Below are 139,793 nucleotides of genomic sequence, written 5' to 3'. Positions count from 1 at the left end.
TACAGTCACTAGAGCTCCTCAGCAGGAAATTGCAGCCGAGCTGGGCCCCCCCGTGCTGCTCCAGAGTGGGGCCATCGGGGACAGCTGTGCCATCTCCACTCAGCTGCATGCAGTGCTTTCTGTCTGTAGGAACGTGCCACACAGCCTGCAGGGCTGCCTGTGTGCCTGGGGACGGCTCCTTGGGATAGCTGCTGTGCCATCCTGCCCTGAGAACTCCCTCCCAGGGACTGGCTTTGCACAGTTCCCTTTTTCCCTGCCGAGGTTTGCAGCTATGGAATGATGTGTAAGATTGCATCTGGGCTGGGCGGTGGGGTGGAGGTTCCCTCCAAATCCCTATGTCAGGACAGAGAGGGCATAAGGAGGTATTTCCAGTGAAATGCAGTAAAAGTGAATGGATGGAGCTCAGCTGAGGTGTGCAGTAAGTGCAGGTGAAGGTAGGGCCCTTCATCCTCCAGTAAGCACTGGGGGGAAAGGAAAAGTTTCTGTTATTTTAATTGAGTTTCTCATCGGTTGGAAGCTTGTGTTTTGGAAATATAAATACAGAAACCCTCCAGAAATGAATCGAAGTTGAGTTTAGGCTCTGCAGATGGAGACAGAGGGGTATTATTAGCTCTCCTCTGATTTACATGTGTGCTGAAACTTCTTTCTTCCTCTATCTAAACCACTGTGAGAATGTCAGGGTGTTGCAACAGGAAACGTGTGTGTGTCAGTGTGCACAAACACAACCCTGCACACCTGTGTGTGCTTCCCTATGGGATACCCATCTGCTCCAGTGTCTCCCCCTGCTCCTTAAAGGTCCCAAATGCAAAACCAGAGCTGGAAGCTTTGTCCCACGTTGTGGCCCATGCTGTAGAGGGAAAGGAACCGGTGATCCGTGGTCAGATTTGGCAGTCCCAGCTTCAGCACTCTCTCCCATCCCCAGGTTGCCACGACCGAGCAGTGCTGCTCTATGAATATGTGGGGAAGCGCATTGTGGACCTGCAGCACACCGAGGTGCCGGATGCCTATCGGGGAAGAGGGATAGCCAAGCATCTTGCAAAGGTACAGCTGCTGCCCCTGGGGGAGCTGCTTCTATCCAATAGCAGGGAGAGGTGTGGGGAGGTTAAGTGAGGCCCTGGAGTAAAAGGAGAGCATTTTGGGGTGGCTCAGCACTCGAAAGGGAGGTGTTAAGCCTTCCCTGCCAGGGCTGGAGGGCTGGATGGAAACCTGTGGTCAGATGTTCCTATTTCTGGCTGCAAGAGGGGCTGGGTGAGTTCCAGCACATCCTCTGCTCATTCCTCCTCCCCTGCCAGCAGCCCTTACTCCCACCCTGCTTCCCCTTAGGGCTGTTCCAACATCTCCCCCAAGCTGGATTCCCTCGTCCCAAAGCTTCAAGGCCCACACGTGCCCTTTCTCTGCCTTGGGCCCCACTTTGGGGACTCGCAGCTGTGGGGCTGCCAGCACAGTGTGGGGGGCAATGAGGGGCAACACTCTGGGGTTATGGCTGCTCCTTGACCCCATGGCAAACTGGTGTCAAAGGTGACATTTGCATGATGTGGATGGGTCCCTTTTGTGATGTTGCACACACCAGGCTGTATGTCAAGGTCTCAGCTTTCCTCTGCTTGAACTGGGAACCCCATGGCACTGTGGAGGCCGAAGCCATGCTCCCCCAGCCCTCTGGCACAGGATTCTGTTTGAGGGGCAGCATGGGCTGTTTGTAACTCATCTGTGCTCTCTCATAGGCAGCCCTGGACTTTGTGGTGGAGGAGGACCTGAAAGCTCACCTGACTTGCTGGTACATTCAGAAATACGTCAAGGAGAACCCGCTGCCGCAGTACCTGGAACACTTGCAGCCTTAAGACAGCACTGCTCTGACACCAGCGCTCCTGTTCAACGCGGCCTTCGCTTCTCTGCGGTCTCAGGAAACCCCTTCCCACACTCACAATTCCCTTTTTTTTTTTTTTAAAGTGTGTCTGTGTGGTGCACGATCGTGGGCATGACCTTCTCTTCCCTGCCCATGTCTGAGCATGACAGTGGCCACAGGCTGGGCTGGCTCTGGGCACATGTGCCCCCTCAGCGTCCTTTGCCCCAAGCCAGGAGCTGGAAGAGGATGATTTTTCCCACTGAACTCCACGACAAAACCAGGGGATGCATCTGTACCTCGTCCTCTCTCCTCTGCTTGGCAACAGTTGTGAGCTTGCCAGGTGATGTTGGTTAGGGGAGGTTGTAGGGTATCAACCCCCTTCTTTCCTGCAGCTGGGAGAGGTGCTGTGGATTAAACCTCATGGACCAGAAGGAGGTGCTGGAGGAGTCCCAGCTCTGTGGGGTGCCAATGAGACCATGGAGGCTGTGGTGGTGCCACCAGGACTGGCTGCAGAGATCTGACTGGGATGCTGAGATCTCTGTATCTGGAGAAAGGAGCTGTGTGAGGAGTGGGTTTTTCCACTGCAGCAGAGCATGCAGAGCATGTGCACAAAGAGGATGCAATGCAGCTGGGTTGTGGATGCTGCTCTCCGCAGGTGCCAGCTCCTGCTCAGCCTTCTGGACGTTGCCCCTCATGGTTGTCAGCTGCCTTTCTGCTCCCTGCTGCAGCAGTCACAGCTTGCCCAGGAGAAAAGCACCCACAAGGGTGGCTTCCTACAGCTGAAGAGGAAGGCTCCTCCCATCTCCCTCGGCTCCAGCCCTGCACTCAGCCTGTGCCCCATACCCTGAGCTCCAAGCCATCATCGTATCCTGAGAGCAACAGGGGTAAGACTGCTGGGATCTGGTCCCCTCTCCAGGGCTCAACGCTTGATCTGCCAACTTGGCATGGCTGCTATTCACTGTTTCCTATGGCCTTTGGGAAGCAGCTGTGCCATGGGGCACTGCCTGCTTGCTCGCTACCCCCTTGCAGCTCTGAGCCTGAGTGCTGGCAGTGGGATGGAACACCCTCACCATGTACCATTACCTCTGCAGATGACAACACAGCATGGTGCAGCATTGCTACTGTCAGACGTAGAGGTAATAGTGTGATGGCAGGATGCTGCCTGGCTTCTGTTTACCCCTTCTCCTGCCTCACACAGGCTTTACTGGGCTAGACCTTCAGAGGTTTTCCCCCAGAGCTGTTGGGATTTTGCAGTGCCCTGGGCTGGGCTGCATGGGGACAGCTGTAACAGGCTCAGCAAGCAGCCAGGCAGAAGTAGATAAGGAGCCTTTCACCTGGAGGTCAGATCCAAACCTAGTTTATCTCTCAGCAGGGACTAAAGTTTACAATCTGTGCCACAGACTGAATGAATCCTGGGCCGAGCAATGGCTCAGCCCTTTCCCAGAGCCAGCGCAGAGTCCATAGAGGCAATGGCAAAAGATCTCAGTAAAACCTCTTGAGCTGTGTCCCTGCCCCAGTGCTGTGGGACCCCTGCTTGTCTGTACTGCACACTGTGGCAGAGACCTGTGCCCGGCTGCTGCCCCACTGCCAGCTCGTGCTGCTCAGGAAAGGCACTGGGCTCAGCCTACCCCACATCTCTGCTCTCTTGCTGCCTATTTCAGCCCAGCTGCAGCCTTTGGGATGGCTTTGAGGGACTGGGATAGGGTACAGATAATGAGGTAAAGAAGACATCTGGGCTGCTAAATGCTCACTCTTTAACTTGCAAATACCCACTTACACCTGGTTCCAGGAGCAAGGCTGGCTCTGCTATAGCTAAGTGATGACAGAACCATCCTAAAGTGAAGCTGAGCCATCTCCTGCAAGCCACGATAAGATACCATTGTATCTGCTGCAGCAGGGCTGTGTGCTTGAGATCTGTGCCTAGTTGCCTCCTAGGAGCAACAGTGCAAGTGCAGTGCTGCACTCAATGCTGATTTGGTTCTGGTTCCCACTGTGGCAGTTCCCAGAAGTTTCAGCTTCCCAGCATGGCCTGGAGCCGTTCATGCTGCTCCAGGATCCCTGTGCTTCCTGGTGCTGGATCACAAGCAGCAATCGCTGCCTTAAATCAGGCACAGCACTTGGTTTTGCTGCTGCTTCCCTCTGAGGTGCTACAATTCCTCCAGTGTCTGACCTGACAGAGATGTGCCAGGTTCCGTGCCAACTGTTTTTCTGCTGTACCCGTTCTCCTGCCCCAGCCCCACAGCGTTTGATGTCAGCAAATAGCAATACCCACAGGTCACCAGCAATGCTGCCATCCCCTGTTCTCCCATGAAGCACTCCTGGCTCACCCCTGCAGGAAGGATCTTTCTGAGCCCTGGGCTGCCACTTGGTGCTGACTGAGCCTGGAGGAGCAGGATCCTGGACTCTCTCCAGCAATGGTAGCGTGGAAGTGGTTTGGTTGAACAGTGAGGTCCCCAAACACATTTGAACTGCAGACTTCGGTGGGTGGGGAAATACGTATTGCTGTCAAACCTGCTTCCATATTGCCCAACTTGAAACACCCCCCTCCCTTCTCCACTTTCCAGAATTGTCTTCCTCTGTCCAAGGTTTCCATTCTGTTGAATTCAGTGGTTACGATGTGCCTTTCCTTCTCAGGACCTGTTACAAATGACCTTTTTGCTTTTGTTTATGTCTAACATTTATCTTTATCCTTTCCTCTGTCATACTATAAAACACAAACATATTGCATGGATTACAATAAAAAGTGTGGCTTAGCTGAGCTGCAGTGGTTGCTGCTCAGCACTTGCTGGGCTGGAGGTGATCAGGGGAACCTTGGGCATCCCTGGTTCTGTCATCTGGGTTGGGTCACTCAGCCGGAGCCTGCTTCACAGGTCTTGTCTGACAGCTCTTCTTTCCAGTCCACATCCAGGGTCATTTTTGCTGCCTTGCTGCTGCTGGTTATTTGTATTCTAGAAAAGTAAAACAATCTTTCTTATCCCTCCACCCCAAAGAAAACAAATCTTCTTACAATTCTAACTCCAAAATCTTCTAGCCATTAACTACCATGTGCATTGATGCCTTGGAAAGGGTGTGGGGAAAAAAAGGCTGGAGGCAGCAGATTTTGAGGGGAAGACGGGGGGACTCACTGCTGTGTACACTGGTCTATACAACAGTCACCTTTCTACTGCTTGAGCTTCCTTTCTAAAATCCCTTCCTTGCAAGGAGGATCTTGTGCAGAAGTGACTGCATCTAGGTAGTGAGAATGATGAAGGGCTCTGTTCAGGATGAAGGCATCCTGGTGTTGGCTCCCTGCAACCTGGGGGCAGCCACTTGTCCTTTCATCCACCATCCAGGTGCCTGCAGCTTCCTCACAGCCTAGCTCAGAGCTGGTATTGAGCAGGGAGGCTGAGGCTGGTGGATTTCATTTTGGGTCTGAGGGCTGGCTGGCTGTCTCTGCAATGACTGCGCAGAGCTTGAGACGAGTGGGGTCACAACCGGCTCCTCACTTTTGCTGCTTGATCCTCCCCTGCTCACAGAAACCAGTCCTTGAGATTTCAGGTCAAACAGCCCTCGGCAGCAATCCTGCAAATGCAGCCTCTCCTGAGCTGGCACAGAACGCTTGCATTCATCTGTTTAAGATGTTTGAAAACATAGGCATGAAAACATTTCAATAGCCAGTTAGTGGAGTCACTCTGCTCGTGCAGAGCAGGGCAGGTGAATCAGAGGTCCTTCCCTGCTGGGCCCTCCTTTAGCTGGGAAGCACAGCTCCAGCACTGCCCCTCGGGCTCCCTGCCAGTGTATTTACATATCTTCCTACAGATGGGTGCAAGCCACAGAGGCCAAGACTGGAATTGCAAAAGCTGAAAATCCCAAGGCTACTGGAATGGTGGGCAGAAGGGGCACTGCTTTTTTCAGTCATGATTTGACCCAATATAACAAGTGACACGTGGCCTTGGGTTGCAATTTGAGCAGGAGGGACCTTGGCATTAAGTCCTCAACAGGGACAGTGCAGTGGTTGGGGTTATAGCACAAAGCTGGGCTGTTGCTAGTAACACACTCTGTTTACATTCCACATTCCAGAAGGTCTGATGCTCCGACCTGCCCCAGCAACACTGCACGCTCCACTGCACTGGGAACGTTTCCCAACCTCCTCCTGCTCATGCAAATGCGCTATTTACCTCCACTGCAAAAGCCAAATCCCAAATGATGGCTAAGAGTGCAGAGTGCAAGATGGCCCTGCAGTCTGGAAGCATGGCTTCATAGTGCCTGGGAAGATGTAGGCAGTGATGGGTTTGCTCTATTTAGTTACATTACCTCACTTGGAAATAATGTTGTCAAAATGAGGCATTTTCTAGGAAAGGGAGATGCAGAGACAATGTCACTCTTCTGAAGCAGGCTGTCAGTCACTGAACGCACACAGCCCCTTTGATAATGTTCCTTCCTCCTCCTTCTCAGAGGTTTGGTGGCTCCTGGGGAAAAAGCAGTGAGAGTAGGATGTTGGAAGTGAATGGGGAATGGCACAGGGTGGGCGCTGGGGCTGGAGGAGGGCTGCTCATGCTTCTCGATTCTCACTGATGGCAGCACAACGTCCCTGACAGAACGGCTGGTTTTTTCAATTTCTGGAAGAAAGGCTCCTGAAGGGCAACACCAGGACCACAAAGAGGCTCCAGATAAGCGGGTGAAGGCCATGAAGGCCACCACGCAGCTCCTGGGGCCCAGGCATAGCAGCTCCCCTCGGGCAAAGCCGGCAGTGCTGCGCCGCATCACCCGCTCTCCTCTCCTTATCCCCGCAGCACGAGGACAGCGAGGCTCTCACTGCGAAGCCCCGGCCCAGGCCGCCCCCCTGCGGCTGCCCTCATGGCGGGGCCGCGGTGCAGGCCGGGACTCAGCGGCGACGCTCCTCCCACGGCCTCATGGCTCCCGTCAGCACAGGGGGTTGCGATCAGGAGTCGGCCGACGGCCGTGGTGCTGCTCTGCGCTCCGCGGATCCGCGCGAATGCCGGGCGGCTCCCGGCCCGACCCCTCCGCACGCACAAGGGACTACGCATCCCAGAGACCTCCGCGGCCGTGCGGCGGCGCGGGGCACTGTGGGAGTTGTAGTCCGCGCGAAGGCGCGCCCTCTCTCGCTGAGCGGTTCCGGCGGCCGCGCGCACTCCATTTCCCGTGGGGCAGCGCGGCGGGCCCTGCGGCGGAGACATTTGCGAGCCCAGTGTCTCCAAGATGGCGGCGTGGGGAAGGAGGCGCGCTGGCCCCGGCAGCACCAACAGCGGCGGCGGTGGCCGGGAGAGGTGAGTCCGCGGTCGGCGTGGGGGACGAGGCGCGGCCGGGAGTTCTGCGGGCGGGCGGGGAGCGGGAGGGAGCGGGCCGCGGCCCTTGGGGCTCCGCACGACCCTGAGGCAAGGGCGGGGGCGGCGCCGAGGAGAGCGCGGGGCGGCCGGGGAGCGGGGCGGGGGCCGCGGCCCTGCTGAGGGGAGGGCGGGCCGGGGCGCCTCGCGCTGCGGGCGGGCCGGAGCTGCTGGCGGAGAAGGTCGGCGCGGCCCTCCCTGTGCGGGAACCGCGGGGTATGGCGGTGCGGGCCGGGAGGGGAGGAGGGCCGGGGCGAGGGGCCCCTTCTGGGCTGTTGGTGAAGGCATGGAGAGGCCGCCAGGGTGACCTCCTGCTGCGGGGAACGCGCTCGGGCTTTGCTCGCCCGAGCGCGGTCCTTGTTCCGATGCCGGGAACAGCTGTAGGGCTCCGGGAATCTCGGCCGTAAAGAGGAAGGAAGGAGCCGAGGGAGATCTCGCTGAGCCGCTTTAAAATCGGCCCTCGCGGTCGGTTACCTGCTTGCAACGCCTCGCTGAGTCCCGTGCTTCCTCACGTTGGTGTTCTCCCTGTTCTGCCCCGGGGTGACTGATGTCACCGGCTGGGAGTCGAGAGCAGTTGCGTGCTCGTTTTGAGGATCAGAGAATCGCAGCATTCCCCAAGATTTGCTTTTGTCCCTCTGCTTTACCCAGAGACTGATATCCCTTTGGTTTTTTATCATGAAGTGGGTTTTGCTTTGTTTTGTTCCCTTGCTGCAATTCAAGAGGGTTGTATTTGATGGTGCTGAACCTCCCAGCTGAGGAGAGCAACGAGCAGCCCTCAAAATCATAGCGCCAACATAAAACGCAGAAATGCTGCCTCTGTTGAGGGAGTTTGCAAGTGATTGAATTGAAAGAGCTGGTGGAATTACTACCTCAGCATGGCTTATATGAACAACTCAGAATGCTGCCGAGCGCGGTGGTGTGGTGATAGAGCTGTCTGCACCCATGCTGGCGCCTGCCCCAGTGCTGAACACATGAGGTGAGGAGATCTCAGATTATAGGCCTGCTCTGCCATGGAAGGTGAAGAAAAAATATGGGAAAGAGCACTTAACCTCAGTGAAAATTATTCTACCAGGAAGAAAATTGGTGCAGGCTTAAAAGTGAGTTGTCACCCCATGACTTTGTCTGTGAACTGTATAGTGTTCCCACAGTATAATGTCACTGGGGTTTGTGGTGATTTTTAAGCTATGATTACACTTGATCTTGTGATCAAAAATACTTATTCATAAACATGAGGTACTTACTTCATGAACCTTCAGGATACCTTATACAATGCCTTTTACAATGAGAAGTATGTGGTTAAGTGCACGAGAGCACAGAAGTGACACATGGGGCAACAGGTGATCTGTGTGAACGTTACACAATCCTTATCAGAAGTCAGTGGTTCTGTTAAGTGTCATCCCATACAAACCTTCCAGAAGATACTTTTAATAGGTGCTGGGTGACGTCAGCCAGGTAGCATGCCTTCCTTGTGATTGCAGAGCTGCAGATGTGTGTGACTGAGCCACTGCCTCTCTGGATCAGGGTTTAATTCTCCTTCACCCCTCCTGGTCGTTTGGCTGCTGGCAGGTTGTGGAGATGGTGGCACTGACAGACCTGATGACATCAAATGATGACACAAGCTTTTTATAAGACAAATATGGTTTTCTTAACAGGATTCTTGTCCCAGGATGCATTCCTTTCAACTGAGTATGCTAATCCAGCTTTCCTCATAAATGAGCTGCTTCAAGGTGTTTTTGGAGTTGTCAGCCAGCTAGTCTAAAAAGACATCAGTGTGTTGGGAGGTGGTGTCAGAAGAGTAAAATACTGTCTGCTACAAGGAGGCTTGACCAGCTTTCACTTAAAAGTAAATAAATTCGTTTTTAAAAGTCCAGCGACTGCCTGTGGAAATTTGTTTCCCTTCCTCAATGACTTCATTGATACAAAGAAGTCTGTAATTGGTCAAAAAGTGCTTTTCTCAATAGGACTACATGTAGGTACCTTCATTTCAAAGGATGTTGGCTGTGAAGTCCAGCTGGCTCTGTGGGGGTGGTGGGGAAAAACCTGAAGAGAACCAACTAAATATTTGTTTTTCTTCCTTCTGGATAGACTCTTTAATAGAGACTATCTAAAGGGGATTGTTAATTTGTGCAGCAAAACAACTTTTTATACAGAACAGACACTGAATTGTACTTGGGGTTTTTGTGTGAAATGCAGTGTGATGACCGCCAGCACACCAGACAAAATGCCATTTGTTCTGCTTGGAGATGTGCTAACAAACTCCAGAAAGAAAGGCTCTCATGTCATCACTGCTGCTTGTGCTGGCCTCCCTGCACCCTTCAGGAGCTCTCTCCTTTCTCTACCTGTGCTGCTCAGATTTCTGGTACTCTGTTTGCTTACAGCAATGATTGACCTGTTTCCATTAGCCTAGCTAATCATTAGTTGGCTTCAAAATGACGTCTCTTCTTGCTCTGGTGGCTAGAGTTTGTTTTGTTCTGGTTTGGTGATGTTTCCCTTCATGTTGTCTTCCCTCGACAAGGCTGCTGGAAGATCACACTTACGTTCTCCTGTTCTCTCCTATTGGTATTTAAGGCACAGCCTTTGATTGGAGGTCTTGCATTTACTGCTGTGCTTTTCCTGCTCTTCCTCCACTTCAGTGCAGCCATCACCAGCCTGTTCAATTGGCCTTGAAACCTGACAGCAATGGTTAATGGCCTGAGACTGGCAGATCGTGGGGAAACGACTGTTGGGGTGTTTCAGCTTGGATTTGTTAGTGCTTTGTGTGTCCCATGCTCTGGAGCTGTCTTGGGCAGAAAAACAGTGTTGTCAAATACAACTGTAGGTCTCAGCAGGAATGCTTCAGCTCAAAGCCAAACACAGTTCATTTTTTACCTGAAATTCTGAGAAGGATTTAAGTGACCGAGGGAAGCTCAGTGTATTTGAGTATGAATTTGTTGCCTTTGTCAACAAATTTGTCAACTTTTTTGACATAGACTTAGATGAGATCTAATGATGGCCCCCAGGTGGGTGTGCTCTGGCCATCTGTAATGTGCTTGTTCCTGCAGTTAGCACACAGCCAGCATCAGGCCCCTGCATTGCTCTGCTGCTCCAGGTCTTCTGCGTGTGCTGCTTGTGACAAGTGTTATCACGCTGCTGCAAGCCTCTCCCTGCTTATTTATTTATTTAAGTACTAATCAGACTGGTTTGTCTTCATTTATAGTTCTTCTGAATGCATGTTTGGTGCTGTGAGCAATACTGTTGTCAGGATCATCCTTCTTTTAAAAACAAAAACCTCTGCACGGAGGGACACCCAGCCTTTGTGCAGATGGAGATTGTTTTTAACCGTGACCCTGAGCATTGTGTGGAGTTGAAATGGTTGGAGGCCCTGAAACCCAGGCCAAGGAGAGCAGCAGAACATGAGTGTGATCTTCAAGCAGCCTTGGTAGGGGGTGATAACAGTAAGGGAACATCACCAGACCATAACAAAAGAAAGTGGAGCCACCAGAGCAAAAAGTGAGGTGCAGTTTGCAGCTGGCGTCAGGCATGCTGAGTTTCTCAGGAGTAGAATGTATGAGGTAGTACTTGGATGTAAGATCCAGAACTGCTCTTGTGGGATTCATGTGCAACCTTTTAGAAAGAATTCGAGTGAATAAAATCATCGGCTGCTTTTAGGTTGTGGTCTGCTGGGCTTCTGAACCGTTGGGACTTTGGAGACTCGATCCTCTCTCACACTGGTTATTGATGAAGCTTTTTAGTAAAAAGGAGCTATGTAAAGTGAGCAGTACTTCCCAGCTGGTGGATGCCAGTCTGGATGGATTGCATAGTTCTGCATTTTTGTCATGGCTTTGGGGGTGGGGAGGGGGGCAGCATGGCAGGCACTGGAAGGCAGACTGTGCAGCCTGCAGCATTTCAGCAAATCCAAGTGCTTTGATTGGGTTTGTTCATGTGCAACTGCCGTGTTCAGCTGAAAGGCTGTGTCAGGAGAGATCTGGCTTGGGGTCCCTGGTTCTGCTCTGCATGCCAGCAAGCTCTGAAAACGTTTCAAGCCTGCATTCAGCCCATGCGTCTCAGCTGCATTGGGATTTCAGCTTTCCTTCCTCCGGGGCAACCAGTTCTTATTAGAAATAATATGCACTGTCCCACCAGTTCTGTTACAGAAGTGGAGACCCTGCTCTTGCATTGCTGACTAATTTTTCCTTCTTTGCTCTTTATTTCTTGATGGTCCACCTTGTCTGTTGTGACTCCAGCACCACGGTAGAAATTTGCTCCAGTGTTGGGGCTGTTCTGGAGAAGAAGCACAGTGAGGCGGGCAGACTTTGCCAGAAGTGATGAAATCTTTATGCAATTCAGTTTCCTATGATTTTTTTCAGCAGAAAATATTTTAAGCTCTGCTTTTTCTCTTTGCTTAGAAGGACAGTTTTTATTTTTTGGCTTTATTTTTGAAAAGCCACAGAGCTCCAGGAGAGATGGTCGGTGCTGCCTCTGGCTCATGTCTGAGCGCCTGCTTTCTTTGGCAGGAGGCTGTGGCTTGTGATATGGCTCTGCTTGTGTGCAGTGCGGTGAAGGTAAGGTGGGATGTTGGGAAGGAAGAACAAGCAAGATCTGAGTGAGCAGAAGTATGACTGGTGGGACAGTGCCACCCTGACGGTGCTGAGATGCTCTAGAAATCCTCCATGGTGTCATTGCTGGGAGCTCAGCTCAGCCTTTCTTCCTTCCCAAGCGGTTGCACGTAGTGGTGCTGTTCCACAGAGCCGCCTTAACCCTCAGTGTGTCTTCTGAAATGAAAGTGGGATTTTTCATTTGGCTGCAGCTGCACTTGGAATAGTTCTGGTCAAGAAAAAAGTCCCTGGCAGAGACCATTTTCAGCTGTGCCCTTAACATGTTAGTGCAACCCCTGCTTAACTAATTCTGCCTTACACAGAGAACGTTCTTCATGTTAGCTGGTACTTAGCCATGCTAGAGATGTAGTATTCCATTAAAATTTTCAACAGACTCTGCCCTTTAATTACTCTCTTTAAATTCTTGCCAATTCACAAGAGTTCACTGCATCCTGTGCTGAAAGAGTTATCACCTACAGAATGTAGCTCCTCCTGGAAAGGTTACCTTAAAAACCCAAGCGAGCTCTGACAAGATGATGGCCTTACAGCAGTCCCTGCCATATTCAGCATTCAGGTGGACTTTTATTTCCCTCTCTACCTGTGAACGGGCCTAGGGGGAAAAGCACTGCAGAGAGCTCAATAACTAGCTTGTAAGCAGAGTTTTCCTTGTGGTTTTTGTTAATACCAGCCAGACTCTGAAAACTGCTTATTATTCTGCTCTGAGAGAAGCTGGTTCATCTGATCTCCTGCTGTTTGACGTGTTTGCCACTGTTCACAATAGCAGCCACTTCTGGCAGTGGCTTGTAATTTAACAATATACTTGATTACAGACGGTCACTGCATGATACCCTCTGCAGTGTGAGCAGAGCTGCACATTAAGGGCAATGTCTGGTACCACAGCAGCTTGCAAATGTGTGTTTTCTCTCCATTATTTTCCAGTGCATGCACACAAGTACCACTGTGCCAATGGAGCCCAAAGTGCCAGCTTAATTCTCCGCTTCAGCCCTCTTGCCTCCCAGCACGAGGAGGATCTGAATGCGTTGGGATGAGGCTGTTTTGTCTGCTGTGATGAGGTCAAGCCTGTGTGCAGTTCGCTCTCCTCCCGAAGGAGGAATCTGCTGGTTCTCTTTATCCTTGAGAGGCCACGTGCTCAGTTTTGTTCTGGTTAACACACGTGTGTCAAATAGTTACCAGTTCTCAGAGGGGAGGATTTTCCCATGTTCCAGTGGGGTGGGTTTTTACCCTTTCTCAGTGCAGGTAAACAGTTGTAATCTCATTTCTCAGCTGTCTGTTACATTAACATAGCTAAGGTGATGTGTATGAAGAAGGTGGAAGTGGAAATTCATGCAGTTTTTTGCTAGCTAAGAGCTGGCACTCAAATGGTGGATGTGGAGGTTTTGTGGATCTGCTGTTGGCAGGGAGCCTGTTCCAGGGTAAAGCAAGCAGCTTTTTCTTTGCTGTTAAATCCTACCTTGGTTTGAAAATTAAAGAAACGTTTGCTTGCTGCTCCCTGTTTGATCAGAGGGAATGTTCTGTAACATGGACTGCTGTGCCCTGCTGCCTCTTGCACCTCTACTTCCAGCAGCGTTTCTCAGCCCTCATCGCCTCTGTAGGCTGAACTTACTGTGAAGGACTGAAGAGCAAACTGTCTTTGTGGCCAGGAGGTGATTATTCTGGAGAGGCCACTTTCACATGAAAATGCTTCTTCTCAAAATCTCACAGTACAATTTGCCTTCCTGGTGAATGAGCTGTTTGTTGTGATTTCATTCATTCATGCTGCGTGGTCAAGGTGTAGCATGTCCAGCACCTCTAGAGAAACTGCACGAGGAACTGATTCAGGACTGCTGTCAAATTCCTGCTTTCTCAAAATGTTCTGTTTCTCCAAGTTAGGAAGATGTTAGGAAAAGTTAATTGCCTCAGTTTGGGATGACTTCCTATGCAAAAAGCATAATTAGCCAGTGTAAAACTAATCTTGATTTGAAAAAGCTGCAGTGCCTGAATGGCCTTGAGGGGCTGCCCTGACTTCAGGTGCTCTTCTCTCGAGCTCTTGCAGCCACGTGGGTGAAAAATTGGCCTTTAAGTGCTGCAGTCTTAACTCTTGTTTTCCTGTTGACAGGGTCACCTTGTCCTCCACAGACTGTTACATCGTGCACGAGATCTACAACGGAGAGAATGCTCAGGACCAGTTTGAGTACGAGCTGGAGCAGGCCCTGGAAGCGCAGTACAAATACATCGTGATAGAGCCCACCCGCATCGGGGACGAGACGGCCCGCTGGATCACCGTGGGGAACTGCCTGCACAAGACGGCCGTGCTGGCGGGCACCACCTGCCTCTTCACCCCTTTGGCACTTCCAGTAGATTATTCTCACTACATCTCGCTGCCCGCTGGCGTGCTGAGCATGGCTTGCTGCACCCTTTATGGCATCTCGTGGCAGTTCGATCCTTGTTGCAAGTACCAAGTAGAGTACGACGCCTATAAACTCTCCCGCCTGCCCTTGCATACACTCACCTCCTCCACTCCGGTGGTGCTGGTGAGGAAGGACGACCTGCACAGAAAGAGACTGCACAACACGATAGCACTGGCTGCCCTGGTGTACTGTGTAAAGAAGATCTATGAACTCTACGCTGTATGACTGCGGCGGGGAAGAGAGAAGCCTACAGAGACAAGTGTATTAAGACTCCCACAGTAACATTTTGTTTTTCCTCTTTGAGAAGCAGTGGAGACTGGCAAGGAGTTGGTTTAATAGAGCTGTTATTTTTAAAATAACACATCACTGGTGCACCGAGGTTTTTCAGTTCTTCGTTACACTTAAGATTTGGATGTGTGGTGACTTGAGAGCTGTATGTTAGCCATGGGGAGTCCAGTCCAGCAGTGGAGTGTCAATGAAAGAAAGATAAAGAGGGAGGGGAGGGTGAGAGCTTTTTTTTTTTTTTTTTCTTTTTTTGAAACATTTAAGTATATTGTTTAATTGTATTACACAGAACCAGCCAGACGTTATCATTGACCATTAAAGGATGAGAATTTCAAATGATTTTGCACTCTCATTACTGTTAAGATAGCTCCCTTTTGGGTGATGCTGTGGTGATGATTATATCCTCGTGCCCACACCCAGACCTGGCAGCAGCATCCAAGTTGTCTGTTGAAGGAATTGTTGGAGTGTGGTGGTGCTTTTTTTCTTGCTTGACTGGTTGTGTTTCTTGAAAGAAGGTGCACGAATTAGGCTGGTGTTGCTGTCTTTTTGGTAGTCACGTAACTGTGGATGCTGGGTGCTAGAAATAGCCAAACCCTCTGCTGCCCTGCCCCCCTCCAGCTGTTATCCCTTCGCACAATGATGATCTCAACACAGTTTCCACCTAGAAGCACATTACACTAAACTGCTGTACAAGTTCTTCCTAACGTGGATGCATCTCCATTGAAGTTTGCTGTACCAAATGCAGCTCAGGATGCCAAGGTGGGAGCCCAGCTGTCATACCTGTGCTTTTTCACTGCCACTTGGACAGCTGTGCCCTGACCACACAATTCCACTGGTTCGGCTTGGAACCTGAACTAATGGAGCTGTTTCAAGGCATCTGGATGACTGTATCTTGCCACTGTGTTATCTGAAATTCTAGAATTCAGTCTACTGCATGAATTTAACTTCTAGCTCTAAGAAGGGAAAGCGTTACTGTTTTGCAACATCTGCCACTTGCTTGTTAAAGGCAGGAGCTTACTTTCTATCTGTTCTCCTCCTACCAGATGGAAAAGAGGTGTGGCCTAGTTTTATAATGCCAGCTTAGCACAGCTTCAAGGGTTACGATCTGAATACAGCAGCAGAGGCCTGTAATAAAACCTGCCTGCATACAGGTGTGCTGCTTAATGAAATAGTATTTGCAGTCTGATCGCCGCATCTGAAGCACTGACCTTGGAAGAGAGACTCGTGAGATCAGAAACCAAATTCATTTCTCTTTTCAAATCACAGCAGCAGGCAGTGATTGTCCCCCTCACTTCCAGGCTGCAGCCGTACCTGAGCAGGCACGTAGGTTAGAGGGAATTGCTGTGGCATCAGGAGTTTTCTGTGTTTCAAACCTTGGCCTCTTTTGCTGGTACAGTGGATGCCTCCCCTCCAAGGTTAAAAGAAGCTGAGATCCAGACCGTCTCTATTTATAGCAACAACATACAGTTGCCTTGGCAGAGAGGAGAGGAAGAAATGCAATTACTTCATCTTTCTACAGTTAGCCTGAGACTGCTGGCAGGCTGCTTTTCAGGCTCTGATGTTGCTTGTTCCTAAAATCCTGTCTATCTTTTGGATAATTTTAAACTAGCGATGGATCTGCTGCAGCCAGTATGTATTGTATTGCTGCAGAAGGTCCCCAGGTATCCTTGTCCAAGCCACACAAGATATTCCTGTGCTTGCAGAAGAACTGTTAGGGCTGTTAGCTTCCTTTCTTCACCCAAACCCAACGGTCCTGGCCTGTGGTGTCCAGCTTTCCCTTGCCTGGAATGATCACTGACAGAAGAACTAACCTTTGGGAGGCTCTTTAAGAGCACAACTTGCATCAAATGCTCTGCAGTTAAAAATGAGCACGTTTACTGTGGTCTCTTACTGCAGGAGGAAAAGTGAAAAACCAGCTATTGCAACAGGTAGGCCTGTTTTAAAAACACACCTTTCATCCTGTTCTGGAGATGTGGGTTCTTGTTTTCAAGTGCCCTGCGTGCTTTGCTGCCCATCTTGACCATCAGGCACTCTGAAATGGAGAGCACTGCACTCCTCTCACTGCAGAGGGGGATTCTGCTCTCAGAGGGGAATGTGCACATCCTTGGTATTCTGACTGCTGCAGTTCTGTGTACAGTAACTACAATAACTCCCCTGCATGTATTTTTTCTTTCCTTAGGCCTGATGCATTATATCCATCAGCACTCTGGGAGATAACACAGAAATGCAAAGCAGCCCCTTCCTCCTTCCTGAGCTACTGTGATTAGAAACATCAGCAGACAGCAGTTGGACAAGACTGGCAGGAGTGCTGTATTTCACTGTGAGGTGAAAGACCCAAATGTGCAGAATGTGAAAGGGAAAGCATGAGTAACAATTAGAGAAGCTCTCCTTGTGGAGAGAGAAAGGAGGTAATGCCTTGGTTTTATAATTTAACAGTGAAAAAAAAAAGATTCCAGTCTTCAGTGCCTACACCTGAAAGCTCCTGCTTGTAATTTCAACTCGAAGCCTTCATACAGCAAACTGACAGCCTCCACCATAACGGCAGTGGAGAACATCCAAACCGAGCAGCGGCCTCGTGGCCATTAAACACATTCTGGTGATCATCTGAGATGAGGCTCTCAGAGATCCATTATAAACCTACTGGGCAAAAATAGACTTTATGAAGAAGGTCCTGCAGACCCCGTGCTCCTGTATCAGACTTCTAACTTCACTAATCCTCTGTGGATTTACACTGCTGTAAACTAGCAGGTGACAGAAAAGAGGGCTGGGATGAAGTACGTTGTTTTGCAACTACTGCTGGCACAGTAACACCTCACAGAAACTGTTCTTTAATGCTTTCCCTTCCTCCAAAGTTACCCCTGAAGTGAGGAGCTGAAACAGAATACAGGATGCAGTTTATGGCAACGTAATTTATTTGTCATCAGATACACACTCACAGGCAGGACATACAAGGCAGTACACTGGGAGAGTGCTGCTAAGTGCATGGAGGTGGCAGCAGGGGTCTGGACCTCATAAGCTTTCTTTCAATTTATATATTTCTGTCTTCTGAACCATCCCAGTGCAGCCATTTATTTTTCCTAGTGTTGCTGGGATCACACAGGACAGGATACACCTTCTCTGGAAGGAGGAACAAGTTGTATGCAGTGTGGAAATGTAAAAGGGGGTGAAGAATGGAGTATGGCATTCCTTCAGGCTGAAGAACTCCTTGTAACCTGTGCTATCTGTGCAAGCAGCTCTCCTCCTCTCCCTGGATGTGATCCTAACTGACACCTGGGACTGGTTTAAGTCAGGTGAGAACTAAGGGTCTGTCACCTGTGTCATCCACCCTACACACAGATCCTTTCTGCTTGCCAGGAATATGGTGTGCCTGGCAGCTAAAGAATCACACCTGCTCTGTGCTCTAGGCCAGCAGGAGGACCAGGTGTCTATCAGCTAATAGCTGCCCTGCTATTTTTTATCTGTCTGGTGCTACTCCTGCATTAACCTGTGTTGCATTAACACCGTGGTGCCAGGTGGCACAGTGTCACAGCCCCACACCTTGGTAAGGTACCAATCAGACAGATAACATCATTTCCAAATAAAACCTGCATTCTACATGAGTTACTTTTTAAAAATGGCACTGGACTTAGCTTTAGCTTAACATATCAGATGGTTTGGCACATGAACAAGCAGAGGCTCAGAAGTTTCCACTGCAAGCAATGCGTTTTGGATGAGATTGGAAGGAGTGGGAAGGAGACACTGATCATGCAAGCTCTCAGCTGGGGACTGTATTTCACAGAGGCCACAGGGGGCAGGAAGGCAAACCAAGTGGGTTTTAGTTGTAGCAGGCCAATAAAGCTGAGCGTGCCTGAGGTGAGGTAAAGTGTCTTTCAGCACATGGGTTTCTCCTGCTGTGAAGTGTGTACATACCTACAGTTACCCTCTCTTGCAGCTTCAGCTCCCACACTTTGTTCCAAGCACCCTTCTTCAGGGAGGTTCAGGTGCTGTAATCTGGCACGTGGGCCTGCCCTGTCGTGGGGGACACTGCTTCTCACTCTCCATGCAATGGTAAGTTGCAGCATTTAGAGAAAGGTTTTTCCCACAGGAGCACTTCCACTGATGTCCCAGCCAAACTGCAGGACGTTACTCTCTCCCTACAGTTACTGCTCGAATGAGCTGAGCCCTAAGAGTCCTTTGTTTTTCTCTCCTTTTTTGCTCTAGTTGCCATTAAGTTGAAGAAAAGCCTGGGAAAGAGGTTTCGTAGGTATACAGCCAGGGAGGGCTTTAGGCCAGCCACGAGGACTTCCTTCTTCTTCTGCCCCACTGCATAGAGAACCACCTGAGCGACCTCTGCAGCTGTCTGGCCTTCAGCAGTGTTCTTGTCCATAACTGCCAAAGTAAAGCCAAGTAAGCATCAACACTGGAAGGTAAGCCCACACTTAAACACCCTTCCAAGGAACGCTGTAGCTGTATGTGGTTGCTGTCCTACTTCTTGGTTTTTACACAGGCAGGTATAAAGCATGGCTGAGCTAGAAATGAATGCGTGCTCCTTCCAACACCCAGGCTGCAGAACACAAGCCTTGTGGCCCATCTCACAATTAAAGCCTGGAGCCAAAAGCTCCAATACGTCCTTCCCTTTCTGACTGCTGATTCCAGGTGCACTGAAATCTCAAGCTTCAGGAACAGTGGCAGAGTCCTTCAAAGACAATGCTTAGATTGATCTGCCCTATAAAATTACCTTAAACTCAGTGACCCCATGGTGGTTGCTGATTAGGAAGGCTAGATCCAAAGGTTTCTTTTGATGCTTCAGGGCTAACTTATCTCTCCACCAGAGGCCATATGTTGCAAGCATCTTTTGGAGTAACTCAGTGAGGTAGAAATGTGTTGGGTATAGGACACAAAACCGCATCTCACCTCCATAGCGAGATCCATCTGCTGTGACAGCATTGAGAGAAAGGTTTGTTTGAATGTATCCAGGGCTTATAACCGTCACATCAATGTCATACTGCTCAACCTCTGCTCGCAGGCAATCAAAGAAGGCCTGGGTAGCATGCTTAGAGGCAGCATCTGAAAAACAGGACAAAGGCTATGCAGTAAGAGCAGAGCTGGAGAACAGTTTATCCCCAAGTGGGCTTTTCACCAGAACGCAGCCACCTCTCAGCAAGAACTCAGCAGCTGTCTGCTAGCTTTTGACTGTTCTTAGTGAATGGCAGCAAGAGGCAGTGGAATTAAGGGGCAATTCAGGTAGGCAAAATGTAAATACTCAAGTTGGAAACTGGCTAGAATTCTGAACTTAATATCTCACAGCCATGCCAAAGCCACTACAGAGTGAACCCAAGTGGGGGCCTCCCACTCACGATAGAAGAAACATGAAGGCTGTCTTGGGAGGCACTGGATAAGACTGACTGAGGCTGAGGGAACATGATGCCCTGTGTGCACTAAGCATTAAGGACTTCAGAACTTGGCTGCACACCTGATCACACAGCACATAGCGTGCCCTAGGGTAGGATTTTCCTGTTCAATGCATGATCTACTCCTTTTGCCTGCTTGCTTTCCACATGCATTTGGTTGACACTGCTGTGACAGCCATCACCTCAGCATGGTTCAGGGATGACAGCAGCAGCACACAGCTCAGTACACGCTCTGAGGACCTGTAAGCAAAGCTGAGCTTCATGCAGCTTGAGCCACACGGCTCTGGTCAGTGTGCAGCATTCTGGAAGCTCTTCAGAACACACATCTTGCTGCAAGCATACCCACATCATCTGCAAGCCATGATGGCCAGACATTCCAAGCTCTCCTTCACTCAACACCATGCTCTACCACATGCATACCACCTCCACTGCATGTTTTCTTCTTCCTGTTTATTTTCAGTGATTTACAGATGCTTTTATGCCAAATACTGTTCTCTTAGATCCTCTGTCTTTTCCAACACTTCTTCCAGTAATCACACCAATGTTGTTCATTGGTATATCTGATTTAGTGTGCAGATCTTTCTGGGTCCAAGGTAACTGTTTAGGTTTTCCTTTTGCTATCAATTGTACCACGGCACTTCATAACGTAAGCCAAAAAGTTCTTACTTTTTTTATAGGAAATTAATCAGACAAATAACAAGGAAAAAATGCAATAAAATTAGCAAACTAATTACTCCCAAGGGATAGAAAAATAGAAAACATACAGGACTCCCAAATATTATGGTAGGAATATGAAACAGTTTGCAAGACTAAATTTCTAAGCAAAAAAGTCACATGCCTTATTCTCCTCTCCCATCTTCAAGACAGGGCTTTGTATCTGTGTGTGCCTTCGACAGCTGCCACAGGTTTGTTAGTGTGGTCACCACACAGATTCACAGCCCTGCCTTCCCTGCACACAGCCAGCTGCATGGAGAACTAAATGTGCAATCTTTCATTCAGCCTGGCGCCCCAAACATGCCTTTCCCATCTTCTGTGGAGGTACTTACATGCTGATCTGAAAGGAATGCTTATTTTGCCTTGAACACTGCTGATGGCCACAATATGGCCCTGTCTCCTCTTGATCATGGAAGGGAGAAGTGCTGGCAAGGGACAAAAAAGAGTAACAGTCTGACCATTACTGCCTTTGAGAATGTATGCTTTCAGAGCAGTGCTTCAGAGAAGCCTCAGTGAGTGCATGACAAGATCCTCGTTCAGGGTAGGGGTTGGGCAAGGCCTGGTGCTTAGGATACTTGTAACTGAAACTGGGCCATTCCCATTATTAGGTGACTCATTGCCAGTGAGGTTGCACAAAGGCCTTACAGTTGCTATGGTGAAGAGAACTTGCTCTCTCCTGCCACCAGTGCATCTTTAGAGTTCTTACAGCTGGCACCCTCCAGGTTGAACCTTCTATACAACCAGAGAAGCCTTCTAGGAAAGCTTACAGCCTCACCTTGAACCCAAACTCCATTCCTTCAGGATTTCATCAGAGCAGACAGACCAGCCAAAGCTCCTTCCAGACTCAAGTCAGGAGGTGTTTTAAGCAAGGTATCATCTCTAATCCTGTACCTCCCATACAGTCATACCCACATATCAACATCATATGTGCCCATAGAACAAAACTCTCCTCCCCTCATACTGTATTCCACCAAATACAATTAGCAGTTAAGCTGTTCTTAATTGTGTTTGCTTTCATAAGGTACAAGCCACTGTGCCCCTATAATGTGAACGACAGGTACCTTTGGTGAGGGCTATGGGACCAAAATAATTGGTTTCCATCACTTTCTTGTCCACATCCAGACCTGTCTCTACAATTGTGCCTCGGTAACTGATGCCTGCATTGTTGATCAGTATGTCCACGTGACCCAGGTACTTCAGAATCTCTACAGCAGCACTTAGAATGGTTTTAGTGTCCGAGAGGTCAAACACCACAGTGTGAGGTTTGTGCATCTGAAAAACAAAAGTCAGCCAGGAGACCATTGAGGGCGTGCTAAATGTGCTCACGTTTGTGACTCAGAGAGAAGGCTGTCCAAGCCCCCTTCAATCAGTGTGCTGGGTACTGCACAGGAATACATGACAGAAGCAGCTTGTACTCTGGTCTCTTCCTGCTCTCCTGGCCTGTTCCTCACACCAGACAGAGGAAAAGGGCAAGTGAGATCTTCCTCAGGTGCACAGTTTGTTGTTGCGTTCCCTAAGAAACTGTATCTAATGCAGTAAAAAAATGCAATTCCTGCTTACTTCAGAAGCCAGCAGTATCTTTCTTATCCACAGCCAGCAGAGCTAGACTTCAGAAACAAGAGCAAAGACACAGCAAACCTTGAGAAGTGACAGCATAGCGTACAGATGCAGTGGGGCTGGGGGACTCTGCTCACTTCATGCATTCACTTCCCTTACAAGACAAGGGTCCTTCAGCTGGCTTATCTGTGTAGGCTTTCTGCAAACTCGACATGTCAGCTCAAAGCACTCCTATAGCAATATCTCTCCCCAACCACAACCTATTGCTCAAAGAACAGCACACGAGCAGTTCTAACTTCTGTGCTAGCACAGATACCCATCCCAGCTGTGTGGGACAGCGAGCCTTTCCTCCTCACGCGCTTACGTTCTTTCGGTGATCGGTCATGGCAGAAAGTTCCTGTGCCAGGTCTTTGAGTTTCTCACTGTCTCTGCCGCAGAGCACCAGCCTGGAGCCAGCTGCATGGAAGGCCTTTGCACATTCTTGGGAAGAAGCAAGAAAAAGAGAAAAAGTGGGCATCTGAATGCCAGAGACAAACAGCAGATCCACGCAACATCTCATAGGCTGAAACCCTTTAGCTAGCAAGGGTCAAGGGCAGTGGTTTGTTATCCCTGAGGAGAAGAGTGGAAAGGAACAGCCAGCAACACTTCGTCTGCACAGCGTATCACAGCTGGAAGGTCTCCCTTGAGGTACTGCCTTGGGATACCAGCTATTTGGATGAGAAATAAAAATCATCTTTCTGCTCTCGTCCTTTTGGTTCTGACAGGCAGAGAAATCAGATCCATCTCCTCGCCATTCAGTTACACCTTTGTTCTTAAGGACAAACTCACAAGCAAATGCAGCTTCAATTTAAGCTCTGCTTGTTCTCTAGGTGTACTCATCCTAATGAAAGGCCTTGATAGCAGAGCGCTTTCTTCCCTTCAAGAAGCTTTTTAAAGCAATTATTCTATTTAAATTAAAGCAGAGTTAGAAATGTATCCACTCACACACACACACACACAAAAAAGTGTTTGATTTGGAGGAGAAAAAAAAGGGGGGAGGGGAGGTTATTTGGAAAAAGGTTGAATTAATATTGCCAAGAGTTTTTAAATTAAGTAGATGGATTTATACCAGAAGAGAAAAGGTGCATTAACTTGGGGGTGAGGGAAAAAGATGACAGGGAATCCCAAAATGCAACAGCAAGTGCAGAATGCTAATTCCTGGGAAGATTTAGAGAAACAGTCTGACTTCTTGGCTTCTTCAACATTTACAGAAAAGGCCCCTGGATGCACAAAGAGGCACAGCTCACTTCTTACTTTGATGGTTCTGCTTTATGCAGCGTGGTCAGAATTTCTCCTCTACAAATGCTGGGACTTTTTTTGCACCAGAATTGTGACTGCCACAGCTGTACCAGCTCAAAACTAAAGGAACTCAGTGCTGCTCTATTCCAGCAGGACCCTCCCACAGCTCCCTGTCCCTCTGGCACCCTGCTGTCCATACCTACCTTTCCCCAGGCCAGAGGTGGCCCCTGTGATCACCACCACTGCTCCTCGGAGGTAAGCGCGCATCCGCATCCACTGCAGCAGCCGGAAAAGGGAGAAGATCCCCAGGCTGCCAAAAAGCAGCGGGATGATGACAGTGGATGTGAGGTCCATGAGTCTTCCTTTCTGAACAGCCTTCCTAGGTGAAGGAAACGGACTGTTTTACCAATAAGAGAATTAGCAGAGGCTCGAAAACTCGGGAAATGCTTTCACCTAGCCCTGCCTCACACCACCAATAAACCAAATCCCATTCGTTTTCAACTGATTTCCCTCAGCCCTGCATCTAGAGCATGGCTGTCCAATGGTTTGCCTGGGCTGCACTGAGGGAAGAGAAATTGCATGAAGTAGGTAATGTAGTTAATGTATGTAAGTAACAAAACCTTTTTAAAATATTCCTTTTATTAAAACATAAAACAAGCAGGTTGGATGCATGGCCTAGAGGCTAGACTTTCAGAAGATCACATCAGTACCCAATTACAGCAATACAAATATGAACATGTGTTCACTTCCATTACAAGGTCTTTCAGCTGGCTTATGGTCTTTCAGCAGGACGTTTGCTGTTGGATCCTGTAAGTTGGACCTTGTCATGCAACAAACCTGGATCCACAGATGCTGTTTCCACAGGCTTTTCTGTTTTGCCTTGAATTCCCTCCTTGTACAACTGTGTATTGAGATTTAAAGCTCTCCAGGGCTGGGATATATCTCTGCGTGCTTCTGACTGTTATAAAGACCATTATAAAGCTCCCTTGCTGAACCAGTAAGGAACCATCAGGTATTTCCAGAGGTATAGCTAGAGCAGTGTAAAATAAGAAAGATATCTAAGCTAGCTCTAAACAGGCATGATGAGGCCTAAAACAAAAACCAGCAAACTAGTACACAGCTTTTCTCGTGCTACTATGGAGCTTCCCACTCCCGAGCTAACTCATGCATCTGTACAAAGCACTTCACTGTGTAACAGTGCAGATATCCAGGCCGTGGGCTCCCTTGGGCACAGGGATGTGCCCAAAGTGGAAATCAGAAACCCAGAAGGGGGATGAAATTCATCCCACTGAAAGGCAGTGCACAAGCACATCACCCAGCTGTTCAGCATCTTATTTCTTCACCTCTTGGTGTTCAGTGTGCAAGCACTGTGGCTATTTTGTATTGATTTACAGGAGAAGGCAGATTTAAAATGAGAAGAGTGCACAAAATAATCCTCGGAAAAGAGCTGTTAAGACATAAGGTCACTGCCCTTCTTTAGGCTGGATGAGCAGGAGGTGCTGCTTAAAGCATTTAAAGCAGCTGCCTCTTCAAATTGTCCTTTTTTGCTCTGAAGGGTCTCTTGAGATTCAGAAGACAAGAGGTGGGCATGGACAGCAGGTGCTGACATTGACCAGTGTGCCCTACAGGGCCATCCTGGAGTCAAAAATATTCAGCTCCCTTTTAAGACCTTTAATTATTTCCAAAGCAGGAGCTGACAGGAAGGGTGGCAGCTCCTTTACGAAGCCCAACTGAAACTGGGCACATTTAAAACCTGGCCCTGACCAACACTGCTTCAGATTTTGGCAAAATGCAGACAGCAGCACAGAGCAGACGAGAAGCTGACCAGGAGCTTTTGTGACTCTTGTCCTCACTGAACCACAGCAGGAGGTGAGAGAGGCTCCCGTGTTTGATTTCAGTGTGGTTCCTTCCTGTTCTTTGGCAAAGTGCAGACTGAATTCACACCAACTCTGTCACAGGGGCTGGTGGAAAAGGACCCCCGTGCCCATCAGCTAAAAGCCAACTGCATTTTGGTGATGTGGCATCCATCACTCATCAGTGTGAATCAGTTCTGCCTATGTTATTCCTTACTCATATTGTTCATTGTTCATCTCCTTTCTGAATAGAAAAGGTCTGCATTTAATCTTCTCTGTTTGAAAATCTTTGTAAGTCTTTTACTGCTTTTCTTCCTCTTCTTTTTGTTCATATCACACACAGGAATGGGGCAGATTTGCCAATCTCTGCCTGAAGGTCGCAGCAAATCAGCAGCTACAACCCAGTTCTGTGGTTTGAAACAACAGATCACTCCCTGTGTGTAAAGGGAGGGGAAGCAGAGGATGAGGAAGACTGAATGAAGAGCAGGAGTGAGAAAGAACAGCTAATCAAAGGTAGATCTTAATTAGGTCATACAGCTGTAGGTATCTGTCATGGAAGGTGCTCAAACAGCTCCATAAAAGAGCCCCAGAACAAATAAAGCTCAGTCAAGCTAAAAGGAGAAAAGAAGGAGGAGAACCTACAGCTGAACTGTTTAGCAAAGAATAAAGAATTCCTTCAACACTTCAAACCAAAAGCAACAGGTTTTCCTTTGCTCTCAGGTTCAAAAGTTTGGCTATTTGCATTGAAAAAAAGCAAGGATCTGTTATTTACAAGCACTGCCATTAAGAATGATATCAAGTTATCTGCAGGAGAGAAGCTGCTGCTCATTGTTGGTTCAAGTGAACTGAAATTCTCAGTTCTTCACCCCAAGACACAGGATTGGAACTTACAGATTTAGAGAGCAGAAAAAATATCACTGATAATAGAAAACCAAATACAGATGACTGGAAACTGTTGGAAAGGCTTCATGTAAAATAAATCACATACATCTGTTAAGAAAAACATTCCCCTTAAAACAAAAGCTGAGTGTTATCCTGTAAAAGCTAGGAGGATTTCAGAGGAAAAAAAAGGAGGTCAGTAACGTCAGAAGTGCACTAAAGGCAGCAAAGGTGAAAACAAGTGCTAATAAAAATATATATATATCAAAACCCTGATAGTTTCCTTAAACAAGATCTATTCTCCTTCAGTTTTGGCCACCTAGAATCACATTATGACAAATGACAGCAACTGGGAGGCTATTTTCAGAAATCAAAAGGTGTCATTTAAAGGGAGCTCAGGAAAGGAAAGGAAAAAAAGAAATCATTTTTCCTAAGAACTCATCCAGAATCACAGCAGCTTTAAGCCACGACTGACCCACTTTAGCCTGAAGAAAGCACAATATCGTACCTTTGAAGGGGCCTCACTTGCCAGAGCCTCTATGAGGTGGTGTCTCCTTCTGGTCTTTTCACAGGACAGATCTGACTTCAATTACAAAATGGCAGCAGTCCAAGCAAATGTGCTCTGCCCAATGCAGGCACAGCCTCTAAAAACAAGCCTCAGGAGTATGCTCTGTGACCTTTGAAACCTGGGGGTAACTTAACCCATACATGAAAGAAACAGAGCTGTGTTGAAAAGGTAAAACTTTTGATGACCATCTGATTATTTCTAGTGTTAAATAATCTCATAATCTCCAGTGCTGACTTCAGAGCCTTCACTAAATATTCTTTATGTACCCTCCAAGAAAGGGGGGGAAAAATAAAATAATAATAATAATAAAAAAAAAGTAACTCCTACTTGAATCAGTTTGAAGACACTCTGATTTTATAGCTGTGGCAGTGCTGAGTCAGGGCCTGAAGCAGTGATTGAGCACCTGGTGGAAAGGCAGGGCCAACCCAGGGGAGCTCAGGTGTGTGCAATGCATCTGAGTGACTGGAAGGGTAGAGCCAGGATCCACCCCTTCCCAGACCTCATTTAAGGGGTGGCAATGAAGGTGAGAGTATCTCTTGCTGGAGATTCCTGCTACCTGAGATCTCCTAAAGGTAAGCAGCTCTTTTTCTTTGTTTCTGTATCTGTGGTTGTTGTATTTAGGCCTGCTCTTGTTTGCTGTAGGTAAAGGCTTTGCCACCTTGTTATTATCATCCCTTTATGGCACTGCAATAGCGTATGCTCTAAAATGGCTGTTTTGTCCCACTGACCAAACTTGTTAAATCTTTTTAAAGCCAAAAGAACTGAAAACTACTTGCGTTGCTTAAACATCTTCAGCGACCTGACTACTTCAGAAAGAAACTAAAATCAAACTTAGATGTTTAGGATAGGAGGGAAAAGAGAGAAAGAAAATCAGTGATTAAATATAAACAAACAGCGCTGACAATTTTTCTGATGCGAAAGATCCCCATAAATGGTAGAACAAGTTTCAGAAACCTCAGCTCAAGTCTAATGAGGAAAAAACAGTGACTCCGTTCAAATGGTTGAATTAATGGAATGCCAATCTGTGCTTGCAGTGCTCGCTTCTACTCTTATGAACAGAAAATCACAACAAAAATACAAATATTAAGAAGGAATCCAGGTGCAGGATAGAACTGCTCAGCCTGAACTCCTTCATGTGGGGGGCGGAAGAGGTTTAGGAGGAAGAAGAATGCTTGAACCCAGCTGGAGTTATCAGAAGCAGCAATGGTAGCTGTAGAAGTGCCACGGAGCAGGCAGGGCTCTGCAGCTGTGAGCTCTGCTCTGAGCTGATGGCACCAAGGGGCAAACAATGGCCTGAGGTGTGCCCAGGTGGGTGAACTCGTGTTCCAATAGTCAGGGTTAACTTCTAACAGCATAGCCTCAATGTGCTGAGGGCTGTTACCTGAAACAATGTAGAAGATCTGCTGTGTTTCAACGATAACTGAACGTGGTCATGAATATGATGTGAAGTTGTTATCTATAGAGCATCCTTGCTCAGTGTTACAGAAAGAGAGGTAAAAGATGCTTCTAGGAGCTGCGCTGTGTATTTGACAAGTCGTTCTGGCACAAATCTTCCCGCCTCTCTGATTCGGTTCGAGGCTTCTCTCCCACTCCCAAATCCCGGCACACACACTGCTCACGCAGCCCCGCTTCCACGCAGCCCCGCTTCCACGCAGCCCCGCTTCCACGCAGCCCCGCTTCCACGCAGCCCCGCTTCCACGCAGCCCCGCTTCCACGCAGCCCCGCTTCCACGCAGCCCCGCTTCCACGCAGCCCCGCTTCCACGCAGCCCCGCTTCCACGCAGCCCCGCTTCCACGCAGCCCCGCTTCCACGCAGCCCCGCTTCCACGCAGCCCCGCTTCCACGCAGCCCCGCTTCCACGCAGCCCCGCTTCCACGCAGCCCCGCTTCCACGCAGCCCCGCTTCCACGCAGCCCCGCTTCCACGCAGCCCCGCTTCCACGCAGCCCCGCTTCCACGCAGCCCCGCTTCCACGCAGCCCCGCTTCCACGCAGCCCCGCTTCCACGCAGCCCCGCTTCCACGCAGCCCCGCTTCCACGCAGCCCCGCTTCCACGCAGCCCCGCTTCCACGCAGCCCCGCTTCCACGCAGCCCCGCTTCCACCTCTCCGAGTCGCCCCGCGGCTCGCCCTGTGGAGCTGAGTTGACCGGCCGCTGGAGGGACAGGAGGAGCCCCGGGGAAATAGTGAGGGCACGGCGCGTACCTGGCAGCCCCCGTCACCATGGCCACAGCCGGAAGTGCCGCGGTACTGCACGCATGGTACGGCCCTCAGGAGGGGCGGGATTTCTGGTAGGCTGCCCAATGGCCGATTGCTCCTCTGAGAGGCGACCCGGAAGTGGTAACGCGGAATGGGCGGTGCTCGACCAATGGTCCCCCCCTGTGTGCGGTCCGGTCGAGCAGCGCCGCTCCCAGCGCAGCGTTCCGCCTCCGGCCCCGCTGGGCTGCTCGCGGGGCTCCGTCCGTTCCGTCCTTGCCCCCGTCACTGGGATGTGCCGAAACTGCTCGCACGTGGGCCAGGGAAGGCCAGAGATGGGGAAACGGGTGAAAATGGGAAGGTGAGCGCTACCTGGCTCCACGAACGGTTCTATTGAGCCTGTTTGCTCTTGGGTTCAAGGCAGAGAGATGGGGCTGTTCTGAACGCTGAGCTGGGCGTCAGGGGAATGTCCTGAACGGGGCAGGTGGTCCCTCGTGAGCTCACACTGCTGCTACGTGCTTGGCTGATAACACAGATCTAAATTCGGTTCTTTAACCCCTCTGTGTGAAGACTGAAAATGGAGAAATGATGCAGTGTGTGAGCGAGGAATGGTGGGTGCTGAATTCCTGCAGCATCCCATGACAGCAGAGAGAACTGCAGCTCCTGCACGGGCTCTTTGTAGGGATGCTCACAGGCAGTTTTGGTGACAAAGTGGGGCCTGAATGACAGCTTCACGCATCCTCGTTCAGTGATGGCGCTGTCAGCAGGCCATGGAGTGCTGCCAGGGGACAGCACAACGCTGCTCGTGCCTTTGGGATCCAAAGGCCTGAGGGACCGAACACTGTGAGGACCTCCTGCACCACGGGAACGGTGCCTGCATTCAAACCGGTGCTTTTTTCTGTTCCCTGTGGTGATGCGTGAGCAGAAGCTACATTGACAGAGGCAATCCAGAGACAAAGGCAGGTAATCCTGGGCGTCTTTCCCTGAGATAAACAGTAGGGTTTCACGACAGCAATTTGAAGCATGGTTTACATCGGATAACACTGTTTTGTTCCTCTGCATTAAGGGAAATACGCTGGAGCCTGAGTTCACATCAGTGTGTTTACCATTAATAATGGATCAATAGTAGTGGAAAAAGAAGAATTTGGGATCTTCCTAAAAAGTCACATTTCAAGGGGTCTGATGGTGGTAACAGTTTTCTATCTCTAGGGCCGCTGTGGAATGAAAGGAAGGAGTCAATAATTTTATTTATGTAAATTAAACTGAAGAACAAAGCCAAGAAGCAGTTGCTTTGTGTCACGGCAGCCTGACTGGAAGCTGTGGTCTGTTCAGTCTCCTGAAAATCAGAGCTGGAGGAAAAAAAAACAAAACAAAACAAAAAAATTTCAAACCATCCTTCTCCCCAAAGTGGATGAACTGTAGAGTGATGCACTGTCTTTCTTACAGGACAGCAATTGCCTGACGTCCAGGCTCCTGGGCTAACTTACCCGGTATCTGCCAGCTCATTTCTTTTAGCAGGTAATAGTCAGTGTCACCAGACTGGCAGGTGCTGGGGAAGTTGATTGAAAGCAACTGCCCTGCAGTGGTTGCGTGGAGAGTCATGCAGCAGGGGGTTAGTCAGACTAGATTTGCAATTAGAGAAGAAAATTCATTAGAATAAGTCTTGATTTTGTTGCTTTGATTGGGATCTGTTTTAGTAGATGAACCTGATCTATGTAATTAGCAACGAGCTCACCTTTGATTTAAACCTGCTGATTCACAAATTGCATATTGGTGAGATGAGTAACTCGTGTCAACGTGCCTTTGTTCTCAGGAACATTAGAGAGGAGTCTGTCCTGAACCTGGGGCTTTTGTTCCGGAGACCGTGCCGCCTGAATGCTAAATGTTGGTGTAGTCTTTTAAAACGACGCCTGTTGTTTTTATTAGCACTCATTGTCTCCTCTTTTCTTCTCTTTCTCGCTGTGTCAGCCTAGAACTGCAGAGGGCTGGAATCCTTTTAGCATTTTAACGCTTCCTTAGCAAACATCCTGCTGTTCTATTGTTGCCCTCCTGAAGTGTGGGAGCTCTTTTTTTTTTTTTGAGGGAAAATATCTCCAAACTCTAGGAGCTGTTTGCACTTGTTCGGTCACATCTGCTTTGCTGCAGGCATCGCTGAGTGCAAATCTTCAGCCTTTTAACCCCATTCTCTAGGGCAACAATTTTGTGCTCTAGTTCTTCCAGGCTCTTATTTGTCACCTATTTTTCAAGGGGCACGGGGTGTAGCTTCTCTTTTGAGAAGAGCTCTGGATGCTTTCCCTAGCAGCAAAGAGCCGTGCAGAAGTCCCCACAGGGGAACAAAACCTCCAGGGGAAAACATCCATGAACTAGTTTGAACTGAGAGCTCCCAATTTCACAGTGCCTTTGGTTGGAAAATGTAAATGTTCAAAGAGCTGTGGCATAATGAAAGATTTTCTTGTCACAGCCTCTGAAGCAAGGGAGCAGTCTCCTCTTTCCCTCCCTGTTTGCATGGATTGAGTTTTGGTCGCACCTAAAAACCAGCCTAGGATGTCTGTGTCCCTTCTGGGCAGTGGACCCAAGAAGGTGGTTGTGTTTTTTGCCCCTTTGCTTTTTGCTCAGGTTACAGTTCTGATTTGGAACCTTTGGGACCTGGGCTCTGGGCTCCTTTCAGAGAGCTCTCGGGGAGGCTTTGGGCTGTAGCCCCTCACTCCTCTCTGGCAGAATTCTGCTCCAGTTCAGCTCACTGCCCTACAGGTTTTTGCACCACCTGAATTTTTTTTTTTTTTTTTTTTTTTTAAGTTCATTTCTGTGTGATTTGGTTCCAGTTATTCGTAATTATTGCCTTTTCCAGGCACTGCACTGCAGCATTTCCAAGCTTGCTATGAAAAAAGTGTACTTACTGAGCCTGCAGATACATTATGTGGTTGTGCTGCAAACTCCTGACTTCTGCGGCCAACCCAAACGCTGGGGAAGAGGGAGCACTGAGATCTGCCCCTCCTGCACTGACAATCATAAAACGTAGCACAACTGTTTGAAATGAACTGAATGCCTCTGAGGGAGACCGTGATGTTTTGTCACGTGCGGAAGTGAAGACATGGCAATGCTGAGGTACCGATCCCGTGAAGAGGTTCTAATTGTGGTTGCTGTATAGAAGTATCAGCCTTGTTGACCTCAGGATACCCAACCCTGCCAATCCCTGCCGCCTTCCCTCTTTGTCTTGGTGTGGTGCAAGCAGTGAGGTCTGAGGGCTGGTCCTGCAAGGCAGCAAACACACATGCAGAGGAGTGCCTGCTCAGCCCTTGCTGTGCTTTTTGGTGAGGTAGGAAAGAGTTAAAGACAGCAGAGGGCGAGTGCTGTGCTATTGTTCAGGCATTGCTCTGCATCCAGGGCTGCTGCTCTCTATTCCCGGATCTGCCTCTGGCTTCCTGCACGACCTTGGGCTGCTCACCCACCTTCACTTTGCTTTAGTTCTCGAATTGCAACATGGAAATCTTTCTCTTCCTGTAGTGCCACACGCCTTGCTGGCTTTAGGGAGGCTGAGTTCTCAGGTGGGAGGAGAGGGGAAGAAGAGGACACATTTCCACTGGAGAAATAATTACGCAGAGCACAGTAATTTCTGAACGCTCTCTTGTTCACTCGGGCACAGCAGAGTGCATGGTGCTACTTGTGTTCAAGCAGGCCAAAGTCACATTCCATTTGTCGTCGAGCAGAGCAGTGTCAGTTGCAGTGTTCCCTTTTCTCACTAGATGGTGCTTTTGATCAAAGGTACGAATAACTGCAGCGCTCCGCACAGAATTGCTCTATTTCTGCTCCCTGTCTCCATTCCTCCCTCTGCTCTTTCTGTGCTGTAACACTACGGAGGACACTTAACGATGCTGGATGTTGGGTGAGGCTCATCTGGCAGTGCTGCTCCCAGCTCCCACCAGCCAGCTGTGGCTGGGCTTGGGCTCTTGACGCACGGATCGGTGCTGCCGGGCTGTGGCAGAGAATTGAATTCTTTCCGTGTTTTCTATTCCCATAAGGAAAAGGCTTCAAAGAGCAGGTCCCCTCCCCCTCTCTGCTGGTGAAGGGCATTTAGGGAAGCTGGGGAGAAAAAAAAAATCCAGCTCTGACAGATGCATTTATTTAACAAACCACAGCCTTTCCTCACCTTAGCAGCACATTGGTTGGTCTTGGTTTTTTGTTTGTTTGGTTTTTTTTAAAGAAGGAATTGCTGTTTTTATATCTATTTTGTATTCAGTAGATAGTTACCTAGCCAAGGTCATTGCTGCTGCATGCCAGCGCCACGCAGCCAGCCAGCTCCTCTTCCCTGAATGAGCACCGCGAGGCTTCCGCAGGTAAAGAACAGGAGTGAATCTGCCCACGCCAGGTCCCACGCTGCTGCAGGGAGCCACACGCGCAGCCCTCCATGGTCTAAAAGGCAGCGAAGGAGGTGAATGGAATTGTAATCAAACGCTTCCTGCGCAGACATGCACGGGGCTCTGTTAGGAGCAGCGAGAGGCACAGCGGGGCGCGCGGTGCTGCGTGTCATCACGCTGTGCTGCTGGAGCTCCCCCCGGCCCGCCCTCCTGCAGCTGCCTTGGGTTGCTGTGCTCAGTGCTCCCTGCAGTGCCGGTGCCCGGCTGAGCCGCACGCTGCAGACCTGCGCCCCGCTCCCATCAGGTTGCATCACGGCCGGCTCCCTCCCCGTGGAATTTTACAACTGTTAATGAATGGGGTTGGAGCACCGCTGTGCCGCCAGGCAGCCGTTTGTGGATTTATGGTCGGAGATTGAGCTCCTGCCTCTGGCACTGCACCGGTGACAGCAGTGCTGTGTGTGTGCCAGCAAGCCTGCAAGGCCAGAGCCTGCAGCAGCCCTGTGCTCACGTGCTGCGTGTTGTTCTTATGGTGGTGACGTCCCTGCAGCAGAGACACAAGCTATGCGTGAGAGGAGTGTGACACAAAACTGCTCTGGGGACCAGGAGCTGACAGTGATTTCTCTGTCGTTCCCCTGTTGTCATCTTCCCCACTGCACGTACATTTGTTCATCGTTAGTAAGGTACTGTTGAAGACTAAAGCCTGGGTCTGTATCGCAGTCTGCTTGAAGGAGCAATCGAGGACTGCAGGGCTCAGCTCATGAGGAGTGGGGACAGTGCATTTCCTCACGTCTATGGGATTTGAAGAGTCCCTCCTGACTGACAGCAAATTGCATCACTGCTTGTACAGATATTTTTCTCTGCAATGTGCTTGTTGTGTTGTTTTCCTCCAGTGAAATTTGCCAGCACGTCCCAAATTGTGTGGTTCTGGAATGGAGAAGCAACATACCTGTGCGGGGGAGAGAATGAGTGCTTTTTGCTTCTTTCAATCTGGCTCTTCCCTCCCTTCTCCCCACATCCCCATGTGTTACAAAGCCAGCTGCTCCCAGAATAGGTTGGGAATGAAATGTCACCGTTTGAAACTGGTGAGTCACACTTTTTGAAGCTTGGGGGGGGAGGGAATCTGAAATCCTGCGGTGTGGCAGAGCGTCTCCTGGTGAGCACAGAGGGATTTTGAAAACCACGGGCTCCCTGATGGTGGAGGCGAGGGGTTTTGCATGCAGGCTGGGTGTGTCTGGGCTGCTTTCTGCAGGAGGATGGCAAAACCCGCTGCAAACTTCAGCTGTCTGCTGGAACATACCTGCTGCAGCCACATCCCAGCGCCTTCCCGACAGGACTGGGTCGTATCTGACAGCGAACCTACAGTGACTCTCTTAATTAAGTCTCCCTGCACTGCTGTGAGGTATGTAATTACAGTGAGACCTGACTTAAGCAACCACACGAGGGACTAACAACAGGAAAAAAAAACCTCTTTACCAGAGCAAGGAGGAGCAGAATTATACTGTTGCTTTTTTTATAAATATATATATATATTTCAGGGGAAGTTTATGAAACAAAGTAAGTCAGTTAGTCTGGTTTCTTCTCAGTGTATCCCAGTAGGGATGATACCTAGGATGATACCTTTAATGTACTGTATGTTAATATAAGCAGGCTATTTCCTTCCAAAAAGATCCTTGAGATTGTTTATTTGTTTTAATAGAGATTTCTGTGAAAAGCATCAATTAATACAAATGGTAACAGTGGTCTTGTGAGATGAGCTGTTGTTACCAGAAGCTGAGCAGTGGTTCTCACTTCCCAACCCTGTCCAGGGGTAGGAATGTTTATTCAAAGGGTGACATGCAGGATTCCTGCTGCAGCCCTTGGCAGCCGTGCATCTCCACACTGTGCATGGCAGCCCTGCCTTGTAGGTGCTGAGTTGTGCACGTTGAGCCGAGCACCACTGGTCTGTGCCCAGTGCTGGCAGTGGCAGGTTGGGCTTTGTGCTGCCATTCCCATCTTGCCTGCCAGCTAGCTGGCTGTTAATATCCTGAGCAGCCGACTGCGGTGGCCACAGAGAAGTCGTGCAACTCATCTTACAGCCTCTGCTTCGGCCTTACTGACCTCCAGCCGAAGGGCAGGTGGAAGCTGGAGACAGCAATACCACGAATGGTCGCGTGGTGAGCCAGCTGCAGTCCTCTTGAGTCCCCATTCAGTGGGGTGCTGAATACATGCAGTGAGTAAAGCTCCCCACTTACAGGCTGAGCGACGCAGGCAGCTTGCTGGGGAGTTTGCAGGAGTAAGCCTTAGGGAATTTGGTGCCATCTCTGTCTGTTTCACTTTAGAAAACTGAGCTAGTAACAGGAATTTATGAAGTGTGCATTTATATCTCAAATTTTAGGTAGTGTTAACTAGAAGCCCACATACTGTCGTCACCGGATTTGGCAAAGAAAAACCCCAACAAACCAACACAACACTGGCTGCAGAAGATTTGCTGCAGAGCTTAAGATTTCATTTAAGACAAAATAAAGCAAACCCTGTGCATCATGGCCTTAGAGACAACCTTGGGAAGTCAGATCTGGGTGCCGTTCCACATGCCTATTTCTCAGCAGCATAGCCTGTTTATCTGCCCCACTCTTTATCTTTGTTGCCCTTTTTTCTCATCTCGGAGAACTTCAGTGAGTTTCCTTCTGCTGTGGTCGGTGAGTTGAACCAGCAGTGCTGCAGGGTACTTTGCCTCTCCAGATGCTGAATGAGGATTCCTGTTAGCTTACAGGCTCTAGCAGATAACTACCCAAGATAATGTTGGGTGCAATTGGTTCAAGTACGCCCTATTGAAAAGCAGCTTATTTCCAAGAATGAAGTTAGCATAATTTCAAACCGAGCAACGAAAGATGAATTGAGCACACAGCTCCAATGCTGAATTCAATAAGCATTTGAAATTTCAAAGGTACGTGATTTTTTTCCTTTAAAACTTCATGGGTTTTTGCCCAAATCAAAGGATTTTGGTGGACTGCTTACTGTGGGATTTTCCAGGCTGCCTGAGGCCATGCATTCTCAGCTCCTGAGCCTCAGCACAACTCACACCTAAGGATGGAACTCTCCCTAACGTGAACAAGCATTTCAGCTCATTGGGACAAGCCAGTATTACTACTGAGTTGGTTTGGGCAAAATAAATAAATAAGGAGGGGAGGTGGTGACCAAAATGACGTGGTTGGACACTCATTAGCAAAGCATTGTCAGGGAACAATAGAAGAACAGACAAAAGTCAGCCCAGATTCTGTGGTATTTCCTCAAGGGCTCCCTCTGGCACACGGCTGCTCCCTGCCAATCCTTCCGTATTGTTTTTGATAATGAATAGAAGCTGAACAGATGATTGTTGTATTGTCCACTAAGTGATTCATTTACATTAAATACTGCTCAAAAGGAGGCTTTGGGTAGACTTTTTTTAGTCACTCCAGTTATTTATTTGTACAATTTAATTACCATCTTTTAATTCTCCACTGTACATAATTATTTCCTGATTGCTTTGGCTAAATTACAGGGGTTGTAACTCCTCAGAAGTCAGTGGTCCAACAAGCCCTGACATCAGCAGCAGCATCTCTGCATTTTCAGAGAGGATTAAGTTCTCTACAGTCACCTGTAGAGAGCCACTCTTTCTTGGGGAAGGTGCTGAGGTTCTGCAGCATCTGTCTGCAGGTGCCTTATGCCCCTGCTGCCTGGCTCTGAACAGCAGTTTGGCGCAAACTTTGCTGCATAAACCATCATGGTTTCATTGATTTCCTCACTAATCTCCCATCTGTGTGTCTTCACCAGATTTTCTTCTTTAACCCAGGCTTTCCATTGCAATTTCAGGCTTTTCTTATGGATGGTCAAAAGCGTTGAGTAGTTTCATTTTGTTTGGAAAGGTGTGACAGATGTGAGAAGTTTAAGGCTTATTGAAGCTACAGTTGGAAGAACTTCGCTGTCAGAAGGTGTTTAGTCCTAAATCCACATCCAGAACTACAGGTACTTTGATCCACTGATTTGTGTGTACTGATGAGTGGGGGAGAATGACTGACATGTCCTGAAGGGATTTTTGATGCTGAAGAATGTAAAGAAATCAATGAAATCAACAGTTTCAAGCTTTTCCAGCTCCTGGTGTGTGAGAAGTTGCATGACTTTGCATTTGTCAAATAGCTGCAGTTAAAGCTCAAAAGCCCTGATTTCCTATGCAATCTCTGTTCTGTTCTCCCTTCCCTGTACCACACCAGAGATTCGGTGTAGGCTATTGGTTAAGCCTGTGTGAAACAGATCTTAAAGTCTGGAGCGGGGCAGCAAAAGAGTTAAGCAGAAGGGAGAAGGAACAGCCCTAATAGCGTTGAATTGTTCATCTAATAGGGCCTACGTTTAAGTCTCCCAGAACAAAGCAAAGCAGCTCTTTCTGATGTTTTTTTCAGCCCCTTTTCCATCTGGTTATGAAAAAGTCACCACTCGTGTGCCGAGGTATAAATTAAGATTTTGTTCTGAAGAGTTTATATGTCCATACCTGCCAGGTGAGACGTGGAAAAAGACTGACTCTTTGCAGTCAGTTTCCCATGAACTCCTAAGTCAAAAGAGCATGGAGGGCAAGAGTGTGCCAGTATCCCTGTAGCCTTACAGATGTGAAAGGCTGCACTGAAGCTCTGCCATTCTCTGCTGCTGGAGTTGCTGAACCTGAGCAGAAGTTCCAGATGGCTTCCAAAGGATTCAGCTTCTGAGCATGTTCCATCTCTTTTACCCTGCTTTGGGAAACTGCCTTTAATGGGTCTGCGTTTAAAGCAAATATCATCTCCTTGTGCTTTGTCTTCTTTTGGGCTCTATGTAATCGTTTGAAACCCAGATAAAACTCGGCAGGCACACAAGCGAAGCCAGCCATCCTCCTGCCATAAACCACAACTGCCTCTATTGCCAGTGCTTCCCCTGCTGCCTTCCACTTTAACCCTGCAGCACTGCTCTCCTTGTGTTCTTGCTCTCCCCGGAGCCACACTGCTCTGTGTTTAGTGGCAGGCGATGAAACCATGCATTAGCAGCTCCATAATAGCTTTGCTCAGTGGAACCCAGCTTCCTTCACTAATCCAGAAAATGAGAGTTGTTTTTGTACATCTGAGAAGCTAATTATTTAAGTGCTGAGAATTAAGGCTCATCAGATAGTGGAGACTGATTTTGCTTTTGTTTCCCAGGGGAAGAAGAAGATGGAAGGAAGCTGCTCTCACACAGGTGTGCAGCATGGTAGCTCCCCAGTACTTGGGGTGGGGAGCAGCAGTGTACAGGTCCCTTTCTAGAGCCTCTCTTCATATGTTTCCTCTCTCTCAGACATCATCTGATGGTTTTCCCCATTTGAATAGACTTTGAAAGTATCTTCTGGTCAAATAACGTGATAGCTTTATTTTTATGGCCATGACAAAGATGGACCCCGTTTGTGGCTGACCCGGCCTGGATATTTTGCAATAAAACCCTTGTCTCAGGGTTTTTAGAGAGGGAAAGTAGCTCACATCAGTTGTCCTCCTGTGATCAGTTATCTTTCAGCCTTACCTTTGATCACAAAAGCTGAGTGGGATTTAGATGCTGCTATCTAACCTAGAAATGGACCTTGCAGTGGCTTGGAAAACAGGAGATGAATGGGGTGAAAACCCCCCTGTGTCTGTGGGAAACCACAGATGAGGGCTGATATGATAAACAAAGGTTTTACAGCACAGTGACTTTTACAAGTGAATGGCCAATAGCTGTATGGTACAGAACGGAGAGGTGGTTCTGGTGGTTGCACTGGATGGACCCCTCCTTGTTAAAAGCAGCTTGCCAGGAATAAATGTCTTGTTTTTTAATGAGATCGACAATGCTGTGCTGTCTTCAGAGACTGAGGAAGTGAACTTTTCTGTGTGGTTGAAGTCAGATGTTACAGGATTGTCTGGACGTAGCTGACTTGACAAATAGCAGGGGTGACATTTTAGCTCCATGTAAGTCAGTGGCAAAATTCCTGTTGAACTCAACTGGGGCCAAGATTTCATCCCATGATGGTGCCAAAGGGAAATCTAAGAAATGATCCTCAGAAAAATAAGTGCAGGCATTCTGCTTTTCTAGGACTGTTTTTTTTACCTAAGGGGCACGAATCCTTGGAATTCCATGCACTGCTTTGGAGAGACCTGCAAAAGATCACGAAGACAAGCAAGTGTATTGTCAATAGGTTTAAATTAGAAATACAGGGGCCTGTGATTCCAAGGGAAAACTTTCAGAAGTCGATTATGAAACGTTAAGTCAGCTCAGCCCACTGAAATCCACCTATCTTTGTGCTCCATGGACTGACAAGCATCCTTCTGGCCAGACCTGTGCAGCTGGACTGGTTGCCACTGAGCGTTGTGGATTGAAGCAGCTGCTCCACCCCCCCTGCTCAGATGTAGGCAGGGGGAAGCCTCTAATCTGGCGGATGCTTTTAGCAATGGACTGGACTGAAAACAAAATCTTTGTTTTAGAGAGGGTGGTGGAGCTGGGACCATATAAATCTGTTTTGCTGCGAGGTCAGTGATTGATTAATGCTGGAAGTGCCACCTTGGGATGGCAAGGATTGAGGATACAGCCGCTTTTCTTCCCCATGTGGAGGCACACTGCATCTTCCCAGCTGAGCTATCATGTAACACAGATGACTCTCTGGAGGAAGACTTAGCTGCACGTTTGCAGTATGTTTTAGCTACTATCAACATTTATATTCCATTGTCATTTGGGGGTAAGCACTAGTTAGCATAATCATCAGTGCTTTAAAATTAAAAATTCCTCCAAGAGATGCAGGAGGGATTGAAATGGTTTTCTGCCCCCAGAGGCAAATCCTTTCCCAAGCTATCTGCTGCACCAAAAGGTTTTATTCTAGAAACATTCCCAAGCCGTGCCCAAGAGTAAATTAAACTACAGCAAACTTATAAACTCTCGTGTGTGTATGTAGCAAGCAGGCCCTGATCTAGCAAATTACTACATGACTAAATGTAACTATTTTCTGTTCCTATTTTGGAACTGATGTGCTTTGCTGCCGTGCCACCTTCACTGTATGGCAGCCACAATCAGGAGGTATTTGTAGAGTATGAAATTTTAATTCTTCACAGGAAAGATTCTGGTGTCTTCACCAGATGGAAAGCAAAGGGCTTGATGACACTGATACCTTCTGGAGCTTGGTTCAGGCTCCCTGGTAAGGAATTGGCTTCAGAAAATATTAAGAGCCATTCTTTTTCTGTGTAATTTTAGAATGGATTTCTGCTTTGGTACCAAAGCGATTCGTTGTCAGAGTGAACCTGAAATGAGATTTCTGGCTCAAAAAGCTCCCTCTCTTTCTGGAGAACAAGATGCCAGAAAAACTATGGGGGGACCTTTAAGTTTGAAAGGCATCGTCTGTTATCTGTGGAAATGTGCCTAGGAGTCAATCTTAAAATTTCAACATTCATCCTTTGGGATGTGATGGAGAACCTCAGGTGACAGTATTTGTGGTTAAGGATGGATTTTGTGCTTGTGGGTTATCTTTGAGAATGCTTCACCAATCCCAGCAGCTCCTCGGGGTGGGCCATGGAACTTCAGGAAGCAGGGATGGTTGACTGTTGTAATTGTTTCTGATCTGTCCAGAGAGAAAAAATGGTATGTTCCAAAGGAAGTATTTATTTGTGAGTAGAACAAATTGCAGGTGTTCTCCCTTCTTAAAATGAAAGAATTATGATTTATAAAGACATGATTATTTTTATTTCTGAATAACACAAACGCTGCTGCACCTTACATAGAGTAAACATGATGACTTTGCAAGAAAGAGCTGCAAAGAAATCTCAGCAAAAACTTCGGTATCTGCAAAGCTTTGAACACATCTATTGTCTTTTTGATATCCTGTTTCTTCGGAGAGATGGACTTAAATTTCACAGACAGAATTTCTCTCTTTTATCTTTATCTCCTGTTTTGATATAGCTATGGAGAAAAGCCCAAGATCAGTAATAGCAAGTTCTTGCAGAATAAGAATAACCCTCTACTTGGGTTTAGACTGTAGTAATATTGGGGGTTTCGTTTAATTGGAAGATACTCAGATTCATTAGAATAAATACTGTGTGCTGTTAAGACGTTAATTACCCATCCCATTCATTTAGATACAGCTTGCTGTAAGATTATCTTCCCTCTGCGCTGAGGGATGTTTGGGTGGCTCTCACAAGGCAGGGGGTGGGTTTCTGTGCCTATTTCTTTTGACACAATGGCTTCTCCTCACGAGTTCTGCACATTGAAGCAATAGAGCAGGATAGCGAGGAGGACCCGATACAAATCTGCCTGGCACACCTCGAGGTTAAAGCTCCTGAAAGAGGGTGTCGATAGGAGCGCACAAAAAAGCGCTGCCTTCCCCACAGCACTGCCTCGCAGGGTTGTGTAAGAGCCCGGTGTGACAGAGCTGCTCTCACAGTGCTCCATTCCCATCTCCTCCTCTTGCCTCACTCCGCTCTTACACAACTCCACAGCATGTGTATCACACGAGAGCTGTGTAAGGATCCCAGTGTTTTTCACGGTTTTCTCATTTCCTCCTAGGGCTTTTTAATAGGAAACGTTGCACTAACACCGGTTCTAGTGACCGGGTGCTTTGTGGAGCGCTTTCGTTGCTTCTCGGTGGACGCATCAGGAGAGAGCGGCAGCTCCCGATAGGAGCGGAGCGCAGCGCGGCGCGGCCTGCTGCACCCAGCGCTGCCCCCCGAACCGCCTCAGCTGAGCGCTGGCCGCTGCGGCCGGACAACCCTCAGCTGGTGCCGAGGCTCCCGGGCGCAGGGCTTCTATCAGGCGGGGAGGCGGCTCTGCCCCGGCAGCGACCCGGCTGCCGCCGCCCCTCAGGAAATCACTGAGGTAAAAGATCGAAGCGGCCGGGATCAGCGGATGTGACAGCACCGCTGCACCCAGAGCCCAGGCTGTCGCTGGGTGGGACCGCCCCACAGCCCGCCGCCGCCAATCCGCTCGCATCTTGGAGCGAGAGTGACGGCGGAGACGGCCAGTCGCTGCGAGGCACTCTTCGCAAACGTGCCGCCCTTTCTTCCCGTTGGTCAGATGACCTGTCAATTTACAGAGCCGTTCCCGCCCCTTTCCGGTAGGGGGAAATGCTAGGGAGGAAGGGTGGAGGGAGAAGGGGGGGAGGGGAAGAAAAGAAAATAAACCAATGAGACACCAAAGACGGGCACTTCAGCGGCGGAGCGACAGGCGAGCGAGCCAATCGCAGCATTCCTTCCCTCCCTCTCCGGCTCCCTCCTCGCGGGCGGCGGGGCAGAGCGGGGGTGCGCCTACCGCCCCTTCCCCGTTGGTCTGTCCCACTCCGGGCCCGGCGGGCTGGGTTGAGTTAGCGGCTCGGACCATCGCACACGGCGGGCGGAGGGGGGGAGTGCGGGAAGAGAAGAGGAGGAGGAAGGAGACGGCGAAGGAGGCGGGGGGGAGAGGTTTAAAGAGACAGGAGCCGAGCGGGCGGCCGGCTGGGGAGAGGGAGCGGCGGCGGGCGGAGACTCGCCCCTTCCCCACACACGCGCTCCGTTCGCACCGGGGCCGCCGCCGCCGCTTCCAGGCCCACCCCCCTTCCTTCCCTTCCGCTTCTATGAGGTAGAAGGGAGCGGCGGCCACTCCGGGGGCGGCAGCGGCCGCTCTCAGCCGCCGCCTCCTCCTCCTCCTCCGCCTCAGAGAGAGCCCCATCTTTGTGTGCGAGGCAGGGAGAGAGGGAGGGGAGCGCTGCCCGCCCGCCGCCTCCACCGCCGCGCTTTGTTCGGAGCCGGGGGCTCTATGTGCCTGCCGCCCGCCCGGCAGCCCGCGGGAACGGAGGCGGCGGCGGGAGGCGGCGTGAGGAGGGGCCGCAGCCCCTGAGGGCGGTGGCGGCGGCAGGGAGGGAGGGTGGGGTGCCTGGGGGGGGCGCGCGGCCGCCCCGTGCCGTGCCCGCGCCCGCGCGGCCGCCGCCGCCGAGGGGGGGAAGGGGCCGGCAAGCTGCCCGCCGGCCCGGCCCGTCGGCGAGAGGATTGATGTGGGGGGGTCTGACATGAGTCCGCCGGCGGCCGGGTGCTGCCATGTGACCGGCTTCAAGGTGGAGAACTGGAAGCAGAACCTGAGGGCCATTTACCAGTGCTTCGTGTGGAGCGGTTCGGCCGAGACCAGGAAGCGCAAGGTACCGGGGGCGGCCCCATCCAACCCCCCTGCACTCCCTTCCTCTCCTCTCCTTTCCTCTCCTCGGGCCCGCGGTTCCAGGCACGCGGTCGCGGGGGTGGGAGGAGGAGGCGGCCGTGGGTGCCCCGCGGTGCGGGCACGGCGCGGTGCGGGCACGGCTCGGTGCGGGCACGGCGCTGGGGCCGCGCGCCGCCACCTGCCCTGCGCCGCCTTCCCCCTCCCGGGGCCGTTCCGCAGCGCCGCCGCCCCCCGGAGGTGCGGAGCCCTTTTCCCGGAACACGGCGGAGGCTGCGGGGAGGGGAGGGGAAAGAGAGGGGGGGGGGAGGGGAGAGCCCCGGGGCGATGGGCACGGCCCGGCCCGCGGCGGGGCTTTGTGCCGCAGGGAGGAGTGGGGGAAGGAGGCACAATGGCTGAGAGAGGCGGGGGGGAGTTGAGGGAGGCATTTCTGGTGTTTATTTACATACATCTATATAATATAGGTTGCTTTTTCTTTTTTTTTGAAGATCGGTGGTCATCCGGTTGCAAAATGGGATTGTTGGAGGGTTGGGGGGGGAGGGGGGTAGAGGAGGAACTGAGAGGGCGTAGGGCGCGGAGGGGGGATAAGGAGCGAGCCGGGGGTGCGAGCGCTCGGGGCACGCGCTGCGCAGCGCCGCAATCCGCCGCGGTGAGGGCAGACGTGCCCGTCCCACCTGTGTGCGGCAAACCCGGCCCGGCCGTGTGAACGCACTGCCCAGGAGCCCAACCGAAGCCTCCCGCTGCCCTCCGTTGCCGTCCAACTAGTTCGTACTAACAAGTGACTTTGCAGATTTCTGTGGCTGGTGATGTTAATGGCCGAGGAGGGGACTGCAAGAGACGGCGCGGCTGAACTGCGGTCTGGGACGGCCTGCCGGGCTGTGGGCAGCTCTCAAAGAGCTGGAGGTGTGCGTTGGGCTGCGGGGCTGAGCCGCCTGCTGTGTGTGCCCGGGGAATCCCATCTTGCGGTGTTTTACTTAAAGGGGGGTGGGAAATGGAATCGCTGAAGAGAAGTTTCAAAGTTAGTCCCTTGTTTGAGAGCCCTGCAACGTACAGCTGAAGTTGTGTTCTGCAGAGCTAACCGGCTGCAAGCCAGTGTCGTGAGGTATGTTAGTCAGAATTTGGTTTTATTTAACCTTTGGTGTGTCAGCATACAGATGGCTTTGTGGGACAAGATACTTAGGGCTTAAATAGAGGAGAATGCGTACAAGTGCTGCAGAAGAAAAGAAAGAGCGAGGTAAAAAAGTGTCACAGAGAAATAGGGTTGTGTTATATTGGAGCAGGAAACCCAAAATTCATCAGCAAGGTGAACACTTTAGCTTTCATTATTTTGAATGAGGAGCATCCTTTACAGCCCTGGTCTGCTGTTAGTTTGGTTTCTGCTGAAATCTATCACTAGTGATGCGCTTCTTATTGCTCAAAAAACAGCTGGCAATAAATGCTCATTGTAATCAATCTGTGTTCCCAGCTTCACCCCTTTGGACAGGCAGGGTCATAAGGCAGAACAGGATGGTTGCAAAATCATCTCATCAAAAGCATCCCTTTCCCAGATACGTGCTAAAAATGCCTTTTGTTTTTAAGCAGATTTCCAGTCTGAAAGTAGTTGGATTCTGAGTTCGGCCAACCGGAGATGTGTGGGAGTAATCATCACATACAGGGAAGTGTTTTGTGTGCTTGGATTTGGGATAAGTTCCTATGTTCATAAAGGTAGAAGGAAGTATATGAACGACTATGGTGCTTATCTCCTATACACGGATGTGAAACCTTCCCCTGTGGAATTTTTCTTTGCTCTCCATGTTTATCCCATACGTATTTTATGCATCAAACTTCATAGCAGCATTTTCTGGTTTTGGGCACGTAATGTGGTAACTAGAAAATAACCCACTGTCCTTTACATAAGATCATATTTGTCTCTCTGTATACATTCACACAGTGCGCGTGTATTAGGGAGCACAGCCCTGGTGTGGTGAGGGTACCAAATATTTCTTGGTGAGAATTCTCATTCTTAGCTCTAATCAAAGCAATGAGGTCAAATAAAGGTTTGGTAGAAGGTAATTCTCATTTTCTGTTGCAAAACCCAGGGACAGTTGCATCCTTCATTTGGCACAGCAAACGTTCACAATATGCAGTTGATCATTAATGGAAGCATTGATTAATTTCACTGTTATTCAGATGAACCTAGCTGTAAAACAACAAGCAAACCCAACCGTTTTGGCTGTTGGTGCTTGGGAGCCAGATGTTAAATTGTTGGGTCTCTGGGTTGCTAATGTTCCATCCCTCCTAGGGCTGTCTTAAAAATCCAGATAGCAGTAGGAACTGCAGGGGGCAGAAAGTGTCCGCTGCTCCTGTTTCGCTTACACCGCTTACTGCATTATGCTTTGGAAGACCATTTTGACACTTCTTGCTGCTTGCTATTTGTTTTTAATACGTACCTTTCCTGAGAATAACCTTTTAGGAGCTGCAGCCCTCAGTTCAGCGTTCTTCACATCCAGAGTTTTTAATAAAATAGCTGCAAAGCGCTGTTTGTAGTTGGAAAGCCATTTCCTGTACCTATATCTGAATTCCCAATCAGAAGGAAGAGGTAATTATGAGTATACCTTTGTTAATGCTGGAATTCTGGTGAAGGATTTGCGGGTATGTTTGTTTCCAAAGCGTTGTCAGCAGTGGGATTTCAGCTTCCAAAGTGTTGTTCTGCCTCCTTCCAGGGGTTGAGCTGTAGCTTTCTGTGCTGTGGCCGGGGCGAATGAGCGCAGCAGTTGTGCTGCTGTAGGCAGAGATTTGCTGTAGTGCAAACGTGCTGCTGCTGGTAAAGCCTGAGGGAAGCATTGTGTTGTTTGAGGCGTGGAATAGGAGAAGGGCTAGAGGAAGAAGTCTGAAGAACAGGTGTTGAAATTGTGGTAATGGTGATTAGGAGCTAGAGCCAGCTCTCGGCACTCATGTAAAGTGGCAGAAAATTGAGGTTGGTCATCTTGGCTTTGGGGCTTTGACCAGTGACTCAATTTGTTTTATTTGTGAGATAATGCACTGAATGGATACATGAATACAAGCTTTGCCATCACCTTCTGGAGGTCACAAGCTTTACCTTGAGTATTTTGGTGCAGAAAATACCTCGTGCTTAAGGACCTCTCATAGCGTTACTTAGGTAAATGCGACACCACTACTTCCCATGCAGGAGTTATGGACCAGACAGAAGATGCTAAGAAGACTTACTGCCAGCCCTTTTGGATCAGCATTTCCCTTTTTGTCTGTAGCATCACACTTCAAAAGTTTTGCTTATTCCTTTACAATTGCAGATGAGAAAAATCGGTTTTGCAGTGCTGAACAGTTTCAGCTCTCCATCAGAGCACGTTTGGATGTGTAGATGCATCGTTGTCTTGGAGTTAGTAAGTAATGGCTTCAGCACTTGAAGGGCTGCTGCATTTACAGTTCAGTTCTGTCCTGCTGTACCACATACCTCGGAGGAAAGCTCTCTGCCTGGTTCTGAATGGTTCTTGCTGTCACTGCTCTGAGAAGGTGCTCGATGACATGAGAGGTCTGGTGGTCATGGGCAGTTGTGATAGGCACAGGGTCCTGTCTGAAGTGTCAGAATGTTTGTTCTGTTCTTCTGACAGCAGATCCAAGAATAATGGGCTGTCTGGGTTGTCTTCTCTGCTCTCCTTGATGGTGGGTGTGTTCCAGGTTCTTTCCTTACATTTTAGAGCTTCTCTTGTTCTTCCATTATTCTCTGTTTGCATGGGCTCTCCAGGCTATTGATGCTGCCAGATTTGAAGAAACACTTTTGAATGTAGGTGATGAACTGTCTATAGATCTCTTCCTCATTCACGTGTGTGCACTTCTGACTTTGTGTGCGTCCTTCTAATAATTCATTGAGAGTTAACTCATAGTTGCTGGAATCTGAAATTTGGTTCTTTTTTTTTTTTTTTAAAAATGTTTGAGGGGGAAAAAAAATCTCTCTTATCAAATAAATGCTGTGTCATATTTTCAATAGCAAGTATGGTGCTGCATTACGTTCTTGCTAAGATGACCTCATGTTCAGAGGGTGAGCTGGTGCTGGGACTTCCCACTGAGTGCCAGGTGAGGTGTGCTTGCTTTCCCCTTGCAGCCTTGCCCCACGTACCTGTCCAGGAACAGGGAAGTGTTGTTTAGGCAAATGCTGAGAGGTGGGTAAGAAACCTTACTAAGCTGTGCAGCCTTCTCAAACTCAGTATTTTGATTTCTTAAGCTAAAATGTCCTTATTAATTTTTCTTTAATACTTCTAGCATACGCACTAAACTTCTGGATTACAAATCCTATGGAGAATTTAACAGAGGAATCCAGGATTCAAGAAGCTCTTTTTCAGCTGCCTACTCACTTTGGCTGCCCATGTGACCTATGGTTCACTCAGGAAGGATGTTCTTGCCATGTGTTGCTGGGACTGCCTTCTCCCTGAGGGCCCATAAGGAGTGTCAGAATCAACTGCAGTCTTCATTGTTCAGCAGGTCTCATAATTGTACAATCTTCTGTAGTTCTTAACTGTCTGAGGAGTGAAAAGGTCCTTAAACCTGCTGAAGGTAATGCTCTCTTTCCTCTTGCTGTGAAGATGCAGTCTGTGGTATGGGAGATACCCAGGCATTAGGTTTGCGCACATGGATTCTGTTAGCAAAGCCAGACTGGCAGTGTTGTGCTGCATTTATGTCTCTGGCCTTGGAGAAGACTGTAACACAGGTCCTTGCTCTTACTGGTGCTCATGCCTGTTGTGTGTCCTGCACCATGTTTGTGTAAAGAAATAGTTGATTTCTTGGCCAAAGGTTAGGGATCAGTCTTGTGCCATGAACTCTGAGGTAATGAATAATATTTTTGGGCTGTGGTTTCAGAACCATCAGGACTTACAGAATCCTTACTTGTCTCTCTTGCTCTTGGATCAACGCATGCAGTCTGGTACAAAGGTTATGGAGATCCCTATCATTGAGGCTGACTAATGAACAGTAGTTCTCTATTTCTTTTTAATACGGATGGAGAGACAAAAGAGCAAAGAAAATGAAGGCTACTTCCTTGTGGAGAAATTTGTATTTCCTTCTGCAGCCATATTAGGAGTAAAAGTTTGCTGATAGCCAGGTTGCTTTTCTGGGGGTAATTGTGGCACCTCTTTAAATTTGTCTGAAGTCAGTGATCTTATTTGCTACAAGCCTCCTGAAATGTTCAGAGCTCTAAAACCAGAATGGCTGCTAATTGTGTGAAGGCAGGCAGAGCAGAATTGGTTTGCTTGAGTTGCTGGACAATCTGTTGAGCTTTATTTTAAGCCGTCAAAGCTTTAAACTCCAAACAAAGGCTAGCTGATATCCTCATTTTTGTTTCAGGCTTTAATCTGTAGCACTGACGTGAAACTGGAACTGCAAATCATTTCTGAACCTTCTACCCTCTTTCTTTCTTCTGAGGATTTTCTGTCTTGGTGAGCAGAGGAACAAGGCAGTGGCTGAATGCTGCAGGTGCACAGTGCAAGTTGCTGCTGGTGGCTTCTTCTGACTTACTGCTCCTTGAATCTTTAAGCAAACAAAGTTTCCTTTGGGATATGCTCTGGGGATCCTGAACCAAAAACAATGCTGTGATAAATGTTAGTGTAAACTTTGTGATGGCTCATCTGTTTTAAACCAGAGGAAGGTGAACTCAGTCGTAATGCTTGTGTTTCTCATATTACACTTAGCACCCATAGGTTTTTCTTGGTTTTTGCATGATTAACTTGGGGCTGAGATTTCTTGCTCCTGTTTCCTGGTAGGTGGGTAGGCGTAGAGCTCTTGCCAGCTATTCATTGCATTTCTTGTGATTGATGGCTGCTTGATTTTTATTTTTTTTTTTTTCTTCTTGTGTGTTCATGGTTCACTCTTAGTTCTCCAGGTATTTCTGATGCATGACAGCATTGAAAGTGTGACAGCATTGAAAATATAGATTTTGCTTATTTATCAGTTGTAGCAACACAGGAAAGGCACTCTGAAGGTGACCCATGTGTGTCTTGCTGGACTAGCTAGAAATATATTGTTACATTAGTCATCGTTGTTAGAGCCTCTCTGAATGTGGAGACAGCAAGAAGTGCCTTGAGCAGCCATCTCCAGCCTCTTATTAACTGATGGACAGTGGAGCTGAGCGAGGGAAAGGCTGTGATGACACGAGGGTTTGCTGTGTGAGCCTGGCCTGTGTTGTCAGCAAGCAGCCCTGGAGTGTAGGGAGAGCCATATGTTACCCAAGAGGGCTGGGTTGGGAACCTTCCTGTAGCAGAAGCAGTTCTAGGAGCTGATAGATGTGTTCTGACTGGTTGAAAGCTGCATCTTGGTAGTTGTATTCTTTTGCATATTGATTTGGCAGTCCTTTATGTACAGCCTGCTTAATTTCAGAGAACTTTGCTGCATTTGCTGCTAGTGCAATCAATGCTGTAGGAGTGAGTCACTGCAAAGTTAACCTCCGTTCTGTCTGGTTCAGAACACGTTTCCAAGCAGTGGTACCACATTAGTGCAACTTGTATAGCAGCTTCAGAGGGGTGCCTGGTTTGCCTCAGTGCTAAGGCATCCTGGTGCTGTGATGGTATCTCCTGTTTTAGAAAAATACTCACTTTTATCTATTTCAAGGCCTATTTGATAATCAGCAAAGTGAGCTGTTAGCAGACACCAGTTGACTCAAAGTAACCTGAGATTCACTTTATCAGTAGGTAACAGATTAGCAAACAGTCTGTCTCCTCACAATCTTTTGTGTCTGAAAGAAAGCAAATACTCAGTCTTTTTGCAGCCATGTAGTTGTGCAGAGCATTAGTCGAGGTTTTCTCAAAGCTCATCAGTTATTTGTAACGCTGCTTCAAAATTCCCTTTTTTTTGTGTGTCTGCTGCTTTTCCAAGTTGGTAAAGTTTTGGGGTTTTTTTGCCTTCTTCCTTTCCTGTGCTTAATGGAGCTTGAAATTAACGTGACTCTGCTTGTCTGTCTTGTGCACAGTTGGCGATGCCAGCCCATCCCTGGGAAGCACTCCTGTGAAGGTCCACAGTGTGCTAAATCTGGCATCAAATGAACAAATTGGGTCCTGGGCAAGGTGACACTGCAGGAAGGGTGACATGGAACCAAAAGTTGTTTGCAACGTGTTTAGTGGATGCAGTATCTTTTTTAGCTTAAATACTGGGACCAGGGCAAATTGTGATGTCCCGTAACAAATGCTGACAGCAATGAACATGTCAAACCTATTAAACATCCTCGCAGTATCAGCAGTGGTGAGGAGCAGCTGGTTCAGCGTGGTGCTGCCTTCATGGTGAGTGCGACAAGAGCTCGTGTGCCACCCCACGCCCAGCCCTGCTCCTCTGCCATGCTGCTGTGCACTGGTGGTTGGCTGCCACTTGCATTTATTCAGCGAGATGTGTTTATGTAGAATTAAATTGTAGAGATGATTAATCTGGGTTTCATTTAAGAGATTGTTAGAAAAATCTCATATTTTTTGTTATGCTTTTAGCCTGGAGTGCTGCGGTGCAGCTCTTGGCCCTGTATGCTAAGGCAATTGTTCTTGTTCATGCACATGTCAATTCACTATTTAGAAAGAAATATGTGTAACTCTAAAAATTACAAAATGAGAAATAACAACGATTCTTTTGTCTAACCCCACAGAAGGCCCAGTAATGATTGGGCACAGTTGGGTGGTGTGGTTGATGGGGTATCAAACACCAATGTGACGTCGTGTTCCATCCATTGCGATTGCACTGCAGTTTCACTCAGCAGCATGTGCATCTGAGGCCAAATCCCTACAGAAAAAGACACTTAGATTTATCTTTCTGAATGTAATGTCAAGGCATATGTGTACGTTTTGCTTTGGTTTTCTATGAAGTGCAGGCATGAGTTGACAGTGCAGTGTTTGTTGCTGCAGATAGAGAAAGCAGCATCCATAACCTTTGTCTTTGCGTTTTCTTGCTGGCATCGCAGTCATTTCTATGGGGAAAAAAATCCTGAAACCAAAAAGCCATTCTTCCCCTTCCCCTCCTAGGCATTCAGATGTCTTCCTACACACAAGTTAGCTTTTAAAGGACATTCTTTAGGATAAACTTGCCAAATAAAAGATTTACCTTGCGCCAGATGTATGACAACTCTGTAAGTGAAGACAGCTGAGATAGCTGACTCATTCCAGTACCTCATTGGTGTTAGGTGAGCTTTTCTGACCCTGTGCCCTCTGGTGACAAACACAGCATTTGTCTTAAGGCTGTATGTTTTTCTTTGCCTTGCTGTGCTGGGTTATCCTCATAGTAGTGCCCAATTTTGTTCTTGAGCTTTATTGCTATTCTGCTTGGCTGCTGTTGAGCAGGGTGAAATCCTCACATAGCCGTTGCTTTTGTGCGTTGCAGATTTGTCATGCTTGCTTAGTAGATACTCCCCCCACCCCGTTAATTATTAGGTATGTTTAAGAGTTGTGTTAATTCTTTGCTAATTCCTGATAGCAGTTTGTGCTCATGGTGGTGGGGTGATCTTAACAGTGATGTGGAAAGCAGAACAGGCAAAGGAATAAAAGTAGTTCCACAAGTTCTGTGTGTAAAGAGGAACAAGGCTTTTTTCTGTCACTGTAAGGCTGTTCCATGGGGAAATTGATCTTAAACTTCATCCAGGAGAATTCTGTATTAATACCTGTAATGATTTTTGTTGTCACGTGGTAATTCTGTGACTTTTGACTTTGTGATGTTTAATGTTTGTGATGCCCCCAGTAAATCCACTTTTCCGTCTGTCTGTATCTCTTTCCAGCTTCTGCATTGATTCAGTTATCAGAATTGATTCAGATTTGCACATGCAGAGGAGTTGCTATCCATCACTTGTTTGCTAATTGAAGGGGCCTGAATCACAAAGTGCAGTGGAGTGTTTCCAGAGTTCATAAATACATGGAGTAGCAGTGTGTATTTGTGAAATAGTGCCAAGTTTAAAAATGAATAATGCACGTGGAGCATTAATGAGCTCACTTTATGGTGCTAAATAATGTTTTTGTCCATCCACGTGGTTAAGTATTTAGCTAAAAGGAAACGTAAGGGAAGAGATCATGATGGGTCTGAATTCCCAGGAACGTGTCATAACTGGAGTGCTGCTTTTTCAGGCCCTTCCTGAAAGATTTTGGGCAGCAGGAGGTGGAGTTTTGTCTTCCTTGAAGGGCTGTGTTCTGCAGAAGTCTGACTGTGGAAGAAGCATTCAGCTGGAAACTCCAGTTCAGCAGTAGCCTGAAGAATGACTGTATTACAGCAATTTGTTGTAAAGCAAGCCGTTCAGTTCTGTAAGCACATTGTACCTCTGAGTTGGAGCTGTTTTGCAAACAAGGTTTTGAGCAGTGGTAAAAAACAAACAAACAAAAAAAACCCAAACAAAAGTGTTGGCAAGGAGGAAAAAAAGTAAATTAGCAAATCTGACTGACTTTAAATGCTTGAGTTAATGGGTAAAAACTAGTGATACCCGCTGGTATTAGCGAGCCACAACTGTGTGCTGGAATTGGCAAATGGTTTGAGTGGAAAAAGTGGCGTTCAGAGACGGTAGGGATGTGCAGTAGCCAGGCAGTATTTGACTCGAGGAGTGTCTGGACAGTGCTCTCAGACACAGGGTTTGGATTATGGTTGGCGTTGTGCGGAGCCAAGAGTTGGACTGGATGATCCTTATGGGTTCCTTCCAACTCGGGATGTTCTGTGGTTCAGTGACTCAGTGGAGGAGCAAGAGATGGGAAGTTCGGAGCTTTCTGTGCTTACTGCTGAAGATTGGCAGCTGAGAAACTCCAGTGCCTTGACTGTGGGTCTGCCTTTCCCTAGTAGTGTAAGGAATCACCAGCACCTCTCTGCGTGTTATTGCTGTCACACCGTGCTGGTGCAAGAGTGCCATGAACCATAAAGGACAAGAGATAAAGATGGGGGGAGAAAGCCGTTTCTCTTAGTATTTCATCTGGCTTAGGAATGTGCTGTGTGTCAGCGTGGGGTTGAATGGGAGGCTGCACAGCTGGCAGCTGGAGGGGAGGAATGATGGGAGAGAACCCAAGGTTCTGGGATTGCTGATGCGCGCCATCCCTGGAGGTGCCTGAGACTGTGAATGGGCCCTGGGCAGCCTGAGCTGGTGGGGACGGCCTGCTGGTGGTGGGCTGGGGCTGGAGGGGCTGTGAGGTCCCTTCCCACCCCACCTTCTGTGCTTCTCTGACTTCCAGCTTTTGTGCTTGGTTGCTTTTGTGGGTGTGCTAACGTGCTGAGTCGGAGAGGTGAAACTACTGTGATGTTGTGCAGTCGTGAGAACTTTTTCCTGTATGCAAATAATTTGCTCCTGCTCCAGTTTCCTTGTGAAAAATAAATGAACCAGACAGAGAGTGTAGGATGCCTGTAATTTGTGATCAGCTATTACAGAAAATCTGCTTTTTGCATTACATTTAATTTAATGAAATGAATAGTGTTTTTCTGTGTAATCAAGTTATGAGCACTTGTTTCCCTCTTTAACAGGCCTGCCTCTAAGTTCAGATTTTATCCTTTATAATCAAACCCTGTTAAGATGTTTTAACTTCCTTGAATAATGATGGTGATTATTATTTTTGTTTAAACTATCTGGTCACAGAGCACGTTGCTCGCTCGTGCCGCGCACAGTTGAGGAGGATGGGATAATGGGATTGTAAATTAGCTATTTATGGTACTGGCTTTCCTCTGGCCCACTCCCTTGTGCAGTCTAGAGCAGCCCCAAGGCCGTTCCAAACGGTGCCAGCTGGCTGCAGCCCTGGGGGATCACTGTGGCAGATGGAGGCAGCAGGAGCAGCACAGAGCCCAGTGCGTCCTGGGGTCAGGGAGAGGTGTGGGCACCCACAGCCCCACCAGGGCAGGGTCAGGGCTGGTGCTGCCTTTGTCCCTTTGGGGCTGGGAAAGCCTGGGTGGGCTGGGGGAGTCCTGGGTTCTGCTTTTGAGATGCCTGCTATGGGATTTGGCTTTTGATGTGTTTTGAGTACGTTAGCACCTCTTTTTTCTTCCTAGTTTTATGCTGCCTTCCTGTGTTTGAGTGCTGCATTCTGCAGCTTGTACAGCCAGACAGATCAGTAACTTAATGTTGAGCTGCTACCATGCTGCCTGTTTTTTCATCCACTACTGAAAAATATTGCTGTCTACCTAGAAAACAAAGTTTGTTAACACCGATACATTTCCTTTTTTATTTTAAAAATACCTTCATGTTGCTACCTGAGGAGCTGCTTTAAGCGTGCTCAAAATGGAAGATTTCAGAAGTTTTTATCGCTTCATTTTTTGAGGCGAATTTCTGGTTCTCACAGAAAGTTGTTCTGCAGAAAAATGGAGTGATCTGTAGCTGGTGCTGCAGTAGGTAGGCCTGCTCCAACTCAGCCCTGCGGCTCTGTTCATACTTGGGAACGAGCTCCAGGACAGCACAGTCTTCCAGCAGCAGCAGAACAGCCTCACCTGCAGGTGTTCTTTGTGAAAGAACATGCGTTTGATTTCAGTCTAGTGCAGGTGAGGGTAGCAACTGTGTGAAACACCTTGCAGAATCCTATTAACTGATGGCTGCTTGACCAGGAGATGTTTTCTGGCGGAGCTCAGAGATGCAAACTACCTGATGCTTCATCATTCTCTTGCCCCAGCAGGCATTAGTCTCATTGCCTCATTAATGCAGATGACACTTCTAATCCAAGCCCAAGATAGCTGTCAAGCCTGGATTTTACTCTGATGGCATTTACTGCACAGTTGATAGAACACAAGATTCTGACCTGCAGCTTGGGAGGGAAAAAAGAAATAACGGCTCATGGGCTTATTTTTGTCAGATTTCTTCAAGTATCTGATCTAAATAAGCCAATAAACTCAGTACAATAGTATGTAAAAAGGCTTTCATCTCCTCTGAACAGCGTGCAGTCCTTGAGAATTAAAAACAAACCGAAGCAACACAACCTGTGGTGGTACCATGGGCCCAGCATGGACAGCCCTGCCCTCCAGTGACACTGTGCTGGAGGAGAGAGCTGTAAGCAGATGGGCCACAAAAAGCATTGCCTCATGTCTTCTCCTTATACAGCATCTCCTGCTGTTGGAGACGGAGTGCAGTAAGTTTTTGTTGGAATTGATGAGGTTTGACTGGTTTTGTTCCTTTGAGTGGTTGATTGTAGATGGCAGCAGAGAGTGCAGTTCACATGAAAGCTGTGAATTAGGTGGTGCTTCATCAAGTTGTGTTTTGGAGCAGGTGAAGATGAAGGGGTGCAGCTCTGCCCCAGAGGACTGAAACTCATGGGCACTGTGTGCAGAGCTGTGCCTTTAGATGAGCTTTGGTCTTCCCATCTAATAGTGTTGATTTTATCATTGAAAGCCAGCATTCAGAGCTCTAGGTGTGCTTCCCTGATTCCTTTCCAAAGCAGATTATCCCAAGCTGACTTCAATTAGCAGTCTGCTTCAGTGATTACTCCTCTTTGCTGGACGTTTCTGCCACATTGTTACATGGTGATGCTTTAAATCGCATGGAATCTAAACATCCTAGCAAGATAGGGGATGAATTATGATCATTTGCTTAAAAATTTTCAATACATTTTATAATGTAGTTCACTGGAATGTCCTCTCATTTGAGTGTTCAGAGGTCTGTGGTATCTACTTGAGGTACATATGGTGCCATCAGGCTGTTCCTGTCACAGTAAGCGTACTTCTGTATCCAGTTTGTACTAATTGTATATTCAAGTATCTTTATTTTTTAACAGGTTGAATCCTTTTGTCCTGATTTTCCTCAGCATCGAATCCCACAGCCTCACCTGTTCGTATGCTGCGAGTCATACAGCTTCGCTTCTGGGGCTTCAGTGTTTTCTTCAAGTTAAGATCTTGGGATTAGAACACTTAATCTGTGAAATCAATTCTATCAGTGTTAATATTTTATATTTCTTCTTGTTCTTGAAGCAAACTAAATCTGCGCTGTAGGTGTAGCTGATGCTTGGTGGAATCTCTTCATAGGAGAAAGTCTTTCAAATGAGATCACAGAGCAGAAGGTGTGCTTTACAGCTCTGCCAATTTTGCAGAGCAAAAGGAGGTCTCAGTATGAGGAGGCTACAAGCAGGAAGGAGGTGGCACCACGATTTCCTCAGCTTCATGGCTTTTCTCGTCCTTGCATTTTTTTCTGTATTAAACTTCCAGTAAGAAGCTTTGTTGTCAGGTTTCTTCTTTTTGTGGTCCGTTAGCTGGAAAAAAGGGGTGGAGGGCTGTGAGTCTGCCGGGCAGCAGCCTGTAGAGCTGTTGGTTTTGGTGTAATGTGCTCTGTGACCTCCTGTGAGGCCGGAGCTGGCTTTGTTCTGCGTGTAGCTTGCAGGTGATGGCAGTGGTGCTGCGGGACACAGGTCCGACAGACGCAGCCGGTAGGTGTGAGCAATGCTCCTCATCGCGGTGGTTGCTTCCCTGCACAGATTGCCTGCAGTTTTTGGAGCAGTGAACGTCATGTCAGGTTGGTTTGTCTGGATGCTCAGATGTTTCTGCGTTAGCCAGAAGCCTGTTGGGCTGCTCTCCTCTGTAACTCTTCTTTAGAGCGCATCCTCCGTTATAGGCAGTGTCTTTCTCCTGTCATACCTGGAGTTTCACTTGATGGCCTTCTTCGTCTGTACACTGCTTTCTCCCTCAAAATTATCAGTTTGTTTACAGTTTAGGCAAATGTCTGCATTGTGTGCTATTAACCCCTTACTGTGTGCTCTCCCTTTCAGGTCCAATCCCGCAGTGCTGCTCCTGGCGCTATCTGAGCACGCTGCTCTTCGTGCCAAGGTTGTAAGCGTTAATCTTGCTGCAGACTGGGGTGATAATTCAGTGCTGTCACAGCAACACATGCTTAAAGTTGCTTCTTGCCAGATATGTTGGCTATATGCTCACCAGAGAAAATTATTTCAGGAGTCTTATTGCGTAGCCATGTGCCGTAGAACATGCAGTCAGCCTCCCTTCCCCTTGTTTATGGCTGTTCTGACTTTGGGGGAGAAAGACTGTTGTCCAGTGAGATGCATTGCTGTGGAGCACGAGTGAAGAGGTGGGTGAACTTCTGGTCATGGGCGTCATGCTTCTGTTGTGCCTCGAGGGCAGCTGTATTTGGTGTTGGGGCTGAGAAGGGCAGAATGCTTTTAAGGTAGGTTGGGTGGAATTGAAAAGGGAATTGAACAGTGCCCCAGTGTAACTTTTCCTGCCCCCATATCTTTACAGTTTTCTGAAAGACATTTTGAGAGCTACTTCTTACTTGCTAGCGACTGACACTGCTGCCTCTAAGAGACTCCTTCAGCTAGGTTAAGCTCTTCTAATGTGACCTCACTTTGAATGTTTCTTTTGTAAATGCCCAAGGATACATATCTTACCCCTACTATTTATGGCTATAATTTAGAGGCTACATTGTTATTTGGGCTAATTGGAAGATGCTGCTGTACACGGATCACAGAGTAGAGGTCACCACTTTTACTTGCTCACATCTGTCCCTTGTAAGTATTCTGGGGGCATCCACACCAGGGGCTGTTCTGTCCCTGGGATGCTGTAGGGCTATGAAAAGGGAAATGGATAGCTTTTTGGTCCACTATCTAAGGTCACCCAGAGCAATTTAGGATTTTGCCCTCATGCTGCTGATAAATGTAGGTTACTTAGTGTGGAACTTCTGAGGGGGGGGAACCCACAACATCCTGCAGACAGTGTTGATGGATTAGCAGGGAAGTGAGGCTTGCCTTTGCTCAGTACAAGGTAAACTGACTGCTTTTCCCAGCGTATTTCCAGCATCAGTGTGATTACGTGCAGTGGCAAAGTGTTGCATCACTGGTACCTCCATTGTCTCTTTCTTCTTAGAGAAGTTGCTGTGGAAGTTAAATTATTCTGAATGAGCTCCTGTAGGTCGAGATCCAGCAGAAATGAGGTCAGGAGGGTTTGCTCCAGTGTCACACACATTATACCCGTCACGCTATCTTCCCTATTTTATGTTCTTGGTCTTAATTATTTGCAGTGCTAGATTGTAAGAAGCACTCTTGAAAACCAGAACTGGGTGAACCACCTCTTTACTTGGCAGGGAAAGCTCTTAAGCAACTTGAGATACTCTTGAGAAGGTCTGAGGCAGTGCTCTCGCATTCTTTTTCTAATCCTGCTGTAAAGCATAGACAATGTATTTGTCCACAGAATGCTGCGTGTTGATAACCATAGAAACAGAGCAGGAGATCAGAACCAGAAATCTATACGGGATCTCATTTAATGCTTTTGCTCTCATCTTTGTGAGATTACTGATTTGCAATTGAAATAGTTTCCTTGAAAATCCCCTGTTCGTACATCAAGCTTTTAACTGTTCTTTCAAGTGAAGTATGCCAATACAGTTCAGGTTTTTGCCCAGCTACAAGGTGTAGGAATTCACCTTTTCTCCTTCTCTCCCATGTTTTCCCTTATTATTCCCATCCTGATGCAGTAGTTTGTGTGTGTTTATTAGATGACATTTTTCAGTATGCAGGGGCTTTAAGAACCCAGCCAGCTTATCCTGCATTTCCCTTTGGAGCTGGCTAATGAGAGAGGAGTTGAATTCTTTGTATTATTTCTGGCCCCCACTGCCGTGTCTGAGTGAATGATATATTGAGGTGGAACCTGCACTGCCACGTGCATTACGTATGATAAATTAATTACCATTACCATTTCTGTGAGTGCAGGAACAGGGTTTGTTTAGAACAAACTGCAAGATCAGTTCTCTGTTGTTAGCATGAGACAGATTGCACTGTGGTTATTTTTAATACCAGATGCATCTTCATTTTCTTTTTACCAATGTTGGGCATGCATACATTTTTGCTACTCCGTTAATTTCAGGAAGAGGTCTGGAGTTTTTAATGAGCCATTAGTAATGCAGCTAGTGCCCTAACCAGCAGATAGTGTTGGTGAGTACATCTTCCTTTAGGAAACAAGGAAACAAACCATAAAGGACACTGCAAGACATACACCTCATCTGCCATTGAACATTTGTTGGCATGATGGGAGCAGTAATGAAGAGTTCTCAAAAACTGTTGATGTTCTAGTAGTGTGGGAAAGAACAGGGAGAGAAAATGATATATATGTTCAGGTGAGACTGTGCCTTTATATCTCAAAGGTGAAATATGGTTTTGGCTCGATTCTGCCTGTAGTGCTCCTGGTGGTACAGCTGGCTCTGTCTGCCCCATGCATGTGGCAGAAGTTCTTCCTGGGCAGGATTCTCAGCAGGAGTCCTTGGTGCAGGCACTCTTGGCCAAGTTTCCTTTCCCCAAAGGATGTAATTATGTCAGGAGTAATTATTGTGCAGATTTAGCCTCCTGCTTGTGTGAACACAGATCATTCTCATGGATGGACCTTCATTTTTCCTTGGTGGTGGTGTTATTTCAAATACTTATGTTCTGTGCAAAGCCACGTGCATTTGCATCTTAAAATTAACTGGTGCTTCCTCTGTTGGCATGTGCCTGTGCTGCAATTCAAATACATCTCTTCAAAAGCAAATTGTATCCATCTGAAAAGCTGGTAGGTGTCATTGTGGCTGCAGGTCAGATCTGCTGCTGCCACCAACCTGTTTTGGTTTTTTGTTTCCTCCCAGCCGTGTATTTACTGATGGGAAGCCAGCTGAAAGTAACTTTTTTTTAATTGGAAAACCAAATGAGTATATTTTTACTCCCCTCAAAAGCAGTGCTCATGGTATCTAATGTCTGTTTATATCTTCTTAAGAGAAATTATGGAAATACTGCTCAGTGTACTAATTTTCTATGGCTTTTCTTTTTCTAATTACTCCATTGATTTCAAAGTGTAGATTTGTGGCAAAGTGCACCAGGGTATATTTGAACAAAATACGGAGCAATAAAATTGTAACTGTAATTCGTGTCTGATGATGAAGGAACAAAGCATTAATGTCATTAATTTTGCTGGCAGCCTTTTGCTGAGTGTGGCTGCTTCGCTCTGAGGCCGCGCTTCGTTAACCTTCTTGCCCAGCTCCCATCTGCAGGGCAGTGCCCAGCACTGTGGGCTTTTTGCTGGTGTTTCTGACTCTGTGCTGTGTTGGTGTTGCCCACGCAGCGACTTCATCTGTGCTGTGTTACTGAAAATGCAGATAATTCCTGTAAATGGCTTTAGAAACTTATTTCTCATTTCAATACCAGTCTCATGGAGGAGTGCTAGAGAACTTTATCTCTTATCACCAGAGAGCAGAACTGTGTGATGAGAAAATGTTTTGGTGTTTAGAAGCCTTAAGAACACGCGTTTATTCCTTTTGGTGCTGCTGCTGCTGGTTGTAAATCAGGCGTTTCAGCTGATAGAAACATTCCCAAGTTTTCTTTTTTTTCTTTCTTTTTTAAGTCTAAATTAAAATTAAAATATCACTGTGACGGATTTTTGCCTTCGGTTAATTTCCTTTGTGTGACTGTACTTTTTTGTTTGACTCTATGTGTGTATGGTCAAACAGTGGTGTATGTGTACATAAAAAATGAGTCCAACAGCAGTAACGTGATAATAGAGTTAATGGCAGTTTGCTTAACCTTGGGAAGGAGAAGCTGGGAATGGTAATACAGGATACTTATGATGGTATCCAGCGTAATAAAGAATCTTCCTTCTCTGCCTCTTAAGGATCGTGTACACTGATTTAAAGGTTAATTGACAAACATTCATGGTTGTCCATGTGCTGTCAGAGCAGTGCGCTCTGGCCACATACAGGACTATTTTTCCCTTTATCTTTCTGTGTTCCTTTCTTTGGATGTTTGTGGCTGTTGGTGTTCTCTCTCCTCTTCTTTGGTTTAAAGAGGAACTTAGTATTATTATTATTAACTATGTAATATTAATGGCTACTCTGAATTTCTTTTCCCTTTTAAGAGAGTGTTTGCCAGCATAAGAGCTGCCTGAATCCTTCTGAATACAGAACTGCTGTCCATTGAAATAGCTGCTGTTTCTGACTTTCTTTTTCCCCAGTAGAAGCAGACTCTAGCTGCCCATGAAGAGAATCTTCTTTTGCTGTAAAGATGGAAAGATGAAACTGCTTCAACACAAGGTGAATAGAGCTGGTAGTGTGTTTGTGAATGAGTGCACCATTGCACTGCCTGTACCCCGAGAGCCCATTCAGAACCATCGGAGTTGTGGTCGCTTCTCACATTGCTGTGCTTTTGGGGTGCTGTTCTTTCCTTCTTCCAACAGTGTGCCTCAGGAAGACAAATAAGGGAGGGCACAGATTTGTCAGGCTTCTTCCCCAGTTGTTTCTGTCAACTTTGTTTGGAAAAGCTTCATTTTTGTGTTGTTAGAGACAAAGTTTGACCAGTTTGCAAAATACAAAGAGACTCAATTTTGTAGTTGATTCATGGCTGAGATAATGGAGGATTTGTTGTAAATTCTCCAAAACCTTGTTTTATGCTGAAAGCGTGGTGTAATGGTTGGTGAGGCTGAGCTGTGCTCTGAATATTTATCAAACATAGCAGATCTGTATTTCAAGGTGTTGCAGCTGACCGGCTGATAATGCTTGCAAATCCTTTCTGGTAATAATAATCCCTTCTCTGAAGAACTGCAGTGCAGTTTGCTATCTCCAAACAGACTTCTGGTTATTTCAACCTATTTTCTGCTCATCAGATGGTCTTAGATAACTGAAATTGATTGTATTTCCTCTTCTTACTTCTCTTTACCTCTTTCTCTGTTTGAGTCCTCAGAAACCCGATTTTTGCATTCCAAATAGATTATTTGAATCAAACAATTATTCATACAACTTGTCTCTTCTGTTCTGCTTTATGTTACAGTGCATGCACACCCAGGTACTCTTGAACTCTTCTGATAAGCTAAACTATAAATTACATTTGAATAGGCGTCTTTCTGAAAGCATTCTGTAGCTCTGCTGTACAGATGATCTTTTGGTAAGTGAAATGCTGCTTCTCTTCATTATTAGTGCTAATGGAAGTGCTGTGAGCCCAGTGTTTGCTGATGTCACCGAGAATCTGAGCTCTGGGTTTTTATGCTTGTCAGACGTGCAGTAACTGCAGTTCTGACTGTCATCTGAATGCATCCATCTCATCTGCATGAGTATTTTTATTGGCAATCAGCTGTACTGCACAAGTAGACTGTCTTCATTCCCTTCCTTAAGCATGGTCTGCAGGCAGCGTTGTTTCTGGAGCACCAACCACTGCTGATTTGTTTGGTGTGTGCTCCGGGAGGCTCTCTGTAGCTGATGTTCATCTTGCAGTTTTTGTGCATTTATTTCTTTTTGAAAGGTCTGCCTGCTTTTAGAGGAACTGATAAGCTTCTGTCCAGATGCATAATGAGAACTGCCAAATGTCCATAGCATTAATAGAGGTAGACGTAAATGGAGCATGGCCTCTGCAATAGCGTACGTTTTCCCTTCATGCAAACGGTACCAGGGTTCACATAGATACAGAGTGTGTGTAAAATTTGTCAAGGCTTCCTGGAGCTTTGTATTTAGTCCATATGAGGAGTATATAAAGATCCTTCTGACCCCATCTTTGCAGGAAGTTGGGATTGCTGTCTCCTCTAAGCAGAACGATTGCATGCATACATGTGTGTATATGTATGTATGCATACACACAGATTACACATAGTGCTGTATTTTCATTGGGTACAATCAATGGAAGGGACAGTTCTCTACAGCTGATGGAGGGAAAGGATGGTGTAAAAGAAGTGGGCTGATACGTTTCTCATCTTACTTGCAGTTACTCCTATTTTGCAAGTTATATTGATATTTTTTCTTTTCTTGAATCTAATGGGTTGGCTTACAGAACTTGAATTCGTGTGCAAATATCTATTCCTGCTTGCTTATCTGTGTTATAATGGATATTATTTGGGGATTTTACTGTCTCTGGTTTTCCTAAGCAGTGTAAGTTCAGAGGACAGCTTGCATGTCTCTCCCAGCACTGCATGTAGGCAGCACTGTTCCCCACCTCCCCCCTGCAGTCCCCACTGCCATCACTGCAGTGTCTGAAGTACACTTTCATCCCAGGAATTAATTCATTGCTGAGAAATGCCAGTGCACAGTGCTGATGAAAAACACTTGAACGTGCCTGGAAACTTCTGAGAAATCTCCCTTCTCTTAGAGAACCTTTTCTCTATGTTCTTAATTTATGTGATTAATCAAAGAACAACTGGAGTAATTCATTAAGTTTGACAAGCAAATTGTCTTCTACATCAAAGTACTGTCTTCGTAGCTCTCTGGCAGTGAACAAAATTAAATTTCTAATAGGAATTTTAACATTTTCCACTTATTTTTGATGAAGTTGTTACGTGTTCCATAGAATGCTACTTTTTCTTGCCTACGGGGCACAGGCATTCTGGCTTATAGAACACCTGAAAGGTGAGAGTACTGTGTTTGAATGCTCGTGTAAACTTTGTTCCTTTGCTGCCTTGTCACTTGTGTTCTAGTACTTTAATTCCAAGAGCGTTCTGTTGCACAGATGTGAAGCAATGTGTGTTTCATGAGCTTCAGTAGTGCCAGAAAGTGCATCATGGAGTGGAGGAGTGGCACTGGGTCCAAAGCTTTCCGTGTTACCGGATCCTGTTCTACAGAACTTCAGTTTCAACAACTGCAGTAATTCCCAGGGTATTTTAAAACTTCTTCGCTTCAGTTCTCAACACCTTTAGTAAAAGCAGTGCTCCTTGCAGAAGATTGCCGGGGTAGTTTGGAGCTGGTGTCCAAAGTGCTTCTCAGAACTCCCCAGCTGTTTTACCCTGTGAAAGTCTCTTTTTTCTTACTTAAAAGGAGGTTTAGCATATTCTGTATTTGCTGATATGAGGATGGATCTCTTTTTTCCCTCCCTGGGTTTGGGTAGCACTTAGAATGTCTTCCATCTTTCGTATTTTAATAGAGGCATCAAGTAGCATTAGGATTTTAGGAAACGTCAGTAATTCAGAAAGAAACCGGTGTTTATACAGACAAGCTGCATCATGCTTAAGGCTCTGAATAAGCTCACGTACTTGGTGTCAAAGAAGGAGGGGATGATTCTGGTTCTGAAAGTAATGTGATCTTCACTTAATTTTCACACTTCCTTCTGTGGCCCTTCCAGCATCTTCCTTTGGAACAGTAAGGGGTATGTGAAAGGTTTTTAGGAACAAACTTCCCTTTAAGGGGAGAAACCTCACTGGTTCTGTTTTAGTTTTTACTCTATAGAGCAAGGAAAGTAGGAAGAGAGATCTGTTGCCAGTGTGCAATAGGCCTCCCCTGTAAATACTGGCCTGGTCAGCAGGACATCTGTTCTTGTCAAATCTCTGAATATTTTACTGTAGGAGATTACACTTACTGGAGGCTACCTGTGAGTTTATTTCTAGGGTTGCTGTGGTCCTGCAGCTCAGCCCTCTGCAATTCAAGTATGAGTCAGAGAATGGTAGGGATTGGAAGAGACCTCTGGAAATCGTTTAGTCCAAGACCCCATAAGGTCTTCAGGGACCTCTTGGTCCAAATTAAGAATGAACAGAATAATTGTTAGAAGAATGAAATAAAAGCTCAATATTAAATTAGTTGTAGATCAGTTTTTTTAGGTCTTCAAAAGTTAAGACTGTTCTTCATGTATTTGTAGAACTTGAATTCTTTTTTCTTATGCTTCTCCTTCCACGTGATGCTTTTGTGCTTTCCCTTCCTTTCATTGCTCCTTAATCTTGTGTAACTACCTTGCAAAGCTTGAGGTAGGCAGTCTCCACCAAAACCAAACCAAACTAAAAACCAGCCTATTGACAAAACACCTCTCCGTTTCCCTGCCTGAATATTCATTCTTTCAGCAGTAAGGACAGGCTTTTCTTTCATTGAATTCATGTTGTTTAAGGCTGCAGTGCAGTGAAGCTGCTCCCTTTGCTGGCAGGGTGAGCAGCTCCTGACCTGCACACAAACTCTGCCCTGTTCTCCTTTCCTCGTGGGCAGCGGTCTGAGCTGGGTCAAGATGAAGACTTGCATCTCTTTGATGGTTCTCAGCATTGCTCATCAAAGAATTGCATTGCACTGAGGCTCTGGTCTTTTTTTTTTCCTTAACACAAATGCCAGTGGACAGATTTAGGGCCTGGACGTCAGCTCCATTCACTTGCAGGTTTGCCTCATGTTTGTTAAACTGAGCCCAATCAGTATCAAAATAAGTTTCCTGAAGTCAAAACGACTGACAGCCCTCAAAAAGACACAGATAGTTGCATTTGTGATTACACTTTTATTTATTTATTTAAAGGATAATTGCATATATAATTAAAAAAAAAATCCCTTCTATTAGCATTCTTTTCAGTACTGTGCAGAATAGACTTAGCAGGGATAAATTTTTCTACCCTTAATTTAATCACAGTGTTGAAATTCGTCTGAGTCTTCTGAATGGAGCTCTGATGCTAATATGTGAAATGTAATCCATTAATGGCTTACAGGCATCTGCAAGAAGAGAATATATGGATTTTTACTTAATGCTGCTGTTAGGAAGGAAAAAATAACCACAAAATACTGTTGAATTATTAGATATTGCTAGGAAGAAAATAGGAGTTTGTTGAGGAGATTGTTGTCCCAGCTTCTCTGAAGCTATCAAGAAATGCTGTCCTTGCTGCTCTGAATGTGCTGCAGGTCTGTGTTTGCAGTGCTCTAGCAGGGCAGGAATCACGGAGTGCCCCGAGTCGGAAAGGACCTGGGGGATCACTGTGTCCAACTCCTGGTTTCACACAGGACCACCTTCACCTCAAAACGAAGGTTTTGTATTGTCTGTTTGGTCTAAATGCATAACTGGGTAAGGTTAAAGGTGCTTCGCATATAACAGAATGTTTTTTCCTGTCTTAATGGAATTTTGGCTTTCAGATAATTAACATAGCATGTTGGGGGGGGGCGAGCATAGATCTGAATACTTCTGTGTTTCTACAGAAAAGCAACTGTTTGCTGTGGTGGCTATGGTGTGTTTTGGGGGAGTTCTTCATTTCTGGTAGGGGGCAGGATTGAGGGTTGTGTGTGGGTTTTACTGTGGGTTGTTTTGCTTTTTCCTTCCTGAGCCCATTTCAGAGATTCCCCTTTTCTGTCCATCAGAAACATGCCCTGATCTTGTGAGGCAGTACCAATCTTACTGCTTCTCCTCCTTGCCCCCAGTTCATTTCTTTGGGCTTCAGGTGAAATGAACTTAGTTTGCAAAACAACTTAATATTCCCTCTGCGTCGTGAAATGTTAAACCAAAATCACTGGCTGTGCATCGTAGTAAGAGACAGAAGCTCTTCACTGAGGAGCCCACCTTCCTACACACGTAATTAACGATTAATCTTTGAGACTGCAGCAATTTGCAGATTCCGTAATGGATGCAGGATTGTCAGAAGAATGCTTGTTTCCCAGATATTTTTATTTCTGGAGCCGCTTTCATTCATCTTCACGACTTTTTAGTTTGAGTGAGAAACAAAAACCACTTTTCTCTTCCAAAATTTATCTTGTTCTCATAGCTTTGGAAAGCTGTTACCAAAGAATATCTGCAGGGTTCAGAACATCCATCTGTGCGAACCTTCAGGCTGGAGGCTGAGCTGCAGCTCTCTGACCGCTTCTGTCTCGTCTCCATAACTTCAGCTTTGTGGATGCACCTGAAAATTTTCCAGTGAATTAAAGACCTCGTGTTTTGCTCTTGTAAAATGAATTATTAATTTGTTTTGTACTGAGGTATGAGGAAGTAGAGCTTCAGCTTACTAGATCATCAAAGCACGTTCTGTGTGAGCATACTGAATTTGCTTTCATTCTCTGAATGTTCCAGCCAGTAACGTGTGCTGTTTGGCTTACAATACTCCTGTACACATGTAGCTGCATCAGTGTGAATATTTCCTTAGATGCTGAGGTTTTAATATCAGCATTTTAGCAGAAAAGCTGAATTTCTAGTTTGACCATTGTGGGTTGATACAATGCATCGTTTGGGTGAAGAAAGTGAAAGCGCTGATGTTTGTTACCCTGTGAATATTCCATCTTATTCTGTACAAAATGTTTGCTGTGCAGTTTTATAGGACTGACTTTTCTGTGATGACTGTTCAGCGCATATAATTTAATAGTCTTCTCTGTGTCAGCTTATGTTTCTTGTAGGATTTCAAGGGGGGATGTGCATTTTGGAAAAGTTTTTTGGTCTTTGAAAGCAGAAGCAGCGAATGTTCTGTGTAGCTTTCGTGCAACTGAAAGGGAGATTTATTTTATTGTCTTGTAACAGTTTTTCTTGTGGACACTGTTAGGGGACTAGAACTTGTCTTCAGCTCCTTTTAGACAAAAAGGAAGTTTTATTCTTATGGCCCAAAGTGACTTTGGCTTGTATGACTTGTTTGTTATACGCATAATCAAAACCCACAATTGTCAGAAAACTCCTCAGCAATTGGGTTAATTTTGGTGCTACCAGTAGGCTTGTTTAGCTACAGCAGATATAAAAATGTCATACATAATAATTCTTAAAGTCTAGACAGAATGGTGTGTAGCTCATGGGGAGCTTCTGAAGGCAGGAATTTTCCTGCCATACTGCTGCCTTTCTGGTTAGGCTCAACAATGCTTCTGCCCTATTCAGTGCAGCAGTTTTTCTTTTCTATAAAACAAATAGTTGCTAATAGATGCACTCAGTGTCAGTTGGTTGCTGCTCGTTTTCTACTCATCTCCTTTTTTGCTGAGTGTATTTTATCCCATAAATAAGTCACGCCACAGAAAATTTGTGCCATAGCAATTCTGAGACGGCTCGGAAATGCTTCGGCTTTGTGGACTAATAAAGTTAACATTTCTTATGAACATCTTAGGGTGGTTAAAAGAAATAGAGCTGAAAAATCTATGCTTTTCTAAACGAAGCTGTAGGACTTTGGTCTATGCATCCTGAAGTGTTTTTTTGGTTTTTTTTTCTTTTTTTTTCCTGGAAGGATGCCTCCTGGAGTATCTCCATCAAAGCAGTGTGGCCAACTTCCCAAGAGCATACCTGTGTTCATAGGAAGAATCAGATGTCTGCGTAGTGTTACACAGGGCAGAATCTCCCTGCAGCACAGGCAGTTGAATAATGCTCTCTGCACAGCTCTGGGCAGGTCTGTCTGTTCAGCTTGCTTCTTGCCTGGCTTCCCAAGTCATGTGCTCACAGATTAGATCAATACATTACCTGATAGGACGGTTAAGAACATTTCCCCGATTTGCTGACGCGCGAGAATGGTGAGGTAAAGTAATAGATTTAGTACTACATCTTAGAATACACTACTGCAGTATTGGCAAGCCCCTTCTTCTCATGTGAAATTCGCTTCTGCAGTGGTGCATTGCAGGAAATAGATAAAAATCAACGCTGCGCATATCCACACATCATTCATATTCTGTGGCAAGAGGCCTGTGTTGAGCCTTAAGCAGCTTACGTGTTTTCACCAGGCGAGTACGCCTTGCACGATCAAAAAAAAATCCTGCTGAAGAAGAACATGCAATTTAATTTGAACAAGATCCATTATTTAAATTGTTTAAGAACGCAGTAGGCTATGAAATGCATCTTTCGTGGAACGCTGGAGGAATCATTTAGACTTGTAAATGCTGCTGCTTGGGATGAGCACTTACCAAAGGAGAAGCAAATAAGCAATTTCAGCAGAGTCGTTTGAATTGAGGAGCAGAATTGCTTTTGTCTTGTTGAAATATCACTTGTTACCACTGCGACTTCATACAGAAAAGCTGGAATAGTTTTGTTTTTTTTTTTTTTTTTTTTTTTAGGGTATCTCCCTGTTTTTCCAATGTCCTGTGCTTTTAAGTTACACAACTTCTTACTTTTTTTTTTGTTATTCCGCTCCCTAAGTTTTATTTCAGTGTTACACCTACTGCAGAATTCGGTGTGAAACAAATTGGAAATTGTTGTGTTGTTATTTTTAACACGACAAAAACCACCACAGCAACAAATCTGACTAATTGCTGAGTTTTTGGCATGGGAAATGATCCTGAGTACAAAGAATTGGGGGGAAAAAACCCCCTACATACAGGGCACCTGATGACTAGCGAGATCTTTGGTGGAAATTAGAATAGTGTGTACCCTGGTTCTTGACTGACTCACGCTGCTCTCCTGGGAAAAGCCCTTTAATCATAGCATTGTTGTTAGCATTTATGCAGCCTTTGGATGCTGCCCTGTCCTCATTTAAGGCTGTCTTCAGCCGTGGTGGCTATGGGCTGCCACCAGGCCTCCCCTCAGCATCCTCTGGGCTGAGCAAACCAAGGGACCTCAGCACAAGTGAGCTGCTCCTCACACTCCTTACCTCAGATCCTTCCCCATCTTCCTACCTCTCCTTCGAGCTCTTGGCTAGCTTTATTTCTTTTTTTATACTGTGGTGCTTAAAACTACACGCAGCACTTGAGGTTCGGGTGTTCCTCACCAGCTCCCCTGTGCAGTCACCTGGGTTAAATTGGAAAAACATATATTAGGTGCAAACTGTATGATACAAAACAGAGCAGTTTAAAACAGTTCTTCTGGTAAGAAGGGTGGGATTCCTGATACAGCCTGTGTTGGGAAGTCTCCTGTGGGAAATGAGCTCCACAACATAGGGATCCCTTGTGCTGTTACCACTGCCCATAGTACTGCTTTTGTTTTTTGTTGGGTCAGCGTTGTTCTTCGTGGGGTAACACAGTGTAGAAGACCAAAGCAGCTGGATGGAAGAGCTTTGCTGTGTAGATTTGGATTGAGCCATCTAAAATGATACATAAATACTAGGGGAAAACTCTGGTGTCAGAAAGTTGGCATCTTTGTGTGAATCCAGGATGTTACTGAAAAAATAAATGAAATCTTTTGTGGAAAGAAACTTCTCAGGAATGACTTGCTTGGATGCTAATAGGAAACTGTTTCATGGGGACAAATAAGATGAATTCACTGATATTTTCCATCCTGCCTTCCAAGCCTCATTTGAGCTTTGATCTAATTGAATGAAAGGCCACATAAAAGCAAGTCATTATTTTAGTTGTGTGTCCTTGGGGAAAAAGAAAGTGACTGACTTCAAGTAGTCGCTCACTTTGGAACAGGGAAAGGTCACTTTAGGATAGGGCAGTCCTAGCATGTGGCTGTGTAACAGCGTGGTGTTAACAAGTAGGTGAGATGTAGTAGATGTGACCTGGATAGAACTAGGAAGATCCAAGCTCTAGGCTAGCAGCATGCTTTCAGGAAGGCTGCTCTGGCTGTTACAGACCAGTCTTTGCATATATTAATTCCAAATCTGTATTCGTGGTTGAGGGGAGGAAAAGGAGGTTCTCTTACTAAAAAAAACTTCCAGAATTCTTAATTTACTTAGTTTTTTTTAATTCTTTAGCTTTACTGATTTCAGAGAAGCTGTAGTATGTTTGGGCTCAGTGGAAGATGGTCTTCAATACTGTTCTAAATTAATGCCCTCAAGAATTTAGAGAAGCACATGCAGTCATCTAATAAACACCAAATAAACCCGCTATATTATCTGATACATAGTATAAGGTAGAAGCTTTCTTGAAGCTTTATGTGTGGAACCTGTTTGTAAGATGCTGTTCTGTTTGAGGGTTTTTTTGGGGAGTGTATCCTCAGCAAGTCTGTTGATGATACCAAAAATGAGTTGTGCAGTTGACAAAGTAGAAGAGAGGGTTGCCATTCAGAGGGACCTAGGCACGCTCAAAAAGTCACTACCCAAGAATCTAATGAGATTTAACAAGGCCGCATGCGCTGTGTTGCTTTTGGATCAAGGCAATCCTAGGTATTAGTACTAACTGGGAGAGGAACTTGATGAGAGCAGCCCTGCTGAAGAGGACTTGGGAGTCTTGATGGATGAAAGGTGGGACGTGAGCCAACAGGGGCCCAGAAGGCCAATGATATCTTAGGCTGCATCAACAGAGAGGTGGCCAGCAGTGAAAGGGAGGTGGTTGTCTTTCTCTCCTCTGCCTTTGTGGGGCCACATCTGCAGGCCTGGGGTCCCCAGCACGGGAGGGAACTAGGTGATCTTTAAGCTCTTCTCCAACCTGAGCTATTCTAAGATTTGTTCACTCAATAATTATTAAATATTTGCTTCTTCAAGTTCACGTGTTATATTGTATCTGTTTTCAGCTGCTGCTTAGGGAAAGTCTTCCTGTATTTTCCTTAATTGTGATAGGCAATGAGCTTTTGCCAGTCTGGTCCCGTTATGGTACTGAGTTATAAAAGTAACCAGTGTTTGTGTTCTGGAACCACTCTGTGATACCCATTCCTGTTTTATGGTACAGTTTGGAGAAGAAAAGGATACGAGCTTCAGGAACTGGAAGCAGCTAAGTGGGCTTCTTCAAGTTTCTTTCTCCCCTCCCAGCAGTTCTGCCTTTGTGATTTCTCTGTCTGGGGATCCTGATTGGAATATTGGTCCGCTCCATGTGTGTGGTTCCTGGTGGGCTAACCATGCTGTTGTGGCACACCATCACTGCTGGGGGAGGTGGCTCTCGCTGCCTGTTCACTAGGATAGAGTTCCATCCCCCAGAGAATTCATCAGCTTGGCATCAGAGCACTGCGGAACACTTAGCACAGCCTTGTCATTGCCAGATGAGCAAATTGTGAGAATTTGTCGAGTCCAAAAAATACAACTAAAAAAGGAACAGGATTAGCATTCTTCTATATCCTTTAGACAAGAAAAAAAAAAAGCCCACAAAAACTAATTAAGCAGATCATTCAAAGTACTCTGATATTGGCCTCCAACGCTTCGTATCATTTCCCTTGTGTGGTTGCTAATGTTTCTTCCATGAAGACAGAAGGGGGAAAAAAAAAAAAACAACCTGAAAATAAAGGCAATTAAAAAATGCTTTCAGAATTAAAACAAAACAAACATACAAACAAAAAAAAAAAAAGGCAAACAAAAAAACAGGAAGCAAAGACCACAGAAAATAATTCATGATTTTCTTTCCTCTGCTAGTGGTGTTCGCAAACTGTTTTCAGTATTGGGGATGAAAATAAGATAAATAAAATGATCCCAAGGTTGAAGCAGTTCAGATTAATGCTCATATAGTTTGCCTTATCAGCAGGGAGGTAGTTTGTGCTCTTGCTGATGTGCAGCATCTTAATGTGTAATAAAAAAGTTTTGTCACTTTGGAAGAGGAGATGGTTTGATAATGGCTCTTCAGCATCTTTTGTGGTATGTTCAGCAGCACATCATTTCCTTCAGTTTTTCCTACCTATAGGCAAAAGTATGTTCAGTCAGAACTAGCCTTGTGTTTAATCTACCTCAGGGTAGCAAACTGCTCAGAGAGTCATAATAGTATATGCTATGTTTTTGTTTATGCTTGAGAGCTGTGATGTTGCTTAAACACTTCAGCTTTCTCATTTTGAGTTCTCAGTTGTTGCGTCTGTGTTGAAACTTGTGCAGAAATGGTTGCAGCCAGTTTTCTGTACGCAGAACTGAAGGGCATCTTCTGTCTGCGCTGCCAGTGCAGGAGCCAGCAAATGCAGCAGTGCGCAGCAGGCACCTTGTATTCAAAGGTCGCTGTTGCACAGAGATGAAATAGTTAATTGTCTTTTTCTGTTGCTTTAAGAGATCCAAATAATTGTTCGGAATAACCAAGAATTAATAAGCTTCCCATATTCGGCCTTTTTTTTTTTTTTTCTTTTTGAAGGTGACTTTCTAAATATTTGTTAAGCTCATAGAATCTGGCTTGCTGCTCTGCTGCCTCTAATAAACCTTTCATTAGGACCCCTGACCTCAGTGAAATGGGAAACAGAACGTGCAGTATTGATGCAATAATATTATTTAAAAAATCATTTCCAATCAGACAATATCAGACTGAGTCTTAGTTGCAGGAAGTGAGAGAACAATACTTAAGTTGATTTATTATTATTATTATTTTTTTTTTAGTTTATTGACTGCTAATGTGTCAGAAATGTGTGCTTACTCAGAGTAACTGAATCATCCTATCAGTGTGTGGAGGAGTGATCTATATGCCATAGCACAGAGGAGTGCAGAATCAATCCCTCGTTTCTGCTCCCTGGAATCTAAGAGCTCTGCTCTGAAGTTGAGGTATTTAAATGCATGCAGTGTCCCAGGTACCGTATTAATTGATGGACCGCAGGTCAGTGATGCCTGCCTGGGGAGAATGAGCCTTGAAGTAAACTGGGACCAAGAGCTGGTATCAGTGTCTTAAGGCAAATTTGACCCCAGCTGGTTACTTCTGAGGTGCAAATGGTACTGTTAAGCCTACCAAATCTTGTCAGCTGTGCTTCAGTATCGGCTTTCTCCTCCCACGTGATACATGTCTTGTTTTACACAAACACTGACTTATTTCCCTGTCTTTGGGGGAAATGAAAGTGGGTTTCTCTTAGGAAGTTTTTACTTTCCAAATGGTTGCGGTTCAGCATGAGCGCTTGGACATGATAAAAACACCTGCAGGGATCCATGGCTTAGTGCACTGCACTAAGGTTAGCCTAAAAACATGTTTTTCTGCTTTGCTTATGAACGTGCACAGTGTGCTACACCTTCCTTAGGATCTTGTAACCTCACAAGCCTTGCGCAGTCCTGTGTGCTACCTGGTTCATCTTTGTGGTGAATCTGGTTTGTGGAAGGTAAAAGGCAGGCGGTCTTTGGCTCATGGGTTTGTAACTGATAACATCTCTGTTCTGGAGGTGCTTTGACGTAACTTGGTTTGCGCCAAAGAGGCAAAACTGCTGAAGTACCCTAATGGGAAACTTATAAAGATGTTTTCCTTTCATTTACAATTAAATAAAAACTGAGCTTCTAAAGCTACTCCTAAAATAGTTGGAAATACAGGAGGATGCTATGCAATAGCCGAGGACTATGTATGTCTGATTTCTTCTGCACAGTTTGATTTGCAGAAATAGTGCATTGCTATTCAGAATGCTATCTGAGGAGTTGAGCCCATACTGTGTGAAGTTCCAGCAGGTTTGTGGGTTTCTGTACACCTGCCCAGCATGACCTCTGTGGAGGTGAAGCTTGTGCTGACCCAGAGAACAAGATTTGGGGCTGAGGCTGTCAAACACTGAGCTCCCAAGGGAAAGCACTACGAGGGGGGCAATGCTCGTATTTTCCACCACTGTTTTGGTGGTAGGAGAGTAAACTAATATTAAGCTGCTCTGGCAATTTGGAGAGACTTGGAAGTGTCAGCAGTCTAGTTAGCTGAATGGTGAATGGTGAATGGGGCGGGCGGCCCCTTAGGGAGGGGTTCTGTTGAGCAGCCCCACCAAGTGATTTGTGGTTGGGTCCCTTTCATGTATCGCTGATCAGCATGGCATCAGGCCATGAGCAAGGCCTGGTTTGCTTTCTGAAGAAGTTGAGACTTGTTTTAAAGCAAGCTTGCCACTGTATGGATCCGACTGATTGTGATTACTCATTTGCAGTGTTCTGTTTCGCCTTAGTCAGACTGTGGCCTCAAGAGATGTAAGTGGGGTGGGAGTATTATGAAACGCAGTAATTTGATTATTTGGGGGGAGGAGGGGACTGGAAGCTTTGTCTTTAACTTAGCAAATTGTTTAAAAGCTCACAGAGATGAAAAGAAGACAGCTAATCTCATTAAGAATAGCCGCTATGCTTTTTGGTATTGATTTTTTTGCTCACTCTGTCTTAACGTTTTCTTACAATTTTAGAAAAACAGTCTTGAGCTGTTCTGAGCAAATAGAGGACATGGTAAAATAGCTTCCTTTAAATAAGTGAATGAACTCTTCTTTTAATTAACCACCTTAAAGAGTAGCGTATGTGTGTAAAAAATTAATTCTCATTTGAATGAAAATTGATATCCTAAGAGTTTGTCTTTTTTGGCTAGAAGAGTTTTTACACACTAAAGTCATCTGTTTACAATGCATTTAATGCTAGAATGATTATTTTTAGCAGGCTAAGTGAAATAGCAAGTTGCTGGAGTTGTCATAGCAGCAATCTTAACAGATAGGCTGATCATATTTAGCTTTTGCAGCCACAGAGCAACCGTTAGGCAACAGTTTGACAGTTCTGCAGCATTTCTTCTAAAGATGGAATTTGTGCTTCTGATGGTGATGTATTTTTTTGGTCCTGCTTTAAAATATTTCTTTCTGTAGGTGTGTGGAGTTTTTAATCAACGGATCTATTTTCATCAAACAGCTTAGGAGGACTTTGGATGCACAGCGTGTGGAATTCAGAATTCGAGTCTTAATTGGTAGAAGTTTGAAATGGAATTCACAGCACAGCATATTGCAGGAGCCCTTGGTTTTGTTTTCTTTTAAAAAACTATATTCTGGAAGAAGCCAGTCTACAAAACAATATTGTGCATCTTTTATACAGCTCTAATTTTAAGTTGTGGCAGACTGTGCTGATACTGCTGAAGAACCTTGGGGTTTATCTTGGATTAAATACATTGTCTGGGTTGGGGAAGTCGTATCTTGATATTCAGTAAATTCTGATTTTATTTATTTCAATGTGCTTCTACATTGAGCAAAGGTATTTATAGCTCTGGGCTGTAAAAGTAGTTCGGTTACTCTTAAGCAGACACTTGAATCCACTTGTCTGAGTGCAAGTGAATTTGTTTGATGTGAGGGACTTCTCCTATCTGCATCTTCTAGTTGGATAGTTTGGACTTGAATTATTTTTGGTTTGCAGAGCAGAAGGCTCATCCCCAAACTCTGAAGTCTCTGACTGGATAGAGTAATTTTTTCGAAGATCTGTTGCAGCACCTGAGTTTAATGCCAAGAAAAAGCTTTGGGTGTTTTTGGCTGAAAGATAGCTTTGAATATGATGAGAGCCAGAAAGTCTACGTAATCTTCTCATTGTTTTCTTCAGGCCCTGCTTTTTAAAATGTATTTTCATCTTAGGAATGCAGGCTCTCCTGTCAGGTTTATGTGCATACTTCAAAGAAGCATCACACCAACTCCCATCCCCAAAGCTCCCATACTGGATCCCTTGGGAACAGTCAGACTCGGAGAGGCAGTGCTGCAGGGTGCCCAGGAGAGGCAGTAGATGTGGTCCAGCACAACTGCTTCCAGGCTTGAGCACGTGGCTGTGCAGGTTTCTGTGCTGATGCTGGGTTTGTCTGGCACCAGAAATGCAGAGATGGAGTGAGGGGGTGGTGGGATTGCGTCTTGGAGAAGCAATGGCTCTTACCTCTACTTGGAGTGTTCGTTAAGCTTTGAGAGCTGTAACCAGTTCAGCTGCCTATCAGGGCTCAGAAATATATTGGATCAGCTGAAGAGTTTTCTCTGTTAATGTCTTACTTGGTTTCTCTGTCGCAGAATCCTGTTTTCCCCTCCTGAATCATTCAAATATACTGAGTGAAGACAGAGCCAGCAGCTGGATCTGTTTGGTTCTTCTGTTCAGTTGCATTTGGATATATGCTTCTGTTGTTCACGTTCTTTGTCTGTTTATCTATTTCAGGCAAAGTCGTGCATTTGTCATATGTGTGGTGCCCACCTGAACAGACTCCACTCTTGCCTCTACTGTGTCTTCTTTGGCTGTTTTACAAAGAAACATATTCACGAGCACGCAAAGACAAAGCGACACAATTTAGGTAAGCTGCCTTTTTTATTTTTTTTTCCCCTTCCCCCTCCCAATCCTACTTTGAAAGGGAAAGTCAGAATATTATTCTTGATTCTTAACGGTATTTCAGGCTTACCAGAAAGGTGCAGCTTCTATTTTAAATTTTATTTGGAGTTGCTTGGAAATTTAGCACTTAGCAATCGTGGCTGTGAAGGTGATAAACAAATCACACAGGAACGTGTCTGCTCGCTTGGTGCGTTGATGTACTTGGTGTGTGGTTACACACCATTTTATATCTGCTGGTATTAGAAAGTAAGTGTGTTATAAGATCTAAGATTTAAAACTGCTACTATCATCTAGAGATGAAGCTTATTTTCATTATAAGCTGTGTGTATGAGAGGATATGGTAGGCTTTCATCTTGTACAGGTTGTCCAAGGAGGCTGTGGATGCCCCATCCACATCCAGAGCCATTGATGTGGCTCTGGGCAGCCTGGTCTGCTGGTTGGTGACCCTGCATGTGGCAAAGGGGCTGGAACTGGATGAGCATTGTGCTCCTTTTCAACCCAGTCCATTCTATATTCTGTGATTCACATCTTGTCGTTAAGGCTTCTCATTATCATTTGCTCATGCTTCAGAAACTCACTGCCCTACATATTCAGCTTCTTTTGAAGAAATTTCATTCAAGTGCTTGTCCTTAAGTGTAGTAAACCTGGATCTTCTGGAAAGATGAAGGGAGTAGGGCACACTGAGTAGAGCACCTTCCATGAAATATTTGTTGGGTATGGGGGAAAATAAGATCAGGAAAAAAAAAATGCATTTCATATGTACTGTAAGTTCATAGTAGTACAAAAATAGTACAAAAAGGCATTCCAGTTGCATAGGGCTGTTCGAAAGTGCTCTGAATCAATTGCACATCATAGCAGAATCCCTAAGAATTTTTTCTGGTAACATTTTTGTTATAATGCAGACGATCTCATATTAGAATTCTTGTTACTCTGAGGTGGGTAGATATTTGCTTCTATCAGGACTACGACTGAATCAAATTTTGCTTGATTTACAGCATTTATTTTCAAACGAAAGTACATTTTTGGTAGAATGATAAAGAGCAAAAAAGGCATTATTTCCTAGAAGGAATGTCCCTTTACTGTTTTGGCCAGAGTTTCATTTCACTTAATCCTAAGCGCTCACAGAAAAATCTGTTTTCATTTTCCATGAAGACAAAGGTGCTACAGAAGATCTGTGGTGCTGTGTAATCCTGTGCTTAAGAAACTGGCATATAAATTCACTATTTATGAAGGAGGTGTCTTAAGCAAATTTTCATCATGTGTGTGCACAAAGAGTGTGGTTTCTGTGGTGGTACAGACTGTAAAGACTGTAAATTAAGACTGTAAATTTAAGGCTGTAAATTCCCTGAATGGTGCAGTATTGAAAGGCAGTACTGACTGTCTGCCTGGAGATACTCAGAAGCCATCTGGGTGTGGGTCTGGGCACCCTGCTCTGGATGGCCCTGTTCCTGGATGGAACAGGACAAGGTAACCTCAGAGGTCCCATTCAGCATCAGCTGTTCCATTAATTTTCTTCTTTGCAGCAATTGTGGTGTTGATGGCTTAGAAAGAGTGAAGGTCGGAGCTGGGAGGTAACCTGGTTTAGAAATGCTGGAAACAGCAGTAGGTCAATGTGCTCGTGCTCTAGGACAAAAAAAAACAAAAACACCCCAAACCCAATGAAAAAACCTGTGTGATGCTTCTTACTGCTTTTTGTGAGATACAGTCTCAAAGAGGTTTTGAACTCAGTTACTGGGATTAGGAATCTTTACTGGGATTAGGAATATTGGGAATCTTTACCAATGCAGAAGTAGAAATTTGTCCAGTAAAACTCTTCCCTAGTAAAACTCTAAGGATTTTTGGTAGAATATACATATGGAAAAAAAAAATACTTCCAGTTTAAGCCACACCTACTGTTTAAAAGATGTGTATACAGTTCTAAATTGAGACCATTATAAAGCATTTGCCTGTTTATCTGTGGCTACTGTGTAAACATCGTAGTATTTTTACTGTTAAGCCTACTATATTTAAGGAGAACTCTTTTGAAAGAGCCATTAATTGTACATGTAGTGAGCTGCTGTTTCAGCCATGTGTTTGGGCAGCCTGAATTCTTCCACGTTAACTTCCGTGCAAGGTAGAATTTGCTGAGATCTGCTATAGGGAAATGTCTCCCATTGCCTTGAATGGAAAAACAAAAGCTGGACAGAGGAGGGAGATGCTTTGAGAAGGATGTGCTCTTGCTTGAAGGCTGCTGTATTTATTTTAGTGGTGCTAGATAATTGAGAATATATCAGAGAAGGTGCTTAGCAAAGGGTGTACAGCCTTTGTGTCAAAAGCTGATTGTACAAGGCAAAACACAGTACAGTGTGATCCTGTTCCAAAGAACTGTTAGTTTGTGGTTAACTGTGAAGTACGTAGAGCACAAATGCATGTAATGTGCAGATAATACAGCTGCCTGCTTCATTTCTAGCTTTGGAGTTTCCTTTTTTATTTTTCTAATGTATGTTTTGGTGTTTAACTTCCAGCTGCATGTGAAATGAGCTGTAAAAATGCCTAGTTCTGCTCGTACTCTCTGTTGCTTTCAGTGCTGCAGTTTTCATTGGAGAAAATAACATCTAATAGGCAAAAACGGGTTAAGTGCTTAGAAATTTCAAAATGAACAGGAATTATTTTAAAACACTTGGTGACTTTTTGCTGAGCCAACATCAGTCTCCATGGAGACTAGCAGGAGTTGCACACTTAATCACAGTTCTAAGAAATATCATAGATTTCAGCTGCAGCAGCTGTCTGAGCACTGGAAGCAATGTTTTTGCAGCTAACTGCTCAGTGTTTCTGGAGCCTTCAGGATCATAGTCCAAAGTGTTCTTAAAATACATCCCTTGTTATCTCTGCTTCCCTGAGCAGTATGAATTAGGCACTCACATCCTGACTGTATAGCAGTACCTGTGCTCTTGCAGCTGCTTGCCTGTTCGGTCCTTGTTATTAATACTGTACTTGTTTTAATATGTTCCTTGAATGAATTGTGGGTGTGGTAAGATCCTGCTGAATGTTTGGGTTTTTTTTAACATTCTGCATTGCTCAGGCTTTGTTAGTTCAGTTAATACTTCTGCTATGTTAGGAATAGTTAATGCAATATGCAGTTTCTTGCACAGAATATGCAGATGTGCTGGTTTGAGCTTGATAACATGCCACAACTGTGTCACACAAACTCCTAAGAGAATTAATCTTGGTCTAGGTAATATACTAAAATAAAGGTATGAATTCAGTTTAGTAATTCCCAGAGCAGAATTCTGTGTTGCTGTGTGTTTTGCTGTCCTTCAATGAAATGGTTATTCCAAGGAGGATGATACCAAAGTGTGGATCACAGGTCACCTCCTGAAGGATATGTTGCAATGAAACATGCCCTATTCAGCCAAACAGCATTAGTTCTGGTCACCTGGGTCTTTCAAAAGCTGAACATAAACACTCCTTGGTCAGTAGGATGTGCATGCATACCTGCTGTGTTACCTGCTTGCTTATGTATTGTTTTCTTGTTCCCACTATCTCTGGCCTCTTAACGTTTTTCACAAGGACATCAGTGGATATGCTTGGCAAAGTAAAGCACTCAAGCTTGAAGCACTTTACATGGCTCCCAGATGGAGAGGATGAAGACCTTTTGCTGCCTAAATTTCAGCTTTCACCTCTGAGTGACAACTGGAACTCCTCATCACTTGTGCTGCCTGATAAAGTCGCTCTCATTCCTACGTTCTTCTCTCTGATTCTTCTTCAGACTGATGCCTTTATTTCTAAATGGCGATCTTTGACTTTCTCCTTACTATTTTTTGCAGCTGTTCAGAGTTTTGTGTAAGAAGGGATATGACAGAAATGACTCTGAAATTAAATAGCAGCCTGCTGTCAGTATAGAAGGTATAGAAGCAAAGAAAAATGGTATATAATGGTATGGAGCCAGGAATGCAGAATAATACAATTCAGTAACGTGACAAGATGATTCTTTTAAGCTTCTTCTGGTTCTTTCCTATGAAAGAAAGGAAGAAAGCATTTCTATTGGATGCATATCTTACTTTCACAGTGTCATCAGTTGTGTAATTATGTTAAAACAGAATTAAAATACAATGATAAGAGCTAATTAAATGCTTTGATTTTTGGGAGAAAATAAAATGATCTGAGGGTATCCTGAAACTCGTGAGCTGGTTCTTGTGATCAGAGAGGGGTGGTGGTAGTGCTAGGAAAGCAGGCAGCTGGGGGTCAGGGAGGCATGGAGGAGCCCAGCGAAGGGACGTTGATGGTGAGGAATGTGGGGCACCATGGAGAGCTGGTGGTTGTCCAATCAGAGACGTTTAGGTGCTGGTTCCAGGCCAGTTGTTCCCAAACTTCTCACGAGTTTGAGGCCTGTTTATGTTAATTCTGTGATCTCAAGCATTAATGCAAGTAATACAATTTGTTGTGTGTGTATTTGCAGACTTAACTGTTGGGATGTTTTTGACTGGGTTTTCTGGACAAAAAAATCCAGTTTGAAAAATCAAGTTGCGCTAATTGGAAAAAATCAACTTAAAAACTTTACCAGGAGACTTTTTTTCCTCCAAGGATCCTGGAAACTGAGCAGCTGTCTTTTGTCTTTCATTAGAAATTCCTGCCCTTCCTCTGCATTGCAATCAGGCTTGTAGAACCTCCTTTTTATTGGTGCTTGAGGTAATTTGTCCAAAACCTTTCGCAGTCTTTTTAATGACATAAAAAGTGTTGGCATATATACAGCTGTATTGTTCACATAAGTATGCTGAAGAGAGGACATTTTTCTCAAGGGTCCTTAATCAGGCAGTGGACAATTACAGCTTTTACTCAGCCAGTGTTTGTGTTAAACTTTCTGATTTACACCAGAAATTCACTCAGCTCTGAATAAGTGGCTTATGTAAGGTGATCTCTTGTTGGGTTTCATCTTGACATTTAGCACTCACATGCATAAATCTACAAAGTTTGGAAAAATAAGAAAGCACAAAGTATGACTGCCCATTCTGATGGCAGATTGAATGTTTCAGTGCTCACAGAGTGCCCCATTTATCTAATATTCTGCTAGAATCTAATATTGCAGCCCTGCTTTTTTTATTTAATTTCATTGGGTAAGTTTGCCTTTCAAAAAAAATAATAATATGGAGGACAATATTTGATTTTTTTGTATCGAGACCAATACTTTGAAGCTTCAGATTCTTTGATAGCTGTGCTTGACTGATAGTACATTAGATAACGGATTAAATATTATGACTTTATAACTCTGTGCAGCTTAATTGTGATTTTCTTTTTTCCCCTAACATGGCACAGTGTTTTGTTTCTGCTCTCCAGCACAACTGAGATCCTCCTTCACTTTTGTGATGTTCTGTTGAAGGAGTTCATTTGATCCTCCCAATAGCCAGGTGGAAATTGTGGTGCTTGATGTTACAGGAGGAGGTAAATGCCAGCAGCCCTTCGCTTCTTCCACAAGCTGGGGTCCAAACAAAGCAAAAGCCTGAAATAATGAAACAGCGATGATTAGCAGTCATCTAATAGATGTTATGCAAACTTCTTTAAAGTTACTGTTCTCTTTGTTACTTGCTAGAAGTAACAAACAACTTGATGTGATCACTGAAAAGTTGATTGAGAAGGAGGAGGTTTCCTTTGTTTAAAACAGGGCTATAGTGAGATTATTTTCATAATATTATTCATCTACAAATAAAAAGAATGTAGATATAAAATAAATGGAGCATGCACTCTGAAGGGAATGCATTTTTCATCTGTCTGCTACATGAAGCTTGTAGGATTTTTTTCAACTTCAATTGTGGTTTTTTTCTGTTCCAATGTACTGAAAAATCAGCAGTTTGCTATGATTAATTCACACTTTGCTCCTCCTTTGGTCTATCTTCAAGCAAAAGGTCATTTCCCAGTTAGCTGCTTTATTTTGTTTGTTGGCTTTCTTTTGTTTAGGGTTGTGAAAGGAAAATATTTGTAACATTGCTCAGTGTTCCGATGCCCACTTAAAAGGGAACACTTTAAACAAGGCAAATTGTGAGGCACCAGATCTGTGGGATAAACCAACTTGCTCAAGGATGAGTATCTTTCCTTTTCAGTGTTGTCTCCTGTTTGAGTTTTCATTTGGGTTTTAAGTAGGTGCTTTCCAATGATCTCAGTGACTTTGAGTAGAAATTGTGCATGTCTTAAGAGAAGACAACTGGAAGTAATATATCAAGTCTTAAGATTATAACATGGTATTAGTGTATAGCTGTCTGTGTGATTACGCCTTTCAGTTCCTTATGTTTGAAAGGTATGTTGTGAGTTACAAATCTGAGGCAAATGCTTTGTTTTGCTGTGCCAGATGCAATTGAATAACTCATAATTGGGAATGTTTCCCATTTCTTCTTCTTTTTCCACACAGATTCCAAGGTACAGATACTTTTCTCGTGGATTATGTGGACGATGGTGCATGACTTGAAAGCTTGCTCATAAAACATGCATTAGTTTATGAACTCACGTTCTCTTCTCCCAACTTCCCTTCTGTTTTGCAGCCATAGACCTTTTGTATGGGGGTATATACTGCTTTATGTGTCAAGATTACATATACGACAAAGACATGGAACAAATTGCCAAAGAAGAACAACGAAAAGCTTGGAAATTACAAGGTTTGGTTTTCCTGCCTGAATTTCTTGTTTCTGTTTTTTACCATACCTGTCCCTCCCATTTTGTCAATGGCAAAACAAAGTAAGGGGAAGAAAGAGCTCTTTAGAAATAGCTGTGCAGGCTGTGGGAGACAGAGATTTAGCTAGTGCTTTCCAGGAGCTGCTATTAGTGTTTATCATGTGCACCACACCTACTTGTAGCAAAACTATTTCTAATTGCAAAAAAAAAAAATAAATGCATATCTAACATTAATCCTGCAAAACTTGCATAGTAGCAGTCAGGTCTGTACTAGGTAGCACATGTAACCATCTGCTCCTTTAGGCTGTTGTAGGTGTTACGGGCAAGAGGTCTGTTCCCCTCACATGAAATGCCACCTTTGTGTGTGATTTTTTTTTTTAATAGAACGTGCCAGCTTACTTGCACTCCTGTGCTTTCACAGTACACGCACAGTATCTATGTAGAAATATTGACACACAAATATATGTACACACATTTGTTTTATTATTCAGTTTGCTTTCCCTAATTTTTTCTTTTTTAGCCTTCACCCCAACAGTGGTTTCTCACTACCAGTGTACAATGACAGGTAAGAGGCGTGGGCTGGCGACGCACTTCACTAACAAGCGTCCCTTTGCTGGTTATCCTGCCATTTTAGACATGAATCACAGTTGTGCCAGTTTTATCATGCAAATTGTTTTCCTCCTGTTTGGATATGTTCCAATGAGTGCATAATTACAGCAGACTTAATTTCGTGTGCCCTTCCCTTGACAGAACTCCTCCTAAACGAGTATTTTCTCTTTTTTTTTTTTTTTTTTTTTTTGGAAGTGAAAGGAAGTAGCATTGGTCTCAAACTGAGCAGTTTTAAAGCTTCAGTTGCAGTAGCTCGTCATCTTCCATTTCCAGTGGCCTCTAGGGGTGTGTTTTCTTAAAGTGGAGAAGTCTACCTTTAAAGACAGACAACAACTGTCTAGTAAGGTCTCTTAGTGAATCCATGGCATCCTGTTTCAATGTGACAGCCGTAGTAAGGGCTGATAGGACTTCAAACCATTCTTAACCTCATTTCCAATTTTAAAAATAGAGACTAACGTGGAATTAACTGGAGCTTTTCTGATGGCCTATCAAAAGTGTAACTGCATTGACTTGGTTCTTATTGCAGATTGCATTCTTCTTTCTCTTAATGCCCCATTTTGAAGGTATGCAGGCATGGGGGGGGGGGGGGGGGACACGACAGTGAGGTTGCCAGCGAGTTCTCAATACAGAATAAAATGCTGTAGCACAAAGCTCTTCTTTTGAAAGAAAGACACAGCTGAGATGTGGTTTCAGACCTTGTGTTTAGGCTGTGTGCCTTTTCTGAAAGCTCCTTCAAACTTTGCTAAGATGTGTTGTCTTGGGTCCCAAACTCACTGGCCGCAACAGGGTAACTCTTGCTTACAGTGCCTTCAAAGAGGGAGGCACCCAAGTTCCTGACTTCTGAATGTGTGCATTCAAAGAACATTTTCTTAACTGTGATGAATGCTGGTGCCTTTTGGACCAAGATGGAGCTGTTTTGTTCTCCAGTGCACTCTGCCTGGGTTCTGAGGTAACACAGCCAGCTACTTAGTGGCTTGCTGTGTCCTCTTAGACTTCACAGGCTTGTGGTGAAGGGTGTGCATGTGTATACGTATATACACACTTACATATGGATGCATATTTATACCAGTACATACGTTGCATCTTCTGTGCTAAGGCAGCAAATCTGTAATGACCAGTGGAGATACAAAATGGAGAAGGCAGCAGTTTGCTTCACGTTGCTGGAGTGCTTGTCTTTCTTTAAAGCTGTGGCTTAGGAACTTTTGTATTATGGCTTTGCTTTGTGAAACTGTTTTTATCTGAGGAATAAAAAGCAATTTTATCTGAGGAATGAAAAAGAAATGGGTTTGTGAGAAGTAATGGAAAATTACGTCCACGTTTTTCCATTAATACAATCAATTTCCTCTCATCTGAAAAGCCATGAGGTGAGAGGGAACCCTCCTTCTTCTAGCCAGAGTGACAAGATCAGTATTACACTAATGTGCATTTCCAAGCCTCTGCTGAGAGTGCTTGAAGAGGGTTCAGGTAAACTTTACAGGATGTTCACATAACAACATGATGCCTGGAGAAGAAACTTTAAGAAAAACCCCAAATGTCATGAAATTCATTTCATACTCTTTGTAATGTTAACTCCTAGCTTGATGATTCCACGAGCATGACTGTAGTTCAGGGTTATATGACATAACACTGAACAAGTTGCAGCTCTTCCTTTTTTTTTTTTTTTGTTGTTGTTACTGAATATTCTTTAGTAACAAGGGAGGTGAGGATACATGGAGCCCTTCATTCTATTTAATGTCTGCATTTTTGGGTGGGAATGAAGCGGGATTTTCTGAAAGATAGGAAGCCAAACCATCTATGCTAATACTGCTCGCACAATTTGGGTTTCATAAGTTGGGGCCCGTCATCATCATCATCTTCACTCATCCATGTGTGATAAATCCTCTGAAAAATGAAAACTGGTGTATTCAGCCTAATAATATGAATTGTCAGCTGGAGGCTTCACATGCTGACTTGAATCTGGTCATTTTGTAGCATCATTTACAAAAGAAAAGATGAACCTTCACTCCAGTAACACTGCTTTCCTTTAGTTGTAATCTATGCATGTTTTGCCAGTCTTTGCTTAAGGTAATTTATATTGGAGTTTTTGGCATGTTCATGGATCTCACTACAACTTTATTATTGGTGAATTTGGTAACTTTTAAACACAGCCATCCATAGTGGATCTGGTTTTGTGCTTTTTGTTCCCCAAATTTCGAGGATAACAGGCTGTGCTCAGAAGCAGAACAATTTTTTTATTTTTATCTTTCTGACTTGTGCCCTTTCTAATGAAAGGCTTCTGTAAGAAAGTGTTGTCTGTCTGTGCTGTGTTTCTCGTGGCATTAACTGTACGTGGTTGCTGTGTTGATCTCATTTATTTTAACTGAATAGTGTCCTGTTTGTCCAGAATCCTGCCCAGCTTGTCGTGTTTAACTTTACTTGAAGAGCTGCTCTCATGAAATGCTTTGGTTGCCACTCTATAAGCATTTAAACCATATAATTATATATAAATAAATGAAAATACATTTGAGCAGTCTAACTGATATGTGAGACTATTGCATGCTTTAAGTGGAGCACACGTGTGTTTCCAGGTGTTAATTTTATTTGTCCCAAAAAGCAGCAGTGACAACAACAACAAAAAAAAACAACCCACAGGATTTCAACACATCTGAGAATTCTCTTTGTTTGCTTTAATTATTTTATGAGATCTCATTTGTCAGATTTCATCTTGTTATCAGGCTGCACCCATTTGGGGCATAACTAAACTGAACACAGGAATCAAACTTCTAGTTGGCGAGTGCCATGTGCTCACAAGGTGTTGAAGATGAGACTGAGATTTTAAACAGACCAGGTTATATAAATTCCTAGGGGAATATTACAGATGTGAACAGATTCCTGAAGGCGTCCAATGTGAAACTTAGTGGAAGTCAATGTTCTGACATACATGAACTGCCCATACGTGCACCTCTGGAGTTGCTTCATTCAGCATTTGCCTACTTGCACTGTGCAGTGTATTCAGAGCACTTGACTGTTTGATCTCCTCTATCTGTTATGCAGTAATTAGCTCCTTTCCTGTTTTTCTGGGTGTGTACCTTGATGCTGAGCCTTGGATAAAGGAAAGGGACTGTATAACTCTGCTATTTTTTCTTATGCTTCTTGCATGAGATGTTGTTGAATCAAATAAAATAAAGGGATGCATCGATGTAAATACGAATTTTCTTGTCCTCAGGAATCCAAAAATGAGACTTGTTATTGCTAGAACCTGGAGGGTCAGTAGTAACTGTGAATTGAACAGTTTTGGGTGGGTAGGTTCTGAAAAGCATAGCTATTTCTGAAAATGAAGATCAAAGAGCTATTAAAATTTAATGTATATTATGCAGAATGTGTAAGCCTCTAGCTACATTTTCTACTCTTCTTTTCATATGTATGATTTATAATTTATTTTCTGTAGCACAGCACTACTTCTGCTCCATGCGTTCCATGAAAAATAACACTTAATTGACTTTAATCCTTAGTTTTAGAATAGATTGCTTGTCATCTTATTATTCTTTATTTTTAATGCCCAGATGCTTTTGTGACTCGCTATAACTGACCTTGCATAGTAATTTCTCTGTGCTACGTAAGGCACTGCAGTCGTTCTTAACTGCTCAGCACATGAGTCTTTCCTGGTCTGTTTTTCTCATATCAGATTTACACTGAACACAACTGTGCTTACTTCAGATAAATGTGCTGCACTGCTTAACTGACTCATTTCTACTGCAGCTTCTTTTGAGCACTGTATCACAAACACAGCGTTGATGTTTAAAGAGAATGCTGGCAGATTACAGCTGCAGTTCACAGAAAGGGTAGTTGAGCGTTAGGAAAGTTTGGGTTGATTGGTTGTCGCTTTTAAACCTACCACAAATCAGATTTTTGGGTATTGTTATATATGTCAGTGAATCTCAAATACTGCTGATATCCAGTGCTGCATCAGAAGTCACGCTTAGTCACAGCACATCATCAAACAGGTACTAGGAGAATATGCTGTTCAGTGTATCTGAAGTACTCATTTCTGCTGGTCACCTCTACTATAAAGATTAAGATTGTGTCTGTCCATTAAGTTGGCTGAGCTTTGATATATTTAATAACATGGTCAGAGTTTGCTAATGAGATTTCTTGGCTAGCCATTATCTTCTTATAAAATCGTTGGTGTGCTGTCATGATCTGAGCACAAAGACAGTGATGGATTTTTTGAGTAAAAGTGGCTTTACTCTTGTAAACTCTGGAGTGTTATTTTTTATTTTTTTATTTTTTGAAACTGGAAGAATAGTTGTTGTCCAATAATGGAAAACTTACTTGGAAGGTTGGTTGCAGTCCTTCTGAACTTTTTTTTATTGTGAAATCAGTCTCTTGTACATAGATTGATTAAAACTTCCACATGCTGTCCATTAAGTTAAAACTTGAACACAGTTTTTAATACTTTTACTAAACAACTTCCTGAAAATTTCTTTTCGTGTGCTTAGGCATTGGAGAGAAGTATTCAACATGGGAGCCAACCAAACGAGAGTTAGAATTGCTACGACACAACCCCAAGCGGAGAAAAATAACCACAAACTGCACCATAGGTAAGCTCTAGAAATCCCTTCTGAAGCTGATACTCAGCCACTTGAATTTGGAAAATTTTGCAGTATTTTTCTGTAAACATTTTTACCCTGAGTTTATTACAGTGGGCTTTCATAAGTTATTTTGTGACTGATTATTTTATGCCACCTTTTTCTCATGTGGAAGGATATCTGCTCTGTCACTTCAGCTACTGATGATAGTTGGCAACAAAGCAAGAAACTTTTTCACAGCGTGCAGTTGAAGACTTGAACAGATTAATGATGTTATCTCAAGTCAGTCTTTATCAGATCCCATATAGGTGTGTGAAAGGAAATCCTCTAGTTCAGGTGTATCCTTAATTATAGGAGCATGTAAGTAAATCTGTTTTAACAGGTAGAATAAGCAGAGCGACGTCTTCTTGCTTTGTGTTTTAAACTCTAAATGGGGTCTGATTTTTGTACTGACTCTGAAATGATGCATAATTTGTTCTCCCGCGTGTCAAATGGCAGTTTTCAAATGCATATCAGTGCTTAATGCTTAGAGTTCAGTAGTTTGGAGCAAAGAGCTCTGAAATGCCGTTGTACCTCCTTATGGATGGAGAGTATTCAGGTAAGAGTGATGAAAATAAGTGCTTTCCAATTTATTTCCCACTGTGTTTTGATTGGGCAAGTAGAGGAGTAGAATCGGCTTCTTGACAACTCATAGGTTATTGGGCATTTTCCTGTCCTGTTCAATGCACGTTAACATTTCAGAGGTGAAGGTACAGGTGTGAAATGGCGTAAAGGATTTTTCCTAATTTTTGAACTACTTATTTTTAAATCAGAATGGATCGCATTTCAGTGCATTTGCTGTTGTCACAATATGCCACATGTAATCAGTACAACTTTTATGCCATGAAACATAATTCAGAAAATCATAACCTAAAATACACCAGTGTTCATTTCAAATAAAAAGGAATGAGGAGCGCAGTTTGTAAGCTGAAAATGTAGATAGCTTGTTAATTTTGAAGAGAAGACGTATGCATTTTAATAGTAGAGCAGGAAGGATATTTGAAGTTTCCAAAGTGCAGATGTTTTATCAAGCAGCTTGGGGAAAAAATAATGAGGCAGAGATTGCTTGTATCATGTTCACAGTAGGATTCTGTGTTCTGTGAAACTGCAGTGTATTTTGTAAAGACTGCCGAAAACTACTTAAATGATAGAATTGCATAGGATAAAAAAGAAAAAGTTGGCTTGATAGAATTCTGAAGGTGAGTGTGACCTTTCTGAGGAGTAGAAGCACATTTATGTGTTGTTTCCAGTTTGAAAGAATGCTTGCTCTTAAAGGACTTTACATTTTTCAGTCTGTTTAAAAAGGACACGTCTGGTTGCGTGAAATCTCATACAACACTGGGTTGGGGGAGTGCTCATAAAACACAGGGGATGGGGATAAGGAAAATGACTGATCTCTTTACTTCTGCAGGCATGCTTTTAATAATTTCTCCTACTGAGCCCTGGAGCTGTCTATGTGCTGAGATTTAGAAAGAGAAAAAAATCAAAGCACCCAGGAGACATAATGCAGTTTTGGGCTACAGTTAAAAGCAAAAGACTAGCTTTCTTTCACAAAAATACATTGGAGGTTTAGCTGAAGGAAGAAAAGACCTGCCATTGTCCTTGAGCCTTTTCTCTCCGTCTAACCTGCTACTAAATATATATCTGCTTCGGAGTATTTTCCCTTCACTTTCCTCACGTTGACTTGTCTGTTTGCAGTTTCAGATCAGTGAAGAGCCTATATGCAGGCTGAAATGCTGCAATTATCTGGACATGCCCATTTCTCTTTTTCTAATACTCAGTTCTTTTGACATCAAGTTTTATCAGTTCCATAGCAGATATTAGTGAATCCAGATAATCTTCTGAGGTAGGTAAGTGGTTCAGAGAATAGGCATCGTGTCCAATTATTGATTCTGAAAATGAGGATCATGTTAGTAGCCATCTGTAAGCATTGCACATCTGCTTACAAAAAAGTTAAAGTATAACCAGCTACCTTTTAGACATAAAATGCTTTCTACTAAATCATATTAAAAGGAAAATCGGGGTGTTTGCTTTATTTTTCTGTCCTAACCTCCAGAGGTGCACTGAGGGCAGTCAGGAGGCAGCACGTTTTACTGGCTCATTGATAACCCTCTGAGATGTTCTTTTGCTGATAGCAATTTCAGCATTTGTAGATGGCAGGTGTATTACTATAACAACTGAAGGAGGTGGGACTCCAAAACCCTGACAAAACATGACATAAACGGATGGATGTGCTTGTTTATGAAGATCTGGCATGGGATTTCTAGCTCTAATAATAACATTTATCAAAATCGATGTTATTCATATCTACAACACGCTCAAGTGATAGAAAAATTGCAACAAAATATATTCTATTGCATGTTTACGTGACACTTGTGCGGGTGAATGTTCTGCTCTGTGGCATAACTCTTCTCGTACAAAGTAATTTCTTTAATTCTAGATTTCTAGCAGTCTCACAGTGCATCTCAGTGTTTGTGTGTGCTGCTTTTCTGAGCTGTTTGAACTCTGTATAGCTGCAGGATTCATCTTTCATTGGCATAATAAAATCTGTCTGAAGAATACTTGGTCATGAAATGAGTGTGTTATAATGGAGGATTGAGCTGGTAATTCATTTAGAGGAAACTGTGAGCAAAAATGCTAGCTTTTGATTTTGGTTGAAATCTTGCAATGGAGTAAATTGCTCTTCAGATGAAAACTCACGCCAAGCAGTGCTGTGCAGGCCACAGGAGCTGTGCTGATTCCTTCATTTTGGAATCTAGATGAAGAACTGTTCCCTGTGTTGCATCTAAGCGTTTCAGAAGTGACTTATTGGAATTTATTATTAAGCAAGTGGCAGTGTTGAATGTCTGCATCCTTAAAGCCATGATGCAAAATCCTTACGCGGGGTAAATGTTAACAATGCATGCATTGTGTTCTCTTGTCTTATTAGACTTGAAATGCAGAACTTCCATATTTAAAGATATTCAAGAAGTGTGTATGGTCTACTCGTACTATAAACGTATGATATGCTTTTTGGTAGCAGGATGAGCTCAAGACATTCTCACACCTTCTGGTGATCCATGTGTTGTAGCATGCTGCTTTTGTCCCTATGCTGGCACAATCATTTTTGGGTGAAAAGATGGAATATTGTGAGGAATGCAGAGGGAGGGGGGGAAGGAGACATTTCTTAAAGGTATTGTGTGTTATTTCAGTAGCAATAATGTGTCATGGCCTAGACTAGTCTTCAGAAATACTCATCATGATTTTGGGATTGAAGTTGGTGTTTCTGGTGTCCTATAAACACCAAAACTTCTGTATGGAAAACAATATAAAACTTAGACTAATCAACCATTACATTAGTTTCTAGCAGCATAAAAGGAAGATAGGATTTTTCAGTCTCTTTCCTGTGAAGATGCTGCCTTCAATAAGTGAGGGCAATGATCAAGCTTGAGTTAACAAGCAAGTTCTTTATTATAGAATCAGAGTTGAAGTGAAAGTAGTACAGCATCATTCAGGCACAACTTTTCAAAGCCATTCTTCCTCTGTTGTCATTAGTACCCCCAGAAGATGAGTTCTCCTGAGTACATGAAGTATAAGCTTGGGATCAGCTGGTCTCTCATTAGCATGTGAAGTGACTTCGTGGCTAAAAATTGGTACATTAACAATGGGAAGAATTACACTCCCAAGGCACATGGGTAATTAGCAGGAGCCACCTGGGATTAGAAGGCAGAGGGTATAGCCTTTACAGAAGAGTGAGCAAATCCTTTTCAGAATGAATGGGAGAGGTGGGGGAGATTGCAAAAACCAACAGCCACACTGTGGGAGCAGGTGGTGTCCTGCAGCTGTGCAGCACGGAGCATGGGATGTGACAGCAGCAGGATGGGAATAAAAACTGCAGCAGAGCTCCTGCCTGAAAGAAGCAAGGGAGGAGGAACAGGGGGACCTGGAAAATACTTCTGGTTCTCTAGAAGCACTTTGTGATCCTTCAGAGTTCTGTAAGTTCTTTGTGGACCGTTCATGGGCAGAAGCAGTGGTAACTGGGAGGTATTGTGCTTTGAAGTCTTTGGCGGATGTACTGGCTGCTGGTTTTACTCAGCGTGAAATTCTTAGCTCTGACTCATCTTTAACTAACTTACATTTAAGTGATTGCTTTGTAAGCAGTACTGGGTTTATATATGAAATAAATATATCCACAAAAATTGCACCTCGAGTGGGATTTTAGAAAAAATGAGAGGTGATGGTGAATCTCTCAAGAATTCTGTAGCGTAAGTTGTGATTTACACAGTGGGTTGTAAAGATTTGTTTTCAGAATGTCTTGTGGGGGCTTTCAAAGTTTTGCCTGTTCAGCAAGATAAAATATAAGTATCTCTCTCCAAAAAAAGTACCCTTTTTGTGTATTGAGAGTCATTTGACTGCATGTCACTTGATTTTCCAAAGCTAATGCCAGGTAGGAAGTCACAGCATCTTTGAGCAGATGCATTTCCTGTTCATGTTTTGTTGTCACTGTTTTTATGGAGTGAGTGAATGTTGAGAGAACCAAACCCTAAAAAGCATTTTTTATGAAAGCATTGCTGAAGACTTTGGTCTTTTCCCTCCTCCTTCTCTCCAGGTTGATGCTGTCCTTTAAGCAAAAGAACCAGCTGCGTATGTCTCTGGCTAAGGGTGAAGATGTTACAGCTGAGGAAAACAGCTTTCCTCCATCAGGGGATCATCCGTTCCTTTTATTTCACCCTTGTGTATTCATTCGGTCCCTTAATTCCAGCCATGTGATCCCACCCTCTCCTGGGCATTCACTCAGGCTGCTCAGTTCATTATCCTGGTAGACGGCATTGTGCTTTTTGTTGGCCATGCTTTGGCAAGAGCTGAGTTGCTGCACTCAGCAGCTTTCAGAGCTGCTGGCCCAAAGCAGGGATGCCTCAACCTGCGCAGGCAGCAGCCACGCAGCGTCCGAACTGTTCTTTCACTCACCTTCCAGGAAAACCAATGAAGACAAATGCACTTGGACTGGCACTTCAGTGGGCTTGAGCTTAGAGTAAACCAGGAAGTACATTTTAAACAGAACAAAAAGCTTTGCAGGCTTTTTATTAGTCAGTATGAAGAAGACAGAGCAGCGTTTTTCAGAAGGTAGCGCCAGTGGTACGCTGCTGTGGCCTCTACTGTTGCTTGTTCAGTTGTTTTCTGTTTTTATTTTTTCCAAAGTATTATGCCATTGTGTGTTTTTTTTAAATCAGCATTATAAGGCTGAAGTTTGTGTCCGTGTTGGCCTATGCCATTCACCATTCCTGCTGTAGTGTGTATGGATTGCTTCAAGGCTTATGGCTCTTCATTTTTAGCCTTTGTCTGCAATCTTCCTCCCCAGGAGGAAAATAAAAAGACAACTTTGGAGGTAACTAATCTAAAATCTGGCCTGCTTTTTTCCTAAAGACTGGAGAGTAGGTAAAACTTGCAGGGCATGTTTTTCAGCTAGTAAAGATTAGAAAGGGCGGATACTGATTCTTTTTACAAAGCACTTTTTGCCCCAAGGCTGTAGTCCTGCTTTCAGGTGAAGGATGCTGCAGCAAAGGGAAACACAAACTAGTTGGCAGAACATCTTTTCTCCTAAGGAATGCCAGGCAGCTGTAATGGGAAGGGAGATATTCAACAAAACTGACTGGTTTGGCCCATCGTTAGGGTACCTCTGTTTTTTCAGTTGATTTTTTTTTTTTTTTGCAGCCAATTATGGGTTGCTGAAGAAGCTAACAGGCTTCACTAATGTATATGAGGAGCATTCTTACCAGTTCTTAAAAGTAAGATACTTTGATTTTTGGGATATCTGCGTACAGAAATCCTGTGTGTTTTCTTTCCAGTAAAGATTAACAGAACGTCAGATACGGTTCTGAGAAGTTACCTTGATGCTTGAGCCTGGTGATAGGTTGGCACTGAAACCAGCTTTAGCAGGGATGTGCTAAATGTGTGATGAGGAAAACCTTAGTCTCAGGGTTCTTGGTGAAGGTTTTAATTTGCCTGGCTTTATGTGGGAGTGGTTTAGTTCACAGCAGAACAGCAAGCTGTGTATCTGCTGGCTGAGGAGTAGTGGTTTTTCATACAGCTTTTAAAGAATTCTTGAAAATGTAAATGTTTTTGCTTCTTTTATCCTTCTTGTAAAGCTTGTTTTGCATGTTTTGTTAGTAGGGGGATAAAATCAGAGAGACACTGAAGTGTAAGCACATGTGTAGCTGCTGCAATACGAAGTACTGCTGGTGAAGAAACGTTTGAAAAGCTGGAATCACAATTCCTGGGCATTTGCCTCCAGTTCAGCCCATGAAGACAGCAGTACCAAGTTAAACTGTGCATTAGGCAGGTTGGAATTGGGTTGAATTTTTCTGTTGTTCCTTCATGGAAAACTGCTGTCCGTGTTACTTGCACAGAAAACATTTTGGTTTTGGAACTGTAGGTGGCTCTTGGGGATTTGAGACAAAGAAAGCTACACTGAGTTTACAGTATGAAGCTCCTTGGAAGATGGTTCTTGGTCCAGGACTTGGGTCACATTCCAAACTTCTATCTCAAAGCTGATTTTCTTCCTCTGGATGTTTGAAAGTGGACTCATAGTTGTTACAGATCCATACACATCGCTTTTATTTCACAGACAGTATCGCAGTTTGACTTCCTAAAACTATTTTCTGCACCTCTTCAGATGCATCATCTTCATGTTTGGATCCAGGTAGGTAGGAGCACGGAAATTCCCCCTCCTTTATGTCAGTTCAACTTCAGTGTGAAATGTTTGCTGACTCAGTTGTTACCTCTCTTTGGTACAGTAGTTAACTTTCTTCCATGCTGTGCTTTTTTCACTGTGATTATGTAACCAGCACGCCATCAAAACACTGCAGACTTGTAACGTGAAAACTGCAGTGAATGTTAATCACTTGTCGTTATCTACTGGAACTTTTTTTAATGGGAAGGGAGGTTTCTTACCAAGAAAACCCCATTTGTAGCATATAGCCCTCTGAACAACGTATCTTTCTTTATCTGAAGCCGATGGTGGGCGATCTTTTGGTTGTTTAAAGTTAAATAAAGGTTAGCAGGGCATTTCTTTCTAGTGTTATTCAGTGGAAAATAAACTAAAATAACAGATGCTTTATAGGAAAACATGTTAAAAATGCTTGGCTTTCTGCATCTGTCCTCTCTGTCCTCTAGCAGTCCAGAGGTCAGCAGATGCACCTCCTGTTTCCTTGAACACAGCCAGCATCGAGCAGTGATCCTCGTAAAAACAAAGCCTTCCTTGAAATGGAAGGTGAGTTCTTGCTGTGGAGTGCTGTAGTCAGTGCAAAGGTAGTGCCATAATCTCTAAATCAAGAGCTGAATGAGGAAGTTCAGAATTAACCCACAGAGCTACACTGACTGCTGTGCCCGTCTTGTCATGGGCAGAGAAGTACCCTTAGAGTGAGAGATACTTTTGTTACTGTTAAAAATAGATGGAAGAAACAAAAGTACTTTTGGTTTGCTGCTGTATTTCCGTTGCTCGACTTCATGTCATTAGGGAGCAAGATGTTTTCAATGAGGCCAGCAGTCTCCAACTCAGATTTGTTGATTAGTGGATCACTTTTGGATTGTGTTTACTCTAACCTTCCGTTCTGTTCTTTCGTATCTGCTCCCAGTGCTGGGTTTTGTGTGGACAGAAGGTAGATGCAGTATATACCAAAACGAGCACTGTGCATAAACAGCATGTGGCATGGTTTGTGTGCCGTGGATGGCTGGAATAGCTCTGCGCCAGTTCGACAATAATTTGTGCATATTGATATATCTGGGTGCATTAAACTTCATTGGCAGTTATCCTACTCCTTCAGTTATTAATTTGTGAAATCTGTTTTGAGGAAGGGTAAAAACTTGTAGGCAGCATATGGTGTGATATTGGGGGGAAAGGACGGCTGCGGGTGTGAATTTGATTTTGTCAGTTTGGTGGGAGTACCTCTTGTTCTTTAAGGATGCCATCTGCACAGGATTCTCACTGCAAGTCTTACGCTTCTGTGCCACTCATACAAGATCAAACTGAGCTTTGAGTTTCACTGTTTTGAGGAAGAGCAAAGCGAATATTTAATTCTGCGCTACGTTGTGATGTATTTAATTTTGTTGATAGACTTTTTTTCTTTGCCATCATGTTGCCATATAAACCTTTCAAAAGATATGTTTACAACCTAACTGGCGTCTAAAGGCCAGTTGTCTTAAAGCTCTGGATCAGTCATTCAGTGTTCTGACAAGCACAGCTCTTCACTCTCTGCTGTTTTTATTTTTTTTTTTAGATGTTGAATGTCTCTTCTCTCTGAGCTTCCTCCAGTTAGCAGATAATCATTCTTCCTGTGCTCTGATTCGTGGGACATTTATCTTAAACTTTGTGCTGCACAGTGTTTGAGACGGGACAAGCTCCTCCCTGAGTCTCATCGTTGCTTTAGGGCTTCTCTCTGCCTTTATTCAGTTCGTTCAAATTCATTTAGCTCTGTACAGCTCACTGTGCAACGAGCGCTGTGGTTGTAGGGGTCTGGTTTCACTGCTAAGTCAAGGTGTGTTATGCAGTGCATGTACCTGCGTGGGGCGCATCATGTGGGCACAGATAGCCACTGCAGCTCTCAGTGTGATGGCATCTGCTGGGAGTGCATCGTATTTCGTTTTGTCCTCCTGCTGATTGACCTTTAGGTGACGTGGGGCTCAGATAATCAAAGACACTGCTGACTATTAGAGCACTGTGTGATAATTTCTGGTGCCATGTTTGAAAGGCATTTTTCTTCTGTTGCATATTGTGACAGCTTGGGATCCAGATTACATGTGTTCATTCCTCAGTGTGCTTCACTCCCTGCTAAGAGATCTCAGCAGAGATTGGATCAAGTCAAAGCCCAACAGACAAAATTACTTGGCATATCAAGACCCACTGAAGAAATTCAGGGAAGTTTAGTGCAAGTTCTGCTGCAGAACTTAATGTCTTCTCTGTTTTGCTCCTTTTGACTGAGAGAGTCAACTAGATGGAGATGATTGCCACATGATGATTGTCTGTGCTGTATAGCTTTTTTATTTTTTAAGAGCATGATGCATTGGTTCTTGATGCCTGAGATAAAAATAATTTTGTGATGCAGATGGTCAGTAAAGATGCTGAAGACAATAAATGACAGGCATAAAAGCTATCATTTTTCTTAGGAAGAAGAAAGCCTTTATGTAGGGGTGGATTAAACTGTTTCCCAAGTTTATTTAAAGGCCTTTGTCTGGCTTTAAGTTCGGATTATTCTTCATACTTAAAATACAAGGCAGCCATTGCTTTACCAGGAACAACATAGCTTCACGTCGTGGAAATTGCTCCTGGAATACTGAAGCCACCACTAAAGTCACCTTTAGTATCTACAGGACAGTGAAATCAGAGGCAGCATGCCCAATGGCGAAGAATAGGAACTCGTCTGGGTTGTGGTTCATTTTTTGGCATCACCTTCGTTCTGGGCATCTCTGGAATCAGCGTCTGGTTTGGAGTGTATTTCATCTTCTGTGCAACAATAGTCTGAAACACTGTGCTTTTTCATTTGTTTGGTTATAAGTTGCTTGGCCTGTGGGGGGGTGGTGGTGAAAGACCAACCTGTCTCTTTGAGACAGAACCTCTGGTAAACCCTCCTTGGTAGACATTGTACTGAATCTCATATAATCATTTGCTGCTGTTTATTCCCATATCATTGCTAGCAATTCTATGTTCAAATAAGCCACAAATCCATATTTGCTATGCTGAGCTTGACTGCAGTTTTGTTCAAATATTACACCACTGCTTTTAATTGGAAGTACAGTATGATTCACGGCTGCTGCTGAGCTCCTATGGAGCTGATTTATAGCACTGCTCATAAATGCAAACTTTTTTGTTGATCCACACGAGCAGGTATGACAGGAAGGAAATGAAGTACCAGATCCTGATGCTGACTGATTTTTGTATTATCCTCTGACTTTATTCTTGCATTACTACAATGAATGATGCGCTGAGCCACAAATGCAAAAGCTCATATGCAAAATATCAGTGCAGCCTAAAAGTGGCATTGAGAATAGTTAGAAGCCCTGATTCTATAGCAGCAGAGTCCTTTCCTTGGAAGCAGGGCAGTTAATTTTGCTTTCCAGGGCCCTATGGTAGGAATAGCTATGTGTGCATTCAGGCTGTGGCTGTTTTGCTGCTCAGACTGTGGCGTCAGACAGTTGCCTGCACTGGAGGTGTGTTGCAGCAGAGGTGTTCTGGGGGCAGGAGGGTTGGCTGCCTCTGGAACTGACATTTCTGCAGCCCCTCCTGACTGCGGCCGTGGCTTTTTGCTCTGACCTCTGCTGAGCTGCTTGAACCTGCTTGAAGGGTCAAAAGCTCATCACCGTCTGCAGGTGATGCAAACCCTTTCAAGGTGAGGCAGCTTTTTCTGCCAGGCTGGCACATTAAACCATTTCACCGTGGAGTCAAACAGGTGCCAGCTCGGTGTGGCGGGAGCATCCCCTTTGGCATCGCTTAGCTGTGAGTTTGAATGAGCTGTCAGGTGAAAATGCCCTGCCTTTCCCACCTTGTCAGAGGTGGTTGCTCCGTTCTGTATCATGCTGTACTATTAATCTGGATATGTGAACAGCCCAATGAAAAGGTGGAGGGGTCACTTCATGCCTTCTCTTAGTCTGGGTCAGGTGTACGAGGCCATTACTGACAACTGAGAGCTGCTTCTCAACAGCTCCAACTGCAGGGAGTCCCGGACTCCCCTGTTGCAATGTTTTCTAACTGTGAAACAATTATTTTTAATATCTAATTAAATTTCACTTCTTGTGAGCGCAGTCTTTTTTTTATTATAGCTTGGATAGGCCACAAGAGTTAATTACAGTCCTCTTTGCAGTTGCCTTTCACGTATTTGAAAATTGTCAGCCTGTCTGTTCCTCCATTGGCACTATCTTTTTAATTAACTGACTCAACCAGTGGGTTCTTCAGTTAGTTTCTCAAGTCTCGTGTATTAATTTCATGCAAATTTTCACTCCTGTTCTTGCCTTCTCCTTGGGTTGAATAGATCTCTTAAATTGGGTGCTCTATTCCGGGCATCATCAGCGAGAGCCTTACTGTGTCAGCAGGGCAGAGTAACCTCCTCTCAGCCTCATCAGAAGCTTGTTGAGTTTCACAGTGTACCATTTGCCCCTTCAGTGCAGGATTATGTCATGTCACTTAGGTTGGATTGCTATAATAGCTGTTGCTTCTTATTTCCTCTTTGTGAACTTAAATTTTCTCATTTCCTATACCGTATTTTTTTAATTGAACTTAATTTCACATAGATTCTCCTATGTACTCAGTTGCTTTTGAATTGTTGTTCTGTCTTCCCATTACATTTTAACTACTTTGATGTAGTGTATCACTTCCGTAGGTCTATTTCATGTGATTTTATTTTGAAGCTGTTAAATAAAAATGCCAAATGCGATCAATGCAGTCAGGAGAGGCAGGATCTGCACTGAATGTAATTGAACTCAGCTCTGTTGCTGAGACACCACCGTTGCTGTGGGTGTGTCTGGACGAGTTAATGTAGGTAGGCTGTGACTTATTGGTAACTTAACTTTTTTTTCAGGCATTTTAAGGAGGAAAATGTGGAAATGGGAAATTTTGAATGGCGTTCCTCACACAGAATAAAAAGGGATGAATTGGGAACGTCTGCATGAATGCTGAGGTCACTATGGAGCTGTCCCAGTTGCACAGAAATGTGCCAGAAGTTATTGCCAAAAGACTTTGGGTTGTCATGTGAACCTGAATGAAACAATTGAGCACATGTTTCAGTGCTGCTTCTCTGTCCTGGCACTTAATGGGAGATCTGTCTTACAGCCTAACTGGGAAATACAAACTGACACATTGCTCATATGTGTTTTGTTTTTTCTTACTGTGTTTGAACCGTTTGGCAGTGTGAAAGGTGAGCAAGTGCCTCTTTCTAAAAGCAAAACAACTCTTGGCCGGGACCTTACAAACAAGCAAAACCAACAATGACAAAAGCAAACAACCGGGGGAAAAAGAACAACCCAGCAGTGGACTGCAGAACATGTTGTTAAGGTCACAGCTTTGGTGCATAGGGTGTATTTCCTGGTGTGTTTTTGTGGTCTGTTTTCATTGGTTGGATTTTATTTTGAGTTGGTAGTTACTCAGCTGCAGAAGGAGTCACATTTGGTTAATCCCTGGTAATTAATTGACCAACCCTCCTTTTTTGCTGAGTAGTTTTGGTAATAGGGTAAACAGACAAGTAATGAGGATGATTCCACTTGCTGTACAGCACTGACATCCGAAACAGAGAACTTTGCAGGTTGAGTGATGCGTCCATCTAAGTAGTCTCTGTCTCCTGATACTGATGATACAGGCAAGGAAGAGCACTCTGTTCAACTTCAGCAGTTAATGGCTTTGCTGTACGTGTGCCCTTCATGGCATAGCATTCTCTTCTCCAGTGTGCCATCTCTTGTAGCTGGACCTCAGAGTTTTCTGTTGGAAGCGGAATCAAGGACAGCTTATTTCTGTACGCATGAGAAAACTTTTTTTTAGTAAGTAATTTATTTCAAAAATAATGAAAAATATACAGTGATCCAAAATCTTCTGCCAGAAATTGGAAGAATAAAGACGGATTTTCATTTAGAATACGAATGCTATTTTTCCTGAGAGATGTCTTTTTTCTCCAGAAAGCTTTTTCTGATGTGATTGTTGTTCTGCCTCTGTAGGTGCAGGTAAACTTGGGATTTATGGAGCAGTTCATAATGCAGCGGGTACAAATAAGTCTTCTCTTTATTAGCAGTACTTCTTCATAGGTTCTGTTTTCAAAGTAAAACGAATATTGAGTGTCATCAGTGAGTTTGTAAAATACTCTGAACAAAACAGTTCTAATTAGACTCTGCTTGTGCTGCTGTATGGCTTCCACACAGGAACTGAGAAGGGGTTCTTTAGCTGAAGTACCGTGGAATAAATCCAGTGCAGTGTCATGGTTTTTTGATGGCTCACATGACCAGTGGTGGCACAGAACATCACGCTTCTTACTGTGTAAGCTTCTCTAGTTTCGTTTATTTGCACACTGCTGCTCTCTGAAATTAGTAGATGTATTTTTTCTTTCAAAAGGGACCATCTTTTGAGAATAATTGCTACCACTGACCCCATCAGCAGAAGCTATGCTGCTTCTGGCATGCAAATGGAACAGTGGTGTGTTGGTTGTTTGGGGCCCATATTTGTAACAGCTGCGTTCTGGAAATGTGCAGTCTGGTTTCTACCTGGGAGCCGAGAGGTTTGGGTTCTTTTCCCCTCTTTAGGTACTGAGAAGTAGGGCAGCGCTCCCTTGAGATGCATTTTCAGAAAGATGCACTATAAATATGTTCTTGCTGTATGAACATAAGATGAAAAAAACAAACTTAAAAAAAAAAAAAAAAATGTTTATTGCTGTGCTGCACTGTATTTCCAAGGGTTATGTTGAACTTGCTTCCTCTAAATATTTTAGTGAGCACTTCTTCAGCTTGCACTGACTTCTGATACGATTTGGTGGAGCTTCAGGGATCCACTGACACAGATGGGCAACTGGGAAGGTCAGGTTTGGGGCCAGAAAATTGCGCTCAGGTGGTGCTGACCTGTTCTTAATGTACAAAGGTTCTTGATCTGGTTGTGCTGAGCAGTTTCCTGATTCATGTCACAGTTGCATTATTCGCTGACCTACGTTTTTGCTTCCAGAATCTTCATTCAATTAAATCGCAGGTTTTTCTGGTAATATTTGTTCAGTCTGGTTTATCTGCTCTTCTTCCCATCCCAGCACCAATCCTAGCTTTTGAGACAAACCTCTTCAGAGGGGCGAGTTGAGCACCTGATTGCTTTTCAGTCTTTTGTGTTCATGTGTGGTCCTCTCATTTCCACCTCCCCAGTGCCCCCTGCCCTCCATGAGAAGTGGAATTTCCTTATCTTGTGTTGGTGTTTTCATTTCACCTGCATGGGTGGACTTGCAGAACTGCTGTTCTGGACATTCCTGCATCACAGCAGCACATTTGCCCAGCGTTGCAGATCAGTTGCTTCGAGCATCTGAAAAATCAAAAACCATTACTGGAAGAAGATGGAAGAACTGAAGGTGACAAAGGTAAGCCTGCTGCTTTTACAGCTTTGAGAGTGAGTGTGAAAGGAAATTCCTGCACAGGATTATGTCTACTCAGGGCATTGCACAAGTAGAATTCCTGCTGCTTTGCTTACACCCTGCCTGTTTAGCATGTGACAGAGCAGAAATAGTGGTGATTATGACCAAATATTTTCTTTGTTAATACCAAGCAGGATAAACCTGTCTTGACTGCAGTATTTATTTCCAGTACTTACATTTTTATCTATTAAGTTATGAGGAAAGTAGTGCTTCTGTACAAAACAGGATTACCACAGGAGCACCCATCTGCATTTAGAGTTGAGATATCTCACTGGTTGATCTTGCTTGTTCTGGAAACGGTTCATTAAAATCAGAGACAAAGTTATTACTAAAAAGCACAGCAGAAATCTACAGCGTACCACAGCCTTATAAGAGCAGTTAAGTCTGCTGGGAATCGTTGGCATCGGCCCACCCTCTAGACAAGTACTGTCAAATGATTAATAGTGGTGGGCACTACTGATGTTCATACTTACAAAAGTAGACTGCTCCATTTAAGATTTTGACACTTTATTTTTCTCTTAGTTTATGACTGTTATGTTTCAGTGCTGTCTCTTCCAGTTAAATATTGCCAGACTTTCTTAATGGAGAGGGTGTGGCAGACACAACTCATTTACTTTCTGAATATTGCACTGATTGGAATGCTGCATGGGCTTTGGTTTCTAGCTGATTCTCTCCCATAAAACTCCTTTTCCATATGAGTTCCATGCAAGAGAATGTGTCTTTCTAAGTTCAGTCAGTTCTTCAGTACACGTGCATCAAACTTTGATGTTTTTAGGATGCTCCAGTTAGTTATGCAGTAGCTTAGCTGTAGTTCTGTGCATTGTACCTGTCCCATTTCAGATGTCAATTTGAGAGACAGTTTAGCAGCTGCAGTCATTGCTCTCTTAAGGATAAGAGTTATATATGCTCCTTTACCTTTTTCCCTTTCCAGTCAAGTAAGTTCTCATGTTTTACTACATTCACCATTTTCTTACTTTTAAAAGGTTTTGAGGTATTCACATTTCAGCCTTGTCTGTTTTGCAGGTTGTTTTGTGTTGCTTCATTCAAGTGATGCCATAGCATAAGAAGCACCCTTTTTTTTTTTTCTACCTGTGGAGGACCGACACCAAAGACCAAGCAAGAGCAAAGCAAGAGAGCCTATGGAGTTGTAACTGGTTGTCTGGTGGAAGCTTTGAGGAAGATTGATTCTTCTTGTGGTCACAGGGAAACAAGGTCCAGCTTCAGGCATGTGATAAATGATGTTTAATAAATGATTCCAAAAAGCTGCCTTTATGTGTTTGCTTTTACTTGTGATTTTTCTACTAGATATCAAGGGGAAAGAAAAGATAGAGTGAGTCTCCAGGTGGACCTGCTGGTTTCACTTGTCTTCTGTGCTGCACAGGCTGACTTTGAATGCTGCTGCTAACCAGTATAGCCAAGTCTTCCAGAGAGAAAAAGGGAGAGAGCTTTCTGCTCAAAATACCCTGGTGCATCTCAAGCGTGTCCAGGGAGCCTCACAAGCATCAGTTGGCACAGATTGGTTCAAATAAAACCAATAAGTTCTAAATAGATGATAAAGAAGCAGGCAGGAGATACCAACTGAACATTTCTCCACTTGCGTAGCACGAACATCTTTCTGCTTGATATTGTTTGCAGAGATGTGTAGACTGGGGATTGACATAGGACTGTGTACAGTGTTGCAGAATTGCACTGTTTTTCAGACTGCTACACCAAATTAACTATTTAACACTTTGTTAACGACATGCACACATTTGTTGCCTCCCAGCGTGAAAATAAAGCAGCTGATTGCAATGAGCTTTCTGCCCAATAGAAGTTACTGCAATATACATGAGGAACTTTGTCCTGCAATGTGAATAAACAGAAGCACCAGGAAGCTGTTGGAAGGAGGGCTGTGTTTCATTAGGTACAGAAAAGGAGATTTCAGAGGGCTCTGCATCCATCGCCTGCAGCTCAGTGTGCAGCTCCAGCTGATGCAGTGCCGTTTCTCTCTGGTAACATAGCAACTGGACCACACCTCCTCCTGCTGAAAGATGCTGAAGAGCCCTTTGAGCACTGTCTGGTGTACTGCAAGGGAACTGCACCATTTTTAATTAGCACAGCGTTGCCAGCTGATACTTTTCTTTATCTTTTTTTTTTTTTTCCCTGTAGAATGGCAAGGCAATTGTTTGTTCTCTATCGAGTAATTCATTTTTTCATTCATGGTTTATGTAGTAATTCTGTTTATATCGCAAAAAAGGACCACGCTCATTTTAAATTGACAGCAAAATTGTATGTGTGTGTCAGGGCATTTTTTTATCTTGTTTCAGAGTAAACTTTTGATTAAAAAATCATTCTTGTCTACCTGATGACCTTGTTTAGCACTCCTGTATGGTGGCATTAACGTTTTGGAAGAGTACTCAAGGACTTGAGCATGTTTTTCTTCTCACTTAGACTTTGCAAATGACTGAAAGCTTTCCCCACTCCTAACCTCTCTTCAGTGGTGCAACAAAAGAGCATTCCTTTAAGCACCTTGGTTTCCAAGCACAAGAAATCATCTGTGGGCATTACTGAACGTTTGACTTAAGGTGTGATGAATCCTCTTATTCCAAATTGACTTTTGTGATGTGTGCTGTAGATGAAAGTGTGATGTAGTTAAAACACGAGTGGAACTAGCACTGTTCACAGTTATTCTTCAAGGGTGTTTTGTTCAGATCTCGGGTTTTGAACAGAAAGGAGGAAGCACAAAATCTGTACTGGGTGTCACAGCCTGGCTTTTTGTTTGGCTTATATTGAGGCCGTTTCCTTTTCTGGCTGTCTTAGGAAGATATTTGTTGTATTTTGTCAGTACAAAAATCTTACTTCGACTCTGTGACCTGCAAGAGGGAAAGCCTCTTACATGACCTCAGAACAAACTGATTTATTTTAATGTATCATACTGTTGCAGTTTATCAGTTGTTGTTGCCTTTGGGTACGAGCTTGTGGAGGGAGCACGTTTTGGTGATGTTTGGAAAAATGGCCTCTGCAAAAATAGTGCTGTTGGTGGTGCTGTACTTTGAGTTTTATGTTCTTCTAAGAATTTAAAGCAAAACAAACCCCAAAAACAAACAAATCATGCTGTAGTTAAGAAAGCTCGTGGCAGTTTGTGACTTGAGTACATCAAAACCAATAGCCTACCTAAACGTAAAGTTGTGTACTTGGAGCAACACATACATAGTAAATCTGTTAACACCAACTTGGAAATTACATAAAAATGCAAATAATTTAAATGTACTGTTTTCTAAATACAGTAATGCTTACGCATCCCCTCCCCCTTCTGTCTTTATAGGTCTACGAGGGCTAATCAATCTTGGGAACACATGTTTTATGAACTGTATTGTCCAGGCACTTACCCACACTCCACTGCTGCGAGATTTCTTCCTCTCCGACAGGCACAAATGTGAAATGCAAAGCCCCAGCTCATGTCTGGTCTGTGAAATGTCTACGCTTTTTCAGGAGGTGAGTGCTGTTTGCTGCAGTAGCATCACCTTTCCGCAGATGTTGGCTGTTTTGTATCCCAAAAGGGATTGTGTTCTATTTGCAAATGTAGAAGGAATGCAAATTCTGCTTCCCCTTGAGGTCGCAAATCAGAGCAGTAGAGACTGAGATCCTGCTGTCAGAAATACCTGATTGCTGAAAAGAAAACTCTTGGCCTTTGAAGACTTGTGCTTAAGTCATCGTTGCTTAGGCAGTGGTGGGATTGGACGTAATGCAGCACTGCTTGCTTTTCTGAGACTGACCTGCAGTTGTTTATCTCAAAGCTGAATGCGTGTGTTAATTAAACGTGCAAGTTGTAACTGGAAAATATGGTACAGGCTCTTCTGGTCATAATGGGAATAAGAATAAAGCAGTACGTGGCCTTGTGGTTTGAGGAACTGAACTGTGTAGGTTTGTGTAAGTATTTTACTGATGTTGACTCTGTGCTTCCTGACAGAAAACCCTCTGCTATTATCTCTTATGTGGAAACAAATTAATGGCTGGGAGGACGTAGGAAGGTGAATGTGTTGATACAGTTTGCACCTTGCATATATGAGCAGCGGTCTTTTTATTTTTCACCCAGGTGACTGGCCTTGCAACGTGCCTTTCCCTAAGTCTAATCTGTGCTGCATATGATGGGCACGTTCTTGTCCTTAGCTGATAGCAGATGAGCTTTACTATTGCAATGAATTAAGGGCTATATGGCTAAACGTAAGCTTCGGGTTTTAAAAGGAGATGTCTTTAAAAACGAGCTCACACATACACTCCAGTCCTGTGCCTTTCCAGGATTCATCTGCTTTCTTGGTAAGCAGAGCAAAGCAGGGCCATAGTATGTGTTGGTACAAAGCACCTAAAGTAGCTGGGGATGTCTGTGTGCAGCAGCTCGGTGCAGGTGAGTTCAGTGTGTGTGCAAGGTGAAGTCCCCTTAGCCTTTCCAGTATGAAGTTGCTTTCTAATCACACTCGGCACTCACTGCAATCCGTAAATTTCATGCTGTTTATCAGTCATTAGCTGCATACTGTACTTCTTATTTTTGGATTGATTTTTCAATTATTCCTAAGCCTGTCTGGAGAGAAGGTAAAAAAAATCTAAAGGCAGACATAGCAATAGGTAGCAGCTACAGCATTATTCAGACCAGACGTGGAGTTAAATGGGGAAATATCAATAGACACAAAAAAAAGTACATAAAATAATTCCTGTAGACTGGTAATACAGAAATGTATTTGCTTATTATAAAGGAAAAAAAATAATACTGTTATGGTCTTCCATCAGATTGTTGTTTGAAGTCTAATTCTGATTAATTCTGCCATGTTCTGTTTATACACGTGCATTAGAAAAAGAAAAGAAATCCCATGGGAAAGGAGGAAATGAGTATTGCGTTACAGATGGAGTGGCTGGAGGAAACATCAGCACTGCCTGAGCCTGGTCTGTGTTTCCTTTCCTGTATGCTCAGCCCTGCTGATGGCCTGAGATGCCTTTTGCTGGATTATGTATGAGCACGTAGTAAAGAATGGGCAGTTACAGTAATGGGGCTTTAAGTGCAGTGTTCTCATTAAATTTAACTGTAATCAAGCTTAATTTCACACACAACTTTGGGAATCTCAGCCTTCATTTTCCCCAATCAGAATTCATGCCTACACTTGCATTAGTTCTAATAATTGATGTTCTGTAAGATGCATGCAGATGAGCAAAGAGCCACCTCTGATTTTAGACTGTGGGAACAGCAGTGCAGTATTCTGTACTGCAATTGCAGCTAAGTGCTGTGGGAGGAGAACAAAAGGTGACTCCTCAAAGTAAAACAAGCGCTTTGTATTCCACAAACAAAACTGTTGTGTCACATCCAACTTTATTGGTTCTAACGTTAATAATACCACATTGTGTTCATAGCTCACTGCAAATTTCTGTTTCCCATTCAGTTGAATTTCTGCACGTGCAGAATTAAGGCAGGTATCTTACAGTCCTGATCTGGTTATCTTTCACATCCCAAATATATGGCATAGGATTCTTCATTCTAACTATTACATCTCTGCACAGATAAGGTCTGAATGAAGGACAGCCAACTAGTGGAGATCTCAGCACTGCGGTTCTTAAGAATTCCTTTGTAATTGAATTACCAGGGAAAGTTGAGTTCAGGTTCTATCTTGTTTTTAGGAAGCTTTCCCACCAGGATTAACGGATGCAGTTATCCCAAGGCGCCTTGCCCAGTGACAGACGATCGGGGCAAGGGTTAATTTATTTCATCTCCCCTCCACCCTTTCTTTTTCTGAAGGTGTGATCTTAGGCAAATGGAATGCCAGGGGATGTGGAGAATGCATGCAAGTAAGAATTCTTGTGGAGAAAGAGACCAGTTTGAACATTAAGTGAAACATAGGATATGTAAATAAGCAAATTTTACTCTTCTGCAGTTTAACAGAAATTAATTTCTCCCTACTTTTTATGTTAAAAAAAAATCATTTAATTATATAGGTTATATCAATGATTTGTCTGCGTTAAGTAGGAAAGTCTAAAGTTCTTCCACCTTGTGGTGGGTTGGTGGTGAGTGCCAGTTAGTTCTCTAGACTGAGTTCTCACCTTGAGCTTTTCTTGCAAGCGTGCAAAGCAATAATCTGAGGGTTTGTTTGTTTTTAAATAACTATCAGTGAACGTTCTCACTTGAGCTGCTGAAACCTCTTTCTCAGTGTAACCATGACATGAATTGCAAAAGAAAAGGAATGAAAAGGATTTGGGAAGAGCAGCGGTGGAACTAGATGAAGGGAAAATGGAACATACAGAATATGTTCATGAACCCTTTTTTGCTGAAAGGGTTTGTGTACTCTTTTACCCACTGGTATTTGTGTTTTAGTTTTGATTTACCAACAAAAATTCATTCTAGGATGGTCCACATCCCAGCGTTTAGGTAAGTTTGTGTGTGGAGTAACCACTCAGTGCATTAGGATGGGTGGATTTGTACTCTGTGACCAGAATAGCAAGGATACCTGGGAATGCAGCAGAATGCAGCACATCCACTCAGAAATGTAAAGAACAAAGCCTTCTTTGTTCCCATCATTAGTCATCCCCAGCAGCCTATCGAAGTTCCCAGCACAACTGTGTGAAGTTGAGAAGTGAGGACGAAAAGGAGAAGAAATGAGATGATGTATGGCTTTGATATCTTAAGATTGTACAGGGTTGGAGCAGCTTGTATATAAAATAAGTTGCAAGGGAAGTAGAAAGTAGAAAAGGAGTTAGGACCCTTATTGTAGATAGAGACCTTGCATATGGTAAGGGAGAATGCAAATTTGGGGCCTATTTAGTAAAATCTCATCTCTGAAATCAGAATAGAAAATACACAGAGCCTGAAGGTGTTTGTCTGGATCCTCAAAGCTTTACATTTTTGGGGAAACCTCTGTCAGTGTTGTTATATTCTGGAAGATGTTACCCGCTCCCTTTATCCACTGTAAGTTTTCTGTACAACTGAAGTCCTTTGAGAACTAATTTCTAAGAGGAGCTGTTAGCTTTTCAAATTGCACTGGAGCCTGGGATGGGATTTATGCCTGTAAATTCTTGATTACAAGGGAAGTGTGAAGTTGGTATGTGTACAGGATACATCAGATGCATCTGTTTATTCACAGAATTGAGGAACATCCTTACGTGTTTTTCTGGCAGGAAAAAGGAGTGCAGGTGTTTGTTTTGTTAGTTTTTTTTCCTCCCTGACCAGTATTGATATGTTTTTGGTAGCAGTAATGCAAAATACAAAGCCAAGACTCTTCCAAGTCAAATGTTTAAGTGGGACAAACACGGTTACTCAAGTTGTGCATAAGACTGAGGACACTGCATCCTGCTTTAACCCAGAACAGCAATTAAATAGTGCCTCACCAGTCATTTGCAAATTGCTAGAAGTAATCCTCTTTGAAATAAACAACTCATACTGTTGGATTGGAAATGTTTTCAAAGAGAAAAATATTTTAATTTCTGCTTGGAAGAATTGTGCCACTGAAGTCTTTTAGAGGTGACTTACAAAGACAACCATTTAGATTTGCACAGTTAATGAAAAGCTTTGTGTAATAATGAATAAATAAGGCTTTAAATTGACTTTTTTCCTTCTGTTTTTTATCTTTTTCATGTATTGAATCAGTGCTGGTAAGTTGGTCTTTCCAGCAGCAAGGAAACAGCAAAGTTGGAATGGATGTTTTATACATTTATACAATACTGCTGCTGCACACACTCAGATCCTTTTGTTTCATTTTGGTGTATAGAATAGGGAGTCTTTCTCTGCTTCTTCTGCATACATGTATGGTTATCAGAGCTTTCCCTGGTTGTGTTTCTAGTTTCTGTGTGATAATCACCAGTAATGCAATGAAGCTTCCTGTTAGGTTCTTCCCATCCCAATGAAGCACGAGAGAATGTAAAAGCTGCTGGCAGGTCCAGTGTCTGCAGTGGAGTAATTATGGAGAGTGCTGTTGGTGGAAATGACTGGCGAGCTCTGGGACTAATTGTAAGGAATGACAGAACAGAGAAGTTTTATTGCTGCAGTCCCCCGAATTATGTTGAGCAGCAGCTGTGTCAGCAGATTTCAATTAGCACACCACCGCTCCGGTCCCTTGGTGTCATTCTTGTTGGCATCCCAGTGGAGTATTGATCTTTTTATTTATAGAAACACTTTGTGGTGGTTGGCTGCAGAGGTATATCTTCTGATTTGGAAGAAGGGGAGCTCACAATAATTAAAAATATATGTATTTTTTAAGGAAATGCATTGAAACGTGGCTTTATGAGTAGATAAGCCAGTTCTAGCACCGTTTGCCCTCAGAAGACCAACTGTGTTTGTAGCCAAGGCCGGTGCTTGCACCTATAGGAAATGCTCAGGCTGGGTGAGGGAGAACTTGAAACTGGGAAAGGAAGCCTGCTTTTCCAGTAAGAGTGAGAAATGACGGACTGCTGGGTTTTTTAACCTGATTTTTGTTGTGTGCATTTGCTGCTTGCTGTATTCTGTGTTTGGGAAGAAGAACTAAAAATAAACGTCTGTAAGTTTGGTAGGATCGTGGCAAAATGTAATTGCGGTGTTGCAGGCGCCCTTTACTGGCAAATAGCTTTTTATAGGTCAGGGAAGGCGGAAGGCCGTACAAATCTCCAACTGTTAAAAATATTGCCCTTAAGTGCTTTCTTTTGTAACATTCCTCAGTGAAATACCAGTTGGATCAATGCATGTTGGTACACTGCCATGGGGGAGTTTGCGTTTGCAGATATTCTGTCCTCATCAGGCTGCAGACCAGTATTTCCAAATCCAGATGGAGCCTGAAACCTGGCTGAACAACCTTGTCTGGGCTTTTCCTGATGCTCTGCTGGAGCATCTCTCAGAGTAGCTCTCTGCATTGCTTTTGGGACCAGTACCAAGGTGCAGCAGTTCTTGAACGAAGGCAGAAGTCAGCTTGCTCGGGGAAGGCTGCTGGCTTTAGCCTCAGGCTGGGGGTGCCAGAGTTGGTGTCAGGAGTGAGGAAAAGGTGGTGGCAGACTCAGATGAGATGAAAGGAGTTGCAGCAGCAGGGCTTGGATGAAATGGAGAAGGGTGAGGAAGGAGCTGAGCCTCAAGCCAGGAAAGCAGAGACCACTACTGGTTTGGGTTATTTATGTATGTATGTATTTATTTATTTAAAGTGGAACGTGGCAGATCTTTCAGAAATTTCTCTTTCAATAAAAGGCATCGATATCAGGTTGTTTTGAGAGTTTTGTCCCTCTTTCGTTAATGCTAATCCGTAGCTAAATGAAAGAAACTTCTCAGTTCTGAGACTATTTCTTCAGTAGTCTGTGATTAAAAACTGTCTTTTTCATTATTAAGACCATCAAAGTTAAATGATTTAAATTTACTTGACTAATTGCGCTCATAAAGATTTTAATAATTAAATGCATTAAGGCTGTGTAACTTGTTAACAGTCATGTCCTTTTCTTTGCTTTGAGCAGTTTTACTCTGGGCACCGATCTCCTCACATTCCATATAGGTTATTGCACCTGGTATGGACTCATGCACGGCATTTAGCAGGGTACGAGCAACAAGATGCACACGAGTTCCTCATTGCTGCATTAGATGTGCTACACAGACACTGCAAAGGTAAGGCTTGTGCCGAGTCTTCAATCAACAAGGAATGTTGGATCAAAAGGAGGTAGAGCAAAGAGTATCTTCCAGTAAAGCAGTCTTAGCAAGTTGCTTTTAAAACATCTGATAGGCTCAACAGACAAGACTGTTCCCACTGTCAAAATTTCCTAATAAGAAGCAGACTGGTCTTTGCGTTGGTTTGAATGACCATCATGTTCTTCTCTTACTGGCTGAGAGTCTTTTCAGTTTCCATTTTAATTCCGAGTGTACTTGAGGTAGTTGGAACTCAGTGTGTCACCACTGATGAAAAGAACACAGGGGAGGCTGAGGCTGTTTTGCTTAAATATGATTCCGCTGTGTTGTGCTGCCCTATTGCTTACAGGAACATGAATAGGAAAAAAAAATGAATATTTGTTTTTGATACTGTGTTTATTAATACATACACCAAATATGTAATTGCACAATATAGTAAAAAGCACTCAGTGGCCTGCTTCTAGGAGTGAACTATCTAAGGTGTAAATCAATGGATTGGGAATACTGTATGGAATTATGTATTATATGTTTGTTAATTGGATAAAATCTTAACTGCGAACTCTTTGATTTGTTGTTTGGTCTAATTTGATTCTCTTACTCGCACAGGCATTTTCTACTATGCTTGTAAGGGAAGATAGTAGGGTTGATGCTGACAAAACCTAAAAAAGTTTCTTTGTCACTAAAAATAAGCTTTAAAGCACTCAAATTTCCTCTAGTGCTCTTAGAAAAAGCTCTTAGAAGTTGGTTTTGTGGCTTGTCAGTGGACTATCAGAAAGAAGGCTGCTGCTGCTTCCTTGAAACGTTTTGAAGTCTTGCTTTTCTCTTTGAGAGAGCCTTACACAGTAGCAGATGTGCTTGTTCAGTTTCATAATAGGTGTCCTTCAAAAGAGCCTTCTCCAGAGCCAGTACTTCCAAGGAAAGGTGTCCACAGAGCAGTCCTTGTGTAATCATTAATATCTGCCATTCGACAACCACTAACAGAAATTCAGCAAGCTTAATGAAAGAGTGTTGAAGTGCTGTGAGGAATAGAGTCAATCCAGGTACTCACCTCTCTTGCACTGTGTATAAACAGTGAAAAAACCCAGCTGCAAACAGAAATGTTTTCTTCTTGCTGTAACATTTCTGAACTGTTGGCCTAACTAATTTTGAAGCTTTTTCATCTTCTCCAGTACAGAATGATGCATGTATTTCTTGCATGCTTCAAGATCACTTTGTGAAGGTGTAGTATTTTCTTAGAATTCAAAGAAAAAGCTTGTAACCATAAATGTCCCTGAGAAATAACCTGGAAAGAGTTTGTTTTTTTCTTACACGTGTTTTGGCTTTAAATGAAGAATCTCTGGAGTTACCAACAAAACGGAGCTTGCTCAGCTGTATCTTTACTCTTCATTCTGTTTGGCCTCTCTGGTCCAAATGAAACTGAAGCTGTGAAGAAGATCTGTATGACACCCTGGTTGGAAAGGACATGTGCGTGTGTGGGTTGTTGTGCAGTTGGTTGGGGATCACAGAGTTGTTGACAACACACAGTTTCATAGCACATTAAGCGAGCTCAAACTAGGTTTTTTAATCTTTAGTGCTGAGCTTTTATGGCTTGTGGGTACCACTGGCATTCAGTCCAAGGACTGGAGTCCAGTTGTTTAATTAAAACCCTCAGGTTTGAGGTATTTGCATGAACGTAACGGCATCATTACAGCGCTACCAGTGGGAAGGTGGTGTCACGAGATCCTTCGTATCTGTGCGCCCAGCTTTTAGAACATCTGCTTCTGAAGAGCTGGAGACAGGCTTGTATTAAACAATGGTAAATAACCTATGCCACATCAAAGCCATTTAAAAGAAGTGGTTGAGCAGTTGTGTGGGAACCAAACCAGTTCATGTAAACCAGAACTTCAAGTACGGTCACGATAAGGCACCTTTGGAATGAGCTGGTTATTTAGCTGCATAGTGAGACTGCTTGCCCACTTACATGCTTAGGCATGCAGGCAGACACACGTGTAAAATGCACATATGACAACATATTAGTAAGAATACATCCTAAAGTTACAGTAAGCAAATAATGCTTTCTCTCCCAGTATTAAAGATTTGTTTTATAGAATTAAAAAACTTCTCAAGTTTACATGTCATAGTAATCAAGTTCAGCAGTTAGACACAGTATTGTCACGGGTATAATTGTGTTCAAAAGCCCCATCTCCTGGATATCATCCATGATCACCATGGATTTAAGTACATAAGTAAATGAAAGTGCTCCTTATGTTAAGAAGGATAAATACCCCATGATGCTGCTTTGACTGATGCCAGTCATCGCTTTTCCATTCCATTTACTTTGCTTTCCAGGAAATGCTCTAATGCAAGTCAGAGGATGCTGTGAATTCTCATTATTGGTCTGTCATTACCTAAATTTGGAAAATGCAACTTTATTGTGCATTAACAGATAAATGTTGTAGTGCTGCATCGTACCAAGCACAAAATGATCTGCCCTAAAATTCGTGTATGGGCTGGCCAGGTAGTCACAAGAAAAGAAAAGTTGTATTCCTCTGTGGATTTACTGGGGTCCTTGTCTGCCTTCTATTTCAAGAATGTGACTGCAAGGGAGCAAACTCTGTTCTGTGTGTCTAATGTATATGCAAAGGTATGTGCAGCCCTTAACACTGATAGGAATCTTCTTCCTTATTCTTTTTTTTTTTAATGGTGACTGAGTAAATACTTGGTTTTAGTTAATTGTAGTGAAATTGTGAAGCTCAGGGTTCCTGTGTGATCACCCACGTAAACCACATCTCAGGGGTGATGGCTCTCCTGTGTCACACAGTTGTGCTGAGCTGCAGCATCTGAGCTGGGCGCATTCTGATGGCTCACAGGGCTGCTCTGCTGTGCAGTGACACCAGGTATTTCTGAAGGAAAAGGAATTGAGTCTGTAGTGCTTATGCATCATATTTTTTCATTTCAACAGCTGAAAAAGGCTGAGTTAATTGAAAAGTAACATTTTGGTGAGGAAAAAATGGCTAAGCTGTTAATTCCTCCTCTTTCTACCATTAAGCTAACTGTGCACACGGTCTGTGCTTTAAAAGCCTCCTCCAAGTGAAAATGCAATGTTTTTTCCATCTGAATTCTTCTTCCAGCATTGCTACTGAAAGATGCTGCTCAGGCTGTACCTCCACCTTGTGCAGTTCAGTCTCTCTGGCTGGTTTATAGAGTTTAGAGTTCTGCGGTGCCATTGCATGTTGGCATTTGTGGTCCTGCTCCCCACAAAGGCTTCACAATGAGAATCAGAGCTCTGCAGTCACATATTAGTCTCTTTCCCAGGGTGATGCTACAATAAGCTTTGCTGTGTAGGTGATGGCCACCTCCTTTCTATTGGAGCCCAATTAGTCACATGGACTTTGGCATGTGTTGACTTTGATCTTTCAGCTGTTGTGCACAGCTTTGATTTTCAGTATCTGAATGTATTTGGAATATAGAAGATGCTGAAATGATTGGGCATTGGTCTGTTGTTTCCTGCATGCGTTCTTAGGCTGTTCAGTGAATAACACAGCAGATAACCTGCTCTTAGTGCAGGATCCTCCAGGAGTTCCAGGCTTCCTCATTTGTTAAAGAAGTGTCATGCAGGGCTGTATCTGCCCGCTCCAAGTAGCAGAAGTTCAGCTGTTAGTTGGGATGGCAAGCAGGCCATCCGTGCTGTGGGAGAAACTCACATTTATAATTCCACAGACTCCTGTGATGGCACAATTCTGTTCATCCGAGTTCATCCCATTTTACTAACCACGTCTTGCTCTTGCTCAAAATTGGAGAAACTTAGGCCAGAATTGTTGAATTGTAATTTTTTTCAGTATGGAGCAAGTCTTCAATTGAAAAGTTCATATTCAGCCCAGAGAAATTACTGGCTGCATTTTTTTTCTTAATAACAACAGCAACACCATCAAAGAGCAGTAGATCAGTATCTTTCTGTGCTAAGATTTGGAAAGCAGATTAAAAAAAAATTGAAGTAATGCTGCATTTTGATCCTGAGCTTTATTCACCCGGCGCTACCCACATCTCTCACAGCAACCACAGAAAGTGATGGTTTCGAGTTGGTCGTTCCTCATTTATCTGCTTCTCACGAAGCAGTTTGCGTTCATCTTCAACAGCTCTGCTACAAAGCAAATCTGAAGCCTGGTGCTGAGGATCATGTCAGAAAGAGCTGTGCTGAGCTTTGGGAGCAAAGCAGGAGCCTGCGCTGTGTGTTGTGCAGGATGTTCTCAGGAACTGGTAAAGCATGTGTGTGTGGAACATGTCATCTGCTGCAGTCCGTAGAAATTAATGTGTGCAGAGTTATGATGGAGGGCAAACAAGGACGTGTTCAGAACAGTGGGGACCAAAGCAAAGCAGAACAGTCAACGCTTCTGTCTTGTTTTGATAAATGTCCCATGTAAAATGCTACTAGTTTTTAATGCCTTTTTCTCCTTTAAAATCCGGAAACCAGAGGTAAAACTAATTTATTTCTATTTCAAAACCACACTCAAGTTAATAAGTAATCTGTATATCTGTTTTTACCATTATTAGTTATGATTTAACTTCAGTAATACATCAAATATGTTTGAACACAAGTTAATGTGCTTGGTAATTGCACAGGCATGGTAACATTTTGGTTTTTTAAAGTTCCACTTAATTTGAATTCAAGCTTTTAAACTAATTTTTCTTTCCTTCTCTTAACGACATTAGTATGTGTGTTGATGCAGTTTTGAGTTTAGTTTTACACTTGTTCTCACCAGTCCTTTACAGCAAGCTGCTGATTTCTTAGTAAGAATTATAAACAGCTTTAAAAATCAAACCTGGAAAGCTAAAACCAACTCTGTAAGATAGAAATGTTACAGGTAACCTTAACTTGAGCACAACGACCTCACAGCTTCCAGTTCTCAGCTGCATAATATCCCTCCTCTCGGCATCTGTTCCACATTGACTGGTGCGAGTAGGTGGTAATCTGACTTCCCTCCCTCCCCCAACCAAATGTCATGGGAAACAATGTAGAGTGGGTAATGCCCTTCTGTTTTGCTGTGAACAGGCTTGCAGGATATTCTTTTGAGACCCTCTAGTTACTGATGCTAATTGCTTGTGTAATTGAAAAGGGAGCTCTTGCTCTCCCGGAGGCGGCGATGGCTGCCTATTACAGGTGCCCAGCAGGGATGTTACCTGTGGTCTACTGATACTCTCTGGATGCTCATTCTCTGCTTCTGCCCTCTTGCTATAGAGGGAAGGAATCAATCTGAGATTACAGGAATGTAGCAGTTGTTTTGTTTTGTTTTTTTTAATGAAGCATTGAAAGCAAAGATAGAAAGCGTAGGGTTATATATTTTTTAAATCCACATGTGGTCATTAAAGCTTATATGTGATGTTTTTGTAAGGTGAGGAATGTCTTGTACTATCTGCGTGTGCACTCTGTCCACTACTTTAGCATAATTCAGCCCTTCTGAGGATCCCAGGATCAGAAAGATTCAGCAGAAATGCTGATCAAAAAGTGTCCGAGTCCAGGTCACCCCTACCTGGAAGCGTGCACATCTCAAATCTAATTGTAGAGCGTTTTGCTCAACAGGCATTTTAAGGAGACAGTATGTGATTCCTGGCAACTCAAACAAAAGTCGTAAAGCAGATGGATGAGAGCTTGGCTGAGGCATTTAGGATCTAATTGACTCAGGTGGCCAGCTGCCGTTGGTGGGTGTCAGTTACTTCCATACTTAGGATCAGGTGGAACCTTACTCAGTAACATCTTTCCACAGACTTCTGAAGCACCACATAACAGAAAGGTTGTCCCTTCTTAAGACTGCTGCAAGAAGACTTCAGCAAAGAAAAGCTTCCGTTGGTTTATTCAGGTGGTTTTGGACACACTTGTCTAGAGATTAATTACTTTTGAGTAATAGCTGTGATTTGAGGAGTCAGCAGCTTAGTACTCAATTTCTGAAGTAGCAATACTTGGTGGTAAGTTAAAGGTCCCAGGGAAGCTGGCAGAACTCTGTTGTCTTAGCAGTTTCTGTTACAGGATATTGGAAGGCACATGGAAATGTACTTTACAGAATAATTAGTTGCTGCTGTGAAATAATTTGTGTGCATCTGTTTGCAGAGCAAAACTGACTGCATCTAACCTACCTAAGGAAGTCAGCATAAGTCTCAGAAATGGAAGGAGAAAAGTGTCACTCCTGTTTTACCTATGGAGAGTAGAAGGAGAGTGCTTCAAAGCTGAGAACTGTGCCAAGAAGTTATTGCTTATTTACTGCATCCTCTGTTTAATCTAAGAAAGCTGAATTGGCATTATCTCCATGCTGATCATAAAAATGAATTGCTGAGCTCCTTAGACCTTCAGTGACAGTTCATAGGGTTTGGAAGATAGGTGTGTGACCGTGGTATCCCTTGAGAAGCTAGAGGGCTGCCTTGGAAGAATCTTTCCAGCTCTGATAAGAACATCTCTCATTTTCTGACTGGTGAAAAGTTGAATGGAAGGTAAATGCTGGAAGCCCAGGGTGCAGGCAGCAGGCTGATGGTCTCAGCAGCACTCCTCTCCTGCACAGCCCTCAGGAGTTGAGGGTGTTAGAATTAAAAAGCAGCATTTGCTGATGTTTCTCCTCTGTGTTCATTTAGGAAAATAACAGAACCCTGTCTAAGCAGAAATTAATGCTTTGTGGTAAAGCTCTGGCCATTTGGGTAGCTGCAAATGTGGCACGGTGGCCCTCTTAGTGAAGTTTAGAGAGTCATTTTCATTAACTGTTCTGGCAGTTCTTTCATCTTAGGAGTTGATCTTCACACCAGATAGCACAAAGCACATCTCTGCAAAGGGAAACAGGGCTGTGCCATGAAAAGGAATTTGCTGACCACTGTAATAGCTTCACCTCTACAGGAGCTAACTGCCTCTGGTCACCTTCTGATTCTCTTTTATATTTTTTATAGTTCTCTTTTTGTCTCCTCATTTTTATTTGCACAACGTTTTCAGGGTTCCACATTGTCTATGTGAACTTGCAGTATGTTTGAATTTCGTTATAAAGAGCTACTGGAGTCACAATCCAAGACAAACTGCTATTTCCTAGGAGGGTTTTTGACTTCTCAGTCTGTGTTTGCATTCCTCCAGGTGATGATAATGGGAAGAAGGCCAACAATCCCAACCACTGTAACTGCATCATAGACCAAATCTTCACAGGCGGACTACAGTCTGATGTTACCTGTCAGGTCTGCCAGTAAGTGTTTTTATTCCAATTCTGTGCTCTGGTTTGAAGCTGCATGCTCTCTGCTGCAGCAGTGTACTGAATTCTTTCTTGAGTATCAGTAAAGTAACAACAAAATTCCTGCAAGATGAGAACTGTTGAAATACAACAGCTGAATGCAATAAATTGCCAGTTAACTATCATATATTAAGAGATACCAACTATAGAAGGCTTCACAGACTTAGGATTATAGATTTCGTACTACTTTTAAAAGGTGGATGATTTCCAAGATTGTGAGAGAAAGACTTCCCAGATCTCTTTAGTTCCAGAAATCTGCAACTGTCGCTGCATTAGAAGAAAATTCTGATATGCAACCATATCTTCCTTCAGTTAGAAGCTGCAGGTATCTTCAGGACAGGTTTCCAAGAGGCTGATGTTAGCTGGTCTCAGGCAGCAGCAAGTGAATGTCTTACAAGAGTAAGAAAAATTGTGTTTGTTCTGCTGTGCACTGAGGCAAGCTGCCTTCTCTTTCAAGATGTTTGGTGTCACCACAGTTCAGAAGTCAGAATTCCTGTTTTATAAACTTTTTTTTGGCTTGTATTCTTCATAATTACTCGCAGTGTCCCATAGGTGGACAGTTGTGCTGTGCTTGATTGAATCTGTTTTTATTCTTGAGAAGAGAGAGATTCGCTGTAGGAGAAAAGTGTGAACTTACGTTCTTAGCTGGTAGAGCTGCAGAATCCTTGTAGTAAAACACTTGGTGTGTTATGACTTCATAGTAACTTGGAAGCAATTTTAATAAAAGAAATTTTCTTTTGAAAATTCACAAGCTTTGCACAAATGAAGACAGAAGGACAAAAATAAAGGCAGAGTATTGTAGGCTTGGTGAGATCTCCTAGTCACAGTGTACTTTTACAAGAAAAGAGAACAACAACAACAACAAAGCATAATGAATGCAATCAGAAAATGCTTCCAAGCTAGGGGCTTGGGTCAGTGCAGAATACAATTCTGAGCAGCTTTCTCCATAGTCCAGCTGTTGGCTTGTCTTTAGCTGTCTTCTACAGAAATTTGTTTGAGAATGTACGCTTCTTGATGCGGTTACTCTGTGGCCTCTCAAATTCCAAATTCTACAAGATTGTCATTTGAAACTGCAAAGCTTAATTCAGTGCTGTACTGTGTGACAAAAATATTTGGCCCTCTTTTTTAGTGCCTTTCAGCACCACCTTCCGTGTCTTGAGCAGAGCACCAGCCTTCTGAACCAGTAGAGATGTGTGTAACTGGTGCTGCTGCTGATGACTGGTAGAATAAACAAAACATCTTTGTCTAAGTAACCCAACTGGATCACAGATAAACATATTTTGCATTGAAATACATTTCCTAGAACACAGAAAAGTAATGAATTGTGGGAAAACACTCTGGAGCAGCTATATATATATGTATGTGTGTATATAGATATATGTTTTTGTCATCTTTGAGTGCCCTCTAGGGGTGATGTAGATCCCATCGTTCTTAAGAGCAAATATCTGGTTGGAGTGCACTCTCAAGTGAGGGAACCCCTTCATTTTATTTCCTTCAGGTATGTATTAAACTCCTTTCTTTTTCACAGTGGCGTTTCCACAACGATAGACCCGTTCTGGGACATCAGTTTGGATTTGCCAGGCTCCTCCACCCCGTTCTGGCCTCTGAGTCCAGGGAGTGATGGCAGTGTCGTAAATGGGGAAAGCCATGTATCAGGCACCACCACTCTCACAGACTGCTTGCGAAGGTATGAATTGAGACAAATGTAATTTTAGTAGGGGAAAAAGAATTGGGCTCCATTCTCTTCTCCACAGGTGGCAGTGAACAATGGCAGCAAGTGATGCTTTGTCGTGGCATAATCCCCAAACATGTTATACGTATTTCAGGTTATGCACAAGGCAACGTGGAAAAGGAATAGAAGAGCAACAGAGGGCCTAACAATGAGCAATCAAATCCAGTTGCCATGTGATGCAAAAAGATAATTTTATACTGCCTGCTGCAGGCAGTGTGGCTTTACATGGTTGAAAACAGTCGTGTGTGTCTCCATGTCATCTGAGCTTTGACCCTGGCCCTGGAGGGCTACAGGCACAGAGTGTCCTGCAGAACAGTTTGCAGCTGAGCACAGAAGTCTGTCTTTTTGCTTCAGAATTTCCAAATCGTTGTTTTTTGGTTTTGAAAGCAGAAGATCTTTGCTGTCCATCTGAAAATTAACTGTCATGTTGAAGGAGGTGAATGAACGTTTAGCTCCTTTCTTAGTTGCTGATGCACTCCAGTGCAATCTGCCCAAGTAGAGCAATGATAAATGTCCAGCTGGGGTATCTGAACTGTAGCACTTAATGTGAATACCTCCAATGATGTGGAATGTGGATAGTGTGTGGTTTGTTTTTTTTTTAATTCTTTCCCCAAAATGTCACTTAAAAGCCATGAAAGGCTTCTGTTGAGGTGCTGGAAGATGCGAGTAACAGTGAAAAGTGATTTCAGCATGTGTGAAAAAGTCTGATCATATTGTGCATCCTTTTGCTTTTTAATGTATTTTTTCAGGTTTACAAGGCCAGAACATCTAGGAAGCAGTGCCAAAATCAAATGTAGTGGTTGCCATAGCTACCAGGAATCTACCAAACAACTCACTATGAAGAAATTACCCATTGTGGCCTGTTTTCATCTCAAAGTAAGTTCACAGGGGGCAGATGTTGCTCAGGATGTTTATTCCTCTTTCAGAGGGTGAGATAGAAGACGAGTCCAGGAATTTATCTTTCACTGGCTCTTCTTTTATTATGTCAATTAATATGAAGAACAAACTGCGTGCTCAGCTAGATGTTCTATTAAGATACCATTATATTATCTGTAATGTAGCTTTGCAGTACATCTCTGGGAACCTAACAAGAATCTAGAACTGAAGTGGAAAGTCTAGTGTGATACCTGAACCAGCCTAAAAGCCAGTCTCCACTAATGCTTATTCATTCTGTGCAGTAACATTTTTATGCTTCTACTCGAAGGATGCCTCAGAGAAAGCTCTGTGCTGAGGGGAGAGCATGCAGAGGTTTGCAGTGAGGAAGGATTCTTTTATCTTCCCAACTAATTCACTGAAGATTACTCTTCAGTATTTCCAATCCAAATTATGTCAGATGGGAGATATGTCATAGTTGGTGCCCTCAGCTTGTTAAGTCCTATGTGATTTATGTCTTAAATAAAAAGAGCATGACTGTGGTGCAAAGTAAGCATCTATCATAGAGGATGACTGTCATTCTGCATCAGCAAGCAAAGGGTCCTTGAAAAGCAATGCTGTGGGCCTCTGTGGGAGCAGCCATCACGTAATTGCATCTTTGATCTGCATGGGCTCTTCAGATGCAGACCTCAGGTCTTGAGCGTCTCCTGGGACAGAGTGACGGAGTCCCATCATTGCTGGGCAGCAGCTGATGGTCACTGTGCTCAGCTCTTCCAACTGCCTGTCTGGTGATAGTAGTATCAAGTAAACTACATAAAGGAAAGCAGTATTTTACCCCTGGCCGTGGCAACTAGAAACATTTTGAACAGCAGCCTCTGTGCTGTGTACCAGTGAAAGCTTCTATTGCTTCATTTTCCAACCTTTTTCCATATCCTTCTTGTGGCTAATAAACTTCTGGATGATTTCTAGGCTTTGAACCCTGGCGAAACACGTGAGGAGCTCCAACAGTTTTGGAAATAGGCCTTTATCTCATACTTGTCATGGCAAAGTAAATGTAGGGTTTTGCTGTAGCAAGCGATGTCTTTTCAGGTTCATTTTCCAGCAGTCTCTAAGCTGGTTCTGTGCATTCATACTGGAAAACCTAATATTCTGTGTAACTATGGTGTCATTGTAGCACTGAGCAACTCATAAATTGTATTCAGGAAATGATTGTAGCTTGGAACTGCTGAATGTCATAACGACTCCATATCCAGCGTAGCAGCAATTTAAAATTGATTTTCAAATTTCAGCTCATTCATACAGAAGCTTGTTAATGAAAACATGGGATGCCACAGGAAGGTCTGCATTCATGAGAAGGGCTTGGTTCTGCTTTCCAGTAGAGAAAGGGTAGCGCAGGAGAGAAGAATTCCCACTTGTGTAACTTAGTGGTCTTTTAAGACTGGGACAATCATGCCTTCAGGTGGTCATCCTCACACATACCAGTGTTCCCTCAGTTACATCTTCCATAGTAACCAAGGCAGTCCTCAATGTGATAAGCCAGATTAGTACCCCGAGTGGAATAGTCACACTGTTCCTTTGTTCTTCTGCTCTTCCTGCAGGCAGTTCCTGCATGGCTGCCTTGAAGTTTTAAGAGTTTTTAGCTGGCTGCTTGGCTTTTGATTGATTTTGTTTATTTTGGTTTGTTTGCTGTTGAGAAAGAGTTTGGGGTTTGGGGTTTTTCTTTTTTTCGATTCTTTTTTTTTTTTCCTTAGTGCAAAGCGATGGGCAAGAGGTGTAGGTGATTCTGCCCATTGGACAAGGTAGTATCATTATGCTGAACCCCCTTCAGTCTTATGCAGAATGACTGAAGATGCTTTTGAAAATAAAGTATTCTTTCTGAGTGATTGTGTTTGCGTCCAAAATGCAAATTTCATTTCATGTTTTGAAGCAAAATTGAAATACAAAAGATAAGAATTCTGGAAGTCTTCCCTTTTCACGTCTGGATCTGTTGCTAGGGAATTGTTATGGCACCACGATTGGAAAATAATTAACTAGAAGTGTAAATAGAGCAGAATTTCTGAGAAACAGATAGGGAAGCTGCCTTTGAATAGAAACTCATTCATGTCTTTCTGTTATTTGTTCCCATTTCTATTTAATGTTCAGTCGACAAGATGAAGAAAGGGCGGTGGGTACTGAGGCTGCTTTTGGCTGAGGGACAGGGCTCTTTTATGACCATATTCCATTTTTGCCATAATTTGAATTGATATTCCTGTGCAGGCTTGACTTGTGTTATTTGAGATGATTGGATGGGTGGATTGAACGTGTGAATCTGATAGCAAGCTTTTACTGTCACCAGTTTTGTATGCTGATGTAGGCAGCAGCTGCAGTGCGTTTGAGTAGCGCACAGTAGAACTGAACGCTGCCCTGCTTAAAGGCTGTGTTTGCCATCTTTTCGGTGTATTTTTGAACACCAGTTGGAAATGAATTTGTGTGGATACACACTAAGATAAACAATCAAATACTGTTTTATTTTCCTTCCACAAATAGTGACTTGTTTTTCTAGTAGAACATGTTTCAGCATTTACCTGGGGGATCCCTGTCCAGCCAGTTGGTAGAAGAAATCTGGGGTGTCCCGAGCTGCTGACTGTGATCTGCTTTTGTGTACCTACGCTAAGGACATTTGTAATAGAGAGGCTTTGTCTATCTCAAATGATAAAAAAATCTTCCACTTTGTCCCCAGCGGTTTGAACACTCAGCCAAACTGAGGCGAAAGATCACTACGTATGTCTCGTTTCCACTGGAGCTGGACATGACACCATTCATGGCTTCCAGGTATGTACCAAGTTCTAAATCCCCCAGAGACCTGCACGGAACCTGACCAGTTCCATACACGTGCATCATGAACATCCTTGAATCGAGCCTATAGAGCACTATGCATGATGGTACTTCTGGAAATGTGTATCTTTCCTTCGCTAATTTTAGATAAACTATTTTGTGTGTCAGAAAGGACTTCATACTTCAACTTTTTTCTTTTTTTTTTGGTTAAATTAACACATGTTATGTTTTCTCTTGCATATTAAACTCATAGATTCAGATTTGTTGTTGCTTCAGACTTTTAAGTTCTGTTCTCTGGTCCCCATGACCTGAGAGCCCACCTAGCAGTCATCCCATGTCCCAGTTGGTGCTCTGCAGTCTAGGTGTAACCCAGTGCCCAGCTGGACATCTCTGAGGCTATAAAAATCTTTCCTCTCTATTAGTGTGCACATGCAAGCCTGGTTTGGTTGGTTAGTTTGTACCTTCACATTTTTTTTAAGAAGGCTTCAAGAAAAGCACATGGGTCAGGTTGAAACAGGCATTTCTAATGAGTATTTAAACAAACAGGAAGGCTTCTCCCACCTCCCAAGTGGACATAGTGTTTATATTGAACAAAAGTGTAAAGTTTTTCCTTCCATAAGGAAGAAATTCAATCAGCTCAACTAACGAGTATTTATCAGGTATTCCCTTCAAATATACAAGACTACATTTAGATTTAATTTGTATCTGAAGCAATGCAGGAAGCCCCAAAACGTGACATCTCTGAATACAATATCTATTTGATACTGAAATGTTCATAGTAATTTCAGACTTTTTCCCTGAAGAAAAATAGATCCTTCTTCTAGGAGAGAAAGGAGAGCCCTGAAGCTCTGTTAAATACTGTTATATTAAGAATATATGGTTTGTTCCAGTACATTCTGGAGATTTGGAGACTTTTCTGTTCCTCTGTGGTGAATTCTCTATGGATAGAACTGGCTCTGCTGATGAAAGTTATCAAGCATAGTGGAATATAGAGGGGATAATCAGGAGGCATAGCTCAGTAATCTGAATTTCATCACCTACGAAATCAACAGCATAATCCTATTGCTGCTGTCAAAACACAGAATGGATTTACAAGAGCCAGGATGATTGACCCATCAGAGGATAAGGGATTGATGTAATTAGATATTTTAGCAGGTGTAAAATACAAATTGTTTCTCAGCCTTTTTTAAAGCTTTTTGGATAGGACATTTGACGTAAACAGATCTGTATTTGCAGCACCAAAGCCTTGACTGGCAGGAGAAATGGTGCTTCCTATGTAACGTTGCTGCAAGAACAAATAAAGCATCTTCAGCATCCTAATCAGCAGCCCTTCCCTGCTGCTAAGCAGCACTGTGCTTTCGATTTAGGACCTGGATTGAGCAAACAGGCTGTGTCATGTAAAACCTATTTCCTGGGTTTGGGAAGCCACTGCTTTAAGTGACTGAATTTTTGTGTGTGTGTTGCAGTAAAGAGAGCAGAATGAACGGGCAGTACCAGCAGCCGACGGATAGTCTAAACAATGATAATAAGTAAGTGCTACATTCCATGACTCCTACTGTGAAGGGTGTAGTTGGCTTCTAGGAGGAGATACGCAGCCTGCTGCATGTCCTGCAGCGCAGAGCGCGTTACTGCATTTGACAGCACAGTAAGTCTGAAGTGTTGCAAAATAAAGCTTGGTTTGCCGTGATTGCGTTCCCTTTTCGTGGGTTTGTGGCAGCTGATTTACTGGTCTGAAGATGGAAACGCCAGTAACTGGTTTGTGGACAGAATTAGCAGTTATGGTTCCGATGCCCAAAGGGCTGTGTGTTGCCTTGAGATGTTCCTGTTTCTGTTGCACTAACAAAAACAAGTCTCAGAGGGCTGAAAGTAAGCTGTGATGACTTCAGTCTGGATTCTAGTCAGAGTAACAAAGTGGCTGGGACAGGACTTGCTAAAGAATTTGAGGAGAGTAATTGAAACCAATCAACTTAGCTACATGGAAAAGGAGACTCTGAGACTAACTTGTTTAAAATAAGGTTGCAGGTTCAGTTGCTGCAGTCACGTGCTGATGTTGTGTATTTAAATTCCTCAGTGAATTCCTCAGATTTCATTTAGCACTGAAAGTTTCATTAAGAAACTGGAATCATAAAACCGACAGTTATCTGGGTCTGTCACAGTTGTCACAGAAGCAGACACCAATCACGTGTGCTCCGAGTGGCCCTAAAGGAATTGACTCATCAGATACATGAAAGACAACAGAATTGATCACTGTTTAGGTCTGCACATGACGTAGGTTGAAGAAGTTGTTAATGAGGAAGATGATGAGGTGATGAGGTAACAGCAGAGGTGTCTGAGTTGCTGAGCATGCTGCGTACTTGTGAAGTGCTGTTGCAATCCTAGAATCCTCCATGCAGGGGAGATGAAGGACTCCTCTCACAAGAGGATGATGACACAGGGACATCTGTGGCTCTGTGGGCACTCAGCTGGAGTAGGAGCCGTGCTGCAGCACTGCTGTCAAAAGAGCTCTGTAGATTTTGAAGATAAGTAGGACAGTATCAAGGGAGATTAGCGAGCTTATTTTACCATTGTGCAGCTGTGTTTGTTTGTAGGTTGGAGGAATAACATTGTAAGGAAAAGGTAAAGATTGGAGAACGTTCCAGAAAGAGCCACAAGTATATTTGTGGCAGGGAGCAAAATCTTAGAGCAAAGAAGTTAAAGGCAGCCTGATCAGTGTGTCAGTACCTTGCTTTGAGACATATGTCTGCTGGTTTTCAGGCTAATGAACAAATGCACAGGAGCATCTAGAAGGTAGAAGCAGAGGCTGAGTATAATATAATATCATATCTGGTAGACTTTCCAAAGTAAGGATAATTGATGAGTGTAGCAATCTATCACTGGAAATATCTGAAGATTGGCTGAACTGAAGACTGCCTCCTCTCGTACCCCTCCAGTGTTTTTTCTGGCTCACTGGAGTGAAGTAGTTCACTAGAAGAAAGCAGGTGACTGAATAGTGGTCCTCTGTGGGGACGCATCAACTTTCATGTATTTTAGAAGAACACTTTCAGTAGCTTGTATTGGTGAAGCTGCTGACTGTCATCAGAAGGGAATGCTGCAGTGGAGCAGGAAGAAAAATGTTCCCTTTCCCTGGGCAGAGATAGCCTCTTCCCAGTCAACAGTAAGAGCTGGTGTTTTATTTGATGGATCTGATGCTTTACTATTTCTGTATGTATTTATGAATGTAAGCTTTTACCTCTTCAAAATGTCAGTTATTTTTGTCTCTTTGATCCTTGTATTGACTGACTCTTTCCTGTTCCAGGTATTCCTTGTTTGCAGTAGTTAATCACCAGGGAACCTTGGAGAGTGGGCACTATACCAGCTTCATCAGGCAGCACAAGGACCAGTGGTTCAAGTGTGATGATGCCATTATCACCAAGGCTAGCATTAAGGATGTACTAGACAGTGAAGGGTAAGTGAACTGTGTGCAGTTTGTGGTGCCACAGCGTAAGAAGGACATAAAACTGTCAGAGAGGCCAAAGGAATTGGCCTTGATCTTTGTGAGTCCCTTCCAACTCAGGATATTCTGTGATTTGGTGATCTGAGGGAATCACTGGGGATTGGGATGTATTTCAGGAATAAGGTTAACTGAAAAAGTGAAGTCTTCATTCGGGCATCTTCAACCGTGGGTTTGCTACAGGAGAGATGAGCTTGTTTGGGTTTTGTTTTAATTATTCATGACATTTATGTTAATTCCTGCAGACACAGATGTTCAGCTTGCAATTTTTTAGACAGATTTTCCTGTTTTCCTTTTCTGAACTCCAACTGAGAAGTAAAAAAAAAAAAAAAAAAGTCTCCTATGATATCTGAATTTTGCTTTAGTCAAATCATGTAATGTTAACTTACGCTCTGAGGTCAGCAGAAGAAATAAGTTTCTCTTTATTGAATAACGAGATGGGCCTACATCTCTGGAAGGAGCTGCCACAGGCAGTGAGAAGAAGATCTGCAACACAGCCACTGTGCACATCTGGCTCATTATGAGCTGGTTTGGTCTCTGATCCGTTTCCCCTGTTCAGATGAGGGCTGACACCGAGCAGACCTCCACTGTGCAAAGGGAGCTCCATAGGAGTGGACCCAGAACAGTACGAATTGGAAAGCCCACAGATTGCTTTGTAGCATTTCAGGCAAGTTGTGCAGTGAGCCCATCAGTGCCTGGTGTGCAAAGAGAGCACAGAGATCAGTGTGCTACCTGTTGGCATACCTGCCTGAGGGCTGGATTCTGCTGTGTAGCAGTACATGTACAGTAATTAAGGACAGGAAGAGTTCTGTCCTGCTAAAACACCAGATTTGAGGACAGATTGAGACATACATGAGTCATGTTTGGTTGGGACACGTGAGTTTTCACCCACATGCCTGGTTCTTTCTGTTTGTCAGATAAATGGCAGACAGTTTGTGATATCCTAAAGTCTGGTGCTCTGGTTATGGGAGTCTAAAGGAACAGTTGCATCTTAAAGCACCGCAGTTACGTGCTGTGTCGTGATGTGTTGGATGCATGAGCATCAACACTGTCCCATCTTCCAGAGTTCTAAAGTTAAGGTTCAAACAGCACGAGGGTTTGACTGATGGACAACTGTTCCCTTTCCTGAGTCACTGGTGGAATTGTTTCAGCTGCCTTCTCCTGTGAGGAGCTGGGAGTATTGCTTCAATTTGAAAAGAACAACAGCATTAATAGCCCTCATTTTTTACAGCTGCATCCATGGAAATACTGATCTGCTACGATGTGCTGCACAAAGCTCAACCTGTACCTCTGCTTTCTTGCAGATATTTGCTGTTCTATCACAAACAGTTCCTGGAGTATGAATAGCCTTATCCAGCAGCTTGTCAGATATAAACAAGGAAGAAAATAAGCAAGCCTTCTGAATCGACACACAAACCTACCTGAAATAAAAAGACCCATTAAAAAACAACTAGCACTGAGCTGTAACAGGACCTACTTGACACTGGCTCCAAGCCTGGCGGAGTGAGAAATGAACAATGTCCACCGTGTGTGCGGTCCCGCAAGGACAGCAAGGGGGAAAAAGGAGGCTGCAGTCAGTCACTTATCAGAGGAAAAATACAATGAAAGGAATGCTCTGGGTGGGGGAAATGGGAGCAGAGGAGTCCGGGCACTGGTACATCTCCTATGTTCCTCCAAAACGTGTGTGGGAAGGCGAGGGGGTGTACTCTCATCTCCATAAAGCATCTTCTCCATTGGTGCTTCAGCTCCAACGACCAATCATATAACAGTTAAAATTTAAAAAGAAAAAAAAAAAAAATCCAAGCCCATTTTTTATGCATATGGATCTGAAAGCAGTAGAGTGGAGGAGGAGGGAATGACACAACTAAAGGACTTTGCAAGTATCTTTTTATTTGTGAATTTTAGTTATTAAATAAATACAGTATGAAACTATTAGGCTCTTTTTTTTCCACCAACAAAAGCAATCCTGAATTGTGGAACTGAAGCTACAATACAGACAGGTTTCCAAGCATGCCTGCTTGCACAGGTAATGTTCAATGCCATCGGACTGCTCATGCAAAGCATCAGCACAGATTCGTTTCTGTTTGAGCCCTTTGTTTTGTTTTCTATAAATAGCTATTTTCTTAATTTTTTTTCCTTTTATTCCCTTTTTTTTTTTTTTTTTTCCACAAGAATGAAATTCATAAATGCAACCATCAGTAAAAATGACTGAATCGCTGTGTTTATACTGTAAGAGTGGTCTGGGTTCTTTTATTTTTCTCAATGTTGTGGACGCTTGAATTTCTCAAAGTCACTTGTTCTGTTATTGCTGCTTTTGGTTGATGCGTTTTTGGTTTGGTTTTGGTTTTTTTTTTTTCCCTGTTGCTTTCCAAAGGCGTTGTATCTGTGTGATACTTGAAAGAAGCTCGGTATTGACAAATGTACCATCTGTTGGAAATGGTTGCTGCTGGGGGCAGCAGTGAGCGATAGATCAGCTGCTATTGAGCACTTCTGCAGTGCACTGGGTTTTTAAGTAAACAACACGTTTTCCTGGTATGTGCTAGGCTGGTATTGGTTCCTTGTACCCTCCCACATGTATTAACTCCTCGCGTGCTCTTCTCTTTGCAGCCTCCCTGTCTGTGCCCTTAGCTCATAGCAGCTGGTGCACCAGCTTGCTTTTGCTTTGTCACAAGCGCAGTTTTGTTCCCTTTTCTCTCCCATTTAAAGCAGCTCGGTGGCCCGTCTGGATAGCAGCAGTGACTGCTGGTGTGCTGTGTCTTGCTCCCAGGAGGCCGGGCTGCGGATTGAATTGCAGCCCATGAGAGAAACCATTCAGAACACAGAGCTAAAAAGAGCAAAAATAGCATTGCTCTTTCTTCCTTACGGAGCCTGGAGAGAGCTGTATTGAGGGTTAGGCATCGCATCCATCGGTGTAAGGGCCCTACTGAAACGAGCCTGAGCCCTGTGCGTGTATCCAAGCAGCCAATGCTGGACTTAAATGCAGCAGTTACAAACGTGGATGTGTTTCATCTTTTAGATCTGGTGCTCCAGAAATGGCTCTGGGGGTCTGGCCTGCGTGAGGGGTGCGAGGCAGGCAGCAGAGCAGCAGGCAGCGGAGGAGAATCAGTGAAGCCCACTTTGTTTTTTTCGATGAGCATCTGCCGAGAGAGAAGCCACACAAAAGGATGCTGGAACTGCAACTGAACTGCACGCAGACCAGAGAGCACGAGGTGCTTCGGTACAGCGCGAGATTGCTGCGACAGCTTGCAGGAGGGAAGGGAGAAGCAGCCGCTGACTGAAGCTCCCTGAATAGCAGCACAGCGAGCAGCCCGTGTGGGAGCGCTGATCGCTACGGCAGCGATGGCGTGTGCTGGTTTCGTAACCCGTCTCCCCTATCGGCATGCTGGAAATAACGCCGGGTTGTAATAAGATGTAACCCGGGTGCTCTTGTCACCGATGAAAAATGGCCGGAGAAATGCAGATGAATGGTGCAACCCACAGGACGGGGGGGCCTCCCTCCCTCCCTCCCTCCCTGAGCTGGGCACAGCACCGTGCAGATGCTCGGCGACGTTTTCTGCTGCCTTTTAATAATGCAGCAAGCTTGCAGAGGGAGCCGAGGAGCAGCCCTTCATTATTCCCATGGCTGCAGCCGCATCCCCGCCTGCTCCCGCTGCCGGAGGAGCAGTGCCACCGCGCGGCTGAGCCCCAATGCTAATTTCTCTGTTGTGCTGGGGCTCACGGGGGCTCTCCAGCCACCCTTTAGAAACAGACTGCATAGGGATAAGGCCAGCTAAATCAGCCTCATTTTTCACCCCCACCCCCCCAACCTCTCTCAGCTGGAGCTCTGCAGGTGGCTTTCAGTGGGAGATGGGGAGTGAGGGAAGTTTCAGGACTCTGTTTTGGTTTCAGGAGCACAACTCCTCTGTATGAGATGCTGTTCTCTCTCCCCAAGTCCTTCTTTGGGTTGTACCCTTCTGCTTCCAGCAGTAAATCAGCACAGGTTGTTGGGGAAGCAGAGAGCATTTTCCTCCTCGATAAAAATGGAAGAATGGCTGCTGCTGTACAAGCAGCACAACCCCTCCTTATGGCTCTCCCATACACAGCCTTTGCCTCAAACACTGAGGAGCAGCCCCAGGGCTCATTCACTACAGAACGGGGAGGCTTCTCTGCAGAGCTCTGAACATCACCTTTAGGAGCATCATGGCCATGCAGCACGGTGCTGCTGGGCTGATCCCACATTGCTCCCCAAGTGCTGCCCACTGCTGCAGCCGTCGGCCCTGCTGGGGCATTGGGGCTGAATGCTTTGTGCTGAGGTGATGAGGTTTTGTATCAGCACAGAAAGCTCGCTGTGTTACAGAGAAGCAGCAGAAGAGATGACTGAAAGCTGAGGTTGCTGCTAATGCTGACGTATCTCCTGCTCGCACACAGCGATGGCTCCGTGCAGCACAAAGCAGCTGGAACATGGCTGTCAGTGGGATCTCGTTGCTAGAGGGGCAGCTTTCCGTGCTGCTGGTACCTAATGAAAACTGGAGCAAAAGCAGCATTGCGAGGAGCTGCTTCAGCCCCCCTGGGATGCTCTGGCTCACAGTCAGTGCCTGTAATTCCCACGTGGTGCCAGGGTTTGACTGCTGGCCCCACTTACATTGCCTTGCTGATACAGGAATGCTGCCAGTGTGGTGGCAATCCATTGGTTTCTCCCAGTTCTCCAGCATCCAACTGCTCTATCTAGGAGCCTGCATGTATTCTTACTGCGGATTTGACCAATTTGCTCCCTGTTACCTTTGCTGATAACTCTATTTATATTTCCAGGTGGGGAGGCCACGTCTGATGGTGAGGAATGTTCCCCTCCTGCTTATCAGGGTTGGAAGGAAGGAGCTGGCTGTGGGTGTGTGCGTTCCCTGCTTCCTGGGGCACAGATTTTGGCTCAGGGGCTGCTGCCCTCATCCATCGAGCTGGGGCTGGAGGAGGGTTGGGAAAGAAGGCTGGGAGCTGAGCACCAGCTGAGGATCAAAGGAGGGGAAGCTGAAGTGGTGCAGAATGTGAGCAGTGCCCAATGGGGGGAGTGAGGAGCTCACCACGAGTGGGGATGAGGAGCTTTGGGTCAATGGAAAGGATGTGAGGGGCTGATGGAGGCAGAGCAAGAGCTGAGGCTGAGTGCTAACACAGGCAGAAGTGCTGTGCAAGGTTGGAAGGGAGCTGGGGGCTGAGGAAGGCTTTAGTTTGAAAAGAAAAGGCTGAAGGATTTGGTGGGGGGGAACCAAGGAAGAACTGAGGATGGATAAGAGTAGAGGCAGAGCTGAGGCTGAGCAAGAGCAGAGGCTACAGGTGTTGATGGGAGGCTGAGGTGGGTTTGGAGCTGTGGAAGTACCACGTCTATCAGGGTGGGAGGACCAGGCTGTAAATGCAGCACCGCACAGATCTCATCCCACCCCCAAAAAGGAGGAGGCCGAGAATTGCCACGTTGGTTGCAGGAGATGGACTCAAGCTTTGCCCTGCTTGCCAGCCATGAGGCAAAGAGAGGCTGTCACTGCACCTTCAGCCTCCCATTGCTCATTCCACTTATCACGGGTTCCTCGTGGCCCTGGTGCTCGTGTGCTCTGTGGGTGCATTGCAGCAGCAGCTGTGCTGTGCTCGTCCTGGTGCTGCCCGCCTGCCTTAGTGCTGAGACATGAAAGAAATGCATAGCAGGGCACAGAAGGACTGTATCTGCTCATGGTTTCTCCAGCCGTTTATTTTCCCATCACCAATTCGTGCATCTGATGACACTCCCGTGTATCCTTTCAAGTCTCAAGTTCTGGTCTAAGAAACTCAAGGCCTTGAATCTCCTCTTGAGAGTCGTTCCTCACCAAGCAAAAGCCCCACACCCCCCTTTAGTGAGAACTTAGTTACATGCACTGAACCCGCAGTTTTCCATAGCAGCTTTTGAGCATCACCGTTCCCAGCTCTGTCAGGCAGCCCCAGCAGCAGCAGACCAAAACTCAGAGCACTTCAGAAACTTCTCAGCCTGGGATGGCTTTTCATATCAGAACCCCATTCCAGCAGTGCCCAGCACAGCTCCTCTATTCTTGCATGTGAACAAAAGCTCAGTTAAAGGTGGAAGATGAGAGTGTGGCAGCGGCAACGGCTGCGCATCGATTCCTTCGGCGGAGGCAAAGTGGTGCTGATGGAGGAGCTGGGATGAGCAGCCCCTGACCGGGATGCACAGAGGTGCCCACAGAGGTCGGGCAGAAGGATGGAGTCACTGCTAACCGGGAATTCGGGTGAGTGGAAGAGAGCAGTCTGTGGCCTACAGCCCTTGTGCAGAGGCTGTGCTTTGTCCACCCATCCTGGTGGAAATGGGTGCTGGAGGCAGAGGGTGAAGCAGCTGTGGTCCAGCAGCACGGGGAGCAGCCCTCCTTTCCGGCCCCGTTCAGGAGCGCTCCCCGCAGTCACACCATGGGTGTCTTCTCTTGTGAAGGGGAACATATGATTTTGAAGTGGCCATCGTTGGGGCTGGGGATCGCCCCGGCACTGCCTGTGCTGCATATCCCAGCGTGAGAGGCAGCAGCTCGTTCCCCTGCATGGCAGGAGGGGCTGTGGCAAGCTTTGGTCTCCTGCACAGCGGAGCCGTGGCCGGGGAAGCAGAAGCCGCAGGTTTCCACCGGCTCTGAGACTTTGCTGCCCGTGGATCCCTCACCGACGCTGCCTGCTTCCACCAGGTGATCTGCAGATAGAGGCATGAAATTCTGCAGAGCTGCACCACAGCCTGCAAGGAGGCAGTGCTGGAAGTGCAGAGTTTCATCACATGCGCTGCTGCTGTGCTTGAAATGCGTCGTCCGTGTTTGTCCAGCTGCCCCAAGAGCAGAGGGGTAAATGGGAAAGTGCCTAGGGCAGGAAGGCTGCAGGTGTAGGGCTAAAGCAGCTGTAACGTTTATAATGTTACATGCCAGTTGTCTTTTCTTAAGTGCTCCTTTTGCACTGTGTGCAAATGCAGTGGTGCAGTGCTGTACAAGACACAGGGGCTGCTGGCTCGAGGGCCACGCAGCACTGCCTGGGCTGGTGAAGTGCTCTGCTCTGTTATCTGAGCTCTGATAACCAAGGCTGAGCACAGGGTATTTAAAAGCAGACAGGAAATCCCTTTTCACCTCTCAGCTGCTCTTAAAAGCAAAGGCTGAACAACACAGCATCCTCAAAGTCCTGATCCTTCCCAGGCTGTGTGGCCCATTGCTGGGTTTGTTCCCTGCCAGCCCTGTGCACAGCGTGGCTCTGCTTTCAGGTGACAGCCACCCCCGGCTGCCCATCTCCTCCCCGTGCCCCCAGCACTCACCTTTGGCGGGGTCCTCCCGGCAGTGGCAGGTCCCGGTGCTGGCCTGGCAGGAGCCCACCTCTCCCTTCCTCCGCAGGTGTGTCCAGCCCAGCACCAGGGAGCAGACGAGGGCGCAGAGGCAGAGCCCCAGCAGTAGGTACACCACCAGCCATGGCTCCTGTTCCACACAGAGCTTCTGCTCAAGTGCAGCTGCAGGAGGTGATGCTGAGATCAGGGCGGCTGGCGGGGAGTGGCTGGCGAGCAGAGATCCTGCAGGGCAGACAGAGAGCAGAGGGCAGAGAGGCACAGAGCAGAGTGCCCAGAGCTGTGGGTGCCCCATGCCTGGAAGTGCCCGAGGCCACGGATGGGCCCTGAGTGCCCTGAGCTGGCGGGGGGCAGCCAGCCCACAGCAGGGGTGGGGCTGCGTTGTCCCTTCCAACCCAACCATTTTCTGATCTTTAGGGACCACCATTCCAACCCACATCATCCTATGATTCTCTGATCTTTAAGCTTTTTTCCAATCCAAAGCATTCTCAGATTCTGCAAAACCTTTCTGCTGTGTTGCTCACGCTGTCAGCTTTTTGATAGGGGAAGGATGCTAACAGTGTTAATAAACTCTGCTTGGAGAGAAGCTGGAAGCAGCCCTGCAGTTTGCATTTCTCAGGGCTGGCAAAGGAGATCTTTTCAACCCCAGTGTGGGACTTGCAGCTCACCCAGGTGGGAAATGCAACAGCTGCATGGACTGCAGCCACACCCTGTATCAGGACAAAGGAGCTGTGCTTGCTGCCTCTTCCATCCCATAAACTTGCACCTCTTCCACCTCTCATCCCCTGGCTTACCTCCACATGCTGCATCGCACTGCTTGGGGTGCTGCCCACAAACTGTGCTGCAGTTGATGCATTTTTTCACCAGCTCGTCATAGTAGAAGCCAGCTCTCCTGTTACAGACTGCAGACTCTGCAGGAAGGGAAGGAGAGGAGCAGAGCTCGCTCTGAGCACATCCGTGGCCCACTGGGGAGGGATGGGGCCATGCATGTGGGTCTGTATGCAGGGTTTGGGGGCAGTGTGCCTCTGCTCCCCTCCCCTGCCATGCAGAGCTCACAGTGCAGCTTTGCACACCTCCTGATTGAGTTTATCATTACATACATAAGCTGCACCTGATGTGTCCCTTCATCAAGTGACAACTGTGGGTTATTGCTGTTAATGCAGCTCCAGAAAGGCTTCATCAGACCCCAGGAAGAAGTAGTGCAGGGACATAACAGAATCAGGATTGGAAGGGCCCTATCCCCTTGACTCCTGCCCTTAGATATTGGTCAGCACTAATCAGATCCCTCTCAAGACTTCACAGCCCAGGGCTCTTAGCCTTTCCCTCTGTGCTCCAGGCCCCCACCATCTCTGCAGCCCTCTGCTGGGCTCTCTCCAGCAGTTCCCTGTCAGCCTGGGGCTGGGATCCCAGCCCTGGGCTGCAGATGCAGGCTCCCCAGGGCAGAGCAGAGGAGAGGAGCATCTCCCTCACCTGCTGGCCTCACTGCAATGCACTGCAGGGAACCATTGGTCTCCTGGGCCACCAGGGCACCCTTCCGGCACACAGCCAGCTGTTGGTCAACCACTGGTTGCCCTGCTGGCCACAAAGACGCTCAGCTCTTCCCTGCAGAGCCCTTCCTAGCAGCTCAGCCCCAATCTGTACTGATGCGTGCAGTTATCCCTCCCCAGGTTACAGGGCTCAGCACTTGCCCTCATTGAACCTCACGGGGTTCCACTCTGCCCAACTCTCCAGCACACGATAACAACTCTCTGCCGTACTGCACCGAGCTGCTGCCAGAGCCCACTGCTGTGTTCCCCAGCACTGTGGGGTTGCACTTCAACGCCCCACTCACCGCACAGCACCGTGCACCTCCATGCAGCCGAGTGCCCGCACATGAGGCTGCAGGGGATGCACACGCACAGGAGGCTGTCCCAGTACTGCTGGTTGGTGCAGTTGTTCGTGGTGGTTTTTCCCAGGCACGTCCCATCCATGGCTGTGAGAGGCGAGGGAAACGTGTGCGGGGTCGGTGCGCCCTGCGCTGAGACCTGTGCAAGGGAACAGCCATAGTGACCATCAGTACCCACTGCTGAATCGGTTTGTAAGTCTAGAACGTTCTGAATTCCTCTGTGGCCCTGGGGCTGCTCCTGCCGCCCTGCACGTAATTTCTGACATCTCACTTTGGTGTGTCAGCATCATACCGAAACCCACTTCTGATGTGTCGCATTTTCCTAAGCAGCAGAAAGAGAGGCGTCCCTCGGGGGCAGCTCTCAGCAGCACACGGGGGCCCCGAAAGTAGGAGTGCTTCTGCTATTCCCCTCTCCGTGGCTGTGCTCAGGGCTGGGGAGAGCAAAGGGATGTGATGCTGATGGAGACATTGGTGGAAGCAGCAGAAAAGCTCAGGAGGGATGAAAATTTAAAGGATGCTGTATCCCTGTAAGGGTTTCGTTCTTAGCAGCCGTTTGCTGATGTGGGCACCCACATCCCACTGTGGAGCCACAGCTGTTTCCTGTGGGTCGGCTGCTCTGGATATGGGGAGCTGAAATGTTTGAGGCTCTGACACGCAGCGCTGAAATCTGTGCAGTACCTTGGCCGGGGCTGCTGCTTTCATGGGGACACAGTTTGATTTCAGTATAGAAATACCCCTGTGCTCCAGGAGGGGTCTGTGTTTCTGCAGTGAGATACAGCCCCTGTAGTCCCAGTTGTTCCATCCACATTGCTGTGAGCTGACTGATAGCAATGTCTGCAGCACAGCGTGGCTCAGGCCTGCACTCTCCTCCAATGCACTTTCAGGACTTTTTGTCCCCCAAGAGATGTCTCCCATGGATGGAGGCGAGCTGAGCGCTGTCCTGCAAAGCCAGGCCATGCATCCCCCTGCACACACCCAGCACCCAGCCTCCATCCAAAGCATCATGCGACCATTCCAGCCCCACAGCACCAACCATCCCCACTGCCCTGCAATGCTCTCCTCTCCCTTCCAGCCCCTGCAAATGCAGCCCCCAGGCCAGCAGCCCCACCGAGGGTAACTCACGCTCAGTTCTCCCGCAGTGCCTATTGTCTCCCGGCTGCTGCCATCGTGCTGCCAGCTCCGGCCCTGCGCACTACTCTGCAGGTTTATAATTAGAGGTAGATTTGATTAATGCCTGGCCCATGTGTTTCCTGGGGCTTCCCCTTATCCCTTCGATGCAAATTGGCCACGCGCACAGCGCAGTGCATTGGCTCCTTGAGCTGCTGGGGGCTCAGGGATGGGGGGGAGGCACTGTCACCAGGCACAGAATGGGGATGTCCTGGTCCTGGTCCTCGTAGCAGGGAGAGGTCCCATGGGGTATGCGGATCTGCAGCCTTGGCATCACTCATCTTCATGGGAGCTCTTCTACCAGGGGGAACAGAGCAGAGCTGCGTCAGGGGAGGGCCGGGTTGGGGGTAGGAGGAGGCTCTGTGCCAGAGGATGATGGGCATGGAACAGCTCCCAGGGTGTTGGGCTCAGCTCCACACTGCTGGAGCTCAGGGGGCATCAGGGCATTGCCCTCAGACATCAGGTTTGGGTTTGGGTGGTGCTGTGTGGAGCGGGATTGAGATTCCATGATCTGTGTGGTTCCCTTCCAACTCGGGATGTTCTGTGATTCCACAGTTCTTCTGCTGAGCAAAACGGACACCCTGGGATGGGCAGCTGGCACTGTGTTGTTGCTTTCCCAAGCTTTGCAGAGGAAAGGAGCAATGATGTGAGCACGGGGCTGTGCAGCCAGCAGGATGGCACAGTGCACAGTGCAGGTGAGGAGGAGCGATGCTCCCACCCAAGGGTACCCCCGCACTCCATGGGGTCTCTTTAGAAACAGCAAACCAGGCTGGGCAGCTGCTCTTTTCCCCTTTTTCCATTGATGGAGCATTGATTCCTGCCAGTTTCTCCCTGTTTCCCACAGCACTGCAGCACGCGGCGGTGACTCAGCTCAGCCCCGGGGATGGTTCTGCAGAAGCAGCAGCTGGAGGGGAAGGAAGGAGCGATACCTGCTACTTTCTATAAACATCAGTGGGGCAGCATCAAGGGTTTTCCGTTCAGCACAAAAACTCCTGCCCTGTGTGACTGGGGCCGTGAGCTGGTGGGGTTGGTGGTGGTGGGATGGAGCTCATCG

General features: G+C 45.0%; 5 protein-coding genes and 1 long non-coding RNA gene across 22 annotated transcripts in view; 4 read left to right on the top strand and 2 right to left on the bottom strand.

The window, feature by feature from the left end:
* NATD1 (N-acetyltransferase domain containing 1) overlaps positions 1-4,596 on the top strand; it is a 6,294-nt gene extending 1,698 nt beyond the window's left edge. Inside the window, exons 2-3 of the mRNA XM_052679605.1 lie at positions 923-1,041; positions 1,722-4,596. Of these exons, the coding sequence (XP_052535565.1) occupies positions 923-1,041; positions 1,722-1,838 (236 nt within the window). The 3' untranslated portion in view covers positions 1,839-4,596. The remainder of the gene's footprint in view (positions 1-922; positions 1,042-1,721) is intronic.
* Positions 4,597-6,976: 2,380 nt separating this feature from the next.
* TMEM11 (transmembrane protein 11) lies at positions 6,977-14,770 on the top strand. The gene is made up of 2 exons (XM_052679604.1): positions 6,977-7,110; positions 13,858-14,770. The coding sequence occupies exons 1-2, from the start codon at positions 7,043-7,045 to the stop codon at positions 14,372-14,374; spliced, it is 585 nt and encodes a 194-aa protein (XP_052535564.1). The 5' UTR covers positions 6,977-7,042; the 3' UTR covers positions 14,375-14,770.
* Positions 8,517-28,969, bottom strand: DHRS7B (dehydrogenase/reductase 7B). Of its 9 annotated transcripts, none has more exons than XM_052679602.1 (7): positions 28,873-28,969; positions 23,577-23,752; positions 22,460-22,575; positions 21,600-21,810; positions 20,871-20,963; positions 19,328-19,480; positions 8,517-11,918 (listed from the first exon to the last, which is right to left on the bottom strand). In XM_052679602.1, exons 1-7 carry the CDS (start codon positions 28,890-28,892, stop codon positions 11,842-11,844), a joined length of 846 nt encoding a protein of 281 aa, XP_052535562.1. In that variant the 5' UTR covers positions 28,893-28,969; the 3' UTR covers positions 8,517-11,841. The 9 variants fall into 9 exon arrangements, with proteins under 9 accessions (XP_052535562.1, XP_052535554.1, XP_052535561.1 ...); XM_052679594.1 differs by lacking the exon at positions 8,517-11,918 and adding an exon at positions 17,329-18,802; XM_052679601.1 differs by lacking the exon at positions 8,517-11,918 and adding an exon at positions 17,329-18,802 and having other exon boundaries at positions 23,577-23,748; positions 28,873-28,919.
* On the top strand, positions 28,888-41,307 carry LOC128078902 (uncharacterized). Of its 8 annotated transcripts, none has more exons than XR_008205906.1 (3): positions 28,888-37,199; positions 38,393-38,429; positions 39,311-41,307. It is a non-coding gene; the product is annotated as an uncharacterized LOC128078902 (long non-coding RNA). The 8 variants fall into 8 exon arrangements; XR_008205905.1 differs by having other exon boundaries at positions 28,888-34,617; positions 35,593-37,199; positions 37,727-41,305; XR_008205909.1 differs by having other exon boundaries at positions 28,888-33,197; positions 34,109-37,199; positions 37,727-41,304.
* Positions 41,308-43,142: 1,835 nt separating this feature from the next.
* On the top strand, positions 43,143-130,310 carry USP22 (ubiquitin specific peptidase 22). 2 transcript variants are annotated; one of them, XM_052679538.1, is made up of 14 exons: positions 43,143-43,344; positions 76,512-76,644; positions 83,189-83,302; positions 83,839-83,883; positions 88,406-88,507; positions 105,953-106,122; positions 112,072-112,219; positions 119,319-119,424; positions 120,998-121,156; positions 121,951-122,077; positions 124,794-124,885; positions 126,355-126,417; positions 128,184-128,333; positions 129,683-130,310. In XM_052679538.1, exons 1-14 carry the CDS (start codon positions 43,219-43,221, stop codon positions 129,723-129,725), a joined length of 1,578 nt encoding a protein of 525 aa, XP_052535498.1. In that variant the 5' UTR covers positions 43,143-43,218; the 3' UTR covers positions 129,726-130,310. The 2 variants fall into 2 exon arrangements, with proteins under 2 accessions (XP_052535498.1, XP_052535499.1); XM_052679539.1 differs by lacking the exon at positions 83,839-83,883.
* Positions 130,311-130,583: 273 nt separating this feature from the next.
* On the bottom strand, positions 130,584-138,775 carry TNFRSF13B (TNF receptor superfamily member 13B). The gene is made up of 5 exons (XM_052679541.1): positions 138,695-138,775; positions 137,519-137,711; positions 136,482-136,598; positions 135,664-135,912; positions 130,584-135,060 (listed from the first exon to the last, which is right to left on the bottom strand). Exons 2-5 carry the CDS (start codon positions 137,655-137,657, stop codon positions 134,786-134,788), a joined length of 780 nt encoding a protein of 259 aa, XP_052535501.1. The 5' UTR covers positions 137,658-137,711; positions 138,695-138,775; the 3' UTR covers positions 130,584-134,785.
* Between the last annotated feature and the right edge of the window lie 1,018 nt (positions 138,776-139,793).

The sequence above is a fragment of the Tympanuchus pallidicinctus genome, unplaced genomic scaffold, assembly GCF_026119805.1.
Source record: "Tympanuchus pallidicinctus isolate F22 unplaced genomic scaffold, pur_lepc_1.0 scaffold18, whole genome shotgun sequence".
NCBI lineage: Eukaryota > Metazoa > Chordata > Aves > Galliformes > Phasianidae > Tympanuchus > Tympanuchus pallidicinctus.
The sequence above is the reverse complement of the archived record's forward strand: the minus strand, read 5'-3'. Positions and strand labels throughout refer to the sequence as shown.

Excerpts from the sequence above, each read along its gene's own strand:
- TNFRSF13B (XM_052679541.1), bottom strand. The coding sequence starts at position 137,657 with ATGGATGGGACGTGCCTGGGAAAAACCACCACGAACAACTGCACCAAC. Across the intron at positions 136,599-137,518 it reads GAGGTGCACGGTGCTGTGCG|AGTCTGCAGTCTGTAACAGG; the intron begins GTGAGTGGGGCG and ends CCCTTCCTGCAG. Across the intron at positions 135,061-135,663 it reads CCGGGAGGACCCCGCCAAAG|ATCACCTGGTGGAAGCAGGC; the intron begins GTGAGTGCTGGG and ends CTCTATCTGCAG.
- DHRS7B (XM_052679594.1), bottom strand. The coding sequence starts at position 28,892 with ATGGTGACGGGGGCTGCCAG. Across the intron at positions 21,811-22,459 it reads TGACCGATCACCGAAAGAAC|ATGCACAAACCTCACACTGT; the intron begins GTAAGCGCGTGA and ends TTTGTTTTTCAG. Across the intron at positions 19,481-20,870 it reads CATTCCTTTCAGATCAGCAT|ATGCTGCCTCTAAGCATGCT; the intron begins GTAAGTACCTCC and ends CCTGTTTTTCAG.
- TMEM11 (XM_052679604.1), top strand. The coding sequence starts at position 7,043 with ATGGCGGCGTGGGGAAGGAGGCGCGCTGGCCCCGGCAGCACCAACAGC. Across the intron at positions 7,111-13,857 it reads GGCGGCGGTGGCCGGGAGAG|GGTCACCTTGTCCTCCACAG; the intron begins GTGAGTCCGCGG and ends TCCTGTTGACAG.
- USP22 (XM_052679538.1), top strand. The coding sequence starts at position 43,219 with ATGAGTCCGCCGGCGGCCGGGTGCTGCCATGTGACCGGCTTCAAGGTG. Across the intron at positions 83,303-83,838 it reads AAAAGCTTGGAAATTACAAG|CCTTCACCCCAACAGTGGTT; the intron begins GTTTGGTTTTCC and ends TTTCTTTTTTAG. Across the intron at positions 112,220-119,318 it reads GCTACACAGACACTGCAAAG|GTGATGATAATGGGAAGAAG; the intron begins GTAAGGCTTGTG and ends GCATTCCTCCAG.